This window comes from Strongylocentrotus purpuratus, unplaced genomic scaffold, assembly GCF_000002235.5.
Source record: "Strongylocentrotus purpuratus isolate Spur 01 unplaced genomic scaffold, Spur_5.0 spur5_scaffold_14, whole genome shotgun sequence".
Classification (NCBI taxonomy): domain Eukaryota; kingdom Metazoa; phylum Echinodermata; class Echinoidea; order Camarodonta; family Strongylocentrotidae; genus Strongylocentrotus; species Strongylocentrotus purpuratus.
Window position 1 is genome coordinate 1286111 of NW_022145599.1, and position 144179 is coordinate 1430289.

The 144179-nt window shown below is 36.4% G+C and overlaps 7 protein-coding genes across 7 annotated transcripts in view; 3 read left to right on the top strand and 4 right to left on the bottom strand.

The window, feature by feature from the left end:
* Nucleotides 1-7109, top strand: part of LOC105441555 (probable ATP-dependent RNA helicase DDX58) — a 25915-nt gene extending 18806 nt beyond the window's left edge. The window contains exons 12-16 of the mRNA XM_030984917.1: nucleotides 1945-2190; nucleotides 4886-5053; nucleotides 5591-5745; nucleotides 6197-6462; nucleotides 6879-7109. Coding sequence (XP_030840777.1) covers nucleotides 1945-2190; nucleotides 4886-5053; nucleotides 5591-5745; nucleotides 6197-6462; nucleotides 6879-7095 — 1052 coding nt within the window. The 3' untranslated portion in view covers nucleotides 7096-7109. The remainder of the gene's footprint in view (nucleotides 1-1944; nucleotides 2191-4885; nucleotides 5054-5590; nucleotides 5746-6196; nucleotides 6463-6878) is intronic.
* A 7236-nt stretch (nucleotides 7110-14345) lies between these two features.
* LOC115918611 (5-hydroxytryptamine receptor 7-like) lies at nucleotides 14346-34447 on the bottom strand. The gene is made up of 5 exons (XM_030984918.1): nucleotides 33928-34447; nucleotides 31459-31602; nucleotides 17764-18117; nucleotides 16995-17304; nucleotides 14346-14721 (listed from the first exon to the last, which is right to left on the bottom strand). The coding sequence occupies exons 1-5, from the start codon at nucleotides 34162-34164 to the stop codon at nucleotides 14456-14458; spliced, it is 1311 nt and encodes a 436-aa protein (XP_030840778.1). The 5' UTR covers nucleotides 34165-34447; the 3' UTR covers nucleotides 14346-14455.
* Nucleotides 34448-38254: 3807 nt separating this feature from the next.
* LOC594541 (PHD finger-like domain-containing protein 5A) lies at nucleotides 38255-42215 on the top strand. The gene is made up of 3 exons (XM_793976.5): nucleotides 38255-38340; nucleotides 40708-40898; nucleotides 41722-42215. The coding sequence occupies exons 1-3, from the start codon at nucleotides 38289-38291 to the stop codon at nucleotides 41809-41811; spliced, it is 333 nt and encodes a 110-aa protein (XP_799069.1). The 5' UTR covers nucleotides 38255-38288; the 3' UTR covers nucleotides 41812-42215.
* A 23950-nt stretch (nucleotides 42216-66165) lies between these two features.
* Nucleotides 66166-77247, bottom strand: LOC100892008 (meiosis-specific with OB domain-containing protein). The gene is made up of 13 exons (XM_011675161.2): nucleotides 77103-77247; nucleotides 75806-76004; nucleotides 75426-75483; nucleotides 74087-74218; nucleotides 73617-73692; nucleotides 72661-72853; nucleotides 71178-71278; nucleotides 70728-70780; nucleotides 70197-70292; nucleotides 69766-69855; nucleotides 68904-69060; nucleotides 67061-67250; nucleotides 66166-66564 (listed from the first exon to the last, which is right to left on the bottom strand). The coding sequence occupies exons 2-13, from the start codon at nucleotides 76001-76003 to the stop codon at nucleotides 66373-66375; spliced, it is 1536 nt and encodes a 511-aa protein (XP_011673463.2). The 5' UTR covers nucleotide 76004; nucleotides 77103-77247; the 3' UTR covers nucleotides 66166-66372.
* A 2942-nt stretch (nucleotides 77248-80189) lies between these two features.
* On the bottom strand, nucleotides 80190-87497 carry LOC105442193. The gene is made up of 5 exons (XM_030983934.1): nucleotides 87207-87497; nucleotides 83064-83944; nucleotides 82331-82556; nucleotides 81626-81766; nucleotides 80190-81347 (listed from the first exon to the last, which is right to left on the bottom strand). The coding sequence occupies exons 1-5, from the start codon at nucleotides 87466-87468 to the stop codon at nucleotides 81115-81117; spliced, it is 1743 nt and encodes a 580-aa protein (XP_030839794.1). The 5' UTR covers nucleotides 87469-87497; the 3' UTR covers nucleotides 80190-81114.
* Nucleotides 87498-104442: 16945 nt separating this feature from the next.
* Nucleotides 104443-117680, top strand: LOC576003 (tyrosine--tRNA ligase, mitochondrial). Its single transcript, XM_776357.5, has 13 exons — nucleotides 104443-104568; nucleotides 106403-106528; nucleotides 106955-107102; nucleotides 108702-108877; nucleotides 109352-109453; nucleotides 109952-110066; nucleotides 112019-112097; nucleotides 112513-112622; nucleotides 113707-113805; nucleotides 114415-114481; nucleotides 114850-115035; nucleotides 115515-115640; nucleotides 116342-117680. The coding sequence occupies exons 1-13, from the start codon at nucleotides 104537-104539 to the stop codon at nucleotides 116374-116376; spliced, it is 1401 nt and encodes a 466-aa protein (XP_781450.4). The 5' UTR covers nucleotides 104443-104536; the 3' UTR covers nucleotides 116377-117680.
* Nucleotides 117681-120109: 2429 nt separating this feature from the next.
* LOC575935 (sorting nexin-14) overlaps nucleotides 120110-144179 on the bottom strand; it is a 27936-nt gene continuing 3866 nt past the window's right edge. The window contains exons 6-31 of the mRNA XM_030983935.1: nucleotides 143941-144025; nucleotides 143429-143585; nucleotides 142628-142703; nucleotides 142168-142212; nucleotides 141555-141638; nucleotides 140184-140298; nucleotides 139187-139342; nucleotides 138606-138663; nucleotides 138026-138092; nucleotides 137218-137273; nucleotides 132605-132690; nucleotides 132184-132236; nucleotides 131232-131440; nucleotides 130380-130429; nucleotides 129821-129921; nucleotides 128745-128847; nucleotides 127864-127904; nucleotides 126679-126749; nucleotides 125774-125819; nucleotides 125023-125152; nucleotides 124327-124420; nucleotides 123802-123872; nucleotides 123132-123227; nucleotides 122701-122792; nucleotides 122058-122117; nucleotides 120110-121575 (exon numbers count right to left, since the gene is read on the bottom strand). Of these exons, the coding sequence (XP_030839795.1) occupies nucleotides 121519-121575; nucleotides 122058-122117; nucleotides 122701-122792; nucleotides 123132-123227; nucleotides 123802-123872; nucleotides 124327-124420; nucleotides 125023-125152; nucleotides 125774-125819; nucleotides 126679-126749; nucleotides 127864-127904; nucleotides 128745-128847; nucleotides 129821-129921; nucleotides 130380-130429; nucleotides 131232-131440; nucleotides 132184-132236; nucleotides 132605-132690; nucleotides 137218-137273; nucleotides 138026-138092; nucleotides 138606-138663; nucleotides 139187-139342; nucleotides 140184-140298; nucleotides 141555-141638; nucleotides 142168-142212; nucleotides 142628-142703; nucleotides 143429-143585; nucleotides 143941-144025 (2259 nt within the window). The 3' untranslated portion in view covers nucleotides 120110-121518. The remainder of the gene's footprint in view (nucleotides 121576-122057; nucleotides 122118-122700; nucleotides 122793-123131; nucleotides 123228-123801; nucleotides 123873-124326; nucleotides 124421-125022; nucleotides 125153-125773; nucleotides 125820-126678; nucleotides 126750-127863; nucleotides 127905-128744; nucleotides 128848-129820; nucleotides 129922-130379; nucleotides 130430-131231; nucleotides 131441-132183; nucleotides 132237-132604; nucleotides 132691-137217; nucleotides 137274-138025; nucleotides 138093-138605; nucleotides 138664-139186; nucleotides 139343-140183; nucleotides 140299-141554; nucleotides 141639-142167; nucleotides 142213-142627; nucleotides 142704-143428; nucleotides 143586-143940; nucleotides 144026-144179) is intronic.

Sequence of the window (144179 nt, forward strand, 5' to 3'; positions counted from 1 at the left end):
TTTGTTCTAATAGAATGTCCGAGAGCTCTCATTCAACGAATTCATGTGTAATTGAATTCGATAGTAGATGAAGCGTAACCTTTTCATTAATTAGTTTCATACATTTATTATATGTTCAGTTATACGCCAACCAAGCCTAAAAATATTTGTCTTATATTTTTTGTTTATTTATCTTAATCATGATAATAATATTAGTTTCTTTTATAGTACTATATCCAATTTAAAACTACTCAAATTGCTTTACAGAACAATTTATTTAATACATAAACACTTACAAGGTTCATTATAAATATAGCATGGTAGGTAGCTACATGTCAATTGTAAATAGATACATTTGAAGATACTTCTTGAAAGATTCTAGAGATTTACTACCACATAACTCATGTTGTAACCTACTCCAGCATTTTTCAACCGTGGTGCTGCAAGACACCATTAGGGGTGCCGCGAATGAAATTTAGTTATATGAGAAAGATAATTTTGGGCTACAATTACATGACAACCAAATATCAGAAACCGCTAGAGTATGTAGAAGTGTCGTGGCCGAGTGGATATGTCACCGGACTGTTGATCACAAGGCCCGCGGTTCGAGTCCCACGGCGCTATAATTTCCTGTGGCAACCAGTAATCTACAAATGCCACATTTTGGACCCAGGTAGGATTATTCCTTGAAGTGCACTGAAAACGACTTGGAGAGATTAAAGCTAGAGTAATCATTTTCAAAGCTCTCTGGAAATGTATAGCGATAGGGAAATGCGCTATACAAGAACTGAATATTATTATTATTATGGCATTTCATGTAGATATAGGATTTTAAAGATGGTAAATTGTCTTTTTTCCTCGCTTGTGCACAATATTTAGAAACAGGACGGTTATAAACAGCGAGGTGCCTGAATACCTCAATATTGGGGTAGCGATCGAGGTACCTGTATATCCTTTGAATCAAAATTAAATGTACACCACACTTATTCGCTCTACTCGCTCACAACGAGACACCTGAATATCCTCATATTAGTGTATCGACGTGACGAAATATTTTTTTTTTTTAATTCATGTATATTCGGTTGTGAAATGCCCGGATATGTTATTCTACATCTTTTTTAATTGTGTTGATTACAAATTGAAAAATGTATTCCTTAAAAATGGCATTCCTTTTGGCTCGCTCGTCTCGCTAGCTCACACAATTTATTTAAAAAAATGTCCCCGTATTTATGTTCATGGCACTTTACGCTTGCCAGAGTGATGCAAAATAAATATTCTGTAATGAATTTTGGATTGGGACGACACAAACCTTATATTTCTCACAAGGTGCTGTGACTTAAAGGGATAGTTGAGTTTTGTTGCAGAGGAAGCTACACAAAATAATTTTGTTGTGAGACAATGAAGAACTGAGTGGCAAATTTAAATGACAACGCCATCTTTGTTTGATCCAAATCGGTTCAGAAACGTCTGAAATGTCAATAAATTTAACCAATTCTAATATTTGTGGGGCCCCACAAATATTCGACAACTTTGAACCAGCCGTTGAAAAATCGAGATAGCCATTTTTCCGTTTTATTCCAGCCAATGCCAACGTTGGCTTTCTGTTGGCTTTTTCGAGTTGGTTATAATACCAGCCGGCCCGTGTATCGTGATTATTAATTAAGTGATAAATCAATGGTAATCATATTTATTTAGAAAGTGGAGCTAAATTGGTATGATCGTATTTAATCTAAATTCACAAATTTGGGGACTAAAATTTACCTTCATAGCAATTTTAGGTCTTTAAAGGGCACTAGAAATGTAAGAATAAGAATAAGGGCAATAACCATGCACTTTGAAGGAATTTGCGGTCTTAAACAAGAACTCAACTATCCCTTTAAAAGAGGTTGAAAAACGCGGACCTACTCCATATCACCAGGCTTCCATAACAAAACTTCACTCTGCTATTTTCTTTAATCAAATCAGACAAGCAACACGAACTGGAGAGAATCTCAATGAGTCCTAAATCACTAAATCCAGCACTGGTTGAGCTTCAGAACATGATAGAAAGAGACATAGTGACATGTCATACCAATGAGAATGGTGATTCATTCCGAGCTATCCTCTTCACTCCGACAATCACATCTACATCGGCTCTCAGGAGTTGGGTCATGGAGACAGATTCCCTCAAAGATCTTAATCCAGAGGTGTTGGTTGGCTGTAGAAACCCAGGTGTGTATACTTACCTGCCTCATCAAAGGAATCGTGTGCCATTTGCAGTGGGCAAGATATTATCCTGCTATCTTTAATGTCTCCTGCATGCATACAGAAGTAGAAATAACAGATGCCCACAGCGTTTTACAAACTCACCCTTCTCCTAAACCCTTGTCGTACCCAGTCTCTATCTCAATCATTTACTATCCTTGCCCTCCACGTCATTCTTCAAATTCATGCAATATGTGCTTCTGGTTGCCATGAATAAGCCCATGCTGAAAAAATGGGGAAAAGAGCAACCCAATATACACGTTTAAAAATTGCATTAAAAAATGCAGCAAAAATTATTATTTTCAATACATCTACTTTATATTCAACTACAAAAAAAATTACATTACCTTATAAATCATATTTGCAATACGTTTTCTCCCTATCCTTGTATTGGTTGAAATTGTTTCTACTTTATCAGGTCCAGATATGTCAGGCATATTATTTTCCATCATACATATAATTATTACCATGATCATTTGTGTGGAATAATGAACCCCTTATAGTTGTTTTGGTTATATCCATGTAAAAGTATTACATTGTAAATAAGAATTGCTTTTCTATTCTTTCTATGATTTTTTCTAACTTTACTGTTTTATACTAAATGTAAATTTCACAAAATGCAATTTTTTTAATAACAAAGTGTTTTACTGATAGGAATGATTTTTTTTAAGTTTGGGATGCTGTAATTCAGTTAGGCAATCGAACTGGATTCTTGTGACATTTTTAAGGATTTGATGTATATGTTCGCTGTTATTTTTAGCATTCGAAAAATCCTTGACCATAAGTCTGCTGCTATGCTTATACGTGCATTTGTTTTTATCTCGATTAGATATTGGCAATGCTCTTATTTTCAATTTTACTTTACGTAATCTTGACAAACTTCAACATGCTCAGAATGCAGCTGCCAGGGTTTTTATCAGAGACATCTAAATATGGTCACATTTCTCCTCAAAAAGCTGCACTGGTTGCCAATCCGTAAGCGCATAGAATTCAAAAACCTTCTCCCATGGAAGGCAGTAAACGGATTAGCACCAAACTATTTACAAAACCTTGTTATGCCTTATACACAAGCTCGTAGTCTAAGATATTCACACCAGCATCTTCTTAAGATCCCAAAGACACGATTAGCCTGTGGTGAAAGGGACTTTTCATCTGCAGTACCTTGTCTTTGGAATCATTTACCATTTAATTTGAGAATCATAACTTCCTTAGAGACCTTTAAATCCAAGCTGTAATCTAATTTTGTATTAACAATACCTGTACTTGGCACTATGACACTCATCAGAACTTCGTCCAAACTTTCTCATTCTTTCTTTTTTAGTATGATTCGATTTAATCAATTTTAAGCTGTTTTATGCTGAAGTTTAAATCATAGTTATATTTCATGCGATACATGTAGACGCATTTTAAATTTACCACACCATTGGCTGCGAGGCATCTTTGAACAATCCTTTATTGAATAATATACAGAGCTTACATTCTTTTTCTATAATGCATTTACACCGGGCCGTTCGGTGAGGTTTATCTTCAACGCTCATTGGAGGAAGAAGAAGATTGATTGAACATGTTCTGAATTGCAGTTGTTCTTAACTATTTCATCATCAATAGCTCAAGGACTGTAGCCACAGGGCCTATTCTATTTTAACCTTTTACACTATGTTCCCGGTGGCCACGGCAACCACGTTTCAGGCAACCTTGGACGAAACGGGATTGACGTGAGACAACGCGAGGGACGGAATGGGCAAACATGACGGGCAGTGATTGCCGTGGATGCCGGGCCAGATTTTTAAACTGTCAAAAAAGTTGTCACGTTGCGGATGATAAACCAATGAGGCTAATAGGCCGTAAAAAAAACTTGGAGGCGGTCCGTAGTGGGACGGGAAGCCTTTGTATTCCCCGGCATCTTACGGTCCTTTTAAGTTTTGTCCCGTTTTGCCACGCGTATGGTAGCCGTTTCTTCGCATTCAATCACATCGCGTTCCGGCGTGTGGCGGTTTGTGGTCCCGGCGCGCTACATCGCGTTGCGTTCTACTATGTTCTGACACTGCGCGTGTGGTCTGGCCTTCTTCTTGCTGACGCAAATACTGGATGTATGAACTCAGCAAACATGCAAACACAAATCTTCTTCATCTTGGGCATTCATTATGTTATCTCGTCGAAATCTGAGGATACAATGATTGCTATTTCTATTGGAGGCCTTCTTATCTTTATACCGTGGGCACAAACTTGCTCCAAAACTGCCCGGCATCCACGTTTCATTCGTGGAAAGCCTTGACAGAACGTAAACAACTCGTTAGACCTTGATCAGAACGTGAGAAACATGAGGGACCCAATTAGAACGTGGTGGGTCGGCAGGGAACGTACTGACATCCGTGGTAGACCGAAGGTCGAACCGTAGTGTACCTTAGAGCCTTTGGGACAGCATCCCTTTTCCCCTCCCACGCCCCGTCACGGAAACCGTGATATACCGTGAGAAAATGTGGCAAGACCTAACAAAACTTGAATACAGAGAAAAAATGGCCAAAATCCCACGGCGCACTACGTTACGGGCAAACGGGGTTGCCGTGGCCGCCGGGAACATAGTGTAAACGTAGCATTAGATGGAAATATTTGGAATGTTCATTCTCAGAAAAGTATAAAATTAATTTCATTTTTTTAATAGGCATGAACTTACGTCATCAGACAAATGTCCTGGACTACTTTCGTAACGGTGTACACAAGCTGCTCATAGCAACCTCGGTTCTTCAACAAGGCATTGATGTCCAAGCATGCAACTTTGTATACAGGTACAACTACATCGGTGACGCTGTTGCACGTATTCAAGCCAGAGGTATATTTCTTGTTTTTCCTTGTTGTAAAAAAAAATCCATGCAATAATTCTGTGTTATGGTATTGACAGAATGATAAATGCACTTCTGTAGACTGAATATCCAAGACTGCAAATATAATAATAGCTACCAAACCAATTGGAAGAATAAAATGTATAGTACCTGGTATATGACCCAGAAAAATAAATAATAAATAAAAAATAACAAGTATCTCCCTTCTTGGTCGCTGATGAAAGAACAAATGATTGGACGCTGCTTGCAAGAGAAATCACAGAATTCCTAAATTTATTTTTTAATTGATCTACATTTTCTAAAAGTATATAATTTTGTTATCCTTTATCAAATTTTCCTCAAACTGTCATTGACCTGTTTCTCTCATTGTTCTCTTGTCATTAGGGCAAAATTGATGCAACATTGGACTTCTTCTTTAACGAAAGAATAAATTAGTATTATGAAATTATTACTACATGTACTGCTATAATCGTGCTCAATGGATTCATGCCTGTTTTGATATTGCATTTTTAATCTTACATTTGAAGGTCGAACGCGTAAACCAGGAGGTCGTTTTGATCTGGTAACTCACGGTTACAGAGGACTGGATGTGAAAGATAAGCTTAGTAAGGAACAGGAACAGATCATGCAACGAGCTACTGATGCAGTTTCATCACTTTCTATTGAGCAGATGAAACGTGGGGTAAGTCGAAGCAATTATAATGTTGATTGTGAAAACCCTGATCAAGTTTCTCATTACACTAATGCAATGGCAGGGATATACATGTATTTGCAACAAAGAAACATCAACAACAATATACTATATGTAATTTGCTGGTTAAATTTATTCAGTAAGTATTTTATGCGGGCCGAAGCCTCTCTGATGCTAGTGTATATCAAGAATACTCTATTTGTCATCTATTAATGTATCTATTGAGTGAGAAAAAAAATTGATTTTACATCCTTATAATTAACTTTACAAATTTTGTTTCTTTAATGATTGATCTTACTGTATAATCAAAGGCGAAAGACAAAAGTACAAGTTTTAGGATAACAAATTTATGTACAACTTGTTGATAATAAACATTTTTTAAACCAATGTACAGACATCTTGACAAACACGTACTGCAATTACTTTTGATCTATTTTCACAGACTGCTGTATATCAGCAACAACGCAATGTACAGATCTTCAACCAACAACAGCAACGCAAACCACTGGATGAGGGCAACCAGAGTTACCATTGTAAGGATTGTGATGCTCTAGTTTGCCATTCAGCTGATATCAGGATTGTACCTGGTGGTCACCATGTGGTCATCCATCGTCAGATCTTCAGCAAGATCAGGATTGTGGCTTCAGGAGGAAACGGTCAAGATCCAGGACACTGGTCATCCGTTGAACATGCAAATAAAGAAATCAGGTTTGTGCTTTTGCTGTAGCATTGTGAGAATCAATCTCTATACCATGGGGTCATAGTAGGGGTTTTCACATTGCTGTCCAAGTGCGGTTTTTCCAAGACCCTGTTTACTCGTTTTCACCAATACTGGGATACGGAAGTGTGATGACTTGAAATGATGACTCTCTTTTGGAGGGAATATCTAAAAGATTGTCCAGGGTGGACTCTACGTAGCAGGGATTTGGGGGTGTTTTCTCTGGCTCTAATTAATACTTGGGATCGGTATTTCATGTAAATCATGTAACGAAATCATAGTCCATTGTGTATCTATGGTTTACCTATTTGTTTATTATTTATTACTTCCGTAATGTAAGGTACCAGTAATTTCATCTTTAGATATGTAGTTTAATAATTCCAACTCACCTCTTTTTGTCTAACAGATGTGCGGGTGAGGGATGTCACACTAAGCTTGGTAGCATTTTAAAGTGCAGCAATCGGATACTACTTGCATTCTCCATCAAGTCATTAAGACTCAGAAACACAGCAAGCACGACCAAGACCTACAGGACTTGGGGCTCATTGCCATTCGTCTTCCATAAAGTACCATTCGAAGAGGGTAGCTTTGGATTAAATGACATCCCTGGCATTGTGGCATAGTGTGAGTTAATCTATCGAGAGGAGGGGGGGGGGGGGGCATTCTCACTCGGAAATAAATTGTGAATTTACAAGGCTTCTTATTTAGAAGGTCTGTTTTTTTTTTTGAGGAATCGTCTATGGGGGTACATGTGCCCCATGCCTCCTGTAGCTTTGTCATTACCCTGGAATCTACACAATTATTTAAGACATTTTTAATGTGTAAATAGACCTGAGTGTTCTTTTTTCCCTATTTTGTATAGTAGTTCCTTTTGTAGTTCCGGATTTTTTAAATTTAATTACTCATTATTCCAAAGTTTCTTTTGATGGGTCCCCAAATTGTACAAGCATTGCTTTTAAGTGGACTTCTCTGTTTCCAAAATGTATTCTTAAATTGTTGTAAATGTTTATAATTGATTTGTAATGTTTCGTTGGAAACATGAATAAATTGAATTGAAGATGTGATAAGAGAAGAAACTTTAAGCAGACTGAAAGTATCTTTGAAAGTCTTTAAAATCGCTAAACTGTATGTCATGAAGTCATGTAGATCAGTTTGTGCAATTGAAGTACAAATTCGTTACATCTTGAAATTAGTTTTCCGAATCGACTCGCACTACAAAAAGATGCTCTGTCTTTGTCAGTTGTTACATTACAACAGTGTTTTCATGTATTATCAAGTTATCATAAATATGCTTTAATTGTTTTAGTCCTTTCAAGAGTAGCTGGTACTATTAGTGCACCTTGACTTTTTCTCCCATCTTCTTCACATTCTTGTTATGTAGTATCTCTTCCCACGGCGTCATGGTTCTTTATGTTGTTTAGACGCAGGTCAAATAAGTAATAACAGTAATGATAGTATTAAGTTTGATACATGGTTTATCAATGACCAATGTTAATTAACTAACTCAGTTACAAAGTTGTTGGGCATACTCTATTTGAGCCAACATAACAATACAAGAAAAGTAAGTAATCCATGTAGCACTCATGTTCCATTAATCCTACTTCTACTTGTATTGCTATATTACTGCCATATCTGTTCAATGAAGGAGGAGGAAGTTTATGAGATACTAAATCAAATTAGACCAAGGGATCTTATAGATGTAGTATGTTGAGTTGTTGAGGGTCGGGGAGATGCTGTAGAAAGATTTAATGAAGATTTAAAGATTTAATTAATCTAATTATAAAACCAGACATTTGAAGGGAGAGTCCACCCTGAGGATGGTTTTACTCCGCCCTTACTTGGCCACACACATTTTCAGGGTGGACTTCCCCTTCATTGCTACCGGGGTTAGACTCGATAAGCCTCGCTTTTCTAGCCCCATCTACATTACGCTTTATGTTTTAATGTTGATGTTTGTTAACTGATGTAGATTTTCATTGTTCTTTTATGCTTTTGTATCTGTTTTTCATTTGCTCTGTGTCAAATGTATAAAATGTATTTTCTTACCTTGTATATTCTTCTGGTTTTTAATGTGGAAAATAAATGAAATGAAATGAAATGAGCTAGTAAATAGACAATGGGTAAGCATTACAATCCAAACATAGATGTAAAAATTCTAGTTGAATGTTACATGACTGTGAATTGTACATGTCCACAAATCTCAGCGTTATTATCGTGTGGAAAAACATTGATTTTCTCAATTCATACACAGAACAGAACCCATTGACAAAACAAAAAACTATTTATTGTAAATATGTACATTGAATTATAATGAAAATGATTGTATATATAAATCATATTGTACATATTCTATGCAGTGTGGCCAAGTATTTTTTGGGAATACGAGAAAGGAAATTAAAATGGCAAATAAAATGAAAAATTAATAAAAACATATACACATAAAACAAAGAAAAGAACATGAAAAACCATTCGAATTGGCATAAGATGGGATTGTGGAAAGTTTCTTTAAGCAAGAGGATTAAGAAGAGTCATGAAGATATAGAATGATATTATGTACATAAAATAGTGTTATATGAAATAGAGTTTATGACATAACTCATCATTATCGTGCAGTCTCCTTGATAAAATGGACTTCTACAAGTCTTTAGTAAAACTACAAAACGGATCATTACAAGTAAGTTCCAAGTATTATTTGCCCACGTCTGTCATTTATATTCAGTAATTTCAATATAAACAATATATTTCATTTCTACTTATAGAACTTACAACAATATTTTGGAGTAATGAGATTGTAAATTTATTTTTGTTAAAAATTGATGAAAGTAGAGTAAAAGTTTATTTGGATGAGCTTGGCAATCTTGGTTTTTACCTGCGTAATAAAACAATGAACTATTGAAAGCTGGGGGTAATAATATGATTGCAGGAGAACATTATTGATACTGATGAGGCTGGATAAACAAGACATATTATTTATATTATTATTTGTATTTCTCGTCCTTACCATGTATTGTATGTTTTGCATGGTATTGTCAAAATAGTTTTCAATGAAATTGTGCAAATCAGATAAGGTCACTGAGGTACATATTATTGATGATGTCAACTTGGTTGGATACTGAAATCAAAATGTGACTTATTGTTACCTTAACATTTTTTCTGATACTAATAAGGTTATGAAAACAACGAATAATGCCCTTGTAAATCAATGAGTGGTGGGATATAAATATTTTCAATCATAGCACAGAAATGTCGCAGTTACAATTGTTGTTATCTACTTATTTATAATAAAGATTCTTATATTTTTGTTCTTAAATTGGCTAACAATGTCTAAAAATGCATACATAGAATCAATTAGTTTATAACCGCTTAGGGCTTACAAAATATGTCATCTATTTGTAAAAAATGTTTCAATGTACCGTACACCTTGTATTTGTCTTGTGCCCCCCTCTTGGTGGTCCCATATACTGAAAGGATAACCTAGATAAAATAATTTTAACAGGAAATATTGCTGGAAAGAGAAGCAGGGGAAGGTAAAGCCTCAACAAATGCGCAACCAAAAATGAAGTCAGCTTTGTAAGAATAGCAGATAATAGACAGAAAGTGAGGGTCTTGATTGCCGATGTCTATAACAGACTTGGCATTTAGTGATGATAACTCTGCCAATGAAACTCTTGTATTTTTTATTACACCGTGCCATGGACCTGGATTTAAGTGTACACTTCTTGTTCATGTTATGACTACTATTCGGAATAAAGATGAAATATGTTTGTAGACAGAATTTATAGGATTGCATGTTCTCTTCGAAGGTATGAGATATCATCAAATGTTTTAGCCAGAAATTCAGAGAATTTTATCAGAAAATAAAGGTAAAACTTATCTTTTACATATCAATATCTTTGAATTGTGTTTTATTTTTAATGTTTCGCAGCTTAATATACATATTTATACATGCAACGTAAAGAACTCTTTTGTGGCTGATGACATGTACTCCTTGTCTCAACATTATCCATCGTCAAACACTTATGATAGTACCATGTATTTCATCTCAACGGAGCTCTTGATTTAGTGTTTTGAGATGCAGACATAATTATGCAGATTCAAGGAAACGGACATATCTTACTCTAATGGACTCGAATTCATAGTCACTTCTTCTCCGAGAACCTAGATAATATATTTTCCACCTGCTTTAAAATCTAAACAGTGAGAGTGCAGTTAGATAAATTAGTTAGTGTCATATTTGGCAGACATTTATCAAGTTCCAGGGTCCAGTGTTGTAGAATAATACATTTAATTTAAAGATATTTATGAACCGGTCTTTTGAGAACTGAACTTATTTTGTTCCAGTAAAGCTTACTTTCTACACCTAACCCAAATCACCCACTCGCCCCCAAAAGGTAATCAGAAAATATGTGGTCATAATATCTATATTAAAATAACGTATGTAATATACACGTGACAAAAAAGCTTAGATAATCGGCAAAACAACATCGCATGGGCAAATACCTTGACTTTATGTTTGTAGTTTCAATTTTAAAGGCCCACTGCACTACTGGTAGCTACTTGCGCCCTCTATATAACAAACAATGCCTAATCGGTGACCATTGGTCCCCCATGATCCTCTTTTTCTTATGTTAACTGAGAGCTGAGTTGATGAGATAACCACCTGTCCAGTGACCTTGCAGAGCGGTCTAATCCCTCCTGTAAACTACGGCAGATAAGCTTTAAGCGAATGAAGGACATAAAATGAAAATGAAAAATGTCTTTCGTTTGAATGGATAATAGGGTGGTGAAGAGATTTTTTTTTAAAGGGAGAGGAGAAAGGCGGAGGGTCACAGAGAGAGAGAGAGAGCAAGAGAGATAGAGAGAGAGGTATAAAGATAATGTGAGAAATAAGGGAAAGAGATGCAGATATAAAAAGATAATGAGAATATTGCGTTATCTGTGAACAATTATAAATCAGTTGCTACGTCGAAAAAACCTTTAACGAATATGTCAGGAAAAGAATGTATAATTTACATTTTGATATAGTTGTGAACTGTTCTATTAGCACAGTTTACTAATGACTTTACTGAATTTTATCATTTTCTTCTCGGTTAAATTACCTGTGTTTTTTTATAACGATAAAATGGGTAGGATCCAAAAGGGGCAACATAGAGCAAATCTCTGGAAAGCTTACAGGTTGTCAATTGTTTTGATCAAAAGTTATCAATACAATCATGATAATAGACGTACGTGGGTTAATTTATTTAGATATAAAGCGGAAGTTATAAAGCCACATACTAGTTTTAAATGTATACTTCAGAAAAAAGACTTTCAAAACTCGGAATATTTCATCCAGAATAAAATCCTTATTATGAATATTTTTACATGTATGGACAAGCTGAATATTATCTTATGGATTGCATCTTCCAATCCTTAATTGTGGCACATGTATGTCAGGGAAAGTCCTGCGTCATAAAGAATTTTTTCTTCAGAAATTTACACACTTATTCTTTTTGTATATGCAACTCCTATTAACAACATTGAGACGAATAGGCAACATAATATACGAAGATGGATTCAAGTTATTATATATTTACACGTTTATATACAAAGTCGACAATGTTTATAGTTTTACAAACAACTTGAACCACTTAATCTTATCTTGACAATATTTATATGATTTACAGAGGATATCAAAGAGACAAAGAGCTTAAATCAGTCTATATATTATATAAAACTCATGTATTTTAAACTTATTTTAATTAAAAAGAATGTTTGTATTTGTTATTCTTTTCCAATCAAGCCTGTATTTTAATAGGATAGCCTACCCTTTTCAGATTCATCACTGGGCCATGGTCTTTTTCCAGAGACACGGCACACATTATAATATTCGTTAATTGTTAAATGTACATAATCATAAGTATATTCTTAACTGTCACTGTGCATGCTGATTATCAGTAAACCACGTAATTCTTTATCAAGTCATGACATTACACATTTTGAATGCTAGATTCTAAAGTTGTATTTTTTTACAGGATACGTTCCTATCCCAGTAGCGGATCCGGGAGGGGGAGGGGGTTGGCACAGTGGGCATTTGTCTTTCACCCCCCCCCCCACCCAACAAAAAAAGGTGGGGGGGGGGAGAGCTTTAAGAAAAGTAGAATAATTGTCTAGCCATTCGGCATACCAAAAACTTGATCCTCTTTTTGTTGTTGCTTGTCACAGCCATTTCGTACTTGTGTCCCCTCCCCTTTCCATCAGGCAATCCTGAATCCGACACTGTTTCCTATGGACAATTATATGACTTACGTTCATGTTCTAATCATTTGCTATCTAGATTAAGACAATGCGATATAGGGCAAGATATAGGAACGCATCTCAGGGGTCGGAAGTTTGGACGAACTGTTAATTGGAACATAATTACGTGTGCCATTTGATATGTATACATGCAAACAGAAAACTGATACATATTTCACAACAGACCCTGTAAAATTTCGCAGATGGAAAGTCTGAAAAATTGACAGTGGTTTGAGGGTTCATTTTACATTAAACAGTTAGCAAAACATTTACCGAAACTACTACAGGAAAAAAACAAAGGTCTTAAAAAAGAAAACAAACATATTTATTCGTTAGCACTTAAAGACGGTTTTGGTGTTTTAATATGTAAACCAATTACAAACATGAGGCATTGCTGTAAGGAAATTCAACTCAGTTCTAGATTGTTGATTTACAATAAATGAAGATGATTAATAATTCTAATTCTACAGAGTACTGAATGTGTTGTAAGATATCAACGGAAATGATATTTTATTTATCATCGGATATTCTCTAAAGGTCTGACATCCTTGAAAGTGTGGTAGAGAAAATAATCTCTTTTTTTATATATATGTCTCAAACTTTGATCTAAATTGACCATTGCCCTAAATTCGAAACCATCATGATAACACTTACCATTGGTGATGGCCGAGTTAATGGCATAATTGATCTAGTTCTTCCCTTAATCGAACCCTAATGTACCACGCGAGCATGTCTCAATGCGTTTTGGATACAAATGGTCTTCTATGAATTGGGTCATCAGACAATAGCAGAATTCATTTAGTCAATATTCGTATTCTTCAGTCCAAATATAGAATCATTCTTTGTTAAATATCATAGAGCTAAGGAACGATGATTTACATATGCCTGTATCTGCATTCAATCGCGGCTATCTAATCGTACTAGATATTCTATTTCCTTTTTCTTTTGATATTGACACATGTACAATCGCAACAACATACAACGACTTTCTGTAGTTCAGATTCGTTTTCAAACTGTTTTGTCTTAACAGAACTAGTAGATTTTTTACGATTTTCAAACCTGAGAATACTTATAAAACGTGGTACAAAATGCAAATACATGTATTAACATTTGATTTGATTTGATTTTTTTTCTTCTTTTTTTTTCTTTATTTTTAGATTTTCTTTTTCTTTTGCATTTTTACAAATATATAACAAACAAAACAAATTTTACACATTTCAAAAGAATTTAATGTCGAATAAAATAACTATTCGAAAACATCAAACAGGAGGGTTGACAAAGTCTTATTTTATATTTTACAAATGGTAATAAGGGTCATTAAGTCTGAATAGTACATTGGATTATCTGGATAATATACATAACATCAAGAGAGGTTATCAAAATAAACAAAGGCCTGGTGTTGATTACCAGTATGATTATTCACAAAGAAAATAATGTGAGAAACACACTAGCAGTCCCGTCCTGCTCCATAAGGCTTAAACAAAAATATTTAAAAATGTTGTATTGCCCTTTAGGTGCCAAACCATGGGTCGGTCGGTCGGAATTTTTTATTATTTTTTGAAACTCCCTCTTTGGGCTGATATTTCTCAGTTTTGAATGCTTGAAATGGTTTTTAAAAAGCCGACCGTAGATTTCAAGATTTTGGGGTCGGTCGCAAAGGGCAATACAACATCTTTTGTATTTAAATGCCTAATGCTCGTTTGTTTATCACTGTGCTCCGCCCCTCCGAAAGATACTAGCCAATCGGCTGCGTAAGGACTTCCAGTCAATGCGATAACCAATCAGCGCGCGATATCTAGCGCGCACGCGTCGATTCATGAACGAATAAACGAGCGGATCGAGCAACGAGTTTGAATAACCTAACCACATACTAACCACGCCTAACCAATGAGATGGATTGATTGGTATGAAACAAGAATGAATGATGAAGTATGGTGTCCAACAAACGATGGTTGTCATCACTAGAAGAATACCTGGAATGGGGAAAGCATTCAATAGAACTAGTATAAGGCAAGGTCAAAAGCAGGGGTCCAACGCAAAAATGCATACGGTTAGATTTATCAGTAATAGATAATAACATCGACATACATTACCAAATACACATTGATAATGGATTGCACATAGTTTATATTTCAATACATCTAAATTGAAAATTATACAAATTGGAGAACCAAATATCCCCTAATTGCTATATTGAGAATTGATGAGCATTCATGTATGGTTTAGACAGATGCATGTACTTTGTTTGATTACATTTTTTTATCACGATTGGAACCTACAAAAAACATGGTTGTACATGTATACAAAATGTTAACAGTTATTATGGGCCAATATAAAATGAAATATGACAGAGAAAGAGAGATAAAGAAATTTAATGCTAAATATCTTCTTTTTTCACACACACAATGGAAAGCGATGAATGCAAATTTATGAATGATGAAACGAGGTTAAGGTATTCATTATATGAGGTCCGTTGAGTATCTGGGTAGCAAATGAGATACTTAATAGTCAAATAAAATGTAACGAATTCCGAGAGAGAGCTGTCCTAAATCGAGTTAATCAATCATTGATGGGTCAAGTGCGATGAGAGTAAATAAGAGATCAAAAAGATAACAATATTGTATCTGTCATTAACAGGACTTCTCCACATAATATAACAAGGAGTAAATTCTTTAAAATAGGTATAAAAGATGCACTGAAGACTGAAGCGGTTCATCTTGTATGCATTGCAAAATGAGAAATTGTTCTTTTACACAGTTATTGGATGATTGTGTAAATAAACTATCAGATGAGAATGCAGTTTTTTATTTCAAGGGAGGAGGGGGTAATGTCTAAAGTGGATGAATGTATAGGAAATGGGAGGAATGAGAGAGATACTTGATATACCATAGGTTTCGCTGTTTTTACGACCTTTAAATCCTTAGATTGGACAGACATTGCACTTTGTCATTACACTACCCTGTAAATGATTCGATGTCACTACACATGTACAGGACTGGACATGTCGATTTAATCATACATGCTCGAGAAATTAATAAAGGAAATTTATTTTAAGAAATGTATGTGCTTTTTATGACCTATTTCAAGGGGATGCGCTTTCGTTACGCGCTACGAACATTGAAGATATTACAACGGTATGTAAACACGTGTTAAAGGCACTATGTCTCATTTACAGGCCAAAAAAATGAAAAGGTTAAATTCCGATGGCATTTGAAAGATAATACTAATTGAGAACTTCCCTAAAAAAAGTGGGACTTGAAAATGTCTTCAAGTGAGAAAATAACGACTATTAGTTGTCAAATCGACTTAGGAGCTATAGAGCCAATAAGTAAAAGTCCTGATTTTCAGACCATTGTATCGAATGGTCATACGTTTTATGCTGCGAAAAGATTCATTCAGTTTAATTTTGGCCATCACAAGAAGTGGGTTATTGATGTAGACAAATGCTCATGTACCCTTTACAGCTCATTTTATGTATGTTATTACCCCCCCCCCCAAAAAAAAAGTCAATCACTCAATAGTGTCTGACAGTGAAGTCTAGCAAGTAAACGGGTTTCCTTGCATAATTTGAATATTAGGACACTGCTAACGTTTAAATTTTACAGATAAAAAGTTCTACAAAATTTGAGGTTGGCTGCAAAAGGGACATAGTACCTTTAAAGGGACGTAAACAGCAGAATGGGTGTAAAATATGAAGACAATTAAATAAAATTAAGAAGAAGAATAGGAAGAAGAAGAAGAAGAATAACAACAAGAAGAAAAGAACAAGGAGAGGAAGGAGTAAGGGGAAGAGTAACGGATAGTATAATGAGTACGTATAGAAAAAAGATGGTGGAAGAATTTAAGTGGAAGACAGAAGAGCTAATGAAGATTTAACACGATATACATATAAAGGAGTTTAAGGAACTCCATGATAGACAGGGATGTGAACGTGATGAAAGTAGAAAGTTACTATAGTCAGTGATTTGGGGTGACGAATTTTCTAAATATATAACCACATAAATACTTTGAGGGATCTGATGTTCATTATTTAGGGAACATTTATTTGGCTTATACAGTAAGAAGAATGATACTAATTATATTCGCACTAGATTACGAATGATGTGAATATGCCAACATATTATATCGACATAATTATTGGAGGGGTAATTCAAAAGTAATTCCAGACCAAAGTCAACACACCTCAAAATTTGGATTCCCATGTATATACTTTTTCCACACACAAAAGAAGCTAACATATTTATACCTGTCAATGCTACCCGTTTGTCCGCACTGAGTTTGTCTAGCTTGGAGAGTAGCTGCTGCCTTTTCTTCTTCTTTCTCTGTGGCTTGGCGATCACGTGATCCTTTATCCCAACTCCACCACTCGCCCCCTCGTCTTCTGTGACGTCATAATCAGTAGTTCCGATATCGTCCGAAGACTTGGGCCAATCAGCGGAGGAGCCTTCTGGTTGATCATTGCTTACGATGTCCATCGAAACATTGATCACTCCGCCGTCACTCGTCTGCTTGCTGTTGCTGTTTTTGCCTTTCTTGAAAGCAGCATGAGACCTTAGCTGATAGGAAAAGGATGAAGAAATTAATCAGAATGACTCTGATTTGATTCTCGTTTCACACAAATCACATTGTATTGATATAAAAGTACATAATAGCACCAAGGTATGTCTACCACGAGCATTTCAGTACGACGAGCTGAATCAATACCGCAAAAATTTCCTAGCAGCGAGTATATCATCTGAAAGTAGCAAATGCACAAAGTTTGTAAAATGCTGTTTAAAGAATGGGGTATTATCGTAGTAACGTACTTCAAAACTATGTAATTTAGCAGTTATACCGTAATTCTAAAACTCTCATGTTGCCATTGGTATCATACATGAATAAGTCAAACAGACGGGGAATAAGAAAATAGTTATGACTTTACATGTTCGATTACTCTTAAAATATACGGTTATTTGTTTATTGTTCTTTTCATTTTTGAAAATCAGGTGTAAAATATCTTTGATTCAAATTCCTACCTGAAGTTCCTGTCGTCTGATAGTCCAGATAACAGCAATGTATGAAAAGGCCATGATAGGAACAGTTACACCAAAGATGAAAGTAAACCAGATGATGAAATAGAGACAATCCTCCCACTTAGGTGAGCAGTGATGTGTGTCAGGATGGTAATTAAAATCGGAGAGGAACTCAAAGGCTGGAGGAAGGACATTGAGGATGGGTAGAAACCAACAGAAGATGATGAAACCAATGGCACGACACTTGGTAGGAGGGAACCTGGTGGACCACACTATGGTCAGGTAGCGGTCCAGAGAGATGGCCAGGATCGTCGTGAAGTTGGCGAAGGTGAAAAGAACGGCGCCGAAACCATTGATCTATCATGATATAAAATTGATTTAAAGAGTTACATAAATAAAGGTGATTGTACATCATAAATATAATGTGAACGACAGGTGGAGAGACATAAAAACATTCGGAATGATTCAAGTGCGCTAGGATGTATGAGGGATAAAGAAAGGGGAGAAGTACAACAGGAGAAAATAGGACTAAGGAAGGGAGGGTTGGAGGGATAGAGGGAGAGATAGGAGGGAGATACTATGAACATGACATACAAAGAAAGCGGACAAAATATACAGTTCCTCAGGTAGACAAAGGAACATCCCTTCACTGATATTATGTAAAAAAGTGAATATGCATGTGACACCTGGGAAGCAGAGATATAATGGATAAATAGATAGATTTATTGATTGATTGAGCGAAAAAGAGAGATAGACAGATTGAGCGAGAAAAAAAGAGAGAGATAGAGATATAGATATATATTGAATTTGTGTTATACAGTGAAACCTGTCTATAAAGACCACCCTAGGGAGACAGGAAAAGTGGTCCCTGTAGACAGGTGGTCACTAAAGCAGCTTTGACTGTATAACTCAAATTGATATGCATTTTTACTATATTTAGTTGGTTTCCCTATTGTATGAAAACAGGAATCCTGCATAGTTGTATTATGCATTCATACCAACGTATAAGGCATACAATCTCTGTCCATACATCATTGAACAATAATCAACATTGCTGTCTAAATTAGAAGAAAAACAAAGCGTTTCCGTAGGAATCATTAATTAAATCTATATGCACATCGATTCTCTCATGATTAATCTTCATTTGTATAATTGCTTGATTATATAGAGTCGCCAATGGTGTGTGTATTTGTCATTATACATAATTGAAAGAAATGAAAATGAGAAGCAAGCAATATCCGTTCGACGTAAATATGGAGGCACGGGGATATCAATCAAACAAATTAATGAGATATAGAATTATTCCTATCATAAAATATCACGATAGACATACATCCTTTGTTAAATCAGTTCTGATCATGTCATTACCAAACGTTTAACGAGGGCGTATAAAGTATTTAATTTAATATTGTCCCAGACAATCGCTCTCAATAATTGCTACCTTCTATTTTGAACAAGCTTATTTTAAAAGAGATAATTTAGTAAATTGGCTGTGCATACCATTCATTCTCTCTCTCTCTCTCTCCCTCTCTCCCCTCCCCCCTCTCTCCCTCTCTCTCTCTCCCTCTCTCCCTTTCTCTCTATCACTCTCTTTCTCCCCCTGTTCCCCCTCTCCCCCTCTTTTTCATTATGAAAAAAGTAACTATGTATAGGAAAAGTTGACTGACAAAGGGCTTTTGATGATTTTTATTTGATATATAACAAATATAGCAAATATGACCACCATATATAATACCACTATATCATGACAAAGCGTTGGCACCCTAGTAGGTCTACCGGATGTGTTTGCCTGACCTTGCCCACGTATTAATATCCGGGGGTGAAAACACCCGGATCACATCCTTGTATTATCACGGCCATTCAGAGTGTGGCTTTATCATCATGGTCAAGGCGGCTACGTTTTTTTCCTGATTTTCCCCTCTTTTCTCTCTTCAAGGAAATTGCCAGCAAATTTTCAAAACAACGAAAACATTTCAGACCGGACGGTTCACATCCGTTTTATTTTAGAGATACACTTATGTTGATATTCTGTGAATGACTTTGAAGTCGAACGAAGGCGTAATCCAATGCGTAAAGCGTAAATTCAGCATGGGGGGGGGGGCACACCAGAATTACACTTGAGATGCAATGCAAAGGAACTAGGTCATCGGGTAAAGGAAGGGTGTGAATGCGTCGTAATCATATTCTTTGTAATATTGCCTTTACTCTCTCTCTCCCTTTCTTTCGCTCCTTTGGCAACCCATCCCCTTAGCTACTCATAAAATTATGGGCCTGTTTTATAATGCAATTAGTGTCAGTCAGATTCGCACGTATCAGTCCGGAAAAAAACATTGAACATCAAATGAGTTAACATGCTGACGCAACTAACCTCATGGTACTTAATTTGTATATTCAAACTTTCGCTTTCCTACCACTTGATTTGCTATTGAGCAAAAAACAGAAACAAAGAGAAATTGTTTATCTTAATGAGTTAACATGCTGACGCAACTAACCTCATGGTACTTAATTTGTATATTCAAACTTTCGCTTTCCTACCACTTGATTTGCTTATTGAGCAAAAAACAGAAACAAAGAGAAATTGTTTATCTTAATGAGGTTTCTTCTCTGTTTTTTTTACATATCGAAAGTCAATTTTTGACTGGTAACTGAATGTTGAAGTGGTAATGGATACTAGGATATCAATAGTCACAGTTTGACGTTTTTACAACTGATAAATGCTTTTTTGTTTGCATGTCACCAGTGGCGTAGACAGGTTCGTACACTTGGGGGATGACTGGGCTGCCAACGCTAGTGAGGGCGCGAAGCGCCCGAGCGAGAGAGCGAATCGACCGAGCGGGGGGAGGGTGTGGGAGGGGGGTGTCCCCCTCCCACAGTAGGGAGCTTTTGTAATTTTGAACTTGAAATCGTGCAATCTGAATATGCATACTTAATGAGGTAAAATAACACAAGCGTGCACGCACACACACACACATACTCACACACACACACACACATACTACGCCTTGAATGGACAGACATACATCGACAAGATCTACACACCGTGGCATACGAATACAGACTGGACTGACACATAGTATTGCATATTGAACCACACTACGTATTTATTTATCTCTGTGAATTTTGCTGTTACACCTCTTCAGAAAAAAAAACCAATGTCAACTGTGTACACGCAGGTATAGTCTTTGTTGTCTTGATAGGGGTATGTGGTTATGAATGAAAACAGCCTCTGTGGCCATTTGTGAATAGAACACATAAACAACAAACAAATAACGATTAAACTTTGAACAATATGTCTGTTCATTATAAAGCATAATGAATACGTACATACTATGCTTTTTTTTACCTCAAAGAAACAGGCATAGTATCCATAGATGGATATTGGCTGGCGGCTCATTAACATACAGATACAAAAAACATAAACAGTATTACTATGATCCATGGAGTAACAATACTGCTTTGTAAGTTTGTGAAGAAATCGGAACCATAACGGCATTGCATCGTTTCAAATTAGGGCATTATTTACTTCTATTTTATGTCAGTCTTAATTATAGTAATAGTAATAATAATAATAATAATAATAATAATAATAATAATAATAATAATAATAATAATAATAATAATAATAATAATAAAAAATAATACTAATACAAATAATAATGCTAATACTAATAGGTTCCTTTTATCTCGCATTTCAAGACAGGGTAAATTCACACTGCACTTAACATGAAACAAACTTCTTTAAACATTTCAAACTTATGTCTTCATGCATCAATCAACATACTTTAAATGAATACAAAACAAAGTGCATCTTAGATAAAACAAAAATAAATAAATAGTTAACAATACAGAAAAGATGTAGCTGCTGCAAGCTTAACAACAAACTAATGTATACCAGTCAGTCCTGATATCAGTATTAGTGTAACAATAGTCATATAGTGGGAGCATGAAGTTAAACAATTCATGATTATACATAATTATATATGTTTGTTTGAATAATACTTGTTATAAAGATAGTAGTATGGTACTCTCTGTCACGAATTATTATGTATACTGTTGTATCAAATTCATTTTCTATTCTGTTTTAGATTGCGCTGATGCATTTTGCACACAATGTATAATGCCTATAACACGAGTGGGCCAGACCACACATGTATTTCAATAAAAACCGACTTGAGAAAATAACGTGTATATAAATATATAAATAAATAAATAAATATATGCATATAATGTATATATATATATATATATATTTATATGTATAAATATCATATACCTGTAATATAATCTGTTATATACCTCACTTAAGAAATCCAGCCATCTGATTGGTCGAATTGCATTCATAAACTTCAACTGTTCCTGTAAAATTCTCGGTAACCATGCTTAAAACATTTCAATATTTTTAATAACCATGGTTATTAAAAATAGTTGGTCAGCCTCCATGGTTACCCCATAGGTTTACATGTTAAAAAATGGTTTGAGCGATGGAGGATGCCGTATGTGTGCGAAGGATTGGTCGGTAATTTCAATACAATTGAATCTCGATCGATCTTACCGACAATTTTATCTTGCATTGTTGACATGAAGACGAAAATAAACTTCCAAAAACAAAAAAACAACATCTGCCGATAGATCTTGATCTAAGTTCGTGCCAATATGCATTGCAAAAGTAAAAGAAGAGTCCGTATATGGAGCTTTTGCGAAGCATTCATCACACGCGAAGCCGGTTTCAATCCATTTTAATGTATATATTGGAGAAAACTGCCAAGCATGTTAACGGTGGGCCATAGCCGAGTGGTCTAAGCGTTGGTTATCGGAACATCTCTTGTTGTACGCAAGAGTTCGAATCCCGTCTTCGACAAAAATGATAAATATTTTTAATTCGTCATTTTTTAGTCTATTTTTTTTCGGCATATAAAAGTATTAATGACTGCTTTAATATTCGAGAAATAGTTGTTTTCATACGCTCTCGGGAAGGTTACAATTGGGCTATTCCCCTCGGCAAGCCTCGGGGAATAGCACAATTCTAACCTTCCCTTGAGCGTAATAAAACAACTATTTCTCTCAAAGCAGTCATTAATACTATAATATAAACTAATAAATAAATAAATAAATATAAAACATATCATATATGAGAAGGTATTGCTAGTACTAGGTTCGTGCCTGAAAAGTAGTCTCGATGAAAAGAAAAAAGTTGTTGCTTCATTCCCATACCAAAAGTAACAAAACAGCTTGATTAACAGTTGCTAATATGCGCGATTAATCTTGTGGTTATCTTGTGGTTTCCAAACCACAAGATAACCACAAAATACTTGTAAGATTTTCTTTTTTTTACCGTCTGAATTGGCTTTCACCGTGTGAATGCGGCTAATAACAATAAACACAATTACAATAATGATGAGGATTATTATTATCATCATCATAGTTATTATTATTATTAATATTATAATTGTTATCATTATTATTATTACTATTATTATCATCATTATGACTTATTAAGTAAGCAAATATCATTCCCCAAAACCTGGGGGGGGGGGGTGATTGTACATGCCATCCCCCTCATCCCCCCGTTGTCTACGCCCCTGCATGTCACTACCCTACCCACCCCAACGAGGAAGGAGCCGTGTTTGAATTTTGCTGAGAAACCGATTTCAAATGAGAAGGTATCTTACCACATACCTCCTTGTAAGAACATAAGAAATCTACGCAAATCAAATACTAGAGAATAGTTAAAATGTAAAACCGACGATTTCGCAACAGTCCAGTTCCCTACTTAATTGACTCGCTGAATTCACAGTAGTGATCACGCGCTTTGTACACATTAACATGTAAACTTATCCTCATAGTGATGATGTAGATGAGCTGTAGAGTTATGAAAAGGTATATAACTGTATATTTATGATTGAAAACATACTTATCGCATTATTATTACCAGAAAAACTAAAAATGACCATATTTCATGAATTATTAAAATGTTATTTTAGTACTTAGTACCTATCAATTTACAAATATATTATCCATAACCCATAAATGAAAACGTAACATTTACTTGTAACTTTTGGATCTACAACCAATATTCAAAATTCTCTAAAAATTTCAAAGTTGTACTTTTTACCGGCCTTATTGCACTCTCATCCTCACCATTGTCTTACACCTCTCTCCCTCTCTCCCTTTATCTCCCTCATATACGTTTCCCGGATCTTCTTTGCTGTCTTCTTTTTTCCATTCCTACCTCTCTTCTTTAATTCCCCCAGCCCTCTCTTCTCTCTTATTTCAAACGATCTCTTTATATATGATTGTGGAATAGATTTAAGCAATTGTTAAATGTTAAGCAAACTTCATTAATTAATAGTACGTCCACCCTTGAAGCCTATCTTTTTCTGGGCTGCTCATTTTCACATGTATATTAGATCTTTTACGATCGTATGTTCTCAGCCCTCTCGGGGAATACCACATTTTACTTTCTCTACCTCGCTCAGTAAATAATTTATGTGAGCATCTTTCAGTGTAGAACTGATAAATGTATTAATCATAAAATCCAAAACCGAACGAGCGGGAGATTAAACAACCGATGCATACAAGTCATGATTCGGGGAGATAACTCACCAACGACAACCTTTTAGCGCGCTCGCTATTTTTGAATAATTAATCTCTTATCCTTCGTGAATTGAAAGTATTTTTTTCAATAGCGAACAAACTAGATGTCTGTTTGGTACATCGTAATTAGCGGTCTTGTGCAAACCTGGTCATATACAAGGGGTTTTCGTTATGCTTGTCATATACATGTTGTTAACCCTGCACACGGTCATGTTAGGGCGCGTTCATGCTTGCGCGTTTAGTTTAAAACACGCTTGCGTTCATGCTCACTTTTGTAGAATCACCGAAAAACGGCGATCACGATCGCCGATCGTAAACTCACAAAAAGATGCGTTTACAATTTGTAAACGCGTTTAAATGAGGTCAACGCACTGACCTCTAGTGGGTCTACGTAGCATGCACAGTGAAGGTTTGCGAATCCAGCTGGAAGACCAATTAAGGCCACACACGCAGAATTGCCTGGGGAGCCAGAGAAGTAAGCATGAACACTACATCGTGGAACTGCGATCACGATGAGCGTTTACGATGAGCGTTTCAGATCGCTCATTCTGCCTTCAAAATTTAAGCATGAACGCAGCCTTAGTCTGCAAGCACAAACCCTGGTCAGTCGTAAAAGTGAGTCTGCACTATAAGACTACCATAGGCCATGTACTGTAGCTGCTCCTGACACTAGCTGGGCTAGACTTCTCTCAAGGCTCAATGATTTGTTGATACAGTGTCAAATTAGGGTATGTGCCTGCAGACTACGGTCATGTGGCCTACATTGGCAGGTTTCCAGGGCTGCCTCTCTCTCTCTCTCTGTCTGAAAATGTTTTTCTTACCCGTTTACCCTCTTTTGACAACATAGAATCCACCTGATATAGTTAAGAAGGTCGAGTAATCAAAAGGTACATTCGTGTTGCCTTGGTTATTAAAAAAAAGAGTGCCCGGGAGAATGGTAATGTAAAGCTTTTTGCAGATGAATTCATGGAGCTGCATACATGTGAGCTATATGTTACTAGTATGTAATACATAAGCTGAATTTTTTTTCCTTCAACATAGAGTATCTTTGCACTCATACGTAACATCATTTGTATCGATGATATTTCAGAAAACCCTGATATTTTAAACATTTCGCTCTAGACTCCTTTCCCTTTCCCCTCATCCTATTTCTCTTTTTCCATCTCTCTTCATCGTATCCATGTGTTTGAAATGTGCTGATCATTTCTACCATGAAAATTTACAAATCTATTCTTTGAATTATTATACCTAGAAAAGAAAATAGATACGGGGCATGCTCTAAAAATATCAGTCAGTTCGGTTTTATTCAGCCTTGAAACTCAAACCACAATTCATACATTTATTCATTACATATATTTTTTCTGTCTCTCATTTTGTAAACAATTATTATCTAATTGTACAACCCATTCAAGACTGACAGTTAAGAGTGAATGGGCCAAAGCAAATTATCAATAATGATGAAAAGGGTACAGGTGTAAACAAAAAATAATAACACGCGTTATCATACGAGTCGAGCTTAACGTCAATGCAGTTAAATAAAGTATGTAAATGTTTATTTTTAACTATTTTCGTTTATTATATTTTTGGTCCAAACAACTCTTCGACTGCATGAATAATCAATCCATTGTAATCTACGCCATATTATCTTGCATAAGATCAGCTTGTCAGAGCTCAGGATTAGTTTTAAAGAACTCAAATATTAGTCATGCAATAAGACCAAGAGACAGGCCAACACACATGCAGCAGAGAATAAGAGGGGGGATAGGAAGAAGAGAGATAGTCGAGAGAGAGAAAAAAAGAGGGAAGCAAAATAAACAGAGAGAGGGAGAGAAAAAGAGGGGGAGAGAGGGAGAGGGAGAGAGAGAGAGAGAGAGAGAGAGATAGAGAGAGGAAAAAAGAGAGACAGATATATAGAGAGAGAGGTAGAAAAGTACATAAATGTGTTTGAAGGCAAACGGATGTCAATAGCTTTGCCAACAGCCTTGTCAAATCAAGGGAATGTGATTTAATGATATTATTTTCATTGAAACGGGAAAGGTAGTTTGTAAAAAGAAGAGATGGAATATTATCAAATGAAGCGGCACAAGCAAATACATTTAGGATAATTTCTTTTTCATGGCGGAACAGACTCCTTTATACGAAATACGAAATATCAACCTTACACTGTACGTTCTTCATGGGAATATAAGAAGAAATGCAAGACTGCATTGTTTATCAAGCTCCTTGTTTTTACATCTGAATCCAGAATTTGGTGCATGAAAAATATGATCATCGCAAGATGACAGTTTTTGACTTGCCTGATTTGGGCTGAAAGAATATAATTGAGTTTTCATAACGCTCAATCCATGAATTAAAATGTTTATTAAATCAACAGGAAATCTACCGCACACTATCATAAAATCTAACTGCAAGTCAGTTTGTTGAAAAATTGCAATATATAATTAGATGTGTTTTTTTTTGCTGTTAATAAACGGTGAGAAAAGTAAGACAATCGTCTTTCACTGACCGGAATCCGTACAATTATAGCAACAATCAGAGAATGAGATTCTGATCATTCGAACTGTACTCAAAGTAAGTTAAATTACAATTTCTGTTATAATTATTGCAATCATATTTACCAATATATCGTACGCCATAACTAATGCAATACACAAGTAGGTAAATTATCAACACAAAAGATTTGATATGATTTACCCTTTTTCATTTTCTATTCAATTTATCTATTCTAATGCATAAATACATACTTTTACAACTATTAATATTGTTTCCATGTATCTATATGATCTTTTTTCCCTTCCATATTTGTAATAATTATTATGCCTATATTTTGTAAAACAAAATATTCATATACCATGTGAATGAAGTTTTGTAATAAATACAAATACAGTAATCTATGTAGGTCACTGAGACAAGCTTTGTATGACAGTTAAACTCGGACTTTAAAATTTCTAAGCAAATTCCTACAGAAGTGCTAATCATTGAGAATTGGTTTCTTCTATGAACCTTTTCAAACAACTATACATCTTTGAAAGGGACTCTTATAAATAGTCAATGAGATACCAGTAAGACTTTGTCACGTTTCACGTTCTAGCACGTCATAGTATCCTTTAATCCATATACAGGTCCGTATTTCAAGGTATAATTTTATGTAAAGACGAACACAAAATGACCTTAGATGGATGTTTTTATGGTAATCAAACAACACAACCAGGATAAAATGACGAATTACCTTGCGGTTGTAACTGATATAATGCTGAAGTTACTTTATACTCTTTGTTTAAAGGAAGTGCGGCTCACATCCTAGATTCTTAAGTTGTCTCACCATAGTATGATAGTCATTTACACTTACGATATATCTTCCCTTTTAAGAGTTAATTTCCTGTATTAGCGATTAGCGAATGAATAACGCTGGAAGAACAGCATTCCTGAATCATACACATCTCTACCGTATAGATAAGGGATTCCATTCAACTACACGTTTTTTTTTCTTCTTCTTTTGAATGTAGAGCTCTCCTTTACAGCTTTAGTCATCATATTATTCTTACTAAAGTGAATTGAGTGAATACAATCATAAAGCTAATATTGCAGTGTTCGTAATAGTCATATTTGCCTAGTGTTCGGATTGATTATATTTCTCTATTGGACTGTGACTAACATCAAACACGACTTTCGGACGTTTAACATAGCATTGTATTATCTCTGAGATATGACTGTTGAATCGAATAGCAATACTGAAACAGGTAAACGGATAGTTTGTTTCATTCGTATCCAGACAGACATTATGTATAAACACCTGTACTTCAAGTGGCGATTGTTTTGTAACATGTACAATTTGGGTCGATTAGTAAACTTTACTCAGTCCTTTTGACTCTATACAATAGAAGACCTATCGAATATCAGATTATGCACAATGCCTGTCACAGAATGATGAAAGGGAGAGAAGTCATCGAAATGGAGACGAGATGATGCATCTTATTAGTATAGCTAAACCTGATCAAACTCATTAGTAAAATATATCTCATCTCTCTCTCTCCCTCTCCTCCTCCCCTTCCTCCCTCTTCCTTTCTCTCTCTCTCTCTCTCTCTCTCTCCGCTCTCTCTCTCTCTCTCCCTCTCTCTTTCTCCGCTCTCTCTCTCTCTCTCTCTCTCTCTCTTTCTCCTCTTTCCCCCCCTCGGTCTCTCTCTTTCTTTCTAATTCTCTCCATCTCTCTCTCCCTCTTTCTTTTCTCTGATTCTATTTTTTTCTCTCTGTCATTCTCTTTCTTGCTGTTTCTCTCCCCTTTTCTCTGTCCCTCTCATAGGCTTCTGTCTGTTATCTCTCTCTCTCTCTCTCTCTTCGCCCTCGCTTTCTTTCCATTTCTCCCGCTCTCTCTCTCTCTCTCTCTCCCTCCCCTGTCTCTCCCATTTCTCTGTCTGTCCGTCACCCTTTGTCTGTAACTCTCTACTTCTTTCTTTCTTCAGTTTTTCTCGTTCCTCATTTTCTCTTTTTTAGGAGAGACAAAGAAGACAGTTAGTAGAGAGAAAAGACGAGGTGGGATAGATACGCGGAAAATAAGGAACATCGACAATCAGAAATAGAAAGGAGAGAGATGGGAGAGAGAGAGGGGGAGGGGAAGGAGAGAAAGAGAGCGTCGATGCCACTAATTTTCGTGTTCTAAAGCGAGCATGCATGCCTATAAAATGTAACAATCGATGCAGTGAGTATGAAACAATATTTTGTCGCATCGTGTGCATCTGAAAACATAATATAGAAGTATCGATTTAACCCTCATTTTCTGAGATATAGCTATTGAAATCCCCCGCTTTGTTCCCCTTGCATGTGATGAGTTACTTTCAGAGTTTAATCAGTATATTTCAAAAGGATAGTGACAATAGATAAAAGCATAGCGCTTGTCTGTTTTATGGTATTGATGATCATGATAATACACGTAAAGACCGATAAGTACGTCTTTCTTTCTTTTGTTCTTTGGAACTCAAGGACTATACAATTCTGTTTTCTGCCATTGATAGTTCCTCATATACATGCGAGGAATCTGTATATTTCAAAAGCCTATTGACAAAGTGGACAAATGCGAACAATCACAACGACATGATTGAGCAGACCATATGTATTGGGTATATACATTACACGGCAGGTATAGACTGATATTTGTTCAGTGATTAAAGGTAATACAAAGTTTTGGGAAATTTTGAAAATTGGGTGGATAGTGATTCTTTACAATTTTGATATATTTGGATGCCTCTGTGGATGTATTATAAGCTCTAGAAAATTTAGCCCCTAAAACACTTCTGCTTTCGAGAAAACTTGAATATAAAAATTTACCGGTGCTCCCGGTAAATTTTGAAAAAGTTCAAATAGCGCATACGGCCGTACAATGGTAGCTGCGACCATGAAAATCTCAGAATATGTAGTTGTGATATATAATTTCCGAACGGGATAAACTAATCGGTAGATTCTAGTCAAGAAAACATTGTTTTATAGCTTAATTTATAATCTTGACCTTGAGAGGGAGTTATACAACATAAAGAGTTTATTATTTACAATTTCATAACTTTAGACTCGATTTCATCCGCGACAACGATAACTGAATATTGTAGGACCGCATATGCGTCCAACATGTTCATTTGAACCAAATTCCTGACCCCATACCAAAACTTTGTTTTACCTTTAAGGTTATTCCCTTTTGAGGAAATAAATTGATGTTGACCATGGATATGACTTCACTCACAAACGGGAATTTCTGATAAAATTTCATTCGAAAAAAACTACGGCTCAGTATTTATTACTTCCCTGTTTTATTTTAATTGTCATAGAAACAAGCATATCAAAACAGAAGAAAATGATTAGACATGCGTGTATGTCTCGTCACGTTTGTAACATTATATACATTATATGCTTCATTTTACAAATATTTCCCTCTACGTTACTGTTTCAATTGTCCTTCCCTTTACATATCTCATCTTACCCATATCAATCTCATATTTCTAAATTCAATTTAGACAGATGCAGAAAACCAAACATAGACATTCGTGTGAATTTGAAGAGAGAAAAAACAATCAGTTTTTGTTGAAAACATTTGTTTCCTTTTGCCAACTGGCCAAACATTGCAAAATAAAAGGAATTGAAACTAGATTTTGGCTGTTACAAAGATTGGTATTAATATTACATAATTTACTCGCCACAGTTGTTGTTTGTGTGTGTGCTGTATCATGTGCATATTTAGGAATTGTGAGTCATATTGAACAAAGAAAGGGAAAAGACAGAGAGGAGACGAGAGTTGGGCAAGAGGGATATGGGTGAGAGAGAGAGAGAGAGAGAGAGAGGGGGAGAGGAGAGAGAGAGAGAGAGAGAGAGAGAGAGAGAGGAGAGAGAGAGAGAGAGAGAGAGAGAGAGAGAGAGAGAGAGAGAGAGAGAGAGTGAAATTGAGATATGGTCTTGCAAGAAAATTACAAGAACCGGATCCTGACAGAGATGTTGTTAAAGATAGATTACTATGATTACCATGCACTCAAATCAAAATCTTATCCATTCTTAGACAATGAATAAAAAATACTGCATTGTCTTTATGTCATCTTCTAAAACTTGTCTTCCTTGTAAATACAATTTATTTGTAGAAGTGGATCGCTGTTTCATTCCAATGATAGATTATTGTCCGAACCTCGCGAATCTTCTCATTCTATTATATCCCAAGTTGGCCACTCAATATTCAAATTTGCATTAAAAAAAAAATCTTTTAATTGAAATCCAACTACCACATAAGTCTGTGAATATTGATGTGCATCCCCCCATTCTTTTTTTCTTCTTCTTTTTTCTGTCTTTTTTCCCTTTTACCAATATTTTGTTCCTCCATATTTGTATTATTATGTATCTTTTGAGGGTAGTCATACTATCGAGTTTTGCTTATTTTGTCCACCCTCCTGTTTGATGTTTTCGATTAGTTACAGCCAGCCTCACTTTATTCTACATATATTCTTTTGTCATGTGTAAATTTGCAATATTTGTTTGTTATATATTTGTAAAAATGCAAAAAAAGAAAGAAAATGAAACAGAAATAAATAAATCAAAATCAATCAAAATCAAATAGAGATCAATGGAGATACTTACCGAACATAGGATATCACTATGCAATAGCAGGTAACCGTCATCATAGATAGACCAGATAGAGAAGCTCATACTCGTTATGGTTACGCCCAGATCCACGATAATTAGATTCAGAATCAGGAGGTTGTGAAAGTTCTTTCTCAATACCTGCAAGTCAAACATTCAGGTAATTTTCAATCATTTTGCACTTTAAAAAAAATGCCAATTGGGGCTCTTGCGGTTAACACGCGTTTAGGGGGCAGGAGTATTCAAGCCACCTGGCTACTCCACTAGTAATAATTATCATTGTCCATACTAATTCATTGCAGGTTTAAACGTATCGAATCGGGCAGAAAATTGCCTTAGGATGTAGGGGGTATACTCTTGCATTCAGAGAAGAAGGTCCAGGGCCAGAGAAACCCCCGATGGAAAGTAAACGGATGCCAAAAGGGCGGCCTGGAAACGAAATTCGCTCCATTTTAATGTCTGAAAAACCCTAAAAAGGTTAGTTGATATTTACTCCATCTTCCTAAAAAAAAATGGAGCCCCACCCGCAGGCTTAAATGTATGAGATCTTAGGATGTGGAGTATACTCCTGCACTCATAGAAATAAATCCAGGGCCAGGGAAAACCCCGATAATGACAAGCAGGGGCGTAGACAACGGGGGGGGGGGGGGGGATGAGGGGGATGCATCCCCCCACCTCACAAGGTGGGGGGGATGGCATGTACAATCATCCCCCCCCCCCCCAGGTTTTGGGGAATGATATTTGCTTACTTAATAAGTCATAATGATGATAATAATAGTAATAATAATAATGATAACAATTATAATATTAACAATAATAATAATTATGATGATGATAATAATAATCCTCATCATTATTGTAATTGTGTTTATTGTTATTAGCCGCATTCACACGGTCAAAGCCAATTCAGACGGTAAAAAAAAGAAAATCTTACAAGTATTTTGTGGTTATCTTGTGGTTTGGAAACCACAAGATAACCACAAGATTAAACAGGCGCGGATCTACGGGGGGGGGGGGTTTAGGGGGTTTAACCCCCCCCCCCCCTTGGGCGGTCCAAAAAACAAACAAAACAAAAAAAAAGGGGAAAAAAAAGAAAAGAAAAAAAAGGAAAAAAAAGAAAGAAAAAAAAGAAAGAAAAAAGAACGCACGCTGGAGAGAAACCCTTTCAAGTGCAAATATTGTGAAAAGATATTCAACTCATCTGGTAACTTAACCAAACACATGATAACTCTGGATATAACTGTGTATTTAACTGTTACTTGATTTAAAAAGACGTTATCATGCACTGCTTTTTATGGTCTCCATTGTGTTAATAGATGCCAGGAAAACATCACTTACGGGGTTCAAATAAACACCCCAAAAAAAATCGGGTCGCCGCTTCGCGGCTCGTGGACGATGCTCCGCATCGTCATTATTTTGGTCACCCCCCCCCCCCCCTTAGCAAAAAGCTAGATCCGCCCCTGAGTCATCCCCCCAGGTGTACGAACCTGTCTACGCCACTGATGACAAGCCTTCTTGAATATTGATACTAAAATTGCGATGGGAAAGGCTTGAACAGAAGCTCTCAGAACACGCATATTTAAAGCACGTCATTGTTCTGATCATCAGAACTCTAAAAAAAAAAATGTCCAAGTGCAGGCTTTCAAATCAAATTAACTGTGGTTAGATTTGATTGCCTTTTGTGTACTGGGTATCACATTGTATAAGCAAATGTGTACATTATACAGTTTGACAAGTACTGGTGGAAAAGAAACCGCTAATCAATTTATAAGACTTCTCTCTCTCTCTCTCTCTCTTTCTCTCTCTCTCACTCTCTTGCAAAGTGAAATGTATTCTTAGACAAATATTAAATGACATTCACTCCATAGCACTTTAATAGCCATCATGCAAAGCAGCATGTTCCTGTTTACTATCTGTATACTCTTTTATAGTCAACTTGGTCAACCTGGTGGATTTCAAGCGAGTATTGTTTGAGAAGTTGTGCAATATTCAACGTTTTCAACCAAAATAGCAGTAGCTAAATTCTTTATCAATGATCTACCATTAAGTTAAAAGTTTTGGAATACAAAAATAAACGTGTAAATACGCTAAACCCCAGAAACAGTCGCTTTTGTGAGATGAAAAGAGATAATTTTAAAATACTATAATTTTCTCTTTTTAATTTATGGAAAACGCGCAGACAGAGAAATGAATAAATGCAAGCAATCATAGTTTTCCAGTTTGTCTGAGATTTTTTTTAACAGCTAGCTTTCATTGATTTTGCGTCATAGCCCAAAACAAGGTAATCAGTATATAACAGAATTTGAAGTCTTAAATTATTCCTCAAACTAATTATCAATTATCCTTAAAATACTTTTTAAAGTCACGATTATGCCAACCTAAAAATTAAAATGTATGAAATTAGAATTTAGTCAATATTCTTATGATAAGAAATAGATTTAAGAAGATTTTTAAAAAATGACTCACTTTATCCGTCAGAATAGTGGTCATTGCCATCAGATTTGCAAAGAGCGCCCCAACAAAAATGAGTACCATAGTGATTCCCTCAATGATGGCTACAGCTGATGACGGGGCGTGATCAACACTCAGACCTCGATCGTATGGCGACATCGAAGCATTCTCGACATCTTCGAAGTCTCCCATCATCGTCGTAAAACTTGTGTTTAGCTCCATGTCGGATGGAGGAGTTAGAATCGTCGACATTTTTACCCCAAAACACCGATGTGCTGCCTATAATCTGTTTCGTGTAATCGAAGATTCAATCAGTCAAAACTAATGATGCAATTATTTGATTTCCCTCTTGAAGCAACTAGTATTGAATTCAGGAATGCGGATTTTGAAATAACTTGATGCTGTGCAGGCGTCGAAGAAGAATTTAATGTCTTTACCATCGCACTGTCTCTCTCTACACGTCCTGTCAAGGCAGAATCTATTTCGCGAATGACGTTCTTCATACATGGACGCGATGTCATAGTTACTATAAGCTCATCTGAGTTCCCGCCAAAACTATTTTTTCTAATGGTATATCAAGCATAAATGGTCTTTTTTAATACAAAGTCTTGCATAATTTCATCACTGGCTTTGAGAGCCTTTGTATCACATTTCCCTGTATATTTGCTGGTTAGGGTCTCGGTTTTCATTGGGTATCACTTTTCAGGATCCATGAAGTCATAGACAGTGCGAATCCAATAAATAAAACCAAACAGTTGGTTTATCAAGCATAAATAGTCCTTTTTAATATAAAGTCTACATAATTGTATCACTGTCTTACCGCAACGCTCCTTATACAGTTAATTTTCTTCGAGAGAAAATTATTTAGTTATCATTAAGAACAAGATGATTGTGCTTTGATAGCTTTTGTATCATCATATTTCCGTGTATATTTCCTGGTTCGGTTTTGTTTGGGTATCCCGTTTCAGGATTCAGGAAGTCATAGTGTAAAACCAATTAATGAAACTAAAAAACAACTACCAGACTACACACTTAACAGAGGACCTGGTAATCATTGTAATAGATGCGCTGTAAAGAAGCTGTTTCGGATAAACTGACAAGGTGATTTTACTCTATAGAATTGCAGATGTCTTCTAGCAACAGTAGCAGCATTCAAAGCGGAACAGATATCGGCACCGTGTTTTTAGAAACCTAGCTATGTCTAACCAGAACTATGGAACAATCTCCCAGAGTCTCTTAAATGTTGTCCTTCATTACATCATTTTAAATCCAACCTAAAAACATAACTGTTTCGATCATATGCCAGGCTTAAATCATAAAGTAAAAATGTAAATTTGCTAATTGATTTGATAATTATATGTCATAAACGATGAAAGCTCAATATTTTTCGTGTCTTTCCTCTTCTCTCTCTCTCTCTCTCTCTCTCTATCTCTCTCTCTCTCTCTCTCTATCTCTATCTCCCTCCCCCTCTCTCTCTGTCACACTCTCTTTCGTATCTAAGCGCGTAGAGACATTATGTAATATGCGCTATATAGAATTGAACATTATTATTGTTATATAAGCAGCATCATCACGAAGATAGGATATTGATCTTAGAACAAACCGAGTATGGTTTCATCCTTATCAATAAGCATCTGTTCCCACGCCTGATTGAAACTTGGAGTAAAATTAATGGACTCCTGAGGAGTTAATGTGGGATACAGAACTACGAGTATACAATGAAAACAAACATGTAGGCATGGGTAGTGATATATAGAGTTTCTGATCTTATCACGCTAATTGGAATGAAATCGATTGAAGAAGATTAGTGGCGTATCCAGGATGAGGAAAAGCTGGCGTAGCCCCGCCCCTCTTTTCTAGAGGCCAGTGTAAGCATTCAGGTTGCGACGATGTAACGATAAGAGGGGCTGCCCATATTGAACCCCATTTGAATTTGAATTGGTATGGGTCTGCTACAGGCGGAGCTGTATAAATTGAATTACGCCCTCTCACCCCCATGAAGATTCTGCCCCTCCTGTTTATCAATATCTTAATATGCCACTGAAGATCTTATTATGATTGTGTTAATCAGGATGCAATTATTTGTCTATTAGCTGAGTTCAGTCAAATGCAAGATTGTTATGGTTTGTTCAGCAGCACTTTGAATTCTAGCTCGGCAGCCCAGTGCACTTTGATCAAACGAACGAGGTACCAATATCTGAGCAATATCCCTCTCATCATCTTTCTCCAATCTTCATGATTTTCTACCTCCATCCTTGCTCTTTTATCTTTCATCTATATATCGTTCATTTTCAAAATGTTGTAAACCAACGATGATGTATATGGTTATGGTGATAGATAAATGATAAGCCAATAAAATATCAAAGGCACCCCCGCGTTAACGTCATGGTAGAACTTTATAATTATTTTTACATTATGCATTTAAGGGTCGTAGTAGAGGTAGGATTGAAGAACAGGTAGGGTGGTGGTAGAGATAGGATGGTATAGGGGGAGTATAGTGTTAGAGGCAGGATTGTAGTAGAGGTAGAATGAAAGAACGGGTAGGGGGTTGGTAGGTTTCAGGATGGTAGAAGAGCTAGGATAGAAGAACGGGTAGGATTGTTGTACACGTATAGTCCTGTAGAAGTTTTTCAGACCTGGAAAAAATGATAAGTACAAGGTTTTTTTGTTGATTTGTATTCTAGATGGGTATTGAAGTAAATTCAGCTTGGTTGCCAGCTTGGCAACCTTGAGCAACTTTTTTAATAGCCATATTAGCATAATCATCTAATTAGCATAATGCAATACAAATGTTGCTAATCTCAATCCAGGAATCCTGAAAACATGGATAATACGACTTTTGAAGGGTTTTCTATGACGAGAAATTCATTTATGACACCAGTTTTTTATTCCAAGTAATGTAATTGTCTTAAGCAGCATAATTAGCATAATTATGTACAATGTATGGACTTCATTGTCATTGTTTATCTATAAAGCCTAAAAATGGTGCAATGCAACATTGTAAATCACTTTTGAAAGACTAATCATTAATTCATGAGAAGATATTCCATGTATATGTAGTATAATTAGCATAATTAGCATAATATTCCAATTAGCATATATGTGCAATATGTAATAATGTTGCTAATCTCAATTTAGGAAGCCTGAAAATATGGATAATAGGACTTTTCAAGGGTTTTCTATGACGAGAAATTCATTTATGACACCAGTTTTTTATTCCAAGTAATTTATTGTCTTTAATAGCATAAATAATATATATGTACAATATATGGACTTCATTGTCATTGTTTATCTATAAAGCCTAAAAATGGTGCAATGCAACATCGCAAATCACTTTTGAAAGACTGGTAGGGGTAACAAGAAAAACGTGATATACACCCAAAATACCAATTTTAAGATTTAGCTTACACCATAAGAAATATTATCGCAAAATATTGGGTAATATATATTCTGTGTGTAGTGTTCAGAACACTAAGTGGTAGGCTACACAGGTAAAACCTTTGAGAGTGAACGCCGAAAAATAGGGGGGGGGGGCGGGGCCGGAATCGTAAAAAAGAGGTGATGATTAAAGTACAATATGGTATAACTGTAAATGTACTTAGAAAAAAAACATAACAGTTTTAAAAGTTAGTTGGATTGAAACTAAATCAATCTTTAAATTTATTTATACATTTATATACTCATTTTTTTAGTTAGATGAGGTATCCCACTTCTACAGCGTCCCATCTCAACATCCTCTTTAGATTTGCACGACTACATAGTGGACTGCTACGTTTGACGTCCTTATAAGGCACTTCAAGTGCCTTATAAGGACATCGCAGTGCCTTATAAGGATGTCACACGTAGCAGTCCACTATGTCGTCGTGCGAATCTAAAAGTCCCTTATATGGGCCTGTGAAAAAACGAGGTATTTCATGTGCATATAATTTGACAGGAATTGCCCCCAGCATGTGAATAATTTTGACAAATCAAAAAAATGCATTGGAACTGCGACCATCAGTTAGTGCGCCTGCATAATTATGTCCTAACTTTCGTCGCTTTAAAAAAAATGTTTTTTTTTAATTTTTAATATCAACCAAAATATAACAACATAAATACAAAATATCAAACATTCTTTGTTTGTTTTAAATGATATTTTATTTCCTTCCTCATAATTTCACATAACAAGAAATTATCACAATAAGTAATATAAAACAAGATTTTTGATACAAGACTCTTATGAATTACATCAATCACGGAACAACATAGAAAAAGCTCAGATTATACATGATTCTACTTTTTCTTTTCTTGCATGTAACAGTGGATAATCAAAATCCCTATGAATTTTCGTTATAGCGCCATCTGTGGTATGCAGCAGATATTCAAAATTGAGAAACATGGCCAAACATCATCCTGACCTTATTTTTTGTCGTAAACAGCCTGGTGTCGGTAAGTCGTTCTTACGTTTAACACCTTATTTACGTTTCATTGCAAAATAAGTTTAGTAACGATGTAATCAATTTAAAATACTTCTTGAAATTGCAGGATGAACCAGAAATAGAAACGAAAGTCTATCGTTGGAAATTTGTCTTCAGTCCGATCCCCTTATTTTGATGTGTGTTAATTCTGCTACTAATCTTACTTCCAAAACAAAAGCACACCAGCCACGCGCACCCAGAACCAGGGAAAAAATATTTTAATCATTTCGGGGGCTACTTTTCAAGCTCGCTTGCATGAAAATAATATTCTTTAATTTGTTTTGCATTGAACTCTTTGCAATTTTTTTGTGCTCTTTTAAGTTTTATGACTTTCGGGGGCTCTTTTTGGCATTTAATTTCTAGAGCTAATTTGCCCCGATCCCCCGTGTATTTTTTTCCCTGCGCAAAACTTAAAGCCTACATTTAACGCATCAGATCTCAGCAAATTGCAGAGTAATTTTACTTAATTGGCGCCGACAAGGGCCCTTCTTATTGGCTAACGCTGGCTCCCATTCACTCAATGTTTGTGGGAGGAGAAAGCTTGCGATTTTCCGTACGGCGATACTAAAATTATGATATTTCAGTCAAACCCTCTAGACTAGGCCTATCTCTTATCATTTTTTTCAGCATCCTTAAAAGGTTCAGTATTTCACATGTGCGTCAGTTATGTGTGAAGTGCGTCACCTGTTTAAAGCATGACATGTCAAAATCTCCATGCCCATGGTGTGACATACATGTAATTACGTATTGACATTGCCATCGTCGAACTCAACTAGTTGCGCTTAAGTTAAGTAGGCCCTCTCTCACCGCAAAGTTCTATGTACCAGCTGCAGTGCCAGTTAAACTCACATTAGATGAAGATGGAGAAATGCATTATGAGCCCCTACTCCCTAGTGGCCGAGAAACATTTCAATCGCTAGTTTTAACTGGTGAGATATTCCTGATAAAATCCAACTCCAAGTTGAATTTGAACTTTGAAGTTCAAAATTATGACAAAGTTATTTACAAATCCTGCTGATGTTTTAGGCCACCTCACCACAATGGCCAATGCTATTTTTTTTTCCACCAATACTTTTAGTCTTGGTACTCTCAGTAATCAAATTAGCCACAAAAACTTGGTCTCAATTATTAATTAACACAAGAAAAAGGGAATCATGGCCTGGGGGACCAACAGGCACAGAGTAGGCATTGTTTGCTATATAGAGGGCGCAAGTAGCTATAAGTAGTGCAGTGGGGCTTTAATTAGGACATTTTTTTTTTCATGATAGGGAGCGATTTTGGCGCTTGTTCTGAACTGTGACCATACTTTGGACCCTTGACTTTGGCGTGGAGATTCCTTACTATAACACACCAAAAGTCAACTAAGTCTTCCACAATATTGTTCAAATAACGGTCATGATTTAAAAGTTGTTATCTTTCTCACCTGTTTCATGTCAATTTTATTATCTTTCTTGGAGTATTTTTCCTAAAAACGAAGACATTATAATGACACTTTCTCCCAGGTTTTACTGCAAACATCCGCACTGGTCCCTGCCCTGGAGTCACTGCCCTGGAGTCACTGGTCCAAAGTGTGGTCACAGTTCTGAACAAACACCATGATTTTGGTTTAAGTGAAATGATGTTTCATATGAATGTGTATTTACTGGTTGTTATTCAATTTTCTTTACTGGTAATCGGTGCTATTTGCCAGTAAGATTTATTTATGAAGTGGCACATCCCGGGGAGGTTAACTCACTCAATGAAGAAAATCAAAGTCCATGACAAAATAAATATATTTCAAAAGATGGTTTCTTTTTTCTGCAAAATGCAGAGCATGATGAACAGATGAACTTCCAGCAAATGAAATCAAGCAAATGAAATCAAGAAGAATGTAAAATCTGCCTCTTAGAAAGATCTAAGAAGGACTTGCAAATTAGTTAGAAAACATGAGCAAATATTTACTTTGTGCTAGTGAATGAAGATAGAAAGGTAGAAAATCAACCCTGTAGTGTAGCCACGTTTTGCCCTTCCTTTCTCATGTCTAAAAGTGCCGCAGGAAGACACCAAAAATAGCTTGTCACTATGACAGTGCATCAGATTACTCCATGATGCCATACATGCCTATGTTAAAGGAGCTTTATTAATTTGTTGCAAATTTCATTTCCAGAGTTGTGTTTGTCTGCCTGCTCTCCTCGTAACTTACAAAATCCCATACACCGGTACTCTCTCTCTCTCTCTCTCTCTCTCTCTATTTCTCTATCTTTTTCCCTGAATAGTGCAAAGAGGCATATGATAAATTACTAAGCCGTTATAATTACCAATCATAACCAATGTGTTTGTTCTTTTTCTTACCCAACAGCTATTGGTAGACTATGTGAGAAGTGCGATGGGAAGTGTGTGATCTGTGATTCTTACGTGAGACCATGCACATTGGTGAGGATCTGTGATGAGTGTAACTATGGTTCCTACCAGGGCAGATGTGTTATCTGTGGAGGACCAGGAGTATCAGATGCTTACTACTGCAAAGAGTGTACTATACAGGAGAAAGATGTAAGTACGACACCAAGGTATATCTTATATTCTTATTGCTAAAGATAGTTCACCAGTCACCAGGCACAGATGCTAATTTGACACTTACACACAATCCCATGGAATTTTGAGCAGAGCCTACCTATGTCAGTCTCTGGCTGGGGAGCAGCTTGATTACATAGTCCGCATTCAGGGTGAACAACGTAGCCCCTTAGTTCAGACACTCTGAATCACAAATGACAAGGGGTTTGTGCCTGTCAACTATTAGTTCTCAGTGTGGGAGGAATTAAAAGACATTCTCTCTAATTCTTTTTTCGGGTATAAAACAAAACCGTACAAATGTTAATATTGATCTGTTGTTTTATCATTGTCACATATTGGTACCGTCTATCACAACTTTGTTGCTTGATAGTGGATTTTTGTTCAAATATTAGTTAAACAAGCTGACAAGAACAAGAAGCATTTCATGACATGCTCTTGTTGTTGAAAATGGATTTTTTTTTTTTCTCTCTTTCTCTCTCACACACTAAATGGTTCTGCTTTTAATATTACATGATAGATATGAATTTAATCAACAGTGCATATTTTAAGGATGTTGGGAAATGTTACTAAAATGCTTCATCCATGAAACACTAGAATCCAATAAATATGGTTATGAATAACTTATGATGTCATTCTGGTATAACACACACAATCGATGTCATTAAGATGAAACATTTAACACTTTATTGATTGTAACCTGAGGTTTATCCCCACAAAACCTATTTATTTGTGTCACTGTTGAACCATGAAATTCATTTCAAATGACAACTTCTATGTTTTATTATTTCTACTTGTATTACAGAGAGATGGCTGCCCTAAGATTGTGAACCTAGGAAGCTCCAAGACAGATCTGTTCTATGAGAGAAAGAAATATGGATTCAAGAAGAGATGATGTGATAGCGGACAAACCTTTGTAAATAATCTAAGTCTTGTAGCTATGTTGTTGATTATGGGTAGTTATGGGTAGTCTTGAGTCTTTGTGAGATGCTGAAACATAGCTGATAAATAAGGTACAGTGATGATTATTCAGGAACTGTTTCTCATTGTCACTCATTGAACTTCTCATCCTGGACTCAATCCTACCTAACCCTAACCCTTACTGAGACCTTATTGCAAGCCGAGCCCAAATAGCCGGACAGGCCTTATCTCATATACTTCAACACATACTAAACACCTTTCAGGCCATTCAAAAGACAATATGTGTTGAAAGTAAATCCTAGAACAAATATCAGATCACCAAATAAATGTGCTCTTCATGGAGGGACTTTAAACCCAGATGGCAGCTCACGTGATCAAGGAAGACAAGAAATGTGGTCTTTATAGGCAGGTGGTCTTTATTTGCAGGTGGTCTTTATTTACAGGTTCCTGTAGTACATGTTTCAAAGAGAAACCATTTTCAAGGGAAACCAAACATGTGGTCCTCCTATACAGGTGGTCACTAAAGCAGGTTTGACTGTATATGATAGGAAGTGAACCTTTCTTACTTATCATCACCTCTTTTACATACATGTATATTTTCTTTTGTTCTGGGAAATATATGTTTAATTTTATATTTTTTCTATAATTATTTGTTGTTATTATCATTTTGAAATTCTGTACCAAAACAATTCCCGATTCCAACCCACATCTGAGTAAGGAATAAGACCCAAGAATTATCTCTGAATGTGTTTAGGAGGAATTGAATTAAAACTGATTTGTCTGATTTTTCAATGACTGCATGTTTGTTTATCACCTAGAACCTGTATTGTTGTTTAAGTTAAAAAAAGAAATGAGATTTGTTACCCACACAGTCACTTGATAGACAGTTAAATTCACTTAGATCCCCCATCAAATCTCCTTTTTGGTTTGGGTCTTCACGTCTGATGAGATAGGGATCAATCATGTATGCATTGAGTGTTATATGCTGCCCTCTTTTGACAATATAGAGTACAACATATAGGCTTAACTTTACATTTTCTTGGGATCCCTTTTAAGTATTTTGTTATCTTGCTTTAATGGACTATAAAGATAATTATCATTAAGCTAGGATAAGTGAAGGTCTTGGGATCTAGCAATGATATGGAATCAAGTATTTACTCTTTAAATCCCGTCTGTACTGGTTTTGCCAGTAGGGATTAGACCACCCAGTTTGGTCACTGACAGGTGGCTATCTCATCAAATCACCTCTCAATTAACATAAGAAAAAGGGGATCATGGGGACCAATGGTTACCGGTTAGGCATTGTTTGCTATATATCGGGCACAAGTAGCTATAAGTAGTGCAGTGGGGCTTTATGAGGTGAATAAGGCATCAGTTACAATGAAAACCTGCCACTTGAGGAAAAACATACTTCTTTAAAACCAGAAATTCTTGTCGCTAACATGGCATGTTCTTAATTTTTAAATGTTTCGTGTCGCAATACTTTCTGGTTTTGCAGTAGTACTGTGAAGGTCTTTTGGGGAAATGTTGACATGATTTATTATATTTTTTATTGTTATTAAATTCAGTTACTCATACCCTAAGCCCTGTCGAGGGTTATCATAATCCCCTCGTCCAGACTTTATAAAGTGTAATTTAAAGATGAGATTAAGTATATGAATTTTTCAGCATAAATGGTCATCAATGGCTACTTTTAGAAAGAAGAATACCTTTATAACATTTAAAGGAATGAAAGTTATGGTATTTTAACATTCATTCATGAATCTCTGTTGGATGTTCACACCTGTACATGTATTTATAAGAAACGTTGCAAGCTTGTTCCAGCGTAATTCAATTATGTCTATCCCGGGAGTTACATTTATGTGTATCCATATGTGTCATCAGGAAAAGGGACATGTGCTTATAGCAAGAGAGGAATGATCATATTGTTTAATAGGCTATACCTGTGGTTCCATGTCTTTTTTTATTCATCTTTGCCTGTTTTGAAATTCCACTCTTGTTCCATTTATCATGATTATGTTAAATAGACTTGTTTCCGAGAAATATTATTTTTAACGTTCAGAACTTATTATGCTTTCAGCTGTTCATTGTTTCACACACTCATGATCCATAACTAAAGATGAATAATCTTGTTTTCTGTCTTGTACATTTTTAATAAAAGCACTGGAAATGACATGATGTTCTATATATTTTTAATGTATGTCAAAGTTGCTTGTCATGTTTCTATCCTCTTTTCTGCTCATTTGAACACACACACACACACACACACATTCTGTCACTTTGTCTATCGCTCATAATATCTGTCTATCTTTCTTTCATACTTTATTTTCTCTCTCTCTCTCTCTCTCTCTCTCTCAACTTACTGACTAAGCTGTTTTTACAAGAACAACACAAATAGACTGAAAAACGATGGGAAAGAGGAGGAAGAAAAAGAGAGAGAGATAGATGAGTGAAAGAGAAAAGGGGAAAAAGACTGGGACAGAGACAGAAAGAGAGTGAGGTGGAGACAGACAGACAGACAGAGGAAGAGAAAGAACAAGAGGGGTGGAGAGAGACGGACAGAGAGAGACAGACAGATGAAGAGAAAGAGTGAGGTGGAGAGAGACAGATGAGGAAGATAAAGAAAGGGAGAGAGAAACAGACAGAGGAAGATAAAGGAAGAGAGGGAGGTGGAGAGAGACAGACAGACGGAGGAAGAGAGTGACAGACAGGAAGAGGGAGGTGGAAAGAGACAGAAAGAGAGGAGGGTGAAGAGAGACAGAGGAAGAGGAAGAAAGAGAGGGAGGTGGAGAGAGAGAGACATACATACAGAGGAGGAGAGAGAGAGAGGGGAACTGAAGAGAGACCAGACATACAGCGGGATAGAAAGAAAGAGAGGGAGATGGAGAGAAACAAACAGCGGGAGAGAAAGAAAGAGAGTGAGATGGAGAGAGACAGAGGAAGAGAAAGAAAGAGAGGGAGTTGGAGAGAGACAGACATACAGCAGGAGAGAAAGAAAGAGAGGGAGAGACAGACGTATGTAGAGAACGAAAGAGGGAGATGGAGAGAGACATACATACAGAGGAAGCGAAAAAAAGAGGGGGGGGGGGATTCAGTGAAGGTAATTCTGATAAGATAATTAGAGATAGGTGGCATTCCACAGACCAACTGAACCGAAATTATTTATAAAGATATTGAATGTATAACATAGTCAACTTGTACTGGATGGGAAAATCGTAACATGTAATTAAAGCTTCTTATAACGTGCTAAATGTCTAACCTATGAAAAAGAAGAGAGAGAGAGAGAGAGAGAGAGAGAACAAAAAGGATTACGAAAGTAGTTTTTAAAATGCATGAAACATTGTGTTATAAATGTATATAATTAAGTGCATGGTCAATATAAGCCTACATGACGTACTACCTTGGGACCAATATTTGCCGCTAAGCCTTGTTATATATACCTTTTCATCAGGATTTCATAACGTGTTTTGATGAAAAGAAGTTCAGACTATTGACGAATGCAAACGTCATACCGGCACGCGTAACGTACAGCAAGGATTATAGCTTGGAGTAGTGTAAATGTCAATTCTTACAGCAATTTCATATTCTTTCAGGTAAACTTGCACTCAATTTTTCGGAGGAGCTACAGTTCTGCTTTTTCATAAAATGGCTTATTGAAAGAAATTAAGGCATTACAAGTTTTTTTTCTCTCTCTCTCTCTCTCTCTCTCTCTCTCTCTCTCTTCTCTTCTTCTTCTTCTTCTTCTGGGATACTCCTCAACGTTCCGTTCTCTTGCTCCCTGTCTCTCTGTTTCTCTCTCTCTCCCTCTGTTTCTCTCTACCTCCCTCTCCCCCCCCCCCTCTCTCTCTCTCACATTCTCTCACACTCTCTCTCTCTCTCTCTTCCTCTTATAATTAATAATTGCTCCTGCGTGACACAATTCTTTAATCATCTAGCACTGTTATTATCCTTCACACGATATCCACATTGAAATCCATCTCGAGTCCCTCACCAAACCTTACCTCCTACCTAACACCGTCATCATCCTTTACTTGACCTCCTCATTGTAGTCCATCTCGAGTCCCTCATCAAATCATACCTCCTACTCAACACCGTCATCATCCTTTACTCGACCTCCACACCGTAGTCCATCTCTAGTCCCACATCAAACCATACCTCCTTCTCAACACCGTCATCATGCTTCACTCGACCTCCTCATCGTAGTCCATCTCGAGTCTCTCATCAAACCATACCTCCTACTCAACACCGTCATCATCCTTCATTATACTTCCTCATCGTAGTCCATCTTGAGTCTCTCAATACTTCCTTCCCACCACCGTCATCTACATCAATTCATTCCTCTCTTGCTATTATTTCTATATTGTTTATCACACGATTGCAAACAAATAATAACTAGATACTCGACAAATGGAGCATGCGTCATTTTCCCGTCTTTATATAAACCCCTATGTAATCTCAACCCCTAGGTATATTTGTGTTGTTTGTGTGAAGGGATGCAGACTAATTGGACATGCTGACCGCCGATGAGAGAAGAGTGTTGGGTAATACGAAGAGAGCTACATGTCAACATCGTGCATCATAAAGCAATGAAATAAGTAGTTTTCACAAGGTTATCAAATGAAAAGATGCATTTTTCTTCATTTACTATCCATGTTAAAGACTATATAATAATAATACTCAGTTTTTATATAGCGCTTATTAGAATCACTAAGCGCTTCCAAACTTGGAGATTATTACCCCGGCTTTACTGCGGCTGTGCTGCTATTACGACGCTCTAGCATTTCAAAGAATGGATCCCTACAAGTCATCTAACAAATGATGGCATGTACTGTGAAGGACTTTAAGAAGAAGTTAGGCCAAAAAGAACACGAACACACTTTATTTCCCATTCCTGTATGACCCTCTTTAAAATCTGCCTTTCTGTAAAACATAAACCATTTCGATAAACTATTATTTTGAATACACTATTAAAACTGCTGAATAAAACTGGTAAAAACTGCCCAACATTTAAGGACAGTTTAGACAGTCATGTCTGACCATCATTTTGGCATTTGTGCAATGCCCAGCCAATTTCACGTTCATTTTTTATTCCAATATGGGCAACAATCATCCGTGTTGAGCTATTATTGCCCCAAAGTTGGTCAGACTCGTTCATACATTTACGTTGGATACGTTTTTGTTGTTGTTTTTTGCAGTAATGTTTTACATCATATACTACCATTCTAACCTGATCAACGACCAGATGATTGACAAAGAGCATTAATCCCTTCGTTACTAAGCAACACGCACTCTACTTCTAATGCCATTTTAATTTTGAGGCGTTTGTATCGAAAATGTAAGGCACCGCAGCCATTATTAGACAAGCGGCGGACTTTTCTACATTTCATATTCATTATTCCGTACTGATGATAGCGCCCCTAATTCGATGAACACATAATAGGAGAAAGAGAAAGAATGAAAGATATATAGAGAGAGGGGGGGAGAGAGAGAGAGAGAGAGAGAGATACTATAAAGATGGGTAGATAGAGAGAGGGAGAGAAAGAGAGAGAGAGAGAGAGAGAGGAAAGAGAGGAGACGAAGAGATAATTATCTATATTATACAGATGGATAGAGAGAGGGAGAGAGAGAGAGAGAGAAAGAGAAGGGAGAGAAAAACGAGAGGGAAAAAAGATATAGGTATACTATAAATGATGATAGAGGGATAGATAGAGAAATGCAGGGAGAGCGGGGGAGAAGGATATAAATGAGAAGGGAGAGAAACGAATCGAGAAAGGAAAGGGGGATAAAGAGAGAGAGAGAGTATGTAGTATTATAGGGAGAATGGGAGAAAGTGATTAGGAAGACAAAGGAGAGAAAGAAACATAGAGAGAGGGAACAGAGAGAGAAATAAAGAGTCAGAGCAGGGCATTATATAGCATAGCAGGCAGAGAGAGAGAGAGAGAGAGAGAAAGAGAGAGAGAGAGAAAGAGAGAGAGAGAGAGAGAGAGAGAGGGGAGAAAGAAAGAGAGCATAATAGTCTATAGGGAAAAGGGAGAAGTGATAAAGAAAATGAAACAGGGGAGAGAATGAAATATAAAAGAGGGAGAATAGCAACGAATTGAAGATGAAGAAGAAGAAGAAGAAGAGAGTGTGAGAGAGAAAGAGAGAGAGAGAGAGAGAGAGACGGAGGGAGAGAGAGAGAGAAAGAGAGGGAGAGAGAAGAAAGAAAGAGAGAGATATATAGAGAGAGAGAGAGAGCAAACAGAGCTCAATCTCGTGTCTGTCGAGACGCATTTATCGGCTAATAACTCTGAGGCGGTCGAGAGAAAGAGAAGTGCAACAGCGTCAGATTGTGCGCACAGTCTTCATCTTACCTCTCCATCTCCTTCGCTCATATTAATCTCCCAATGTCTTGACTCTCATCACTGATTGGTGATGGGTGGAGGAGGAGGAGACGCTTTCTCGCTCTGCTCTTCTCGCTTCAACGCATCGAACTTTTCATGAACCTACACGAGAAAAAATTATTCAAAATTAAATATTTCGAAGCATTCTGTCATGAGGAAGTTTTTCGCTTGTCAGAAGATTTAATAATAACTACCAGGATGAAGTAAGACACGATACGTTTTGTGATAATATGCCTGTCTAGAAGACTAGAGGTGAGATTAACATCATGAGCGATACTAAGGAGGAGAACGGTTCACCGATAAACATGGATAACAAAAGTCAACCTGCTGGTGAACATGGTGAAGATGATGATGATAGTAGTGGTGGTGTTCGAGATGGTGGTATTGATCCCGGAGACAAATCACTAACAAATAATAATGATCAAGAAACTGCGACGGAGGATGCAAAGGTTGATGGTGGTGATGGAGATGTAAGGAATGATGAAAACCATCCGCGAGGCTCGTTAATGAAAGATACGGTGTCTAATCCTCGGAGTGATGGTGAGGATGAGAAGCATGACGATGAGGATGATGGCGGTGGTGGTGGAGGCGGGGGTGAATCTTTTGGAGATAATAATAATTCAAACAACTCAGGAGACTCGTCGATGGTGGACAATGTTAATCAGGAAGATAGAGAACTCGATGGTGATAACGACTCAGGGAAAGATAACGTCAATTCAAACCATTCTGCAAACTCATCACAAACAAAGACGGACAATATCAACTTTTCAAAACTTGAAGGTGCTGGTAATAATGTCGGAGATGATAATAAGTCAAAACACCCCAGAGACACCTCACAATCAAAAATTGAAAATTCTAGCGAGGAAGATACAAAACTTGATCACGCTGCTGAACATGCTGCGGATGATAGCAGTCATATGAATAGCGAAGAGTCTTCATCATCAACCAATCTCCTAACAACTAGTCACAGTGAAAACAAGGAAGGTGGTAGGGATGGTAGTGTCGCCGGTGGTAGTAAAGGTAAAACCATGTTCAGACAAACAAATAGGAATCAGCCAGAGAAGAGATTAAAAACAAGTAAGTCGCTGGATATCAGTACGAAAGAAAGTCCACGCGAGAATAAATTTGAAACGCCACTGTTTACATCTAATGGCACTGTAAGGAAAATTGGTAACATATTGTCTGAAAACTCCAATACAACAATCAACAGTCCGCAATCGATACCAAATGGAGCGGTGCATGCTCTTACCGAGATAGCAAAAGCTACCAAACATGGATCACGAGAAAACATGATTCAAAATCGCCAGGTGATGTCTGTAAAGACCAAGCAATTACCGGACAGATCGGCTCAGAAGCTGCTTAGAGATCGAAGGGATCGAGTCATCGAATCGCTAATGAGGAAGGATGCTCAGCGAAACGATGCATCTTATACTTACGGTAAGTTCTCACCCATCAAAACAGACAAGCTACCAGAATTCAGAGCTGCCGCGGCTCGGGGAGGTGGACCTAAGAAATCACCTCTCCATAATCTCATGAATGAACCGTTTGACGTCGCTACCAATAAAAGAACACTGGAAAGACGACGTCTTAGGCTATCCAAGGAAATCGCAGCCCTCGATATGCTGCCCGAAGGCAACATGATCAAACCTGATGAGCTGCTTAAACCTGTCCTAAAAGATGCAACTGGCGGGATAAATACGACGGCAAGGTCCTCGCTAATTGGGAAAGTCAGAGAGAGGAAGCTGAGATCAGAGACCAAGAAAGAATTGCAACTGCGAAGAAGAAAGATGCCACGGATATCAGATTATAACAAGTTAAGCTTTGCACTGTCCTCTACGGGTTATCGACCGAAGCGACCTGTGCCTAAAGTGCTACCTAAACTTGGACAATGTAACAAAAAGGGTGGTCCTGATTCCACGAATAAACCTGGAGAGGGTGAGAAGAAGGAAAGTAATGAACAGAATCACCAGCAGAAGGGAGAAGGTAAGCATGTTTCGTTTGGACCTATCTGCATTCTGAACATTGATGAGGAGTTTGCCATGTTTGTACAGGCCAACAGACAGCCATTTAAGAATGCTTATCGTGCGCAACTTCGTAGACAACAAGCGACTGATAATGGTTTTGCTGGTGGCAAATACGGTCAACTCTCTCCAGTTAGGAAACAAGCCAAGTCTACCATTACTGATAAATCGTTCTCAACGGAGAAGAAAGAAGTACCACAATTCACAGCTAAGCCAGTTACAACACTGCCTAAAATTGGACAAACTAAACCGGAAAACAAGCCAGCAGAAAGTACAAACACAGACAAGCAAGCCCCCACATCAGGAGACGATGTAAGCCCGCCTAAGAAGCCACCTCTGACTGAAAAGAAGCCGAATAAATCCATCTTAAAGATCGCGAAGTACACTCCACCTGACATGACTTTGAATGTTAAATGCAGTCCAGAGTTCAGAGCTATAATGGATAGTTTACACGGGGTGAATCCATCACCGTTTCTCCTCAAGTGATGACATCACATCAACACGAAGCACATGCGATCAAAGAGCATGTTCATTAAGCATGACAAGACAGTTTAACTCAAAGATTAATTATTATATCACTTTTATGTAGCTCTAGATGTTGATCTTGGAGGGGGCATGCTATAAGGCACTTGTCCGCAATAACTGGGAATTAAGTGTGTTCTTTTTAATGAGTCGTTTTTCTACGATGATGGGTCAGCACATTTAGTTTAATTGTCGCATGTTAAGATGAAATCGTTCCTGCAATATGGATGCACTCTACTTCCATTGTAGTTAGTTGTGTTATCATTGTTAAAAGGAATGTTTTAAAGGTAATACAAAGTTTTGGGAAATTTTGAAAATTGGCTGAATAGTGATTCTTTACAATTTTGATACATTTGGATGACCCTGTGGATGTATTGTAAGAACTAGAAAATTTAGCACTTAAAACACTTCTGCTTTTGAGAAAAAATGAATATCAAAATGTATCTGTGCTCCCGGTAAATGTTGATACATTTCAAATAGCGCTTACGGCCATACAATGGTAGCTGCGACCATGCAAATCTCAGAATACGTAGGCCTAGTTGTGATATGTAATTTCCAAACGGAAATAGCCAATCGGTCGATTTTAGTCAAGAACATTGTTTTATGGCTTAATCAATATTTTGTCCTTGAGCGGGAGCTATACAACTGTACATAAAGAGTTTATTATTTACAATTTCATAACTTTGGACTCGAGTTCAACCGCGACAAGTATCACTGAATGTTGTAGGGTCGTATATGCTTCCAATATGTTCATTTGAACCAAATTCATGACCCCATACCAAAACTTTGTATTACCTTTAAGAAAACTTTTAACCCGAGGGTATGCATGCACAGAACATTAAATCGGCTCGTTTTGTTCCCTTAAGAAACATAACATGAGACTTTATACATAATGTAATCTGACATTATCACTAGAAACCTAAAGGGGATTCTAAAATGGCTTTATTCATTAACGAAAAATAATGAGTACAAGGTCTAATTAAAATGGCCAAAAGTTGATTAATTGTCATCTTGAATGCCGGATGTGCAATATTCATGTTTGTGCAAAGTCTGTTCTGCATAATGATAGCTTTACCAAAGAGATCTTCTTTCATTAGGCACCGCAGGGCTTTAGGTTGGTGATTTTGTTGTTGAAATTAATTTATTCAGTACAATAGTATTGCTGTTATTTCTGTGTGGTATCTTTGAATATTCATCTGAGATCTTCTTTTAAATCCCGGCTATTTATTATTGGATTGAAATGAATTGGTTTATTAGAAAACAACAACATGACATGCAGCTCAAGGCTGATAATGTCTGTCTTACAAAGTAATCAAAAATTCCTAAATTTGTTTACATTATGATACAAACATCAAACACAAAAGCAATATAACAAAATAATGATGATGACATCACTCAGCAATATTGTAAAATGTTTATAAAATCGTATCAAAGAAGTGTTTCAATAGTTATCAAAATAATTAAGGCAAAGTATCTAAATACTCGACGATAAATTCAATAATTATAAAGGAATAATAATGCTCATTGCTCTCTCATGACAGGGAAACGAGAACACTGCATGTGGTATTATTATGTTTTAGTCATTTCGACCAAGTTAAAAACACTTACGGATAAAAAAAAATCCATCATTAATGTGTGACTTATTGCAATCATCTTCAATCAGTTTTAGTCGAGTCCACAATGTGTTCAGATGTATACACGAATGCACAGATCTCCGAAAAACACCATGAGGCAATATTCCAACGTACTGGACGACTAATAAGTTAAAGCTTTAAGAGGATTGTATTAATCATAATGTTTTGTCATTTCCATTATTTTCATGCTTACTAGATAATGTATTGTTCTCAATTTGTGCAATGTATATTGTATCCCTTTTGCTTAAGTTACGCAATAGCATTTTTGAAAAAAGATACAGCATATAAGATAACCGATAAGAAATACACTTCATAATGCTTTTTGTATGATATTAAACGTTGACAACGATGCCCAATGTAATACGTTTACCAATACGCATCAACGAATGATAAACTTTCTTTTGTTTGTTGCAGAGATAATCACTGATATTCACTTGTAAATTCAATTTGTGCTTAAACATTCTTCTTTGATATTGAACCGCTCACACTTTCATTAAATAGTGTTGATTATCTATAATGACCGACCAGAGTGAGCGTTGTAATGGCTCTAGTGGCGTGTTAGCCGTAAATGTGATAAACATTGTACTTCAGGGAGAAAACAGCAACGGTTCTTTCTCGAATAATATGTACCTCATTATAGTCTGTTAGCTAAAAATGGCATTGATGTTTGAGAGTAATCGTTCGTCGGTCCTTGTAAGAACATCAAGGGTTTCATGAGGATAGTGAAGTGATAATTGTATTGTTTCTAGTTTCAAACTGAGTTGATGAGACAAAATAATTAACACTGCAATAAATTCACATAAAAAACAATGATATTAACAACAACAACAGCAACATATTTGCCTATTTTACCTCAAAGCAATATTTAAATGTGAAAATCTGAAAACGATGTACCTCAAATTTAACTCTCTTTTTATGACATCTCAATTTCGATTATATCCTTTGCAATACCACAAAAACATAAAATGCAATTCAGATGCGATCAGAGGATTTAAGGCCACACATTAGATTGATCCTTGTTCAACTGTGACTGTGACTAACAATATACCTAAAATGCAACTACTATATAATGTTATTTGCGTAATTTATGATTAAAAGAAAAGGAGATGTTGATTATGTACAATAAAGATGAAAACGAATCGCTTACTCTGATTATAGGTTCATATTAATAAAAGCTTACAAAAATGAAAGAAAAGCCAGCAAAAGTTTGAGAAAGATCTTGCAGAGTATAAGAAGAATCTAGCATTTACGATGATTGAGTCCATCGCATTAGCAACATCATTTTCGTGGTGAATTGTACTTTTCAAATATTTTATAGAATTATGGACAAATTCATTTCACTTTAAAAAAAAATTGTGACACCGATAGCCTACCCGAAAGAATATCATTATTGCAAAACATTTTCTGATCTCTTTCTATGAAATTAATCAATTTCATATAATTTTATAGTCAACGATAAAGAGGGAAGATTTATCAATGTTTGTAGTCTATAATGGGCCTATACTGAAAAATTGATGAAGAGAGCTTACAAAGTAAATCATAATAGAGAATCCATGTGAATAATGATCATGAAAAACTAAAAAGGTTGAAGCTTTTTTGTTTTGCTTTTTGTCTCTTACACTCAAGATGCTCATTGATCTGTTTTCTTATCGTTAGAATGCCATACTTTCAATGTTTTTTTTGTCAATATTGGGGTGGACCTCCCGTGATGTGTTACTTATCATGTTCATTTCACTATCCTTTCAGTTGATATCTTGATGTTTCAGTGTAATGATTATTGTGAATCATCTTGATCACGTGATACAAACATGGCATGTAGTCTGCCACTATACATGCACTTTACACTAACACTTGTATTAGAAATGCAACAAATGAATAATGTATATATTTATTTAGAAAAGAAGCCTTAATATCTTGCCTATAGAATGTATACAAATAGGTTTGTGCCTAAAATATTCATATAGTTACTGATTGAAATTCAAGAATAAAGTTGAAGAAAAAGACATGGTTTCGTTTGTCATCGTTATTGAAAATTGTTTAAGGTGTCAGGTGCAAATTTAAAACACAAGTCTATCACTTTCGAATTTATCCATGTCTTTTTGGATTTACCTTCGTAATTCATCCTGCTTTTCTTTTCTGTTTACGTTTGTGTGATATAATTTTTCATATTCAGACTTCAAATCGCGTGCCAACGTCAAACAACGCGTGCCAAACAACTATGTCCTCATTGTTGATGTATAGAAATTTCAAACAAATTAACGAAATAAGATGACGGAGATGAGGAAGAAGGGGCGGCAACTTGAAATTAAAAAACAAGCCCTGATAGAAAAGAATTTAGATGAGAAAAATGACAATATGTGCAGGCCTATATAGAAAAGAAGAAAACAAAATTGAATTAATAGACGGAGCGAAAGAGAGAGATGAAATGGGGAGGAGAACAGGAAATTCTCACTACTCTTTATGTATATCATCATTTTGACAGACATTGATTAAGTATAGGATTGAGAGAAGTGCGTGTTTGATGTAGACGACATTTCATTGGCTCAGCAATGTTATTTGCCTTCTACATTTGCACTGTATTAGATTTGAGAATCGAGCACCTGTATTCAATCGTGGCGAAATGTCACTCCTTATTGCAGAAATGATTTGGACCATGTATCGAGCAAACTTCATGAAAGCTTGGATGTGTGTCGTTCACCATACAATACAAGACGCGTGAAAGAACGAGGAGACACCGATATGTCAAGGGCGATAAATTGGATGCAATTATTGAGAGTGTGTATGACTGTCTTCCATCAGAAAGCTATACTTCTAGGGCTGCAGATAATACGAGGACACAGGGGCGTAGCCTGACTCCAGCCATGGAGGGTGCAATGGCGTCATCGACGAGGGAGGGGCCCTGGTTTTGCTAGGTAGATTAAGAATGAACAAGGCCACAGAGGATGGAAGGGAGTCATGTCATTTTAATATGACTTTGCCTCCCCCATGTGTTTTGCTTTTTTTGTTTCTCCCCCCCCCCCTCTCTCTCTCTCTCTCTCTCTCTGTTTCACTGTCTTTTTCTTCTTCTCTCTCTATATATATATATTATTATCAGGTCCTACATCTCCATTAACATGCAGCTGTCAAAAGAAGCTTTGTAGAAAGCACTTCCCATGTTTCATATCCTAACTAGATTTCACTGCTTGAATATACTACATTACCTCAACATGGAGCGGAGACAGTTCTCCCATCATTGCCCATCACAGTACGTCTGTCATACCCGGTGACAGGGCATTACTCTGCCTTAACTTAATTACTTGCAATTCTATTAATCTATACTCCATAAAGCGCATGCATTCTTATTTGAAGTGGAGTATGAGGTGTGCATGTGCTTTCTTCCTTCTTATTCCCGCGAATTTTCTTATATTTGCGCTGGCTTACAGAAGACCGTTGTATACACCACCAGGCTATATGGTATAGATTCTACACGTCCGTGTCAAACATATAGATGGTGAAAGCTTCAAGCAGCTTGCTCGAATTGTTCTTGAATTAATGTTCTTTTCTGACTTTGAAAATGATCGACATGTTTTGGTAACAAGTTATTCTCATATTAATATTGATCAATGTAGATCGTTTATTACAGCTCATGATCATGATTATATCAGCGTTATATATAAAAGAAATTCACAGTGCATACATTCTTCTGACCGTACGGTATTAAATCTAAAGCAACAACAAAAAATAGTTCAAGGAATTTTAGACAAGTACACCCCGAAAAGAAAATATCTTTTGTGCATGACTGTGAACGTCAACACAGACTAACTATACTTTCACATTTGTACACGTTTCTTTGTATAAATAAGTAGGAAGAGTGAAGGAAGGAACATATTATACATCAGATTGAAGAAAAAAACTGTCGTGGTGTTGCAGTAAATTTCTGATTGCTTACTTCTCTGTCAAACAATCATAATGATGACTCGTATCATTTAGTCCGATCTGCGTCCTCCTTAAAGGCACACTCTTCATTTTCAAAACATCGACCATCGTACCCGTCTATTCTCCTGCCCCTCTCTCTCTTCTTCTTTTCCCTTTCTCCTTCTTTTTCTCCTTCTTCTTCTCTCCTGTTACTTAAAATCATGTTGTGATAATGACGATGAATAATGATGTTTTATACCACAGACCACTTTGCATCATTCCTCACTCATTTTCCCTCTTTATTGTTATCCTCCGCGTGTCTCATTGTCTTCTCTCTCTCTCTCTCTCTCTCTCTCTCTCTCTCTCTCTCTCTCTCTCTCTCTTCTCTCTCTCTTTCTCTTCTCTATTTTCTACATTACGTAATAAGGATGATCCATTATCATCCTGGCTCGGAGCAGCCGCATCTCTTTTCTCGTAGTTCATGCATTCGGAAATCGGGCTAGATGTGTATGCACTAATGAGGTATTGTTCATTAGAGGGCGAGAGAAATATAGCGCTTCATAAATTATCACTCATCTATCCCACGTCCAAACATCCATGGCTGATTCATAACTGTGGCTCTTCCACATTACTGTATGAAAAAGCCATTAAAACATTTTAATTGACATACCCACTAAACTTTAATCAAATTTTGAAAATGCATATTCAGAAAACAGTACTTTGCACGTGGTGATTGATTATACCTAATAAAATCCTTACAATAAAAACTGGGGTAATTTTGGTTAATGCTCGAATGATATGCATTCATTGTCCGTTTGAGAAAATTAAATAGATCACCTCCCCAAAAAAGTGCATTACTTTATTAAAGATATTCAGAAACTGAAGCCTACTGCTTTTGAATCCTTTTTTTTTTAATTGAAATGTATGTACGTATCCTCTAGAGACTCTACAAAGTTAGACTCTCCATAGAAATTCAGAATTGCTTGACATCAACGCTGGCGTTCAATTTGTTGACGGTTCATGAAGCAGGATTTTAATTCATCAAAAAAATTGTTCTTGCCCTTCATGATTGTTTTGAATTTACTGAGATGCATTTCAATTCCCTCGAGTCATGTTCGCCTCCTTTCATCGTCTCTAGCCAGTCTCTTTTGTCACCCCCGTGAAGTTCTTCCTACCAGACGGATCTTTTCCTATCTTCCAATCTTCTACTTTCTCGAATTCATAGACACAGTAGAACCACAAAGCTAGCTAAAAATCCTCCTTTGAAAAAAACTGACGTAATACGGATACCGGTTATCACGCCTTTACTGAGTAGGCCTATGTTTGAAGATCGTTGAATGAACTGGTAATGTGCTTTTTGATTAGTTCATGGTCGCATACATTTTCTAACCTGAAGTTGGGGTGCGGTTCATCATTCTGCTATTCATGTTCATCAGACAACGTTTACAATCTTCTGCAATCCAAATGTCCCCTTGTAACCCATGAGCTTCCATGCACACACAGCGAATAATAAATATGTTTTGATATGGAGAATCAAATTTAAAAAGCTCATAACTTATAAATGTAAAATATGCTATGAACATTAATTACTGAAATGTAATAAGTGTTGTAGATCCGAGATTTTAGGAGAGCGCGCGCGATAGAGAGAGAGAGAGAGAGATAGGGAAAGAGAGAAAGAGAGATGGAGAGGGTGAGACAGACAGACAGACAGAGGGAGAGAGAGAGAGAGGGAGAGAGAAAGAGAGAGAGAGAGAGAGAGAGAGAGAGAGAGAGTCGAGAGAAAGAGAGGGAGGGACGGACGTTTGAATACCTGAAAATGTCTCCTGAGATTCCTCTTTGCTTCATGTTATTCATAACATTTAGTTCTTTCAGATATTGCGTCATATCTTACGTAAGAACGATCTATACGGAGCTAGTCGTTGAAGTGTTACCATAGAAACATAAGAAGAGAACCAATTAGTGTTTCTGGAATGAATTAAGACAATAAAAGAGCAGCAAACAAGTGAGAACGAAACCTTTTAGAGATTCTTTTCCTACAATATCCTTCCCCCTGTGTGCTCTGTGTGGGTGTATAAAAGATTTATTCCGTCAGAACTCGCAAATTCATAATTATAATACACGTCAAAGGTGTCTTATTCGACAGCCTTTTGCAAGAACAAGTGTCACTCTGACCTCTTTCCATATCTCTTGCATTAAAGAATGGAACAGTCTGCCTGATGATATAAAAAATAGTACAACTCTTTCTAGGTTTAGAAGTTCATCTAAAACGTACCTGCTTGAAAGACTGACATAGTTTTTATTCGCATCTTAGTAATTTCTCATTCTGAAATGCTTTTTGACCACTAAGGACCTACTCGTCAGTGTGTTTGCTGTGTATGGTGATGTGCGTGTGTGGTGTCTGTGTGTGTGTGTGTGTGAGAGTATTTGTATGTTCTATATTCTGTAGGTTAGTATTTTCATCCATTGTATAATCATACGTAACATTCTTTTTACTGTATATGTATGTATTTTGTTATAGGGCCCCGCTCACAAGCTTAGCTTCTAAAGGGGTCCTAAAACCATTCAGTTTATGATGTAATCAAGTTAGAATATGTTGATTGATGTACTATTACCAGTCTCTTTTTTATGTAACAGATTATATCATGCTTTGTATGGTTTTGAATAAAATGAACTGAACTGAACTGAACTGAACTTATTAAAATATTTTTAAACACTCTTTACTTGTAGAAATGCTTGAATCACTGAATGACGATAATATCATTAATGTGCTTTTCAATTATTGTTTGGGTTGTCGTTGGTAAAGCAAAGCAAAATGTCTCAATAGCTCAGTAATGCGAGAAAGAACAAAAAAAGCTGATAGTCCAAATCCACAGGCAAAATGCATTTTCATAATCAGATTTGCTATATTTGACTTAATGTAATTTTTAATAGGTTTTTTTTTTTTTTTTTTTTTTTTTAAACATTGCAGTTGTTGCACAACACATTTAATGCAAGTTTTAAGCAAGTGTCTCTCCAAATTCAAAGTCATTAACACACTGGTTGCTTTCTTCGCTTCTCTGCACGGTTGTTCGTTTAATTGCCACACCTGCAATTTTGCACAAAACAATAGGCACCAATGAGACGGAAGGATTGCTTTATGCAACGCAATGGCTTTGCGAACTGACCCATTTCCAGTCTTGATCTTGATTATAGCTCCCCATGTCAACCGTTCAAATCAATATTGCACTGGAAACAGTTAAATAACCTTTAAGCCTTTGCTATGTCTAATATCTATCCAATGATATATATATATATGATATTGTATAGAGAGATTATTGTTTTGGTGCACAAAGAGTTGATTAAACTCTTGTTTTAAAGTATTCAGTCAGAAGACTCAATTTAAACAATATTTGGGCCAAATACATCTATGACTTAAAAATAAGTCGATGGCTAGTGTCCTTTGGTGTGTCAAGTCCCTCGGAGAGGACTTAAAGTCATGGTTTCCCTAATTGCTTACTTACAAGCACACGCATGATTGCACAGCAGCAAGGGAGAAACAGACAAACAGGCAAACTGAAAAGTATAATCTATTCTAATTAATTCAACTCTAAAGGAAGTGATCTCTAATATTACGACTTCTTAAAAAAAATGGTTTTCCACTCCTCTGCATGAAGAGATCGAGTAAAGGAATATCACATCATAATAACCACGACGGTATTTACCATGTAAGAACATTTTGACAAAAATGACGTTTTGCTGAACCAACGTGAATTTGTTGTACTCATGCTGTTACTTAAGTCGATCTATTACACTGAATGTAACCATGGTAACAGTTCTCACTTGCATGCATTTCATGTTCTCACCTTGAAGGTGTATTGTAGCAGGGAAAAATCCACATTCATGCTTGCATTAGGGAACAAGATCAGACGATAGAGATTTCAACGCATATAACAAAAACCAAAAAGAACGCGTTCATTCAGACACGAAAAATACACCTTGGTTTGAAAGAATTCCGTTTCCATGGTAATCTGATGTTATACGCGTGGTTGCTTTCCACTTCCTAAGATAAGTGGTGAAGCAAAGCATTCTACACTTCGTGCATCAAATTCATCACAGCGCGCTTAATAGGGTTTGGAAGCAAACACTTTATTTTATTTGTCTTGAAGTTTCCGTTATAATCTTAAATTGAATTGAAATTTATTTCCATCATCATGAAAATATATACAAAGATAAAATATGGAATTTCATGACATGTAACAATATCAAAATTACATATAAATTGACTTAACAGCATTCAAAATATAGATGGAAAATGGTGCATCCGTAAAAGCCAGTAAGGCTTGACAATAAATTGAATGCACCAGGCGCAGAAGTAATAATAACATATACTTGAATGTTTATGCTAAATTGATACTGTCTTTTACATTCTATGTCTCTGATCTATTTTATTGTATTGATTTTGTTTCTGTTTTTATCATTCAAATTATCCATCTTTAAATGTTGAACTCTGAACTATTTATGAATGTCTAGTATCGTTGGTAGAGTTACTAAACTGAAAGCAATACAAAAAAAAATTGTAATATGCCTAAAATGTAAAAAGAAACGAGGCCTATATGATGACATACAACACCCTTTCCTCAATGGGCATAAGAAAAAAAGAGACCTTAATAGTAAGTGAACTCTAAACATTAAATGGCGTTCTTTTTCACAGACACGATTAATGGACTGTAAATTTACTTTCACTTAGGATCGCATGCTAAGTCAGTTCAGAACGAATATGATCCATTCGCAATGCAACGGCACATAGGTCAACATTGTGAGAGAAAAAAACAACTTACAGAAAAATCGAAATCACAGATGATTGATAACATTTGCCAAACATATTATACGAACGAATATAATAATCTTAGTTTTTTTTCTTTCGATATCTGAATGCATGTTTGTGAATTTTTCACAGCCTCGACTCAGATCGATTGTACGAATAAAGATATACTAAACGATCATGCATGGTTTCACGTGGTGAAATACAAGCCCTAGTATACGAGGAAAACGTCACCTTATATTGTGAAAAGAAAATGATTTCTTAATGATTTTCATATTTTCTCAAATTATTTAAAGAAGTTATGACAGTAACAGTCTGTGATTGGATACGAAATACCCCTTCAGGAGCAATCATTTGTTTGTTCATGATTATTTTGGATCGTTTCAACAAAAGTGGAAAAGATAACATTCGGACAAAATTAAGGAAGCCCTTGGGGGTAAGCCCATAATCGATATAAGAACTTACAAGGAATTAACATTATGTTATATTGTTGTGGATAAAAACAACAGACACCGTGCTTTTAATATTACTTTTCTTAGTGTGTTCGCTACTTATTTTAAATCTTAATCACCGTTTTTCCTCCTCCTTCGCTCTTCTATTCACCCTCAGCAATCAAGTACACATCATTCCGTGTAGAAATGCCCCGAGTGAGATTGCGTGTCATGTTATTGTGTTCGTCAGCATGAAGAACACAAAAAGAGACCGTGATCAGACAACTAATTTCATAGTTAAGACTGACATGAAGAAAATTAACCAAAATGCAATTTCTAACGATCCGACAACACACTGTATGAAATGAAAGCCTGATCTAATAAATGACTTCAATAAACAGGTCTGCCAATCATCTTGAAAGCTAATCAGAGATTCGATGATGACGGAGAGAGAAATGAAAGCCTTAATCAATAGATGTCCACCCAATAACAGTACCGGATTAGGAACACAATTCCCTAACCTTTTCTATTTTTTGACTAATAAGCGAACACATTTCACTGGACATGTTGAGATTATAAAATGTTATTAACATTCTATTATCGTTTGTATTAAACCCGAGGTCTAGTGTGCTTGTTTGAATTGCATGGGTATTTGGATGATGGTATAAATTCGTGTATGCTTTTCTAAATATTCTTCTTATATCAACGTAATGTTGTGTAAGTAGAATGATCGTGATTCAATTATATTGCGATATATAAAGTTCAAAATTCAATTAAAGGTAATAGGCCTACACAAAATAATAGTGCCCTATTGTTCTTTTGTTTCTTTCTCCTTTCTTCTTTTGGCTTATCATAATCTCCATATTATATTTTTGTCTCACTCTTTCTATTTGTAACCTATTATATCGACTTACAATTTACTATTTAATTTCATTCTTACCCCCCCCCCCCTCTCTATTTCTCTCTTTCTCTCTCTCTCTCTCTCTCTCTTTCTCTCTCTCTCTCTCTCTCTCTGTCGACTTTAACAACAATTTTGTTCTTATTATACCACCCTGGTGAAGCGAAAGAGCCTGGTAAGATATGAAGACACAATTATCGCTGTAGCACAGGAAAGATGCATCTAATGTGCGTGCAGTCGAGTATGCCATCTACATGATTACAACTACCAAATTTGTGAAAAGAGAAGTAAGATTTCCTCTCTATATAATTTAATTCCGAAACTCTCACTCACGCAAAACATATTCGACAGAGAAAAAACAGAGCGGGAGGAGTGAGAGAGAGAGAGAGAGAGAGAGAGAGAGAGAGGGAGAGAGAGGGAGAGAGGGGGCAGAAGGGTGAGAGGGAGAGAGAGTGAAATAGAGAGGAAGAGAGAGGCAGAGGGGTGAGAGGGAGAGAGAGTGAAAAAGAGAAAGAGAGATATGGATGGTAGGGAGGGAGAGAGAAAAGGGGTATATATATACATATATATATATATAGGGCAGATAAAGAGAGATAATTTACAAATTGGTAGAGGTCAAATAAATCTTTTTCATGCATGTAACACGTCTCTCCATGTCGCAAATTGGACATGTCTAAGAATGCATGAAAATCAAACCGTTCCTATTATCAACGTGATATTTTACGCAAAAGTTATCTTGTTTTCCATAATTAGTTTCGCAATCATCATCACCAATATCATCCCCATCATCACCAAGGATATTTTCCTCGCGTAAAATTCCTGTGCACCTTTCTTTACTGAGATATTTCAGTGTATATATGATTGCAACATCAATTCCAACCTTACCAATCTGTATATTCAATTATTTAATTAACATTGGGTGTAATTCCTAGTGCCCTAGAAGCAAACGCATGGACGCGTCTAAGAAAGAAAGAAAGCAAGAGCGAGCTGCAATCGTTTATCATAATAATTAATTTTGTAAAGCAGCAGACTTTCTTCAGTTAAACCAACGTACACATTAAAGATTTATAGATGAGGTACGTACACAAGTGTCGCTGCAGCATGTATCGTACAATTAACTCTCAATCATGTCAAATGATGTAAATATCAGTTGCATCCTATACCGCATACTACAGCAGTAAAGTCATACATATCAAAATGCCACTGTATACAAAATATATCATTGGACAGAATATAGTTTATATGCAACATTTAATCTGATAAATATGCAATAAAGCACTTTCTGTAACGACTAGAGTGCGTGACTTTTTAAAAGAACATATAATATGAAGAATATTTTCACAAGCAAATATTGTCTTACGGGCTTTACGATTCTTCTCATCCCGGCAAACTATTTTTCCTTAATATTTAAATATCAAAATAATCATACTCTCTTGTAAAATAAGGTAGACCTATATATACTTTGTCATGTCTCGATTTGTGCATTATATATTATTATATAGGATGTTTCATATCCATAACCTTATTTGTTGATAATTCAATGTTATCAACAAAATGATTCTCTTGAAAAATAGAATAGATAAATACAGGCATTACTGAATTATATTATTTGCAATACTATACACAATTTAGATTTCTTTATATCTATACACAATTTAGATTTCTTTATATCTATACAGTTCAATTGATAATCAAATATCTTTAAAATGATCTATTGCAAGATAAAATATACCAATACAAACATCTTAATATTTCACGTTAACTGGTTATAATGAGGTATATGTTCAAGGTTCGCTAAAGGCAAGTCAGGTTTGAAGACATAGCTCACCCACCCACTGTGCGGTGACATACACAATCAAATTGAAACGTAACACACAAATGGCAATCAATCTTGGTGGGCAATTACAAGTAACTACAATGTCAATTATATGAAGCAATTAGGTCAGACAGCTCCATAATGTCACACAGTATGTACAGAAATAAAACGTTTTGAGATGAGAGAAAACAAATAGGCTTTCAATAACAAAATATATATATATATATATATACAAATTTTGAATGATTTATGAGACATTTATTTTACAATTCACAAGTAATATACTTTATGCTGAACGACCAATCATGCAAAGTGATACTGATTCCTAGTTTCTTGCCTGGTATCTTTATCTTTTCAAATAAGGAGGGGTTCTATATGATATTTGGGCTAGCAGATATAATAGGGTCAACATTAACGCAATTTTTCTTAATAAATCCTATTTGTCCATGTGCTACAGAAGTTGAAAATCAGTAATGCTCCAAATAAAAAAATGTTTCTCCCATGTTGTCTCGAAATCATGAAACCCTTTTAAGATCTTATACTGCAGAATTTGGCAACTCCCTTGCCATAAAAACAAATACATGTACATGCAATACCTTGCATGCAACTGCATACTATTATCAGTTAAATAAAACATATTCCTTTCATCAAGTTTAATCTCTTTTGAATATTTATTCCATCCACCTTTCAACACCCTGCGCTCCCGCCTTCCCCTTCACTTAATGTCTTATCTAAATACAGGCATGAGGCAGTGAGCATGTTTCTTAAAAAATAGGGGTTTTATAAGTCAATATTTGATGAGGCTAAAAAGAATGAGAAGGAGATTTTATTCTATTGAATGCGTTTGTCTTCATGCTTCAGTTGAGCACATTGTTTAATGTCAAAGAAATACTCAGAACTAAAGCTCTTCACGCAACCATGATCATGGTACAGTGTTTGTACGCATGAAGTGCACATCATAGCTATCAACATTACTCTCACACACCTATATCATTCTCCTCTTCTTATCTCTTTTTCTTTACCATTTCTATTTCCATCTCATCACCTTTCCATCATCTTCTCCAGTGTCTGCCTCTCTAATTCTTATGATATAAGTTGTTTTCTGAGAGAGTGTCACTTTCTCTTATTCTTTAAAAAAGAAATAATGCATCCACTTTTGGCTCTTGCCAGACAAGGCTCTAGTGATATAACAAACATATTTCTCATGTATTTTCTCATTGTCTACCAAGCAGAAGCTTTCAGTGCATCCATTCAAGAGCTGTTGTACAGAACACATTAAACTTGATCAAGCAAATCATGTGTACAGTGCACTAAAAGATAAACAGCAAAGATAAACATTTTGAATTATAAAAAAAACACCCTGCACTAACAATTTAGTCTGGAGAGACCACCATGTGATTTCTATAAAAGTCTTGTTTCAATATATATTGTTTTTGTTGTATATACAGACTCATATTTGTTACATTCCATATCACCTTTTCAAAATATAACATCTCTTTTACATTAAAAAAAGTGTACTGCACATGTGCACATGCACAGAAAGATTATTTAATATGCTTCAAGGCACAGTTATAAAAAAAAAATTGTTACATCCATATCAGGCCTTCAACGATATCTTCTTATTATACGGACAAAAACATTAATTAAATTCCACTTTACAGAAGACAAACTTTTAGTCTTATAAACAAACTCAAAACATGTTTTGTTTGATAAATCAAAGCATTCTTTTAAAAGTGCAAATAATGCTTGTGTTGCATTCATAAGTCAAATTACGCATGTTTCTCCCCTTTTTTTGAGAACAAAAATTATATTGCTTTTTTGAAATGACATGAGATCAAGCTTTTGATTAAGCTTCTTCTTCTTTTTTTTTTTTCTTTTTTTTTTTTTAATTTTTTTTTTTTACTGTATTGTATAAATAGATATATAAATAAGTAACTACACCTAAGCAATGGAATAAATATTGGGTTATATAGATCTTATTTTTGAATTTGCAAGTTTCACTCTGTAAGCATGTATTGAATTGTGTTCAGATAGTGCCCTAGCTGTTACATGCAAATAAAATACACACACATTATGTAAACCAATGAAACATATAAATCATATTTCTACTCTAGATACTTGATGCGAGACACACACTAGACTTTGATGTTTTTGAGTACCTCATCAGGTTCAGCTCTGCCACACTGTAAGATCTTGAGGAATGAAGATGATCCATTGATGATACCTGGTCTCTCTTGAATCTTAAAGTACACCTTACATCGCTCAAGAAGATGCTGCCATTTCATCCCAGTCAATTCATCTTCAGAACACTTGGAGAATTCCTCTGCCTGGATGGTTAATCAGGAAAAATTCAGAAAATTGTAATTCCTTCCTCTGAGGTGATGAAGGCTTTACACAAAACATGTCCATGGTTCTCAGACATGGTTGCATTGCTTACAATCGGATAACAAAAGACAAGTGACAAATATTTGATCTTTCTCACATACTAAGGTAGTACGAATGCAAATGTAAGAACAATACCAGTATACAACTTTTTAACAACAAAAAATGATTTGTTCACAATTTAGAACACATGTTACAATCTAACACACAATGAGACAACAAATTGTCTGTTTGGAGCCAGAAGGGCATTAACTCCTTTATTTCTAACACAGAGTATAATGCCCTTCAGCTTCAAATAGACAACATGATAAGTAGAGGGTGCTCTACTAACTCCAGGAAGCTCCGACTTTAGCGTCGGCGTCGGAGCTTCCTGGAGTTAGCGTTCTACTAGCTTTACTCTATGAAGCAATTTGCAAAATATGAACTTGTATTTTTACGTACTGACTTTCCAATGATTTGCTCTGCCACATATCCTCCAACATAGACTCCATTGATAGTTCCAGAAAGGTCAGATAGATTGACTCTGAGGTCATAGTTCAGAATGGCTTGGGACTGGTCAGTGATGGCAGCAGAGCAATTACTGTTCAAGCAAGTCCCTGTCTCCTTATCTACCCTCTTGTGACAGCTTGTACTGGAAGGTAACATCAAGATTGAAAGGATATGTGACCTTTGCTCAATTACAAATGATAAAAATTATCTAATTATTACCAAACCAGACTCTAATTTGCCAAAAAAACATTTTACAGTGGCTATCTCTAAAAACGTTGAACAATATACATTAGAGAATTAACTTTTCTTGCCACTTTCAAAAGATCCCTTGGAAACATACTTCTTCCCTCAGTAATTCAATATGATATACAGATTTATGTGTTCTATGTTTCTCTTCGCATTCTGTTATTTTGTAAGCACTATGGTACTAGTGTGTTGTATTTGTTTTTAGCGCTCCTAAATAACAGATACCGGTATTGTTATCATTAATGCATTGAATTGTTAGATAATCATCCCATACTAAACGGGGCACTCCTACCCAACTTTCTTGCACTAGATATGTAAAATGTATGTGGGATTTACGCCATCCCAATCCAGAGAAGATTTTTGCTCCCTGATCAGATCAAAAAATCGATATGCTACTACATGTCATAATGAACAAGATTTCTTCCCTCATATAAATGCAATTCATTCATATGTGCAAAATATCTAGAGGCAAATGAAGTTTAGAATGAACCCTTTGAAAACAATTGAAGGTTGCTCGCCCATGCACTCAACAAGGCCCAGAGGAAGATGCTCTAGGAACATTACAGCCATGGTAAGAAGCATGAACAAGGGGATAGCGTTAGCATTATCCTTATCATGCCTCAGGGTCTCACTAGCAATCCCTTTCACGAAACCCATCATACATCCTTCACAGCACTTATTGATAGCAAGAATTGTTTACTTTCCTTTAGCTAGGTTAATTCCTTTCGATCCAATGTTTTTTTCATATAATATTTCAGGACTAATAAAGATATACTCAAGATGTTTATAAATGCTGTGCCCCAAGAAGTTGGTAAACATTATAGATTTGCCAAGTCCAATTGCGTAGAAATATAGTTGAGGAAATAAGCATAAAATCAATAACATTCTCTTATTTGATATGAACATTTCTGTTGGCATCTGTAATATTTAGAGATGATAAGGGGTTCATAGTCTAGGCATTGCTAGAATGACATGTTGAATAGGAGGATCTTGGAATAAAATTTCCTGCTATTTGACCAACAAAGAAACAAACTTCCACTATATGTAGCTCACTGACCACTATCTGATTATTATCTGATTATATGATTAATAGAGCAACCACATGGCTCCCACAAGCAATACAAGCAAGTTGGACAACAGCAAAAAAGTGCCATATTTAGTTTGAAAATTGGTTTGCAAGGTTAAAGTAGATATTGAAGAAAAGAATTGTAAACAAAATTTGGGATTGGAATCTGAAGAAGAGCACATGACCCTCTCTAGCAGTGACGCGGATGGTGATGCTATATATTGAGGGGTCAGTGACACAAAGACGTAACTCCATTTTTTGGGAAAAAGTGGTTTATGTGTTACTGAGCACCTGGGCCTTAAGGAGCTAAGTCTATGTTTTGCTAGCCATTGACTTCAATAGGGTGTTGGGTGGAGTTAAGTCTTTGTGATTCCTGGAAAGCCCACATTTTTCTGAACATTTTGATATCAAAAACTTATTTTGGCAAAATATGGAGTTACGTCTTTGTGTGACTGAACCCTTGATATAATCTACTTATCTCACCATCTCATAGACAAGACTGCGGAGGTTGGTCCATCGAGATCATAGGCTGATAGGAATGCATAGACAATGCCATAATCTGACTGCATCATCACAGACTGCTTGTCACACATCTTAGCTTTCAGCTCGTCCACCATGTACACATCATGGATGCTTTGTACTGGAATAGATAGAAGAAAGTCAAAGTACTATGTTGAAGGTTCTTAAATAAAGAACTTGAATAAAAGAGCAGGAGAAAAGGAAGTTTAAGATTTTATAACAGCTCTGATTGGCTGCCAACGATAAACAAGTACAGGCCAATCTTCTATAGGATGCCTACTTGTAGATTCACAGAAGATTTTGACATTGCTCAAGTAAAATACTAAGTTTCTTGCAGAAAATCTTAAAAATGAGTATAAGGAATCGTATCCTATGAATACAACGAAGAATTCTATAAAACTCTCTGTATGTACTGTATGTTCAATAAACGAGTGTTGTTCGGGGCTTTATCATTGTATTATGGATGAGTGCTTTGTATGTTTTCCTGTTTATCTATTTTCAATATGCTTTTGTAATTTTTGTTTTACATTGTAATGTTCAGCAATGAATTTCTCTATTGGTTTGTTCTATTTTTTTTTTTTTTTTTTTTTTTTTTACTATATGTCCTTATTCAGGAGCATGATAAAAACTGCTCTGCTGACCATGTGTGGTCCTGTCTAAATATTTTTCAATATATTAATTCAGTAAATAAAAAGATAAAGAAACTAGATGGTGCTTATAAGTACAAATAAATATTTTCGATTCATGAAAAGAAATTTTTTTTCTTGGATTTCACAGAACAATAGGAAGATAAAGTCAGCATTTCAAAGTATGTACACTTTCTTACAATCAATGCTGTCCTTTGTTTCTTCTGCACTCTCCTCATCAGCTGTAGATGATTGACCAAACTTGTACAGAGAGTGTGCCTCACGGGTGTCTGCAAAATAGAAAATGTTTAAATAAAAATGGGATCAACGTAATATACTTAGAAGACAATTTTTTTTTCTTCAAATTAAAGTGACAAAATGTACATATATTAGAAACCTTTTGAAATAGGGTTTCTACCCCATCCAATTGAGAATATATTTACCCTTTCTTCAATATCTTCACATCATCTTCTGCCAAACTAAAAGAAATAGTTTAAATAATGTGTACTAAAATTAGATTCATAGTAAAGAATAAACATCCACAATGTTTCTTCACACACATATAAAAAGATCAACTTTGGGCATATGTTTTAAAATATAAAATCGACAGACATACAGTTGATATACATACCAGGATTGATAATGAAGATAGACTTAGAGTCCACACTAGCTACCATCGTATTTCTGAAATCATCATATTTAGCTACAACATCCACAGCAAATATCACTGCATTGAAATAAAATGAATTGAGCATTAGGTCATGAAAGATGATTTAAATTAAATAGTATCTGCAAGTAATGTTATGTACATTTATACAGTACATTCCAGTTTTATCAGTTCATTGGGGGAATATATACTACATAATGCAGAAGAGTTAATGAAAATGATGGTGCAATTTATATAGTTTATATTTTTACAGCTTTATATAGCTTTCTAAGCTCTGTACTATTATAACCATGGCATTAATTAGCGGAGCTACCCTGATAAGACGCTCTGGCATTCAAGTAAATTCTTCCTACCAGGTAAACATCTACACCACCTGGGAGGAGAGTGGCAAATATGTGTAATGTATCAAGAGAGTTAAAAATAGAATTATCAATAACAAAAAAGCAACATATAGACAAAACTTTGAGAGAAATATGAATAATTTTGAGATATTACCGGTCTCCTTGGCTTGCCACTGCTGCACCAGGTCTATGACTTCTTCATCCCAGCTGGAGAGAGATAGAGAGAAAGGGGAGGGAGACGGGGAGGGAAAGGAGAGGGAGAAGAGAGAGACGGAGGGGGAAGGAAGAAGAGAGAGAGAGAGGAAGGGGGAAGGAAGGAAGAAGAGAGATAAACAGAGATGAAGATAAACAGAAAGAGATGATAAGAGGAAGGCAGTGAAGGAAGGAAGGAGGGGAGGGAGAGAGAGAGAGAGAGAGCATTATTTAGAGAGAAAGATGAAAAGTGAGATAAAAAAATTAATGTGAGACAGAAGACATCAAATATTTTTTTGTTTCAATTATTCTTAAGTCATTTACACTAAAGGCAGTTGCATGCAAATCAACCAGCATTACTGATGCGGATTTCAAGTAGTGCATTTTTAAGAAAAATAAAATTCCTACTCACATGACCATAGAAAACGAGGAACAGGTTTCATCGAAGAATGAAACCTCGCATCTCTTTGTCTCACGTCCCCCTTTTGTTACAATGTCTTTTGGAGTACCAACCTGAATGGCCGAGAAATGTTAAGAAAATATTTTCATTGAGTGCACCGCGCTAAGACTTAGATAGTCACACAAAAGGATGCTATTTTGAGAAAGGTTTCCAAAGACAAGGAAACAGGCTTAATGGATACAATAATATTAGGTTGCTAAATGGCAGTCTCTCTGTACTTCAAAAAAGCATTGCAAAGGATAACCTAATATGTAAAAGAAAGGAGAGAGAAGTAGAGGGGGAAAAAGATGGAGAGAGAGAGATAGACATAGACATAGAAAGAAAGAGAGAGAAGAGAGAGAGAGAGAGAGAGAGAGAGAGAGGGAGATAGAGACAGAGTAAAAGAGAGATGGATGATGAAGAAAAAAACTCAAAAAACAAATGTGATGCATAGACTAGGTATTTTTAAATCTAACTAGCATGTTAGTAGTGAGTGAGTGTTAACAAAATAATAATAGTTTCACATCTCCTGTAGATCAATACAATGAGCCTAGTAGTTTTTTTTCTTCATTACAGACATAAAAGCAGACGTTGTCACTGGATCTATTTCAGATAAAACCCCAATAACCATGCAGTTTGCGTACAGGCATTTAACCCTTGCTTAATAAGTTGAAAGTTAAGTACAACGGACTTCAACATGGTGGTAAACCTCAATTACCAACGCATCGCAGGACATAAAGTCAGTGCTCATACTAGCAAATATATTTGATTTTCTGCTCCTTGTTAACAAAAAATATACATTAATCATTATCCACCGTACACTACACATATGACATATAGATCGTGAGTTTCTACAAGAGTGTTTTCACATCTTCAGTAGATCCAAACTCAAATTCAAGTTTATTGATACAACACCACAAGGACGGATTATCATCAGACACAAACAACAATACATGAAGACAAAATACATACATTAGTATACAATTCATACATTAGGTCAGAATACACCTAAGATATCACTCAGGTACATGTTTGTAAGTGAATAAAAGGTAATTTAAAAGTTATAGCCCTCATTTTCAAAGTATGTTGGTATTTAAAGTGAGAACAGAATCATTACTATCTAAAAAAATCTTTTTTCATGGATGAATGTTAGCATGTGACCAGCAGGATGTATTCAAGCCATTGCCTTCATGACAAGTATGATTCAGTTGAAATGAAGGTGAGACCACTAGCAACAACAAAAATAACCAACAGTATAGTAATCATGCTCTCTCTGTCTCTCTCTTTCTCTCCTATTAGTGTTCAGAGTTACCTGATTTCTACCCTTAAACAGCCTTTAAACAGATTCATGGACCTTGTCCCAGATCAGCCTTGTGGTGCACAAGATATCCAATCAAGTCTACACGTCTACGGTATGAACTTGGAAATAATCATGTTAGTGAAAGTGTAATCCTACCTTTTTGACGAGCGTAAGTAGGTTGATGTGTTCTCCATGAAGATTACGACCATTAGCCAAGACATCACCTAGAGTATAATAATCACTGCTTTCTCGAATTGGCATGTGCTGTAAGGTACCAAAGGGCTCTGCATGCCATCCGTCATAGAGATTCAATGTGGAATAGCGCTCACTCACGTTCAGCTGGAAGGCGCTATTAAAGGATTTAGGAAAAAAAACATTTGGTTGAGTTTGTAAACACAGAAACCTTCTCAAAAGGTTATTCCTGTCATTCATAATCTTTCCCTTCTCTATTCATTTCTTATAGTATCTGTGGTATGTGTAACCAATGAATAGTACTTTATTTAACATAAAGCTTTCACTGAAACATTGACATACTACACTGTACTATAAAAGAAATCACAGTGATCCTCATAGTTAGACATGCACATACACAAACAAGTCACCCCCTTAGCAGATTTATCTTTATACATTGCTTGCAACCTTTTACACAATTAAACATTTAATCTGTTCTACCTAGTACATACAATGTACAACCCTCTCTTTTTTTATCAAACCAAAATGATTTTTTTTTCGTTTTGTATATCTTTTGGTCCAGTGCGTAGTATAAATCTATCCCCTAATGTATTAATGACATTAAGTAAACACTTTATCACAAAAGATGCTTGAGCCTGATAACGTGTAATTTTCCAAGAATATGTATGCCTCTCCTCATCACATCTATACTGATGTATTACTACTTACATGTAGATATTTCACACTGGAGAGTTTGCTTGAACACAACATTCACAAAAAGATACAGCTCCATTTCCTACCCAAACCACAATGAATGTACACTATTTTACAGATTCCCTTTTCAATCATTATGACATAACATGTACTGGATGGAAATGCCATGTGTATGGATTCAGTCTCACTTGACAGTTTAAAAGGTATGATGTATTTCTCATGCTAACCTTGGAGTCCATGGTCTACATCTCTCTTCAATCTCACTGTGTGACTTAGTCTGGACCTGTGGATTCTTGATCTCAACTTTACAAAAGACAAAGAGAACAGACTTTAAATCTTTAGAAAGAAAATATCATTAAGTTCAAAGTAGAAAATGTATAGGTTCCACACACAAAAAAAAAATTGCCTGGTGTTTGCAATTTATGACATGGTTTTACAAATAGTATAACAACGGAATGCATTCAATTTTATCAGCGAATACTTCAATCCATCAAAAAATCTTAATATGAAACCTTATTGGAAATGCTTTTATTTTCATATATCAGTTATGCTCTTGGGGACAAGCATAGAGTCAAAGAAGAAATGTTGTATTGAAGAAGAAGAACAAATGTTGCAAAGAGAAAAAATATAGCCCCCCAATTTCATTTTGTGAAATCCAAAGCAATGAAAGTACAGTGACGGCTCTAGCTAAGCCTACCAATCTCGCCAATCCTGAATTTATTGCTGAGTGCCAGGACATGTTCACTAGATCCCCAGCATGATGCATTGATGAAGTCAACAGGAGAGTCTCGCAGAGTAAAACCAAACACTGAGCGGTCAGTACCAGGATCTACATGGATTAAAGACAATCAACAATGAAAGAGTGATATTAATTACAGTGAAACAGATACATGTATGTGATGTATACGGTATTACATTCATCCAAAAAGTGTTACCAAGGTTTCAATCAACAAAGTTTAATTAAACAAGTTTTCAGTCTCCAGTTCATGAATCCATTTTCAGTTGTAGAAATACATTTTGGGGGCTGGGGGGGGGGGGGGTTAAAAAATGAACCAATAAAGCAAAATTACATGGTGAGCAGTTGAGACCTCTTACTGCAGCAGTGAAAGGTTTCACATAGTGATAAAATTGTAACATAACAAAAGGATAAATATTCATGCATGTTACATATCAACTGATCAGGGTTCCAATCTCTGCTCCTGCACTAAATACATGTACATGTAAAAGTGCTTTGGTTAGACATATTTACTACTCCCTTCAAAGGGTTAAACATATCATCGCTGTTTTCACGAAGTGACGATAGTGAAAAAAAATTGCATTCACTTTGCGTTACGATTTTCCTCACTACCGTCACTTCGTGAAAACAGTGACGATATGAGTAAATACTCTATGTGCTAACAAACATCTTACATCACTAAAACAACTAAATATTTACATTTATTCAAAAGCATAGTATCTTGGCAAGTTTCTCAATTCACAATAATAAATTTAAATTTTTTTGTTCAATCTTGACCAATTCTACTTTAGTCTTATCATACTCATCATGTCCACTTACATGTATGTAGATCAATTGATTTTAATGGCTGCTAACAAGAAGGCTGTAAGAGGTATGTATTGTTAATTGAAGTAAAAACCTTCTTGCAGGCAGCCTAAAAGTAAAATTAAGCAGTTTGAAAATGAATAGAAATTTACCCACAATGATCTGCAGGGCATAGAGTTTGATGACCCACAAAATACTCCAGAACTTACAGGTACGTTATGTGTCATGAATATGATTTTGGCTGTTGTATGCTGATAACAATCATTTAAATATAAAACAGATTTTCCAAGAAATTTCTTTGCAATGCATGGGCAAGATAATAAAATATAACTGGAGATGGTAGATATGTAATCAAAGTCTGGAGAAAGGAATCAAAATTTCTTGGTAAACTTGTACCTGAAAAACTGACAAACAATGCTAACATTGAATGGTACTCAAATATTCTATGACCATTAGGAAAATGAAAAGAAAGAAAAAAAAACTCTTCTATACTCACTTGATTTGCTTTGTACTTGTCTTGGTTTCTGTTTTGCAATTACAATCCCAATGATAACCTGCAACAACAGAGAAACATAAGCCTGTTGGATATGATATAGCCTACAAGTGGCATCGAAAGATTTTACCGAAGTTAAATAGATGATGAGTAATTAAAGTAATAAAAGCACAGATCTGGGATTCTTTAAAAAACTCATAAAAGATGTGATTGTCAATCCTCAAAACTGGACAAGTCCTAGAGGCTAGATCTATAATTAATAGGTTTAGGACATTTTTTCTCTTTTTTTCTGGAGGGGGAGGGGGGGGGGTCTTGTTTTTAAGAAAGAAAAAATAAAGAAAAAAGAATAGGACTCTTCATATCTAAGTTAGATTTTAACTTACCACATTGGATGCTTGTGCTGTCAGATCTTTGAGGTTTACCCTGCCGCCGTCACCACCCGTGCTAGATGATGTGTTGTATCCTTGATTTGATGCTCTTTTTGATGACCCAGTGCCATGATTGGTAATGGTTGTACCATCTGGCCAGGTATTCTGTGAACCAAAGTCACCACCTGCACCAATGTTGCCTGCCCATGCCATTCTGTATATGGAGATATCAAAAAATATCCTAGATCTTAATAAAAATAGTCAAGATCTAGACCCTACTTCTGTTGAAATCTAATTTCATCTGACAATAAACTTGGGTAACCTAGGGTCTACTTAGACTTAGCACACAATTTGAGTCACATGAAGACTCTGACTTGAACTTGAACTTTGAAGTCTACTCTAACTCAGCAATTTTAAGACCTCCATCACAAGTGGCAAGATAAACCCCCCCTTGAGAAAAAAATCATGTAAAAACACATGATTTTTACCTTTTTTGGGGGTTGGCCCCCCCCCCCCCCCACCTTGAGGTCAAGGGAGGGGGGGGGGTGCAAATTTTTAAAATTTTCGAGGACCAAAAAAAGAAAATGTGCTCACTACCCAGAGTCATGTAATTAATAGTAGATCTAATATGAACTACATGTATGATGTAGTTTCAGCGGAACAACTATCGATGTTAGAGACTGAACTTCTGAAGGTTTCGGTCTAACTTAGATCTAGGTCAGTAGTTTTTGCAATTTTTATCACACACCCCCTAGGGCTAGGGCCCTAGATCTAGGCCCTAAAAATGCCTTGTATTTTGTAATGGCAATGCCATGGCCTGGACCTCTAGGTCGATCTAGATCGAGTCTACTGACTTTACTCTACTCTACTCTATAGTCTTGGTACATAGGCCTAGACAGGGACTAGCTAGTAGCCTATACTATAAGTATAGACCGAAAACTTCAGTCTCTCTAATCGTCGGTTGTTCCACTGAAACGTCTAGACCTCCGATTGGGGAATGTCAACAAATGTCAGTTTTATTAAAGAAATGACCCAAATCAGATGATTATTTCCGTCTAGTATAAGTATAGGTGAGTATTAGGTTGTTAGTATAAATTAAACAAATGGATCTTATACATTACAAGCTACAAGTACAACCTAAGTAGAGTCTACAACCATATCATGATATTAATATCCAGTCAAGATAGAGCCCCCCAACTCAGATTTGCAGCACTTGGTACCGGGCTGCGCGCTGGCGCTGGCGCTGGGACACCGTTGTCGCGTTATTGAGTAGGATAGTAAAACTAATATTTAGGTATTTATATTTCTTTACCTGGTTTGAGGTGGATATACTGACGACCACTCGAGAAACAGGTGTCGAATTGAATGTTCAAAATATAGACGAACGTCTGAAGTAAGAATTTGTTTTGTTACTTTAGGATTGGAAGTTGGATGGAGATCGAGACCGAAAAGAAAAGTCAGTTCAGCTGATATTGATATCGATAGCTCCGATCGTCGGATCCGGAACATAAATTGTAATCATCAATTTCACACTTAATTTCCACAGAGGTTGATCTCTCCGGGAAGCTCATTAAAGGGAAAGTCCACCCGGATATTAAGTTTGTTTTAATAGAAGCAGAAAATGAGAGGAACAGGTCAGTGAAATTATATTTAGGGTGCGTGTATGACTGGAAATTTTCTTCAGGGCAAAAATAGAAATTTTTGAATTTGTGTGCTTCTATTAAAACAGACTTATGGTAATATCAGGATGAATTTCTCCTTTAATTTGTCTCCCCATTTTATTATTGGTTTAAAGTCTTTGTTAGTCACCAATGTAATGGTAAATATGAAGGAAATTGTAATACTACATTCTTTCAGGTTGTAGGTGTCAATGCCTAGGATCTTCCAAACAATAGAAAGTTTTGGTTGTTTTATGTTCAAAAAAATTTCTGTATTAAAAAAAAAAAATTAAGATAAAAGGTTTCACTGTGGTATGGAGATGGTGAAATTCATGAGTGTAGTCATCATTCATAACTTGCATAAGACACCAAATGTTATCATCATCTTCACCACCACCAAACTTGATTTCTCTTTTCACCCAGTCCCAAGCACAAAACAGCTCGTTGTTTCCCACTTGTAAATTTGTGCCTTCATTAAACACCAAGCTCTTTGGTTCTCTTGCTTAATCAACACTTTATGTTATGTTATTCCTTGTGGAGCCATAGCAAGAAAACCCAAAGACTCAACCATGTTCCAAGCTCTACCAGCACACATGGGCTGTGTATGCTTTTTGTGAATTTAATTACTCATGTTGTACATTATGCTAGATATACAGCTTTTTTTTTTTGTCTTGTTTGTATCGTCATGATGAATAAAAGTCTCTGTGGAATGCAAAAAAAAAAAAAAAAAAAAAATCAATCTTTGTTGAATGTTAATCAAATATTTATTTGTAACATTAGCACCTGTGAATGATGGAAATAAAATACCACGTAAAAAAAAAATGCCATGTGTCTGTGGCTTTGGTTTGTGGTGTGTACGTACGTACGTGGTGTACAGGAGAGTTTTTGCTATTCCCCATCCAAGCCCCCCCCCCCCCCCCCCCCCCACTTCGGGCTCGGCGGGATCGCATTCGTGTTCCCCCACATCTCAAATTCTGGCCCGAGAATCGTTAACAAAAAGTGGGTGTATTTGACTTTTCACCCGGAAATTTCTTAGGGGCGTTTCTCTCTCTCTCTCTCTCTCTCTCTGGATTCCTGAGAAATTAAAAAAGGGGGTTGTAAAATATTTAAAACGGTTTTTTTTTTCTCTCTTTCTCTTTGGACTTGTGAGAAAATTCAAAAAGGGGGTTATAAAATGACTTGAATATCATAGATAAGGGGTACATTTAGCAGTGTTCCAGATTTAGGGGGGTCTCCAAGGCAGGAAAAGCCCGCAAAAAGCACACGAAAGGGGAGTTTAGAAATGCTGGCAGTCCTGACATAGGGAGTGCTTTCAAAGGGAGTGAACAAGCATACGCGTACCCTAAATAACAGTGAGTAGGTGTGTGTGTGTGTGTGTGTGTGGGGGGGGGGGGGGGGTCCAAGCCAAAGGACGGAATTCACATTCAAGTGACCGGTCAAGTTTGTTCTGAACTTACTTTGTTGCAATATCTATGAAGAAAAACAACAACAATTTTTGGGTGGATCTTGAATAGTCTGCAGATAGTAAGTGTTTTGTGTTCGTCGCCATAAACCTTAAAAAGTACATTTCCAGGATCACAGGTTTCGACTTTAGGATCCATTTCAGAAAAGGTGCGATACGTCATCAGGGTCCATTTCGGAAAATGTGCGATACATGCGCCATTATGGGCATTTCAGAAAAGGTGCGATACGCCATCAGGGTCCATTATTTTCAGAGGTTGATGGACATGGGTGGGTAAAAGAGTGACCTCCCCCCCCCCCCCCCCCCCCCCCCCCGTTGAGCCAACAAATAGAGCCCTCCCTCGCGGCGGGCTGGGTCCGCCTCTGAAAAGGCTATCATAAGCTTGAGCCGGGAGAGGGAACACATGGCGCTGTTATAGGAGTATATAGCAGAATAGACTGTGTCAGTTAAAAGATTTTTTTTCTCAGAAAGTATCTAAATAAAAAGTTGAAAGCCCGCCCCCCCCCCCCCCCCCCACTCAGAGGTCGGAATGACCGCATGCGTGTTGCCAAAATGTCCGGTAAAGGGGTACTTTTCGTACAACAAAGTCCGGCCCGAGAATTGTAAGAAAAGGGGTGTACACTTTTCACCCGGAGATTTCTTTAAAAAGGGGTGTTTTTCTTTTTTTCTCTCATCTCTTTGGACTCATGAGAAATTATTCCGAATTTAGGGGGTACATTGAGCATTTTTCCTGATTTAGGGGGGTCTCCAAGGCTGGAAAACCCCGCGAAAGGGGGGTTCGGAAATGTTGGCAGTCCTCAGATAGGGGGTGCCTTCAAAAAGAGGGCACGAGCATATATGCGTACCCTAAATAACACTGAGTGGGGGCGGGGGCCGGGGTTGAAAGACAAGCAAAACAAAATGAAGAAAAATGCAAGTGTGTGCCTGTAGGTGAGTTATCTGTTTCGAATGTTGAAAAGGCTATTGTGCACGTCTTGTATGGCGGACGCCCAATATTGACGGCGCTTAATCACGAAATCCAGAAGAAACATTAATATATGTGGGGGTGAGCCAGTTAAGCCCCCCCCCCCCCACCCACCCCATGCCGTTCTCTCTCTCTTTCTCTCCCTCCCTCCCCCCTCTCTCTCTCTCTCTCTCTCTCTCTCTCTCTCCCCCCCTCTCTCTCTCTTTATCCTTTTTGCCATACATTGGGGAAGGCATGAGCACATTAGACAGTGACTAACACACAACAGACAGCAATTTTACTTAACTTTATTCTTTTATTCATATTTGTGACGAAATGAACTTTGCATAATATCCGTAGCACACTGATATACGGTGAGTCTAATCGGGTTTGATCATCCAAAATTGACAAACCTTAATTTCTTCGAAATAATAATACTTTACTTGTTGACGTTTGCCATGACAGTTAAATTTGATTGTTCATAACTCTATTAAACATCTTCAACCGAATTTACCAGAAGGGAGTATAAACCACAGTTCATTTACATAACTCGTATACACACTGTTGTTTAAATATTACAATGGGAAAAAGATTTACGGCAGAAACTAGTATACAATATTTTCATGTACAATGCAAAATATCACAGCTTGTTGAAAATAAATGTAAATGCATGAGCAGTGCAGGGTTCAAAAATAATTATGAGTAAAATATACGAGAAAACAAAGGAGAGAAGATACATGCAATTTGTAATCGGTTATGCAAAAGTAATGTTATACATGAATATGAGGTTAAGATAAGGGACTTGGGAGAAATAAACTAAGGCGGGGGAAAAGGCTATCCATAGCCTATCAAACAATTTCAATTTCAGAAATAATCAGTCAAATTTTACGAGCAAAAATCGAGGCACAAGAATTTATTTGAATATATTTCTGTTGTGTTGTATTTTAATTTGTTTAGTATTTAACTTGGTATTTGGTGGAAAGCACTATTTCCACTTATTTAAGAATTAATAAATTATCATTTATCAAATAAATTTATATCCAAGTACCACATTGGTATTAGCTCGTTTTTAGCTTTTATTGTTGAGTCTGTGGTTATATATTTCTTCTCTCAGTTCTATATTATTAATGCACCTAGGTCTTGACAAATAAGAGTATTCAATCCAATCAATCAATCAATTTCATCACACAATACACCACCCTAAATGCAAGGCAAGAAACTGTTCATGTTACTGTCAAGTCCTTAACAAATGATTTAGGATTCATCCCTGTTTATCCGAATTCTCTCTATTTTCGCCTTGATCTTTAACCGATTTTCTATTCTTGCTCCTTGCCTCCCTCTTCCTCCGATGTAGGTCAAATGTTACAAACCGTTCAGGTGCGAAGAGGCGTTGATAAAGAGGCGCCATTAACAGCAGGATTCCTGATGTGACGAAGATACCAATGAAAGCAAAGAGGGCGCTCGTATAGGAACCTGTCTTATCGATGCTTTGACCTGACAAAGAGGAAGAGAGAAATCGAGAAGAGACACACAATTAACCGTTTCGTTCACACAAGTTTGTTGCTGCTTATTGCCGGGTGTTAAGTCAAATTAGAATTTAAGCGCAACATGCACGAATTAAATTCACTTCATAATATCCCCAACCATATTATTCCACCCTTAGGGCGTAATGATACTGTATAAATTGTACAGGTAGGCAGATATTCCACTAAAAAGAGCATTGCTACAGATAGACGAGATAGCGTTGCTTTGAAGTTGTTGGAGGCTCTTACCAACAAGAGATCCAAGAAGAAACCCCGAGCCGTAGCTGAGGTACAAGACCGCAGAGGTCTCTATTGCCTTCTTCGCTCCAAACAGATCAGGGGCAAGACTGAATATCACTACGTTAGATATCGCCATGGTCATTCCGGCAGCTGAAAAGATGATTCAGTTTAAATAATTTAGTGATAAGGCCTTAATAAAAGATGTTGTATTGCCCTTTAGGTGCCAAAACATGGGTCGGTCGATCGTTTTTTTTTTTAAGCCGACCGTAGGTTTCAAGACTTTTGGGTCGGTCGCAAAGGGCAATACAACATCTTTTTTTTTAGGCCTAATGATTTTTTTCAGGATCGTAAAATATATCAATACCAATAATTAGTTCCAAATCGACTAGGAGTAAATATATATTTCTATAACCTATTTACTATTTATTTCATGATACATGCATTCTGACACAGATACCTTTCGGTATGCAGTAACCTTGAACTTCAATACGTTTTATTTCATTTATTTATTTAAACACGGTCACTCTCTCAGCCTAAAAGGTTGTTTTTCATCATGAAGTGAATCTTCTGATAATATTCTTGGGAAATGTTTGGAATATTCCCTATCAGTGATTTATTAGAATCAACTGTCTTGAAGAGATCTGTAACACGAAGCATCCTAATTAGCTAGTTGCATGTTACTAATCGATCGTAATTAACTTTGATTGTAATTACCAATGGCGATACAGAGTACAGGTACAACATTCGTGACCAACATGAACGCAATCAGGGCGAGGATACTGATGAAGTTAGCGAAGACCTGTAGGAAGATTCTTGGAAAGGGCACATATTCTCCTACCAGAACCAAAAGCACTTTACAGACAAGACTAGACAAGGCAGTGAAAGACACAAACTGAACTCCCGTCTCTTCCTCAAACCCGATAGACATCAAATAGCTGATCTGCAATTAAACACCATCATATAGATTCACCTTGTAATGCGTACATGCGTCAACTGCATGAGAGCATATTGTTGCTTTCGCAATGAAACATGTTTTCCGTGTCACCTTCCACAAAAATAGCGTGTTTTCTTTTATAATCAAGATAATTATGTACAGTATTTATTGAGATTTTCATCATAAACTATGCCGTAAGAATCATGATTGATGTTTAAACCTTGTGTTAAAAGAATTAATTGATGAATCAATGAATTTGGTTCATTCAGTTTTCATTGTGATGCTCCCGTTATCATTTATTTATCAACTTTCAATGCGGAGTGTAGTATCTTGTTCACACAAAAGAGCAATCAAACTTCTTCTTCTTCGTTTGGTATTATAATGCAAGACACATTGGTGTCTCTGAAATAATAACACTACACAGGGATAAAATAATAGAGTTACTCTATATAGAAATATCAGAGACTGTTTAATATGAACACTGGAAAATAAAGGTTTACTCTCCTTCCTTACCACATTGATATAATAGAAACAATCTCCTATTCCATTGAGGATGTTTGAAATAGCTACCATCCACAGCTCAGGAAAGGTCAACGCCCTTCCTATTTTCCAAAGCATCCTAGGATCTTGATGATCCTCCTCAGCTAATTCCGATCTCGTCATCACGTTATCACCATCTTCCAAAATGGACAGATTCTTGTAAGTGTCCCCATTGTCATGATTGTTATAACTCAACGAATTTAACTGAAATGCTGACTCGGTCTTCATCACCGATTGATCCTCAGGGATGATGTTCTCCTCAAATTCGTATGCGGATATCAGTGGATCCATCTTGGATGCAGTAGACGCAGTTTGGGAGGGAGCATTGAAGTTCATCAGCGATTCAGATTGTTCTTTGTTATCAAGTAACGCAATTTCCGAGTCTGGGTTTACTAGATCATCTTCAGTATATTCAGAACCTCTAACAGGCATCTCACCAATATCTGAGATTTCAGCTACCACCTCAGTATCATCGCTAATAATTTCTCCATCTTCCAGTAAACTGTCCACATCTTCACCTAGCCCTTCCTCTGTTCTATAAGCCTTTGAGTCTGACGTACATTGTACTTGGTCTCCTATAGATGCGTCACGTGCCGAGTCATGTGACTGGTCAAGCAGTCTCCTGGAATTTTCATGTAATGGAGCTTTAGCAGTGGAAGATGTCTTATCTCTAGGTACCATTTTGCAGTCCTCGTTCTCATTGTCCTTGTTGCTATGGAGACGAGATGGGACGATGTAAGTCATGACGCTTGGAAGACCGACAGTAAAGAGAAGCCCTCCCATGACTCGTAGCGTTATCCGCCAACCGTACTTTCTTAAGAGGAGAGCCATTATTTGTGAGAATGCCAGCATTCCTACACAGAAAGGAAGGAAAGTAAATTATCAATGTACTGATGATAAAGGAGACGCAACCAACCGATAAGAAAAAGAATATTATGCAAAATTGACTTAGTTTTTGCTAACATAGTAACTTGCTCATTTTTTCTTCTCCCTTTCATAATCCTAATGGTCCTTTCTTCTGTCAAGAATCCACTGTATCAGCTTTTATTACGAGGCTTGTTTTTTATACTATACTTTAATAAAACTAACCATTTGATTAATGTCTATCAAACTAATCGCCTGCACCTTGCTATACGTTTCTCTTCATTTCCCTTTATAGCATGTTCAGTGCTCAAAATAAATTTGGAAGTGCTTATTATGATTAAAAGATTATCTAGACTCTAGATGCGTCGTGGCCCGTTTTTGGTTCAGTGAATTATGTCTCTGGACAGTGAACCACAAGTTACGGGATTCAAATCCCTGTCGCAGCATTAACGTTCTTTGGCAAGACATTAATCTACATTTGTTATACACTTCATGTCAGGTAAGGTGAATAGGTACCCGGCAGGGATTAATCCCTTAAATTGTAAAATGTACAAGCGATGCAATGGCAGCCGTGTTAAAGCCGGGGTAACGATAATTGAGCTCCAATGCCCCGTTGCATAAAACTTACCACTGATGGTAACTTTGCCATCAATGGCAACTACCATGGTAACATTACTCAACACCCAACCAAAATCAGGCCCCCCCCCCCCCCAACTTTTGCCGCCGGCTGGATCCGCCCCTGGCCTATATTCATAAGTTCATCCGTTGAAAACGTGATGTCCATAATTGAAAACATAAAATCTCAGAATTATTTTATTATACGTTTGGTTTTACTTCGATATACTTGGAATAACCCTTTATCTAGAAGATAGATATAAAGATACCATGCCCTACCAATATTTGTTTGTGAATATATAATCGAAGTTTGTTTTCTTTTAATAGAGATGGAGAACTGCGTCTACAGGTACAGTATTTATCCAGTGATTATATATATATATATATATATATATGATAAAAACAGACAAAGCTAAATATATCACACAGCACCCCAAACCTTCTGAGTGTTGCATGGTTTCATTTCAGATGTAAGCCATCAAAAAAGTGTATTTCCTTTGATTTTGTTTTTAATTTTCTAAAAGAAGAGATATCGTTCTCTATATATAAGCGAAAAGAAACGTGAGATGTTTAATATTTAACTTGTTGTACACCCATCTATGTTTGACCTCTTGACTGTTGTATTTTCTTTTCTTCTATTTATCATGTTTATGACCCAGTCTATATACTTATCTCCCATAAACATTAAAAAAAAAGAGCCTGACACGATTTGATATTTTTACCATCACTCAACAAACATATGCATTTTGTCAGCATGGTCATATCTTTTTGTCTGTTTCTTTGTTTGTTTATTTTTTAATATTTTCTGACAGAGTATATTGTTTTCTATCTTAATACAAGTTAGAAGCACAAAGAAATGGAAGGGTTTTAAAATTTTGCATTTTTTTTGTAGACCCTTCTTTGTACAAGCTGTAGATTGCATTGACGTTTGCTTGTTCCCTATGCGGCATTGGCTGCTGGTCTATTCTACCCCCTTCCATGTATAACAATAAGAAAGAGCCCATAAACCGTCAAAGCATTGTGATAAATATATTTTGAGTTCTAAATCCTCTATTAGTTTGGCCCTTGCATTATTCCTCCATTGAGGCAAGCCTTAAAAACCAGGTCGGGTGACTCTTTGTTGGGGTTTCGTGGTACAGACAAACAATAATTGCTCAAAAATTTGCTTTATTGTTATATTGCTATATACCTCTATATTTCAAAACCAAAAGCAGTTATGGATCTCGGTTTAATAAATATAAGGAGGCGCGATAGCTCAGTCGGTAAAGCAGTGGTCTCGTAATCCGGTGACCTGGGTTCGAAACCAAGGCGATGCGCCTTTGGCAAGGCATTAATCCTCATTACCAGGTCCCTCGGAGAGGACCTAAAGCCGTCGGCTGTCTGGTTGCTTACTTACAAGCATTTATGCTTTCTTAGCAGTCAGGTAAAATAACCATCACCACCACCACCAATATTTAAAAGTTCTCATCACTTGATAACAGACCGGAAATTTTATGTTTTTTGCTAATACATTTTGTATGTTCACACATTTTGTTTCCTGTGTCTTTGTATTCATGCTTGAATGCACAAAAAAGTACACTCGCGAATAACTCGCTTAGCTATTAAACTGTCGTAGCAGAGTCATTACGTGAGTTAAGATTCTATTATATAATGCGTCCCAGAAAAAAACGAAACCGAGAATTATCGATGTTTTATCATAACTTAATCACAATCATATTTGATAAATCACACATTATTTGGAAAGCACTGTATTATGGTCATGCAACATTTAGGACTATAACTGAATACATCTCCCATTGCTAATCGTATCTCCTTCAATCAATCGTAACTTTAACAATAAAATATAGAAACGTATGATTAACTTCATTTTACAGCTAAAAGGAATGCACAATATTGGATTCATTTCATTAAAAAAAAATTTATATGATTAATGTACAGTCCCTAAACACCCATGGTGATTGCAACCTGACTCATCTAATATTAATTTATTTGATATTTTGTACAACTCGTCCCTCATACTAATATTGATTTTTGCCTTTATAAATTCTAAATTGCAATTGTTAAAGGAAACCAAAACCTTCATACTAAGTTACTTTTATTGTAAAGTTTAAGATATTTGAAAAATATCAGTGAAAACTTGAACAAAATCGGGCAAGGAATAAGGAAGTAAGAGCTTTTTTTAATTACTAGTCACTCGAGGGCGGTATTCAATTTGATGACATCATCTGTGGACAACTCTCCATGCCTTTTGTACATCAAATTTCATGTTTTTCCTTCTTTCTTGTGATTGAGATAATGTACTCCCCTGAAAGCAAGATATAGAATGCAAAATGATATTCTACTTCACATGTTATGAAGTCGGATCAAGAACACAAATAAATACGAAGAAAACAACAAAATTGTGAAATTTTATGTACAAAAGGAATGGAGAGTTGTTCACAGATGATTTCATGAAATTAAATACCGCCCTCTAGTGACTAGTCATTTCAAAAAGCTCTAACTTTCGTATTCCTTGCCCGATTTTGTTCAAATTTTCACTGATTTTATTCAAATCTTTTAAACTTTACAATAAAAGTAACTTAGTATGAAGGTTTTGGTTTCCTTTAAAAGGGGTTGAAAAAGTGAATGAGTATATACCTGTTGTAGATCCCGTAGAAGCTATTGCCACAGCTCTCATTGTATTCCTCTCAGGGAAGTACAGGACTATTAAATCAAAGGCACACACTGTGAAAAGTCCTGCCCCTATACCAGCCATTACACCAAACGTAGCAAACATTGGTATGAGACTAGATAGGAATGACGTCATAAAGACTCCAGCCGATGTCGAGACGACGCCGGAGATGGCTACCGATCTATAGCCGAAGCGTTCCGAAGCGAGTTTGACGAACGGAGCAATCATGAGTGAAATACCGAGAGGTAGAGCGCCTACCCAACCTGGAATAAAGAAACGATATCAAAGTATTTATCATATCAAAACAGTTATTAAAGATCATGTATCATTATGCAAACTAGGAGTGACAACATGTCGGTGATTTTGGTCTGAACCTCCCTCCCCCCCCCCCCTCTGCCTCTTCCTTAATCAGAACTATAGCACCACCTCTAAGATATATATAGAGAGAGAGAGAGGAGAAGAGAGAAGAGCTAGAGAGAGAGAGAGAGAGAGAGAGAGAGAGAGAGAAAGAAAGAGAGAGAGAGAGAGAGAGAGAGAGAGAGAGAGAGAGAGAGAGAGGATGTAGGAGTAGGAGGAGAAGGAGGAGTAGGAGGGGATAAGATATTGGCTTCTGGGATATCAGACCAAGAAGTTACTAGTAAGTTACTAGTAACTTCTTGATCAGACTGGTAGAGCTACCAGTAAAAGACTAGGAGGGAAGTTGGTAAAGGGGCGGGGGTAAGCGGTAGGTGAGGGGCATACTGTCCGCCCTATGCTGGCGCTTTTGTCCTAATTATTTGTCCTTATAGTCGAAGGCCGTGCATTATCAGTGCTAATATGTTCAGGGAAACATTTTGTTTATTCAGTCCTCCTCTGGCGATAGCTATCTCGTAAAGTGACTCGCGTAAACTATGCTCCACGGCACCCGAAAATAATAACTGGTAAATCCAAAGGTAATTGGGCAAAATTCATTTTATTTCAACCCATGTACGACACACAAGGACTAGCGTTTAAAGTCGCAGTATAGTTCCAATAGTTTCGAGTTGAGAAGTTTGGGGCCTTGCCCAGTGGCGTACGCAGTATTTTTCAAGGGAGGGGGGGGTTACCCCCCCCCCCCCTGCGTACGCGCCTGGCCTTGCCAGACCATTTACAATGAAGGGGGGAGGGGGAGGGGTTCATTGTTCGTTTTTACGACGAATCAGCCGAAAAACTTCAAAAAGGAAACCCCAAATTGACAAGTGGACAACTATCCTCTAGTTACGCTTACTATACATTGAAGATTGCGTTTTGAAGTCATATTGCTCACAAAGGGGTACTTATATCACGCACCAAACTCCGGCTCGTAATACACAAAAATCCGGCCCGTATTGACTTTACACACCGGGCCCGTCGACCATAACAACGTAAGAGAGCTGACAGGTTATCTCTAAAATGAAATGAAAGGACTCTTTAAAGTAAAATATCCCTTGATATTTAAATTACACTGCTCCTACTGTGTGCTTTTTTCACACTCTCCCTGATCTATAAAGAGTGCTTTCTTTAATATCAAATTTTGATCATCAACAGAAACAAAATTCTAGGCCACGAACTTTTCGAAGCGTGACCAGATTCAAAGTATGCTTAAAGGGATAGTTGAGTTCTGTTTTCAGATCGCAATTGCCTTCAAAGTGCATGGTTATTGCTCGTATTCTTATCTATCACATTTCTAGTGCCCTTTGAGGACCTAACATTGCTATTAGGGTAATTTTAGACCCCAAAAAGTGTTAAATTTAGCCAATACGATCATACCAATTTCAAAAAAATACGGTGACCGTTAATTAATTAATCAATTAATAATAACAATACATGGGCCGGCTGGTTGGGCTCAATATAACCAAGACGAGAAAGCCAACATCGGCAGTAGCTGAAATACAACGTGAAGGCGCTATTTCGTTTTTTCAACGGCTTTTTTCAAATATAATATTTTGGTTGCTACACCAGACTTCTTAGGACAGCATTCAACGTGCACTGGAGCCAGCATATGACAAATAAGGAGCTGTACGGGAATCTACCAAAAGTATCAGAAAAGATCAGGGAAAGAAGACTACGTTCTGCAGGCCACAGCTGTAGGAACATCAATGAACCAATATCTCAGCTTTTACTCTGGAAACCTAAACACGGGAAGAAGAAACCTGGAAGACCCCATCTTACCTATACAGACCTACTCAAGAAGGATACTGGACTTGAACTGTCAGAGATAAAAGCAGCCATGCTGGACAGGAATGTGTGGAAGGGCATCACAGCTCGGGCAGTTGACCCGACTTAAGCAAGCAAGCAAGTAAGCAATTTTGTAGTGGTACCAAATATTAGAAATCGTTATATTTATGGATATTTCAGCCGTTTCTGAACCGATTTTGATCAAACAAAGATGATTTTGTCATTTAAATTGTATGTTCTTTCAAATTTGACACTCAGTTTTTCATTATCTCACAAAAAATATTATGTGAAGCGCCCTCTGAAATAGAACTCAACTCTCCCTTTAAATGGGGGCATTGGTGTATGTAGAAAAAACAGGATTAAAGGTAAAGACCAGTTATGGTCATGCGATTGCATTGTGAAAGAAACGTTGTGGAATCGATCAGAAAAGGTTGATCATCTAGCATCTAGCATCTGCAAGGTTCTGGAATCATCAAAATGATAAGAAATTTGGCCCATTCTTCGTAAAGTTACAAGCACTATACACAGAAAGATGTATATGGGACTACCCTATATCTCTCACAGACCATGAGAGAAACAAATTTACCAAATATATGAATTAGTAGGCGGTTTCCCGGCAAATTTTGTATCATCATGTATTAGTCAAAACATATTCTTTCACATGCTTGGTAATGAGAGCTTCCATTTCATTTTTGAAATTGGTGCGTTTCCAATACTGGTCTTTACCTTTAAGATCCCATACAACGCTTCGGAATGTAAAAGAAGAATACGAAAAATAAAGTTGAGATTCGACTATGTCTAGACGTTGCTTTGCATTTCGTATTTGTATTATCTTCTATCTGATAGTGATTATAGACGTATTTATATGGATAATAAAGATAAAGCTGTCCAGGTCTTTGGTATAATGCTTCAAAACAAACCGACCAAGCCGTTTATATCTTTATTTAGGGTCTGTTTCTACTGTTTATTATATTTTCATTGCCAACCCTCGAAAAAGAATTTTGTATGCATTTCTCGGAGGAAAGTGAGCGTGAGAGAAGTTCAATCGAATTTCGCATTCTAAACGGTTTTCTATTCACTAAATTGATGCTCAACATCTAAAACCCAGGGGAATATATTGTTGAGCAATTTAGTTAGGAAGCCAAAAGTTCGGATTCTCTTTCGCCGAATATTGTAAAAGCACTCTTTTTTTGTGGGGGGGGGGGGGGGGGGGGGGGGGGGGGGGGGGGGGGGGGTAAGAGGACACTTTTTTTTTTTGGTCTCGAAATTTGAAAATTTTACATTTTGCTCCGTGGGGGGGGGGGGGGGGTAAGGTCACCTTTTTTAGGTCTGCCATTGGTACAATTTTTTTTTTGTATTATTTTTTTTATTTAAAGGTAAAGACCAGTTATGGTCATGCGATTGCATTGTGAAAGAAACGTTGTGGAATCGATCAGAAAAGGTTGATCATCTAGCATCTAGCATCTGCAAGGTTCTGGAATCATCAAAATGATAAGAAATTTGGCCCATTCTTCGTAAAGTTACAAGCACTATACACAGAAAGATGTATATGGGACTACCCTATATCTCTCACAGACCATGAGAGAAACAAATTTACCAAATATATGAATTAGTAGGCGGTTTCCCGGCAAATTTTGTATCATCATGTATTAGTCAAAACATATTCTTTCACATGCTTGGTAATGAGAGCTTCCATTTCATTTTTTGAAATTGGTGCGTTTCCAATACTGGTCTTTACCTTTAATTAAAAAAACAAAAAAACAAATCCAAAGGGTGGGGGGGGGGGGGAGGTTTTCCTCCAAAATACACACATAAAAAATACCGCCGGGACGCGTCATGATTGTTATGATCCCCCCCCCCCCCCCCCCCCCCCCCCCCCCCCCTCGGTTGATGTAATAAAACAATCGTTAGAGATACCTGTCAATGTAGCACTGCGTTCAAATTCCTCCTGGAATGCGACAAAGAGTAGGTTGTAGTTAAATAAGAGTCCATTCAGCACGAAATTAAATAGAACCGTCGCGACGACCACCACGCATCCCCATCGGTTTCTTATCCATTGCCGTAGAGATTGTTGTGCTCTGGAGGAGACTGGTGGTTGGTATTCGATGGATCCAGACATCTTTACTTTTCATGTCACACGTAATATGTCACAACAGACACAATTTTCCAGCAACTTTATACTCATCGAACCATGCAGTTGTTTATTTTACACATATACTGGTGCAGTAAACACGGACGCGCATTATTCAGTTCGGTAATCAGTTCAGTAGATCAATGGGGACGTATGGCGGACAGAGGGGGAGGGGGGGGGGGGGTGGGGGGTGGGGGGCGGGGGTATTAAAAGGACGATCTCGGGAAATCCTTACGGGTACTTTTTACCTATCTTGGAAGAAGTCGACGTTTAGGGGGGGATATAGCTGCAGAGTGATAGCAACCCACGTTTGTTTGTTTTTTGTTGTTACTTGTTAGTTTTTTTCCTCTGTAAATGAGTCTTTTTTCCTTACTCATTTGAGGAAGTTTGTAAATATGTTAACACATCACATTTTTGTACACGTGATGCTTGACCATGCGGAAAGGATGGCTTTTAACATCTCTGTCAATTGTGTGTATGTCTTTTTTTCCCTTTTGTGCTATTGCTAAATCCAGTTACTTTCTTTATAACCACAGATCTATGTGCAGATTTTAGTCAAGGTTATGATGCCTCAGGTTAATGCTACTCAATTGAGCCACGTACACTCAGTCTGATGATAATATTGTTGCAGAGTTGAATATGAATGCAACACATTTGAATAAATGTTGAATGACGAGGTTGAAGCTACAGTGCACGACTCAAAATATTTTACTGAAAAACAATTTTCTGAACATTTAGAAAACTGTCCTGTCAATGAAACGTCCTTTTTGCACTTTAATGTGCGTAGCATGAATGCAAATTTTGACAGGCTTTCCTTGTTTTTGGACACTTTTCAGGATAAGTACCCAATAATTGGAATCACTGAAACTTGGTTTTCTAGTCATCCAACTGCCATGTACGATCTTCAGGCGCGGATCCAGGATTTCTTAGGGGAGGGGGCCCAACTTTTTTTTTTTTTGCTCCCGAAAATTTGAAAATCGCGCCGGCCGAAAAGTCGCTCAGTGGGGGGGGGGGGGGGGGGGGGGGGGGGGGGGGGGTACAGAGCACATTTTTTTTTTTTTTTTTTGCTCCCGAAAATTTGAAAAAACGCGCCGGCCAAAAATTCGCTCAGGGGGGGGGGGGGGGGGGGGGGGGTGGGGGGGGGGGGGTAGTGAGCACATTTTTTTTTTTTTACCCTAAAAAAAAATTCAATTTGCACCCCCTCCTTGAGCGCCAGGGGGGGGGGGGGCCCAACCCCCCAAAAAGGTAAAAATCACGTGATTTACATGATTTTTTTCTCAAGGGGGGGGGGGGCCGGGCCCCCGGGCCCCCCGGGCCCCCCCCCCCCCCTGGATCCGCCACTGACGATCTTCCTAGGTATCAACTAATCACTAATGATCGACAAAGCAGATCCGGTGGTGGTGTAGCAATGTATATTCCCATTTCATTTGAGTGTCATACAAAAACAGAATTGTACATTATGAATGATTTACTGGAATCTCTATTTGTTGAGATTATAATCCCTGGAGAAAAAAAACTTGTTAGTGGGAGTAGTCTATAGGTCACCAAATGGTGATGTGAATGAATTTATTGAAGAATTGTCTAACACTCTTTCAAACCCATTATCTAGAAATAAAAAAATAATTATTATGGGTGATTTTAATATAAATTTATTAAGTTATGATCACGATAACTTTGTTAATAATTTTGTTGATACTTTAAGTACATTTTCTTTGATTCCTCTGATTAATAAGCCAACTAGAGTAGCAGATAACTCACAAACCTTAATTGACAATATTTTTACCAATTTGCACCCTATTCCCACTGCTGGTATAATAGTGGCCGATATATCGGATCATTTCCCTATATTTGCTAGAACATCTTTAGCATTAAGGAGTTCTTGTACTGAATCCTGTGATAAGTTAACACGGAAATTCACTCAGGGAAATATAGCAAAATTTAAGAGAGAATTGGAAACTGTTGAATGGAACGAAGTTTTATGTGAAACAGAAGTTGATAAGTCTTTTGATAAATTCATGGATATAATGGTGTTATCTTATGACAGACGCTTTCCCTTGGTGCAAAGAAGTAAGCAAGAATATAAAAGAGTACCTCGAATGCCATGGGTCACTAAGTCTTTACTCAGGTCAATAAATAAAAAGAATCGTTTGTTTTGTAGATACAAAGCAAAGCAGACTGGTGTAGCCAAGCTTAAGTATACTAACTATAGAAATATATTGACTTCTGCTCTGCGCCAAGCAAAGAAAGACTATTATCAATTTCAATTCCAGTCTACGTGTAATAATGTTAAAGGAACATGGAAAGTTATTCGAAATGTCTTGAAAACCAATCCTAAACTACAGAGTATTACAAAACTCACCTGGAAGGATGGTCTTATTGAAGACAAGAAACTTATGTGTGAAGCATTTAATGAATATTTTTCTAACATTGGTGCTACTCTGTCTAGCTCCATACCTGATATACAGGAAACCTATGGAAATTATTTAACCAGTCCAAATGAAAAGTCTTTATTTTTTGTTCCTGTAGTGAATTCTGAGGTTATAGATGTTGTAAGTGGCTTGAAAAGGAAGAACAGCCCTGGATACGATGGTATAACTAATGATTTGATAAAAGAAGTAATTTCATTTGTAGTCGTACCTCTCACTCACATTTATAACTTGTCTTTAATGCATGGAATTGTTCCTAAAAAAATGAAAATAGCTAAAGTTGTGCCTATATATAAAAAAGGGAACCCTGTAGAAACTGGTAATTATAGACCAATTTCTCTACTTACTGTCTTCTCCAAGATTTTGGAAAAGCTTGTATATATTAGATTGATAAAGTTTTGAAGTCGTGTCAAGTTTTCTCAAATTCTCAGTTTGGTTTTCGCGAGAAACACACAACTTCTCATGCTGTTTTATGTCTTTTAGACAAAATATCTTCGGCACTTGATAAACACCTCCATACGGTTGGTATATTTTTGGATTATTCCAAAGCTTTTGATACGGTGAACCATAATATTTTGTTGCACAAGCTCTCTTATTATGGGGTAAGAGGACCTGCACTCGAATGGTTTAGAAGTTATCTTAGTAACAGACAGCAATTTGTGCAGCTCGGCGAAATTTGTTCAGATATGTTACCCGTCACGTATGGAGTACCTCAAGGTTCCCTTTTGGGTCCCCTGCTTTTATTTTATATGTAAATGATTTTCCAAAATCCTCAGAGACGTTTTCTTTTTTGCTATTTGCAGACGATACAAGTGTATTCTGTTCTCATAGAAACTTAAATACTCTTTTAGAAACTGTAAATAGAGAGCTTTGTGTATTGACTAAATGGATTCATGCAAATAAACTGTCACTAAACTTATTAAAAACTAAACATATTCAGTAATAGTGAAACAGTAATACCTGGTAATGTAGTCTTTGATCAGGTAAATATTGAAAAGGTCTCATTTATTAAATTTTTAGGTCTCCACATTGATGATAAATTGACTTGGAAGATGCATACTACTCATTTAAGTAAAGTGCTCTCTAGAAATGTTGGTATGATCCACAAATTGAAGTTTGTATTCCCAAGAAAAGTACTTAGCATGTTGTACTGTTCCTTAATTTTGCCATACTTAAATTATGGTGTGCTAGCCTGGGGTGCCTCAGCCAAATCCTACTTAAATAAAATTCTGCTCATTCAAAAGAGAGCAGTGAGAATTATTTCGGCAGCTGATTGGCGTGCTCACACTGACAAGCTATTTTACGAAAATAAAATGCTGAAGGTAAAAGATATATCTGGGATATCTTATGTATCAGTTGGTGAAGGGTGAAGCTCCAATGTCAATAACATCTATTTTTGTAAAGAATAAACAAATACACAAATACTCTACTAGGCAGGCTGCCTTATACCATGTATCATCAGCTAGAACTCGGCTTAGGATTAATACACTTGCACATACTGGACCAAAGTATTGGAACTCTTTAGACTGTTCTATTAGGCAGTCTGTAAGCTCTTCTGTCTTCAAACGTAAGCTGAAATTTCATCTACTGTACACCTACAGTGAATAGATCTGATTTTATTAGTATTCAATATAGGAAAATGGATTAGCATTGCCCCCCCCCCCCCCGTGTTGTACATTATCCTCCTTCCCCTATTTCTTTACTTTTCCATTATCTTTATTCTGTTTTCTTTTTTAGTCTACCATATTTTGTAAATTAGTGGTAGATCTGATATTTATTTATAGTCTGTATAGGTAACTAGATTAGTATTAGTCCCCCTCCCCCTGTAATATAACCTACTTCTTTAAAAAAAAAATGTTGTTTCTGTAAAGGTGATCTGTGTTTTAACAAGCTGTGCTTTTTTAACAGACCACCTCTTTTTCCACATTTGTTAAAGTCTTTATAACTGTTTCATTGTTAATGCATTTATGCTAGTTTACGATGAACTTGTTACTACTGTTACTGAATGAAATGTTTTTTTATGCAAGTGGAAAGAAATAAATAAATCTTGAATCTTGAATCTTGAATCTTGAGAGTGTGGATATATCGTTCCCCCTTAATGATACTATGTCCCTTTTGCAGCCTACATCAAATTATGTAGAACTTTGCAGGAATTATGAATATGTCATGTGTGTCCTATCTGTGAAATGTAAACGTTAGCAGTGTCTTAATATTCAAATTATGCAAGGAAACCCGTTTACTTGCTAGACTTCACTGTCATACACTATTGAGTGACTGACTGGCTTTTTTCTTCTTTGGTAATAACATACATGAAAAGAGTTGTAAAGGGTACAATCTTTGCGCAGTATTAAAACGTACGACCATTCTGTACATTGGTCTGAAAAATCAGACTATTACTTACTGGCTTTATAGCTCCTAAGTCGATTCGACAACTAAAAGTCGTTATTTTCCCACTTTAGGGAAGTTCTAAATTAGTATTTTCTTTTAAATGCCGTTGGAATTTAACCTTTTTTTTCATTTTTGGGGCCTGCAAATGGGACATAGTACCTTTAATGTAGCTAATATCAAAGTAGAGGGAGGGTAGGACGGATATAAAGAGAGAGAGAGAGAGAGAGAGAGAGAGAGAGAGAGAGAGAAAGGATACGAGTATACGACCACTTCCACATCCATGCACCATTTCACTCGATAGCATTGTCTTGTTTTAATTCCCATGTCAAATAATACCAGTGCCCCTCTAATGACGGGTCACGGCCAATATTTTAGAGCTGCAAGCTCATCAAGCTTCAGGTTTCCGCTGTAGCCCCATATAACACGTTTCTCATAACGCATTAAAGGTAATAGAAAGTTTTGGAAATTCTGAAAATTGGCTGGATAGTGATTCTTTACAATTTTGATATATTTGGATGCCCCTGTGGACTTATAATAAGCACTAACAAATTCAGCCCCTAAAACACTTCTGCCTTTGAGAAAAATGGAATATAACAATTTACCGGTGCTCCCGGTAAATTTTGATAAATTTCAAATAGCGCCTACGACCATACGATGGTAGCTACGACCATGAAAATCTCACAATATGTAGTTGTGATATATAATTTCCAAACGAGAATAGCCAATTGGTCGACTTTAGTCAAAAAATATAGTTTTATGGCTTAATTAATATCTTGACCTCGAGAGGGAGCTATACAATATAAAGAGTTTATTATTTATAATTTCATAACTTTAGACTCGATTTCAACCGCGACAACGATCACTGAATATTGTAGGATCGCATGCTTTCAATATGTTCATTTGAACCAAATTCATGACCCCATACCAAAACTTTGTATTACCTTTAAGCGTTCTTAATAGGCCTATATAAAATGTATATACAATGCCACATTGATGCTCTTGAATATTGTTTGAAAAGATGATAGAAGTCATTTAATAAATCAATTATCAATATATTATCAACAGGGATTTCAGTCGATTGCATACCGAGTGGACGACCCCTTAGACTATTTACCTTGGACAAAAATAGGGAAATTAATCGGCCGATCTATATATCCCCGCCCCTACCAACTTTTCCTCCTGCTTATTTGGTAATAATAAACAAAAAATGGATGACAGTGCACCCCTCTGCAGGGGCGGATCCAGCCGGTGGCAGGGGAATGGGCCAAAGAGGGGGCCCAATTCGTGAGAAAATATTTAGCGGCGAAACAGCCAGCCGGTGAATAAGCGGGAGGGGGGGGGGGGTTAAAACAAAGCTGCCCGGCCTATTCTTTGAAGCTAGGTTGTTTCTTTATAAATGATGACTTTATAGGGCATATTTTGTAAGCGACATTGACAAATACAGGTAAAAGGGACATTTATCAATAGTAACATGAAGAACTTTGGAAAGGGGCACATATCATATTCTAAAAGAGGCACTTACACATTCGAAAATAATTTTTTCAGAAGGGAAACTGGGAATTAAAGCCTGCACTGCACTACTTATAGCTACTTGCAAAGAGCAAATTAAAAAAAAAGCCCAATGGATGACCATGATCCTCTTTTTCTTATGCTATTGAGAGCTTATTTGATGAGATAACCTTGCAGGGAGATCTAACCCCCCTGACCATTAGTGCGGTGGGGCTTAGGGCACTCGTTATAGAAAGGAGCAGACTTGTCAAGTAAAAGGGGGTGCTTATCAGAGGTGAAAAGAGACAAATATAAAAAGAGGAAAGAGGCTCGTATATTAAAAAAGAAAAGCGGCACTTATCAGAAAGAAAAATGGGAACTTATCAGAAAAAGGGACGGTTTTACCCGGGGAGTTTACAACGCAAAGTAAGAGCACTTGGGGGGGGGGAATATTTGAGAAATGTGGGGGGGGGGGGCGTCGTCCTTCCCATCCAGGAATTTAAAATTACTTACACGACACTTCTTGAATCTACAAATAAAACTGCAACATATAAAATACATGCAAGAGGACGCTATTTTTTATTTTTTTGGGGGTCTCGAAATTTGAAAATTTGACATTTTTATTCGTTCGGGGGGTGGGGGGGTAAGGTCACCTTTTTTAGGTCAGCCATGGGCATGATTTTTTTTTTTATAATTAAAAAAAAAAAAAAAAAAAAAAAAAAAAAACCCAAAGGGGGGGGGGGGGGTGGGGGTTTAGGGGGGTTTTCCTAAAAAATACACACATACAAATACCAAAGGGGGGGGTCAACCCCCAAAGCCCACCCCTCCCCCCCCCCCCCCCCCCCCCCCCCCCCCCCCCCCCCCCCCCCCCCCCCCCCCCCTCCCCCCACCCCCCCCCCCCCCCTCCCCTGCGTACGCGCCAGTATGCAAGTATTTCAGATTAATATGTTATTAAAAACATGGTAGACCCGTTGACTATAAATATTCGTGCCACCGTACCTCTCTTTTTTGCAGTTAGGTGCATGCAGGCGCGGATCCAGGGGGGGGGGGGCCGAGCGTGCCTTGGCCCCCCCCCCCCCCCCCCGCAAAAAAAAAAAAGAGAGAGAGAAGGAAAAGAAGGGAAAGAAGAGAGGAAGGGAAAAAAAGAAGAGGAAGAAGAAAAGAAAAGAGGGAAGAAGGAGATCGGGGGGGAGGACTTGCCTCCCCCCCCCCCCAATAAAAAAATAAAAGAGAAGGAAGGAAAGGGAAAGAAAAAAGATAAAGAGGAGATAAAGGGAAGGACAAAATAGGAAGAAGAAAAGAAAAGAAGGGGGATAACAGTTGCAATTTTCCCGCCAACAAGTTGTGGATCGAGGGGGGGCAAAAGACCCTAGCCTCCCCCCCCCCCGCCCTCCCGTCCCCGCTAAAAAAAGAGAGAAGGAAGGAAAAGGAAAAGAGGAGAGCTAAAAGGGAACAAAAAGAGGAAGAAAAAAAGAAAAGGGAGAAAAGAAGCGGAGATCAGTTGCGGTTAATCCCGCCAACAATGTGTGGAGCGGGTTGGGGACCAAAATGACCATGCCCCTCCCCCCCCCCCAGCAAACCTAAAAGAGAGATAAGGAAGGGAAGGAAAAGTGAAAAAGGAGAGAAAGCAAATTAGTGACCTGCCATTGTAACAATTAGGTATCAAAATAATGCTCATCTGACCGTAATTAAATGCCTAAACTCCTGAACATCCGGGGCTCTGCCCCCTAGACCCCGTCTAGGGCGCTAAGGCGGACCCCTGACTGCTAATCTGACCGTAAATTAAAACCTTAAACCCCTGAGCTTCCGGGACGGACAAGGTATCAACATATGTTCATCTGACAGCAGGCGCGTAGCCAGGGGGGCGGTGGGGTGGTCCCCTAATAAACGCCGGCCAAAAAAGAGAGGAGTGTAAAGGAAGAGGACGTAGGAAGAAAAGGGAATAGACAAAGAACATATTTGAAATTCAAACAAGGATTAAGAGTCGAGAACGGTACAACGAATCCTTTCTCTAATGAATTAATGAAACGTCAAAGCTTCCGCGCTATGCGCGGGGGAGGGCAGGGGGAACTTAATTCAGACGAGGATAATTTTCGGGAACGGTACAACGAATCGTCTTCTTTCTATAATAATTTAATGAAACGTAAAAGCTTCCGCGCTTCGCGCGGGTGGGGGAAACTAAATTATTTCCGAGAGCGGAACAACGAATCGTCTTCATTCTCTAAAAATTTAATGAAACGTCGAAGCGGGGGGAAAACTGAATTTAGACAAGGATTAAGAGTCGAGAACAGTACAACGAATCGTCTTCTTTCTTTAATGATTTAATGAAACGTAAAAGCTTCCGCGCTTCGCGTGGAAAGGGGCAAACTGAATTAAGACAAGGATTAAAAGTCATAACCAGGGCTCAAATTATTTTTTTGTCCACGGGGGCTCTTCCCCCGAAAAAAGAGCCCCCGTGAGCCTTCTCACGGGGGCTCTTTTATTACTGACGGGGGCTCTTTTTTATAAAAATATCCATTGAATTGGTACCTATGATACTCCTCAATTATATGCTATTTCATCATTATCATTTCAATCAGCATTTTCCCTCTTACAAATTTACAAGCTACATAGCTGTTAATGGCCTGTGTATATAATATATACGCATACAACACTGATCTTTATGATGTCTTTAACGTGACATATCTTCTTCTTTCCTTGCAAACGAAAAAGAAAACATGGTCATTAAAAGGGATTAAGCGACAAATAATGATTGTGATTCAAATTGATGCGAATATTTGTTTGAATAAGCACTGCTATTCACCCGAATCTTCTTTGTAAAAACAACTTTTACAAGTCTCAGCCATGCTTACTGAGTTGAGACGTTCCATTCAATTTAAAATACCCATCACATAATAACTTCTCCTTATCTCAAAGTGATCTTACAGCACAGTGGCAGAATTGCATGGCTGAGATTTGTAAAAGTCGTTTTTACAAAGAAGATTCTGGTGAAAAGCATTGCTTATTAAAAAAAAACCTTGCATCAATTTGAATCACAATGATTATTTGTCGCATGGTCCTTTTATTAAATAACCTTGTTTTCTGTTTTGTTTGCAGAGGGAGAAGAAGCTATGTCACGTTAAGAAATCATAAAGATCAGTTGTATTATGCGTATATACATGATACCAGAACAAAATTGATTATCAGAATGTCATTTTGGAATACCTCTATACAAATACCACATTGTCTTTAGCCCGTATCAGTATTAGTATGATCCAATATAAAGCTATTATTCTTTATTTAATTCAGTATAATGCTTTTCCTCAAAAATAGTTTTGCTATTTTTTTAGGGTTGAGACGCTAAGAAATGGTTTCAAATGTACATTACACGAACCCTGAACCATTGCAAAATGATGGTGGTTCTCTCTCTCTCTTTTTTAATCATGCATTATCAACTACATATAAAGCAGCAACCAAAAACTTAGGGTTATCTGAGATAGGTGAAAGTAAGAGTTAAAAAGAAAGTCATGCTAAAACGGCGCTTCACTTACCCCGCCCCCTGAAAAAAATAAAATAGATTAGTAGTCCTCCTCTCCAGAATCCCCTCCCCCCCCCCCCCCCCCGCTTTAATATCACATTTTCACTTGGCAGCCCAAGGGGGCCGGGGAGGAGGGGGTTAAACCCCCTACCCCCCCCCCCCCCCGCCGTAGATCTGCCCATGCTACCATATCATTCCACGACATTTTGGTCTTCCTCTTCTCCTCAAAAGGGACTTTTAGATTTGCGTGGACGTGGACGTGGACGTGTTATGTCCTTTTAAGGCACTGACAATCACATGTGACGTCCTTTTAAGCACTGGCAGTGCCTTAAAAGGAGGTCACACGTTGCAAATCTAAAAGTCCCTAATATTGATTTACTGGTCGATGTTCATTATTTGCTGACAACGAAAAACTTCTCCAGGCCATGACCATGTTTCTGCCCTTGCCCGATCGCGACTTTGCGTTTTACACCCTGGCCTGGACCTTTTCCCAATAAATTTCAAGGAACCGACTGGGAAAAGTCTATCCATGACAAGATATTGCGCGCGCACGTAGCTCTTCTGCAATGCTCAACGTACGTCCTATATATGTCCAGTGTCGCGGTACGCGGTACATGGAAACAAAGAATGTCATAAGCAGAGAGAGAAACAAAAACTAACTTGAAAGAAAGAGAGAAATTAGAGAAGGAATTAATCAAAGTAAGGAAAGAGAGAAACCAAATAATATTATGGTTTTTGTGGTTTAATTCCGCCTTCTTCAGGGTTTCAATTTTTGACGTGTAGCCTACTTTCAAACCATTTGCTGATTCGGACCCCCCCCCCTAACACACGTGTACACATATCGACACATACACAGACTACACTCGACATAATATGTGTAATGGTAATGTAATACATAAACTGTGATTTAAATATTGCACTCGTACCATTTTCTATTATTGTGGGATCACGTCTTTCATTTTTTAAATTCATGTCATTTGTTTCTAAGACCTAATTTCTCTAATTCTCTTGACCCCTCTCCCTTCATATTTGTTTTCTAAGACCTCCCCCCCCCCCTCATCTCTCTTCATATTTGTTTTCTAAGACCCATTTCTCCCCCGCCCCCCCCCCCCCATCTCTATTCATATTTGTTTTCTAAGACCTCTCTCTCTCGACCCACTCTCTCTCTCGTATGTATTTCTCAGACCCCTCTTTCTTTCTCTCTCATTAACCCCCTCTTCATATTTGTTTCTAAGGCCTCTCTCTCTCTCTTCATATTTGTTTCTAAGACCCCCCCCCTCTCTTTCTCATTTCTTGATATTTGTTTCTAAGACCTCTCTCTCTCTAGCTCTCAATTCATGATATTTGTTTCTAAGACCCCCTCTCTTTCTCACTTCTTGAATTCATATTTGTTTCTAAGACCTCTGTCTCTCTCTCCCTTTCTCTCTTTCTCATTTTAAATTCATGATATTTGTTTATAAGACCTCTCTTTCTCTCTTTTTCCATTCATCACTTTGTCTAGTGTAATGTACAGACACATAACATATAAAGGAAATTATACACCAGTTTTACATGAATTCATTTGCACTTTATTTACTGCTTGACATTCATATACTTTTTTTTTTCGTGACGTACGTCTGTGCATGTACGATTCGATTTGGAACTGGCGCGCCCGATCGAGGAGCGTAGACTAGACTCATTCAAGCAGTTTCATTGCTATTTACCGGGAAAATGTCCAGGCCAGGGTGTAAAACGCAAAGTCGCTGCCCGATCGCCTCCAGCTCCAGCAGACATGGCGCGGCAGCGTGCACACGCACCGCTACTAACGGCGCAGTAGGCCTATAACCACTGCTGACGGCGGCACTGCACTCCGAGCTGAATCGGTAATAATAGGCCTACTCATAAAACGAGAAATCTTGCACGCTAATCTTAGTTCCATTTCATTGGTCATTGGTTTGAAAATTGAAACTCAATATTGTGTTAAAGTTATAACAGAAAAGATTATCTTTATTTTATAATTCCACCGGGGCGATTTTTAATTTTGCAATCGCCCCCGTGAGCAACCTGACGGGGGCGATTTTGTAGCTCACGGGGGCTGATAGCCCACCGCCCCCGTGTTTTTTGAGCGCGTAGTTATGACTCATAACGGTACAACGAGTCGTCTTATTTCGCTAATGATTTAATGAAACGTAAAAGCTGTATTCAGACGAGGATTATTTTCGAGAACGGTACAACGAATCGTCTTCTTTCTCTAATGATTTAATGAAACGTACAAGCTTCCGCGCTTCGCGCGGGAGGGAGGAGGGGAAAACTGAATTTAGATGAGGATTAAGTGTCGAGAACGGTACAACGAATCGTCTTCTTTCTCTAATGATTTAATGAAACGTAAAAGCTTCCGAGCTTTGCGCGGGAGAGGGGATGAATTAAGACGAGGATTAAGAGTAAAAAACTGTACAACGAATCGTCTTCTTTTTCTAATGATTTAATGAAACGTAAAAGCTTCCGCGCTTCGCGCGGGAGGGGAAAAACTATTTTCAGACGAGTAGGCACGTACGGAAGGGGGGAGGGGGTTAGGGGGTTGACCCTCCCCCCTTCGGTTTTTTATATGTGTATTTTGGAGCACCCCCCCCCCCTTTTCTGTGATTTTTTTTTTTTTTTTTAAATTTAAAAAAAAATAAAAAAAATATGCCAACGGCTGACCTAAAAAAGGTGACCTAACCCCCCCCCCACGGAACAAAATGTCAAATTTTCAAATTTCGAGACCAAAACAAAAAAAGTGTCCTCCCCCCCCCCCCCCCCCCGCTTATTTAGCGGCTGGCTGAGTCGTTACGATTTTTTTTCGGACCAAAAAAGTGGGCCCCCCCCCCCCTAAGAAATCCTGGATCCGCGCCTGGGTGCATGGTCTCTTTCTATTATGATGACGAAATTAAATTTAACTTGGATCTATGAAAATCTCACTTTTAATTTTGGTCGGCGTGCATGCCTCTCCATTTAAAAAATATAAAAAAATAGGTAATTTTCCTTGGGTGATCGAAAGGGGGAGGGGCAACACGAATGCACACAACCCGAAGTGTTGGTTTTACGCATAGAGATATACTACTATCTCTATGGTTTTACGGCATCTTTACTTTAAGATTTGTCTTTTCTCACACACCATAACCCATAAAGATGCTGGACTGATCTGCTGATAAAATGTCTCTTAGAGCTTCCTTCAGCATCCAGAGGTAAAATTATGTTATTGCAATGATTATTATAACTTTCTGTATAATTGTATGTTTAGCGATTTCTAATGAAATTCGTAACTTTGTCTGCATTCTGAAGAAAGGAATCGCAAAAGTGGTGTGTGTAGTCCCACACGTGCACGTATGTGTATGGCAATGCCAGCGATCAGGCTTTGGGCCTGCACGGGATTGCGATTTGATGAGATTCGAGTATTAAATGCAGAAACACAACTAAGAAAACGCTTAAATCCCTATAACTGAATTCATTACGGCCTGACTTGATCTGCCACTTTATTTTGGTTCTAGAATAAATGAACCAGTCCATGATTAATATTTTGTACACTGACTTGACTAGGTCTACTTGAATCCGTTTAATGGTCCCTTTTCAGGAAATTATGCCATGGGTCAAGATCGACATCCATGAAGAAGTTCCCCTTACGAGTTCGTAATGACATGCACAGTTTTTCCGTTATAGAGTCTAATCATTTTGCCTTCGGCGTAGACTAGAAGGAATGAGATTTAGATGACGTCAACGGTCATACGCAACCCGGCTGCAAGATTTTCTTCATGGATGTCGATCTTGACCCATAATTTCCTGAAAAGGGACCATTAAACGGAGTCAAGTAGTCAAGTTGGTAAGTGGAACCGAAGTAGTTAAGCATTTAGCTAATTTAGGACTTTAAATGCATCGGATACGCATCCGGTAAAATATCAAAATTAGGGATTAAGTTTGGCCGAGTTTTGTGTAACGTTTCTTTACACAAACGCGCGTCCACTACAGCGTATAGGGCTGTTCTGTCTCTAAAGAGAGAGCTGACCTTACCCAAATCAGAGGCTAACGAACGAAAGAGACAGAAAAATTCGGTCTAACTTAGACCTAGATCTACTAGACTAGTCTAGAAATCTATTTAGATCTAGTCTTACTTACTTTGTCTTTCTTTGTTACTGACTGTAGGCCTACAGACTTAGCATTTTGATGCCCTACTCCCTAGCCCCAGACTCTAGATCTGTTTTTTAATTTTATATTGAGAAATTAATCATTCATGTTCTTTAAAATGTTGGGAGGGGGCGCGTTGGCTGTTCATTAGGCACGTCTGCATTGGAAAAGTACACAAATGCAGTACATTCCAAAATCACACCCAAAGGGCAGAAGGAAAGGAAAAAGTATCAATAATGTCACTTTTTAGTGATCTTATTCTTAGCTTTCTACAGTCAGTGCGTGCACGCTAGCTGCCCAACATCGCTAGATTCTGAGTGAGCTGAGAGAGTGGGCCAGAAACTGTGACTCAGACACACTGTGATTGTGAATCATAAACATAAACCCTGATAAAGGAAGGCAAAACAGGAGGTTACTTCACACATATCTGTCATGTGATATGTGCCACTGCACTCTGCAGTATCAGTTTCGTAGATTGGGTCTCCCTAATTTTTTTTTTTTTTTTTTTTTTTTTACTTTACTTTTACTTTTAGCTCATTTTGGCAGATCCAGTTTCTCATTACTACATGTACATGTAGGTGGAACTTTGGAAGCATTTGATAGACTTTCATATTTTTGCACTGATATTGCATTTTTGGCAGCAGAATTAAGGTTTTTAGGATGCCTTCTGGTGAGTTTTCTGGAGTTTCATTGTTGTCTGTGAGAATCAAATAAATATGTTTCCACCTATTATGAATAAACTTTGCATAAATCTGATTTACAAAATGTACAAGCAGTTTGGAATGCAACATTTGGAGGAACAAGAGGCTAAAAAACCCATTGAAAATGTTTTATTCATTATGTCGCAAGAAAATGAAATTTCTTAATGTTTAAGAAGCTACACTTTGTATTTGATTACAGACTGTTTACAAGATACCTTCAATCTCAACTTGTGGTTCAGAATGGAAGACAGACATACTGCACTAACAGTAACATATTGACTCTCCATCATAGAGGTGTCTTCAATGATGTATTCCCTCCTCAAAGGTAATATAATAGTTTATGTTTTGAATAAGTATTGTATATCTCAGACTATGTTAATGTGCAAGTAAAGTTGCTGAAATTTTGAATAATGCAGGTCTACAATGAAGTCAATGCTTTTGGTCTGTTGTGTATTTATTTTCAAAATTCATCTCATTATAGATCTAATCCTTCATCAACAAAGAGGAAAATGGAGAAGAAAAAAAAAGGACATGGTTCCAGTACAAAGCGAATAGGAAAGATACTTGAAAGATATGTCACAAAGTTGCCAGTATGTGCTTGCTTGATTTAATTATGTTACAGTCATAACTCTTCAAGAATAAACTTTCACATATCAGTTTCTTTCACCTTTGTACTTTTATAACTTTTATAACTTAATAGCAGGGTGGACTTCCTGATTAATGAATGAATCCTCTATCTTTTCTTCTACAGTGATGAATTGCCCAAGCTTCTGACATCCAGTCCTCAGAGTATCTATTGTGGTGTAGATCCTACAGCTGAGAGCCTTCACATTGGTAATCTTCTAGCTCTCATAGCACTTATACACTGCCAAAGAGCTGGACATCAATGTATAGCATTGGTAAGTTGCATTAAAGATAAACTTAAGTTCTGGTAAAGAAAGAAAACAAATTCCCACAGAACCAAACTTACACTGAATGTTAAATATTACAAATAAATGTCATTTGCCAAACAATTTTGGTAGAAAATGTATACTGGCTGAGTAATGAGAATAGAATGATAAGGAAATGAAGTTCTTTCTGTGTACAGTGCTTGTTACTTTACAAAGACTGGGCCAAATTTTGTAATGATTTTGATGACTCCAGAACCTTGCAGTACACACCAATACTTTCATGCTACATGATCAAATTTTTCTGATCTATTCCACACCTTTTCGTTCACAATACAATTGCATGACCAGAACTCAACTTTATCTTTAAAGGGATAGTTGAGTTCTGTTTTCAGACCACAAATGCCTTCAAATTGCATGCTTATTGCTCTTATTCTTATCTATGACATATCTTGTGCCCTTTTGGGACCTAATATTGCTATGAAGGTAATTTTAGGCCCCAAAATGTGTAAAAATTTAGCCAAAACGATCATACATGTACCAATTCAGCTCCACTGTAAACAAAATATGGTGACCATTGACCGTTAGTTAATTAATCAGTTAATAATAACAATACATGGGCCGACTGGTTGTGCGTAATATAACCAACACGACAAAGCCAACAAAAAATCCAACATCGGCATCGGCTGTAATACAACGTAAAAGGTGCTATTTCGTTTTTTTAACAGCTTTTTCAAATTATTGAATATTTGTGGTTGTACAAAATATTAGATATGGTATATTTATGGATATTTCAACCGTCTCTGAACGGATTTTGATGAAACAAAGATGATTTTGTCGTTTAAATTGTATGTTCTTTCAAATTTGACACTCAATTTTTCATTATCTCACAATTTGTTTTGTGTAGCGCCCTCTGTAACAGAACTCAAGTATCCCTTTAAACTAAATTTGAAACAATACATATCTGTATATCTGTGAAAGGGTCTTTGATCCATTAGTACCTCAAAATTTATGAATATTAATCGCAAATATGATTTCATTAGGCAAGTTTTAAGTTGTGCTAACAATCCTCACCTTCTTCTTGATACAGTTAGTTATCCGTTATATAAACCATCAAGCCATTTTGAATTTTCAAAGGAAATATATGCTATCCTTAAAGATTGGGTGACATCCAAATATAATTTGATTTCTGTTGATGTGCAGGGCTGCATACAACTCATATTTTGTTATTAAAACATCTAAACATATTTCGTAAATTGTTTAATATTTTTTCAATTTAATTTTCTCAGACCTGCTAAGCTCCACACTAAAAAAATTGCTTCAGATCTCATTCATCTTGTGACATCATAATCATTAGTGAGCTAACAAGAGACAGTGGTATTTGGATGTCACCCGACCTTTAAATGTGCAGGGTATTGTAAACGGCCCTATTAAAGGCATTATCAAAGGTCCATATTAAACAGTGCCACCTATGCTGTGAAAATAATTGATCCTATTGATTTCTTGACATCATTAATTTATATCAGCAAAAGATTGAAGACATATAGATGCCATAGGCATCACTCTTAAAAATAGAAATAATGTGTTTTATATTGAATGTACTGGTACTAGATTGGTGGAGCCACTGCTTTGATTGGTGACCCCAGTGGCAAATCAACAGAAAGGGAATCATTACATCCAGACCTGGTAGAAAGGAACGCTGCTTCCATTCACCAGTCTCTTCAGCGAATCTTCACTAATCATGAGAGACTTTTCTGGAAACGCGATAAGACACTGCCAGATATAAGGTAGAAATATCTCTGTCTATCTAAAGTAAAAAATATAGCCACATAGAAGTTGTGAAAGTTATTCGATGGTAAAGGGAAAGATATGAACCTGATTCTGATTATTGAACACTAAAAAGAAAATTACAAAACATTTATCCTGTGAGTGTATACTTAGCTTGTAAAAATAATTACCCCAGTAGTGGTTTTTTAAACTAATGATAATAATTTAGAGTATTGATAATGCACTGAATCCACCTGACTAATATGCTCAAGCCTCAAAAGTAAAGTAAGAATATTAAAATATACCGTACATATATTCAAATATTCTGTATCATTCCTGTATCAGTCCTGTATCATTCCTGTATCAGTCCTGTGTCATTCCTGTGTCATTCCCTGTATTAGCGCTTAGAGACTGTTGGTAAGCACTTTATAAGTACCGTTTTTATTTACTCATTGTTTATTTATCAAGATTTTTGTCAATGTTTTGTTTTTCAGAATAATGAATAACCAGGATTGGTATAAATCAGAGAACCTGGTGCAGTTCTTAGGGACGTACGGTCGATTCTTTAGGATGGGTTCTATGCTGTCAAGACAGAGGTAAGCTAAATCTAATGAGATAAAAATTCAACCTTAAAGACATGCAAGATATAATTGTATTCTGTTTTTAAAAAATTGGAAATTAAATTTTGCAGAGCACTTCACACTTTTGTGGCTTTGATATTAAATCTTCTCTTTTTTTATTTAGTGATGCATCATTAACTTCATAAACATGAAGGATGCTCAATTGCCCTTATTCAAGAAGACTGCTTATATCAGTGATAATTGATGTCCTGGGGCTTGTTCCCCTCAAAACCGTCAAACTTCTTGACTTTCCCTTTGAAGCATGTGTTATAGAATTAATACACGTTTTAATGGGATAGTCAAGAAGTTAGACTTATGACGGTTTTGAGGAACGTACCCCAGTCCTGTAATAATAGAAATGTATGTTTCAAAAGTGTGCCAGTATTTGTTGAAATAATTGATTGTAACTTGGTATTGTTTCCCTTTCACAAAAAGAGTATTTATCTCTCCTTAACATCATTTTCACTTTTCCAGCGTCCAAACAAGATTGAACAGCCCTGAGGGAATGAGTTTCTCTGAGTTCGCCTATCAAATATTTCAGGCCTATGACTTCTTGCACTTACATGAGCAATATGGCTGTAACATACAGGTAAAAGCAATTCAAGTGTTCAGGGCCTGTTGCACACAATTTACCATTGATTGTAACTTTGCCATCAATGGTAACTACCATGGAAACCTTGATTTTGATTGGCTGTTAAGCCCTGTTACCATGGTAGTTGCTGTTGATGGCAAAGTTACCATCAATGGTAAGTTTTGTGCAACAGGGTCCTGTTCAAAGATGCTTCATCCTCAAGTTGTCTTATTAAACAAAATATGCAGCTCAATGATATATCAGGGTTTTCTCTTCTTGTAGAAAGAAACAAAAATTTAAAATGTCACAATTTAAAGATATTGTTTTCATATCTGTGTTTCAAAAATATGATTAAACATATGAATCCTCTAGGAAACTGTATGAAACATCAGAATTCACACGATAAGAATCTTGATTTTGAGAAAAGTTGTCTTCTGAATATAAAAAGTTGTTGTTGTTGACATCTTTTGGAAATCTTGATATGCAGACTACTATCTCTGTTTATAAGAAAAATATACCAGACTTATGCAAACTAGATTCCAGCCCTAGATATCTTAGATGAAGTCACCCAAGAAAATATTCCAGGGCCCGTAATATTCAATAAACTTCTAAGACATTTTTCTTAAGTCTAAGAAAATGTCTAAGAATTTGTCTAGGTTAAGAAAGTTGCCTTAGCCGTATTCTAAACACGTAAAGCAGTTTGTCTTAGCTAAGACGAAAGATAAGACAAATTCTTAGACCCGATGACGTCATGTGGGAAAGTTGATGTGGTCGACTCGAGCGAATTAATTGCAACTCGATTTGCCTATGTAATTTGCGTGTTAAAATAAAAATCGCACCGCACGAAAATTATACACTAACATGTATGGGAGATAGAGCGTAAGGGAGGAACGATGCTCACATAATTATTTCGGGATTGACCAACTGACACTAAAACAGTCTAGTCAAGACCACCTGAGGCTAGATCTAACATCTACTGTAGGCTTTTTATACTTTTCTGTCAAACAACTCCGAGAAGCCCAACCGGGCTTACTTATTATGTCGCAGCCGCAGGGTTTGTGAGTATGAAGGGAGCGCCGTCGCTAGCCGGCCGACCAGCGCTAGCATTGGATTTGGAGCTACCCTTTCATTGTTTTACATCGTCTACTGTTATGATGGCCTAAAATTAATTAAATGGCTAGATGTAACCTTTATCAGACTCATACTATAACAAATTTTGTCTCACCTAATATTATGCCGATTGCACATTATTCCCTGTTTCCATACTTAAGCGCCAAAGACTAATAAAGTAAGAGACGGTTTCTTTATATACGACAGCCATGTCATGATTTAGTGTTATGATATGCATGTATGCTACTACTCGTTTAGTTGTGTACAAACAAACATACGTTACATAAGTACAAGTACACAGAGCCTATGGCGCTCCTGCGCGCGCGCGCGCTGCGCCGTCGACGCTGTATTACGCGAAGCTTACGTTGTTATAAAGGTCAACTGATAACCTGCGCTCGCGCTGCATGCATTGTTTTTATTCCATTTGATCGAAACCCGAAGCGGTTGCTTGCAGCATCACTGAGCTGCCGGTGCCAAAGCCCCATTTAAGCATCCTCGTAGTATGCTTAAATATAGGGTAGATTTCTTACTTATCTTAGATATCTCGATTGTATTAGAATACGACATGCTACGTAAGTCCTTTTTCTTAGCTAAAATCTAAGAATCCTTCTTAATTTTAAGGCAAATTTCTTAAGTCCCCATTGCTGTTATAGAATACGATTTTTGGCTAAGATTTTTTCTTAGCCAAAATTTAAGAAAAAGTACTTAGATTTCAAGCTTAAGAAGTTTATTGAATACGGGCCCAGACTTAAAAACAACACTAAGACCATCCTTGTCACAATGTCTTCTATTGCTTTCTAAGTAGCTTCTATCAAACAGTGCATGACTGATCAAACTATACTATTGTGTCTTATTAACAGATAGGAGGAACTGATCAATTGGGTAATATCATGTCTGGTCATGATCTCATCAGAAGAACAGCTGGTAATGAGGTTTATGGTAAGTAGTCCTTATATTGAAAGGGTGTGGGATTAGGATAATATTATATGTTTGTGTAGCAAACAGTATGTTTGACAAAATATTTTGTATGAATCTTTCACTGTTTTGTTTGTTTAATTTGTCTCTATTTATTTGATTCAACTTGTATATGAGGATGACTTGTCCTTTAAGCCTTCAAGGCTGCCATCTGTACCTGTAAGATTCCAACCTACCTTTATCAGAGGTTTTATTGATTTAGTAAAAAAAAAAGATTAAAAAAAAGGATAATCAATCTCGAAGTTATTATATTGAAGTTTAAAATCTGTAGATGGCCTCAATATCACATTTCTTTTTGTTCATACATGGACATGTATTCCATTGTCTTCATTTGACCCCAGAATTCTGTAAAACTTATTAATGTTTATTTATCTTCCAGGTCTGACTATCCCATTAGTGACGAGTGCAACTGGAGACAAGCTTGGTAAAACAGCTGGTAATGCAGTCTGGATTAACAGAGATAAAACCTCAGAGTTTGACCTTTATCAGGTAAGGGTACATTACATTGCAATTAATAGTAACATGTGGAATATTAAATATATCAAAGGTTAAGAGAATACATCATCCTGTGCAGAAATTCAGAACTGATTTGATAAATGGATTTTGATTTTTAATTTTTAATGATATTTCATTTCCAGGAACATAAACAAGTATAACAATTACAAAGAATACAAGAAAACGAATAACAATAATTACATCAACTAATGCCTTGGGATTACCAAAAGAAACTGAGTTTCTGAAGGAGACTCTCTTTGTCAGTTGATGGTATAATACATAACTATACACAAATAAACTTAAATATACATAATTATATAAGATATATATAATTCAATACTGAAAAGATGGAAAAGTGTCATCTTATTGAGGAAATACAATATACATGTAATCCTTAAATACTGTATCAAAAAGAATTTCCATTTTCGGTTTAACTTAATAAAATTTGGGGTGGACTTTAAAAGATTATTATTATTATTATTATTATTATTATTATTATTATCTTTTGGATATAGTCTGTGATGCCAACCAGTATGATTTAATCGTATTTAGTACGATAATAAGAGTGGAATAAAATTTTGATGAAAGAGCAAACATTTTACTTGACTGTACGTACCAGTATCACATTTTTCTGAAATTCTACTGGCCCAGGGCCAACCGGCCATTGGTAGTGTAGAGTTTTCATGAAAATCTGATTTTTCTCTCCAAAATCTGATTTTTTAGGATACTCGGTCTGTTTTTGTGTGTTAAGAGGTTGGCATCTCTGTATAGATCAATTTCAGAATATTGCTTTCTTGAAGTCTCCTGTAAATTGACAGACTAGAAAACCAAATGTTAATGTAGCTGGTGACAGGTCATCAATATAACTTTTCTTTTCAATATTTTCCATCACTCCACTTGGACAGAATTAATACCTGCTTTTTGCTACTTTAAAAAAAAAACCAATGAAACTTGATCGACAGAAATGTGTACAGTTCACAGTTCTGTAACTTTATAAACAGCAGCACTACTTACAAGAAGAGCTGTAGATGTTATGATATTTTGTAAAGACTATCTTAATTGTATTTGTATTTTCTAGTATTTCATCAGGATGCATGATAATGATGTGGAGAAGTCTCTGAAGCTCTTCACATTCCTGCCTCTACAAGATATTGATGCAGTAGTCAGGAAACACAAGGTGATCGTCACATTCACTGTTTTATAATGTATGACAAGCAAAGTGCACTCTTTTATTCTGATGGAATATAATTGCTCAGTTGATGATACTTGGATTTTATAAACGAATATTAAGTTGTAATTTTAATTTGCTCAGTTTAAAAGTAATACCTTGAACTATTACTTCACTCACTGAGGTGACAGTTACTACTGGTACATACATTTTTCTTTCAAACATGCTTTCAAAGTAAATGAAAGACCCAAATTCACAAAATAGGTTTTTCTTGGCCCATGGTTTAAACTTGATTGGTTTGATGGTTTGTTTTACCTGACTGCTAAGAAAGCATGGATATGCTTGTAAGTAAGCGACCAAAGGACCGACTGCTTTAAGTCCTCTCCAAGGGACTTGGTAATGAGGATTAATGCCTTACCAAAGGGCACGAGTGCATCGACTTGGTTTTAAACCTGGGTCCTGGTGGTACCGAGACTACTGCTCTACTACATAGTCATCGCACCTCCTTAGTGTTATACAGAACCCAGTGCTTGGATGTAATCATAAAAAGGTACATGTAGGTTGATTTATAAAGAGTGATGTCACTCTATTTTATTCCTAATTATATTTCTTTTGTAGGCCAAGCCAGAGAAACGAAAGGCTCAGAGGTTGCTAGCTGAGCAAGTGCTCCTATTAGTTCATGGGGGTAAGTCATTATTCATCCAAGATACATTGAGATATTACAAGATACATTTTAATGATGTGAAAAACATTACAGATAGAAAGAATGAAAGAAAACAAAAAATGTGGTGCTCTGATTGGTGTGATGCCTTTTCTCATGAAAAAAAAACTACTGATAAAAACTGCAGCACTTTATTCTAGTGGAGTGACCAGAGAAAGACTTTGATATTAGGAGAATGATGAGTATGAAAGAAGAAAATAATTAGAATGCAAGTGGTTTTTGGCTTCTAGCCATAAAACTGTACTCTACATTTGGTAGATGCATCATATACTTTTTTCAACGATAACTGAACTATATATGTATCACCATTTTTCTTCAAACGTTTTCTGTAGAGGAAGGATTAGAAAAGGCCCGACGTTTGACTGAAGCCTTGTACAGCTCTGATCCCGGTGCCTTAGAGAGATTAAGCGTAGAGGAAGTGAGCCAACTCTTCGGTGGAGGAAGCTTTGTAGAGATAATGCTAGAACCTGGTCTTACTGTCTATCAGGTTGCTGTAGCCGCAGGAGCTCTACCAAAAGGTTAGTAGATTATCATCTTTTATTTTTATGTTGATACGGAAGTCCAAGGGCAATAAATTGCTAGGTTTATATTATTTGGACAATAGCCTTGAATGTTAGGCTTCCCAGGATTTTCAATTGCTGTCAAGAATTGCAAGATCGAGCATGCGATATTCATTTACTGGGTGCAAGCCTAACAATTCTTTACAACAATTGAAATTTCTCCGGGAAGCCTAACATTCAAATGGTGGACTGATAAATATTAATAAGTCAGAATGAATCAGGAGAGCTTGGGTATTTGTTTCTAGTTCATCGTGACTGTGCCATGGCCTAGTGATGGCCTGGTGGTAGAGTCGCTGCCCGACAAGCAGTAGATGCAGGTTCAAATCCTGCTGTTTCCAAGATTTTTCTAACTTTTTTTTAATTACAAGATCAAGCATGCAATCTTTAGTTCTCGGGTGCAAGCAAGCCAAAAATCATTCTTTGTTTGTTTGTTATAGATCGAGGAGTAGGAATCATAGAAGATGGTGGTGTTTATGTCAATAAACAGAGAGTTACCAATCCACATGAAGTTCTGCAGAAAGGTCTTCATATCCTTAGTAACAATGTCACATTACTCAGAATAGGTAAGCCTTATCTTTCTGTTTTAAAACTTTAGTTATTGTAATGTTTTTTTTTATTGTACTCTCTATGTACAAAGTTTGTGATTGAATATAGTTCCATAATTTATCTATCAACAGCCTGATATCTTAAGATTTTTATCTAAAGAGTACATGTAGTTCTTCTATTATAAAGTTGAGAAATCGATAATCTCACTGTAAGATTTTAAATTGTCATTTCAATTTCTTTAATTTTTCATCCTGTTTGGAAATGACTCTGACTAGTCTGTGTCTAATGAAGAAACTGAAAACATAGGCCTATGTAGTACCCTAAGAAAAGTAAAAATGTAATATTTTGCAAACTATGAGGTAATGGTTTTTTACTGGATTCATGAGAAGTAACTTGTGTTGTGCTGTATTTTATGATTGTCATGAAGAAAGATTGTCATGCTAGATTGTCTTGATGATGAATGTATCAGGCATGTAATTGTTTCTGGATTTACAGCCTGTAGATAATGTTCAGTTCATAATAAAATCTCAAAATAACTAAAAAAGGAAGAATAGTTTACTTCAATTCGGACAGATGATGCTGACCTATATTGTCCTCTTATGAATTTCAAAGCTTACTGAAGAGAACTTTACCTCAACCAACACCATATTAAAACTTAATTGTGATTGTTTTTTTGTAATTTCATTTCCTTTCTTCTTTACACCTCATTCCACTACAGGCAAGAAGAACTACACACTAATCAAATGGGTCTGATGGCTGGGGTGTCTGATATCAAGCTTCTCAGTATGTGGAACATCTCAGTAGCTTTAGAAGGATAACATCCCCCAATAAGAGGCAGAGGTCAAAGGTCATTCATGTCATCAAATGACCACAGAATCGTATTAACACATAGCAATTATACTGTACAGTGTAATGAAAACATCTTTCTTGAATCATTCATGATGGCCATTTTTGTGGCAAGAAACTTTTCTGATTTGCAAACTTTCAGTGCAGTGGAACCTATATATTATTGAAACATGGGAAATGACCTTATTTTGAAACCTTGTTATCTCAGTACTGAAAGTAAGAGACAACGGAGTGGGACCAGCAACATTACGTTGTTGAAAGTGTTCTTTGTAGTGAGGTTCAACATTTTTGCAACATGAAACTATGTGAACCTACACCACTTGCAAAATGTTACAAAAAGTTTTGGTTTTACTGTAATGACATGTATGGGATACAATGAGATGCTATACTGTTATTTTAGATAGCTCTTAAAGCTACAACGTTGTGATTGGTCCACAGCTCATCATGTGATAATTACTGCGAGGAAGGTAATTATATATTTCACTACCGGTCATTTCTTGAAGTTATATTGACGACCTGTTCAAATGAGTATGTTTTTTTATCATACCTTATCCAAGCATCCCTGCACACACTAGCGTGTATCCGTTGTTTGCATTGTGTTAGCCGCATGTATTTTATGCGTAAGGCTGGAAGGCATGAGATCACAACTATCCTTAATTTGTATAACAAATATTTCATGCATTTAGTATAACACATGTTACCTCCAAGTTCATAATTCCCATCATCCTGTTATTCCGACCTTGGTGAAATATAACATCACTCATGAATTTCTTACATTGTCTGTTCCTATATTTGTTATACTGAGCGCTGGAGCTTGCAATATTTGTATAATATCATTGACATATGTTTTCATGCAGAGTGTAGACCTCCCTGTATTAGGTTTGTGCAATGTGTGTACCTGATAAATGGGAATGCTTCTCATCAAACATTTCCTCCTGTACCATAATCCTCAGTTTCAGATTTTAAAAGAAATAATTTCTCCTTTCATCCCTAGAGTATCCCTTAGTACAGTTGTGCTTGTAATGAGTACGAGTATGTGAGATGCTTATATTATTTCATATAGCAAAGAAGATATAGAATAGTGGTACTGGCATACAAATTTATGAGCTTATAGTGTGATATACATGTAAAGGTTTTTACTAGTGTGAGATTATAGTGCTGTGTATACAAGGTTAAATGCCTATGCAATGATTTATTGCATATTTACGTTATCAGAAGGTGATTTCTTTGTATTCAGCTTCCATTTGGACTTAAGAGCATTTTAATATATGAATGTTTTGCAAATAAATGTACAGATACATATGGTAGATTGTTGAAATATGAAGTAATTGAAAATCTGTATGTGGCCATATCCACTCACTGCAAGTAATAATCTTGTGTCTCAACATACTTGGAAATCATTAGAAGCTTCTTGATAAACCTTGTATAATGGTTGCTTGCACATATCTAGTAAAGTATAGCCTTGTGTATAAAGCTTTAAAGGGGTGTAGCATGGCAAATACGGGTTAACGCCATCTACAACTGCTTTTAGGCAACTGCACGTTAACGAATGGACTTGATTAACGGTCAGCAAGCGCTAGCATTCGAGAAACAGACCAAAGTTCTCCTCATGCTTCTGTTTTTGCATATGTTGCACGCACGTGAATACTGCGGTCGCGTAGTCGTGTTATACATGATTGGTCCACCAAGTCAGGCAAAGGGAAAGTCACGTAGTCTCGTCATGACATACCCCCTTTAAGAGGCAGATTTTCATTCATTGTGTGGTATCAATATTAAATTTACAAATAAGATCCGTTTTGTTGTTACAATCGGTGCATATCTTCACAAGGCCATAAGAGCTTTATATTGCCAATGGCAACGACCTTGAGGTCAGCCGTTGTTTTGATGCACTCACTTCTATGGTAATCTGTCGCCAAGATATATTATGTGTGCAATTAAATAAAAAACACCGAGTGATATTGAAGTTGCCTAAAAGCAAGTTTCTCATTTCTGTGTTTTACTTTGAAGTCAAAATAAGAAATGGCGATCAAAGAGATAAAACAATGTGATAGCCTCAAGAGTAGAAGGAATGAATGTTAGTGACCAGACAGTTCTAAAACTGGCAATACGTCTCTAATTTCGAATAACATAGAAAAGCTTGGAATCTCTAGCTTAAGAAAAACAAATTTAAATGAAACACATTAATTCTGGCAACTTATTACTGGTTTTATGCTGATCAGTCACAGCTTTCCATCTATCCAACAACATACCATTATATGTGGTTCGGCCATAAAGGGGAAAGACTTGCCTTGGATACTTTACTGAAGCAAGAGTTTGACAATCATGGAATTACATCGATATCAATAGTGCATTGATTTTATTGAACAACTATAACATATACATTTCATATATTGCAACCTTGTAATAGATATTGACACAGATTTTTTTTTTACACATGATTGCTGTACTATACAAAGTGCCTTTTCATTTTCCATATTGCAACAATTTAACACATACAACTTTTTATTCTTTATATGCAAAATATATACATCAATAAAGCCCCTCTAAAATGTTGGGAGCCCCAAAAATTTGATAGCAAAATTTCACTTAAATTGTATCATAATGTTAAAGAGGATGTCATTTAATACACATTTCTGCAAGGATTTTCAAAACAAATGTATTGGAAGTCAAATATTAATGAAAGAATATACAATTTAGGTTTTCTGCGTACAACACAAAAACCCAAGTTATATATTCTTCTATCAATGTTTGACTTCAAACACATTTTTTGGGGAAAGATCTTTGCAGAAGTGTGTCTTAAATGACATACTCTTTCACATTATAATACAATTTATGTGGAATTTTGCCATCAATTTTTTGTGTGAATTTGGGGCTCCCAACAGCATACATGCAAATATTTATGTGTAAAAATTACAAGCAACTCTCTGGAAGTGTTTGTTAACTATCAGCTCTCTTCAAATATATGTACATAGAAATTCAAAGTAGTTTCAATTCAGAGAAATAGAATATTAATCAAGCTTTGGATATGAATAAAAAATTCTATCAGGAGGGAATTAATAATAATAATAATAATAATAGTTTGTTCTTTTAAAGCGCATTTCAGGACCACAGGCCTTCTCAAAGCACCTGTAGAATATATGTTTACATAATTACAGAGTTACAGACATTCATTTCTTAATGAATGCCAACACTACACTAAAAAAGGGAACAAAATACAAGCTATAGCAAACTGGTAGGATCAACTAAATTACTTTAGCCATGAAATCAACACAGCCATCTAGGACCTCATCTTCAATTTGTGAAGTAGCACACTTTAAGATAAACTTGAGTTCTGGTAAAAAAAGAAAATGAATTCTCACAGAATCAAACAAAACTTACACTGAATGTTCAAGATTACAAATGAATGTCATTTGCCAAACAATTTTGGTAGAAAATGTATACTGGCTGAGTAATGAGCATAGAAAGATAAGGATATCAAGGTATACTAGCCCCGACACCATTTGTGTAGTCCCATATACATCTTTCTGTGTACAGTGCTTCTTTACCAAGACTGGGTCAAATTTATTATGATTTTGATGACTCCAGAACCTTGCAGTAGACACCAGTACTTACATGCTACATGATCAACTTACTCTGATCCATACACACCTTTTCTTTCACAATGCAATCGCAGAACTCAACTTTATCTTTAAACTCATGATGACAATGCACAGAATACTGTAACTCTATGAATACCGGTAAGCCTCTTTTCATCATTTGTATGCATGATTGAGTGAGACATGATCGATAGAGTTTTTAGTGCAACAAGTTTCTACTCTGACGATTGGGGGCTGAATTCTACAGTACTGCTGAATTAAAACATAAACATAACATAATCATGATCGGATACAGTTTAACCCTGTTTTGTAAAGATGTGTATGAAGCAAAACACATTCATCACTACTGCAACTAGTCATTAGTAATTTCAATTTTGTCACATACAGTTATTTTTTAGACTTACAACTCTCATCATTTTCGCAAAATAGAAGAAAGAGAGCAGTCCTACTTGACATACAAATATTGTTTTTAAAAAACTGTAAGATTACACCAATTCATGATTGTGGAATAATTGTAAAATGGAATGATTTAGTTTCAATATCACAACAAAATTGATGATCCAAGTTCTAAGTGTACAGCACAACCCATTGCCTGCCCATAGGCATGTAATGTAATTTCATCATTCTCAATTTTTATTTAGATTTACTGTTTTATGAATTATTTAAATTCTAGTATCACACCCTTATAAAAATGTAATCAGTGCTTGGTCAATGTTAAAAAAAATCACATGCATATTTGACATTTAACTCCAAACAAGCAGACATTTTGAAATCCTGACCAGAACATTATAAAGCACAGCAGTTACTTGGCTTGCAAGGACCATGGAAAGGAATATATTACAGTAATTGGCTTCATATCTCTTCTGAAAAAAAATCTAGAGTATTGCAAAATGATAAAGATCTTGCCAAAAGTAATACAAATGCATCCAATATAAAAGATAAAGTTATTGACTAAAAAAAAAAAAAAGAGCTGCCAACTTTCATCAGAATATTTCAGTAAAAATGTAGCATTAACTGAAATCGGTAGGCAGAAGGAATTGGTTATTGTTGACATAACCACAGAAATTTAACATTAAAAAAAAGTCCAATATTTGCATGAAAAGTTCAGTATAATTTAGTTGCATTAAATGCTGAAAATTTTACTACTCTTCTGATCATGGTTATGCTAATAATGATCATAATTCATAACTGTGATTCTAATGAATGGAACAGTGATAACCATGGTTATCAAAAGGAAATTGAGTACTGTTGGATAGACATAATCCAACAATACTGATTCCTTGTAACAGAAACTACTTAAACTGGCCTCTTTGCTTTCAGCCTTTCAACCTATGTACCCATCTTCTCAGCATTCATGACTTTCTAGTGCTTAGATACTATCTTCTTGCAGAATAATATTCCAGGATATTAAAAGAAAGGGAGATGTGAGTTCAATTTGTTACGCCATTTTAGTTCAATCTTTCTCATAGTGATCTTCCTGATATTGTGAAGCTTCCTCATCTGCATCATCCTATAAAATGATAAAATAAAAAATCTGAATTCAAACATACTACACATTACTGCAATCTGCAGACCTGAGGGTGTGCTTTCTCTAACAGGCAGAACACTTCAATAAAAACTAATAATTTACTCTGGGTTACCAAATGTTGCTATCTTGAAAATATCAATGAAAACAATTTCTGCATGATTTTCTCTTTGAAATACATTGTAATAGAAACTTTCTTTTTAGAATCAAGGTTTCCTAGTCTAAATCTAATATTTGTACTTATATTTTATAACTAAAATAAAATAAATAAAGAAACTTGTCTCTATTTTTAAAAGACATGGGTTCATGAAAATTAATGTTTGAAGAATAGGAACAATTCTTTATCCGTATGAGCCATGAAATGATTGATTGTCTCAAAAAGTAGTTCAAGTTGAGATATGTGTCTGTAAACTTTATTGTGGAACATTGTGGAGCTTTGTGATGGAAGATTGAATGAACGTACTCACCTCATCAGATAATTCAGGAAAGATTTCCTTGATGACAATATCCAAGAGAATGTAAGAGAGCTGCAAGAAAACGATTATAAAATTAATTGCCCATTAGAGATTTAAGAAATTTGATTGCCCTGTCGTACAATATGTGCGCACAGTCTGGCTGTGTTATTCTGCCCCCCCCCCCCAACAAAGCATATTGTTTTCCCTTGACTGAGGTGGCTTGATGGTAACTTAGTATAATCAAATTCTTTGAAATGTTTTCAACACACAGGATGAATCATTTGACTTGTTCTTAAATATACAAATTCAAATTTAAATTTATTTATTTCACATCCCTTATAAAATACAATGTATGCAAAAATGAAGAACATTGAACAAAAAATAGACAAATGATACAAGTGAGAAAAGATGCATGCACTGTGATGGAATGGATGACCGGTCAAGGCTTCTCCCCGTATCAATATTCATCACTGTCACAAATAAAGCATTATAATTTATAATTTCTTATCCAGTAACATGTATATGACACATTACTTTTCACATCTTAAAAACTTTAGCCAGCATCCCAGTTTCAGGCAAAGTACTGCAAAAATGACAGGAGCTTTTGTACTACACGATTGAAAGAGAAGAAGTATTGCGCACCACAAGCACTCACCTGTTTGTTGAGCTTGGGATATTGCAGAGCATCAAAGACTATCTTACATCCATCATAAAACTTCTCTTCTCCAAGAACCTTGGGTACTATACCTAGAGAAGAAAACAGTAATCATTGAATTCATGTTGGTCTAATATGCAAATATATTTGTGCACACATGCAAAGCTATCGAACAGTGGAATATGGAAATATAGAAGGGGACATCTTTGCTACATCAACACAGGAATTATCAGCATTGTAAAAGAACCTCTATCCTTTTGGAGAGATGTTCAAGACCATTGAGAGTTAGTATCTTTTACTTGTGAAATGTTTATACCATACTGTTTCTTACGGTGTAAGTATTTGTATGATACTTGTACATGTATTAAAATCACAAGTCATGCGCTTATATGTAGTACACCACTGGTCAGTTAGAATACAGTACATCTTACTTGGGAAGAATTTGAGCATTTGTTGGAAGGCAAACTCTTTCCTCTCAAGCTTCTGTGCATCCGTCCTGGGTGGGTCTTCATCAAAGAATAGAACATCTGAAATAGAAAAGAAAATGTAAAATCAGTGTATTACCATTGCATCCAGAGATTATTCCTCGTCCAGTCCCAAAAGCAAAATACAGGAATGTATGTCCCTTTGTGGTTAACTGGGTTGTTCTAAAAGCTTGCACGAGGCTGTAACCATACTACAGTATCATATAGTTCAATTGATAGGTATTATTGCAAAAGCACAAGTGCTTGCTTTGTTTTTCATTAGAACACTTCAAAGATGTGTCAGCTAGATCACCAGGATAGACAGTACTCTTTAAAATAAAAACACATAGCGACTATAATGGCTGACAACAAGAAGATAAAACAGTCATGCTGTTTAAAAATAACACTCTCGCAAATACCTTATACCTTATGTAAATCTACAATTAAAAAACAAAAATCTTGACAAGTTGTTGTCATTTTGGTAAAAGTTACAAAAATGGAACACTTCATATATATGTGGAAGTTTGAAGTCAAAGAGCCCATGTGCCCGATGTGAAATCAATGAGCCTACCGGTAATGTATAATACAAAGAGACTAATCTATGTAAAACATAGGAGATGATACTCAGCTAGCATACCTCTGAGTAGATACATGATATGCTCCACCATCTGCTCACTCTTCAACATCTCCGTCTTAGTATTGATGAAACTATACAAGGCAAAGGTTAAAGGTCAAATGGTCATTTATCATCATAGTGGAATATAGAATCTTTTCATTAATAATCTCATCTTCTTCAAGTTAATAATTACAAATAATTTACAAATAATGCTTTCTTTTTAATCTTTGCATGTAGTATATATTTTGCTAAATTCTTGAAACAAGCTGATAGTCATATGAGTGATATTTAGGCAAGAAATGGAAAAATAAAAGGAAAACAAGAGAAAATGATATAATATTTATAAAAGAAAGACATATAAAAAGGAAAAAGAGAGGAGGATACGGAGGAATAGAGTCGAAGGAGGATGGCAATTTTAGAAGAGCGTAGATGAAAGGAAAGGAAAAGAGGCAGCAGAGAGGGTGCATGCAAGAAAGATTGAGAGAGAGAGAGAGAGGGGGGGGGGGGGGGGGGGGGGGGGGAGAGTAAAACAAAGAGTTCACATACTAATCCAAATATGTTTCCAGTGAGTTTCCAAATATCTTTGCAAAGGTTACAATCATCTGATGCATCCATACAGGTACATCGAAGACAGAGCGAGCTGTAATGAAACAAAATTTTAAAACAAATGAAAAATACACCAATAGAATAATTTGTCAACATTATATAATCTAGATTCTACAGCTGTATTTTCCTAGCTTGTATATCACGGACCTGTTAACATTCCGACATTTTTGAGCTGTAATTTGAGCCATTTCATATTTGAGAGTTTGTTCATTTGCACCTCATATTTCTTCTTAGTTTTTCAAAATGATGAAAAGCTCACTTACATATACTACCCAGAAGGAAACAGAAAACAACTCTACCAAAAAATATTTCAATTCCGTTTTATTCAGAAACATATTAACAAGATATAGCTTTGTGATAGACCTTAAAGTCCCACTGCACAAGTTTGTCAGGAGGGATTATACCTCCCTGCATGGTCACTGACAGGTGGTTATCTCATCAAATAAGCTCTCAATTATCATAAGAAAAAGGGGATAATGGGGGACCAATGGTCACTGATTAGGCATTGTTTGCTATATAGAGGGCGCAAATAGCTATAAGTAGTGCAGGGGGGCTTAAGCCCAAATAAAAAGAAATGTAACAAGGAAAATAAGTGCCTGCAAACCACGCTACGACAAGTAGCCCAGAGCTACTCACCCAAGTACAAGACATACTGAATGATTCCATTGAGCTGCATGTAGCTGGCTTCTGGGTTGGTCCAAGGTTCCTTTAGGTTTGGTCTATCCAACTCCTGACCAGCATTGTTTTCAAACAGGAGACTTGATAGCTAGAGAGAGAGAGAGAGGGGAGGGGGAGAGAGAAAGGAAGAGAGAGAGAGAGAGAGACAGACATACAGAGAGAGAGAGAGAGGGGAGAGAGAGAGAGAGAGGGGGGGGGGGGGGAGAGAGAGAAAGAGGGAGAGAGAGAGAAAGAGGGAGAGAGAGACAGACATATATAGAGAGGGAGATAGAGAATGAGAGAGATAGGGGGAGAGAGGGAGAGAGAGAGAGGGAGAGAGAAAGAATAATATACATGCAATTTCCAGAATATACATTCAAATTTGAATCTACTTACATGTAATTGTGTGAAATAATAACAAGAAGTATTTGCTGACTTTATTTTGCTACATTTTGTAAAACCCAACAATATGGGTCTCACAGGTCTTCCAGCAACCCATTTGTAGCATTCACTTGCCCATTAAACCAACAGCCCATGATAAGACATCAAATTCCCATCTTTCCTTTCGTATTTCTCTGTTTTGTCTATATAGTGGGCCGTAGTCCTTTAGCCTATCCTTATCTTTCTTCATTCCTGTATATCCTAATGTATTTCTATGTTTCGTCTGTCTCTTTATCTGTCTGTCTCTTGGGATGACCCTGTCACTCTTAGCTGGTATCAGAACCCTTACCATTTCTTTCTCTGTCAGATCTGGATCCGTCTCATCCTCATCAGCACTACAAGGAAACAAAAACAAAGAACATAATCTACATCATGACAAGTATAGGACATATATAAACTTTAATTACGGCATTATATCTAGAATAGATTCCAATATGAAAATACAGAATTCAACAAATCTTATCTCAGATTCCATTACTAAATATTTCTGATGCAAGTAGCATTCATAAATTGATGTAAAATTTATCTATGAATTTTATGTATTGAGTTTTTTTATAATCACTATACGTATGGGAACTTCAAATTGGCTGAAGCGGTAATGTCAATGTGATGTAGTGCCAGACTACTTTCCCATCTGTTCCGAAATATAAAATAACTAAAATTTCAAAATTTCAAAAATTTGAGGCTCAGGAGGGTCTATTCTTTTTAGAGGACCTGTAATAATATGCTATTTATAATATATGTTGAGTAGTGCCCCAAGAAAGAAGGACCTGTTCGAGAATAACAGAAATTAATGAAATTTTTGTACACAGCAAATGGGAGAGTTATCCCCGTCCTACGTCAAAATCCTCTGACCAATATACCAATTTGAGATTCGCATAGACTAATAGTGATCTCAATCTCATATTTCAAAAATTCATAACTTCCTTGTAAATATTGGTCAGATTCATTTAAAACTTTTGCCATGCTGTTTATGTTATTTTTCTACTTTGATACAAACCAAATTATAACAAGAGTTAGATTGCTCTTTAAGGATTTAAGGTTGAAAGTTTCCTTATAACGTCTAGCTACTATTAATGTTTTGACCAATCTGTCTTTTAGCAAAACTGGTACAGTCACTTGAAAGATGCATCAATTGTCAGGATTTGGCTCATCAAACTTGATTTGAGATAACTTGGACTGTCAAGTGTTTACCTTGCTTTAGGTCTAGCAGCTTCCACAGAAGCAAGGAAGGTCACCAGGAAACGCTCTAGATGCTGTCCTCTCTAGCAAACAAGAAACCAAATGTAACTACAATGTATTAACAACTATTCAGAATGCAAGGTATCCTTTCTAACAGTATATACTATTAATTAAGAGTAAATTAAAATTACATTTCTTTTTTTCTAATGAATAAATGACTGGATAGAGCAAATTATACATAAATCATCCTGATTGGCAGAGTATGTGCCGGTATGTGTACAGTGAGCAAACCTAAAATCATGAATTATTATTGGAAAAATGCATTCCTTTCTAGGGGGAAACAAAGTGCCTTTAAAAAGAGCTTTGCTTCTTGATAGTACAGTAAACATAACCTGTCAAAATCTTTTTTGCTATTGCCTCTTTGACAATCAAGCACTCACTACTGATTGAATCAGTAGAAAGCCTTTGGCTTTGCTAGCAGTCTCCCATTCATATGACATTTGATTGTTGTTGGTGATGGTGGTTATTTTACCTGACTGCTAAGAAAGCATAAATGCTTGTAAGTAAGCAACCAGACGGCTGACGGCTTTAGGTCCTCTCCGAGGGACCTGGTAATGAGGATTAATGCCTTTAATACCAAAGGGGTCACCGGATTACGAGACCACTACTCTACTGACTGAGCTATCGCGCCTCCTCTATTATAAATGTTTTCTTTTACTTGTACATTATGTTACGTATTTTATATGTTTTTATGATGTTTTTATGATGAATGAAATAAAGATCAATTCAATTCAATCTTATTCCAATAGGAAGGCATTATGCTATCAACCAAACATCACAGAATAGCTCTTCATTGACCAGAGTTTACTTGCATCATCGTCTTACTTCTAACTACATACAAATTCAATTTCCTGAATTAGAAAACAATTCAAGGGTTCAGTGACACAAAGACGTAACTCCATATTTTACCAAAATGACTATTTGATATCAAAATGTTCAGGAAATGTGGGCTTTCCAGGAAACACAAAGACTTAAATCTACCCAAAACCCCATAGAAGTCAATGGCTAGTGAAACATAGACATAACTCCCTAAGGCCCAAGTGCTCAGTGACACATAAACCACCTTTTCTCAAAATGGCCAAAATGGCCAAAATGGAGTTACGTCTTTGTGTCACTGACCCGTCTAAGTAATCCTACCTCTTTGATGACCTTGGTGGAGACTGAACGTACAAACTTCCCTGCAAGTTATATCAATAGCAAAATAAAACATTAGCATCTTCAATTTTGCAGCACATTAATACGTGAAAGATTAAGTTTGAAATGATATCACTCACATATCCAACAAAAATTGTAAAAGAATCTCACCAATGTGAAAAACAAACAAACTCATATGATAATCTTGTCACTTACACTTTGGATTATTGTTATGCTATAGCCCTTAAAACGAGTACATTTCAAAGTTTCAAAGTTTCATTCTTTTTGTTTATTTTGGAGATTTAAAAAAGACAAAATGGGTTTCATTTCACACTTTGTGAATTATTTTTCTGTTTCAAGTTTCCTTCTTCTGATACAAGTATTAAGGAGGACCACTACCAACCTTTACTTCTGAGGAAATATTTTAGTTTACTAGACTGACAGTACAAGAAACAATATGCATGATCACACACACTTCTAGGACCCACACTCAACAGAAAGTATCATCCAATAAGGCCAATAGCAAATATTGCTGTGTTTAAAGGAGATTTCAAGAGGATGACGAAGGAAACACATGCTGCCTCCAGGGCTCTGTAGAAAATACTCATGATACAATAATAACTTAACAGTTAACAACTAAATTATTCACACCCTTTGTAAATCTGATGTTTTGGGTGTTTTTCGTAACCCAAGAATGAAAGGTGGACTGATTAAATAAAGGCCTTTGTAGATTACTTTTCAGATGTGTAAAGCTTTAACATGTCACAATCTCAAGAAACATATATTAGGACAAATCAATTTTTCACATACACCCTGTACTTTAAAAATTACAAAACTTGGTAAGGGTTCGAATAATTTAGTTGTTAACTGTATATGAACCATACCTAGATTGACATCTCCAAAAATCTTGTTGACAAACTCTTCGTTGGTTGTAAGGAATGTATAGAGAAGCTGACTTCCTCTCAAGATTGGCTTGGTAAGTAGAACCTGTAGCAATTTAATTATTTGGTATTATGTATTAAATCAAGACACAGAGATACCTGATGGACACTTATCATATATAGGACAAAGTACAAAAAAAAATTACATACACAATAAATAATGTATCCATAAAAGTTTGTTCTTTTTCATCTGTTTCTCCTGCATCTCACATGTTGTATGCAGCGCCAAGACTTTATTAAACCTTCATTATGTCTCTAGGTATAAGGGTGTTTTTCTTCCTCTATGATTTGTAATTCCATTGGACAAGAGCCTATACTATCACACACTGTATTCCATAGGATAAGGCAGAGCATTCACTTTTCAGGAAGAATTGTACCATTTCTTTATTTCTGTGAAAGAAAGAAAACATTACTGTGGATTCCCAATTCACAGCACCATCTAGCGACGACAACAGTCTTTAGTCGAGTTCACATGATGCATTATTGGAAAAGGTCAACAAAAAATATCAGCTGTGGCATCTTGGTTTGATCTACTCAGGATTTTTGCTTGATAACTACAAATACTGCCAGGCATTGCTCATCATTTGATAGAAGGGGCCGTATAATACTTTGACAAGGGTTTTCTTTAAAGAATTTTTGGTTGGGAAAGTTTGAATAGCTTATCCAGGGTAAACAAAATTGCGCTGATCCCCAAAATATTGACCCTTCTTACTATGTTTAGGCCACTTTGGTCATTTTGATCGGTGGCTAGCGTTTTTTCGAGCTGCACTGGTTGAAAGATGTCGACCCACAATCTGAAAAATTGGCCTGTCGTGGCTTGCCCTTGGGGGGGGGGGGGCTGTTAATTGTGAATTCTCCTATTGATATTGATGTCATGGGATAGAAATTATGACCCTAATATCAATTTTTTGTACACACTATAGTAAGAATAATTTCTATCACTTCTAGGGCATGGTTATATGGACCTTTCGTTTGCCTGTGTTTCCATGAAACATAAGCGTCCCCAGAATATTTCTTACCCGGAGATATTTCTCTAACCCAGGTCTTTTCTTCTCCATGAAGTCCTGTGACTTGCTTCCAAACGGTCGTCTAACAGGCAGCTGAGCATCTTCAAACACACCTGAGCAAATCAATAAAAACACTCATGTTACCTTGTTAACTTGAACAAGATGGAGGCTAGAAAACCAATACTGATTTACAACTCTACCATAAGGCGTTAAAAAAAAAGATGTTGTATTGCCCTTTGTGACCGATCCAAAAAATGTTTAATGAATAAAAAAAAATATGTAGTAAAGCATTCAAAACTGAAAAATATCAGCCCAAAGAGGGAGAAAAAATTAAAAAGTAAAAACAAATTTAAAAAGATTTCAGACCCACCGACCCATGTTTTGACACCTAAAAGGTCAATACAACATCTTTTTTTTGAAGGCTTAATTAAGAACTTTTGTTATTTAAAATTAAAACAATGCCTATTATGCATTCACAGGCATATAGTAAACAGCCATACATCAATAATACATGTAATATGAAATAAGCACAAGATACATCAGCAGCAGATTCAATCCTGCTTTCACATACCATGGAATTCTCTCAGCTTCTGTTCCAAGGCATAGAACTCATGGTACATCCTGTCAAGCAGAAACAAACAGAGTTTCAGGAATATCAATCTTGAAAACAAATTTATGTTTCACAGAAATGTTGCAGAGTTTTTACTGTTTTCAAAGCCAAAGTGATGGATAAAAGTAAGATTGTAATTGCAGAAAAAGTAGCTCAGGATATTTTGTTTTAAATGTAGCAATCAAAAACATGTTCAAAGAGTGTTGCTGATAGTCTATGTAAATAGAAGGAAGTGCCGCATTTATATCAGTATGACTTAGCACTAAAAACATACACATGTAATCAGGCCTCTCGCCAAGAAATTAAAAACGCGTGGCGCGACCCGAGGGAAAATTTGACCCCCCCCCCCCCCAAAAAAAAAAAAGTAAAAATTTGATTTTTTTTTTTTTTTTTTTTTTTTTTTTTTTTTTTTTTTTAATTTAAATTTATTTTTTACAAATACCGGTATTACAAGTAATTTGATGAATTTTTAATACCATACCTGCCAACCCTTACGAATAATTCAGAATATTCTGTTTTGGGGGATTTCTAGGACCAGAAATTCCGGAATTTTCTGATTTTTCAAAAAAAAAAAATTTTTTTTTTTTTTTTTAAATTTTTTTTTTTAAAGAACGCGTGGCGCTAGGTCGGGCCCATCAGGAACGCGTGGCGCGCGCGCCACGCGTTATCTGTGTACGCGAGGGCCATGCATGTAAATATCATATACATAGATTAAGAGTGGCAAATTTTGGCAGTGACCCTTATAATATTGAACAGAATACATGTATATCCACAAAAGTTATTGTAAGAGAAGATAAGATGATGGTGGCATACCTTTCAACCCGCCAGGAGTTCCTCTCTCCATCCCCTTCCCTGACATCAACCCTCTGAATGTCGATGATGAAAACAAATCCTTCTTTCCCTCCTTCCATCTTCATCCCAACACCTGGTATACTGACTCTCCATGCACTCAGATCATGTTGGGGTGATGATACACCAGTCTGGTGGGTGTCTTCATCATCAGATATTTGATCTACATCAGACTGGTAAACAAACACAATATTATGATTGGTATACTGACTCTCCATGCACTCAGATCATGCTGGGGTGATGATACACCAGTCTGGTGGGTGTCTTCATCATCAGATAGTTGATCTACATCAGACTGGTAAACAAACACAATATTATGATTGGTAGACTCTCCATGCACTCAGAAAATGCTGGGGTGATGATACACCAGTCTGATGGGTGTCTTCATCATCAGATATTTGATCTACATCAGACTGGTAAACAAACACAATATTAGATGCTGCTTGAAAGTGTCGGCTTGCATGGTGATGTAGATATACAGTAGGCTTGCGGGTGCACGACAACGACGACGGATAGTCAACCTGTTCAAAATGTCGAGCCACTCCTGCCACTCATCCTCTACAAGCGCTATAGTTCTCCTTAGAACTATAGCTAAGAAAGATAACCAACAGTCTTTTTCAAGACTACACAAACAGTCCTTTTCAGGACTGCACACCCTCAAGAAAGATTACCGAGAGTCCTTTTCAGGACTCCTCAATCCTCTCTCTCTCTCTCAAACATGGTGCACCCGCAAGCCTACTGTATACACAATATTATGATTGGTACACTGAATCTCCATGCTTAATTTTAAAAATCGCTGCAATTCTGAAAACATTTTTGCTCAATATATTTGATCAAACTTATTATTAGTCCAAAGTATGAGTAGATTACTGATTCAGAACTTTTGTTCTAGTTGAACCATATACAATGTACTTACCGATGGTTGACTTGATTCTTCATAGAGGTCTAAGTTAAACAGGCTCTCACCATCTATTGAAGAACAAAGAACAAAGCAAAAAGGAAGGCGTAGTTAGTACCCAGCCTTTGAATTTTGAAAAGTATATTCTATGTATTTCTATATTTTATTTCTTCAACTCTCCTGTACAGTACTCTAATATTTTATGATTTCATCTGTTTGGTACCAGAAGGGTGTTTACTCATACCTTAGGCCTATCACAGAGTTAACACCTTCTAGCTCTTATCTGAATAGGCTACTTGAAGCTTTTATCTGTATCAATATTCAGGAAATACAGATTACAAATGATATTCAATATTGAGAAGAAAAAGAAAGAAGAAAAAAAAAAAATCAAAAATGAGAGTAAAGTTCTGAAGGAATTAGAAAAAAGAAATGTTCTTACCTGTTTGTCCTTTGAAGACACCTTTGATCCTACTTCCCAATTTGCTCATGGCAGCAAATGTTTCACTGGGTTTCTTGCTTGCCACTCTGTGAGATTAAGCATGAACAAATATATTATTCAAAAACCTACACATACTTCAATAACAGTATATAAATTCAATTTAATAGTCTTGTCAGAATTAATACATGTGATCATTGACGAGAAAAGGCATAGAGTTCAGTGTCCATGCTCATAAATCTCTATTTATTTGTCCATCCAATCATTTTAGCCTATTCTAGAGTACAACATCTTTTCTCCTGCACTTCTGCAATTTTCTGTTGGATATATATAATAGATGGTAGAGAAATAAACAGCAATATTCCTCTTGATAGACAAGCATATGTACAAGTACAACTTTTATGGTACACAATACATTCAAGCTGGAAATTATTGTATGATAAAACTATAACTTTGCAGGAGTATTTCATGCTAGGGATTATACATATTGTTATTAACTCTTATTTGAAGTTAAGAATTCATAAGACTAAATCAAAAGGGCCTCTTCATGTTCAGGCTTGAAACTTCATACATTTACACATGCACATTGTATATACTATAGGAAATATTAATCTTTCTACGATAATGCAACCAGATAACTATTGATGCGGCACTATCACAGATTCACAGATGATAAACACCACATCCATTCAGACTGACCGTACTCTCACAAAACATATCGTACATCATTTCATGTGACATAACTTAAAATACATATTGACGGATGACAACATATTTATCCATCAATCTAAAAACTAAATGTGCACAGTACATTTTCCAATGCGTCAGCCTAACACTTCTATTTACTACTCAATTACAATCGTGGATAGGGGCGGGGGCCTTCTGACCAGGTCCCTGCATAAGCATAGCAAACAATGTTTAGCCTTGCCTTTAAAGATAAAGACCAGTTATGGCCTTTAAAGATAAAGACCAGTTATGGCCTTTAAAGATAAAGACCAGTTATGGTCATGCGATTGCATTGTGAAAGAAACGTTGTGGAATCGATCAGGAAAGGTTGATCATCTAGCATATAAGTATTGGTGTGTACTGCAAGGTTCTGGAATCATCAAGAGGATAAGCAATTTGGCCCAGTCTTTGTAAAGTTACAAGCACTGTACACAGAAAGATGTATACGGGACTACGCACAGTCCAATAGATAAACTTATTTACCAAATATATAAATTAGTAAGCGGTTTCCCGGCAAATTTTTTATCATCATGTATTAGTCAAAACATATTCTTTCACATGATTGGTATATAAGAGCTTCCATTTCATTTTTTGAAATTGGGGCGTTTCCAATGCTGGTCTTTACCTTTAAACTTTTGAGGAACACCATCAAAATGAAGTCAGGCTCCATGTTGCACACTATCAAAACTACCTTAATTTGTAATCTCTTCTTCCTCATGCCATTCCTCATGCATTTCCTCATGTTCCCCTATGAAAAGTGCTGGGATCAATACAATGACAGTCTTTTGATTTTGTCTGTGAACCCTTAGGCACGAATTCACACAGGAGGTTTACATTTAACCCATGGTTTAAACCTTCATTTAAACCCATGGTTTAAAAATTAGCGCAAAATAAGCGTATCCTTGCCTTGCGCGCGTCTAATATTGGACCTCTTGACTGTGTTGCACTTATTTTGCCCTAATTCTAAACCATGGGCTATATTAATGAAAGTTTAAACCATGGGTTAAATTTAAACCTCCTTTGTGAATTTGGGCCTTAGTTTTAGTCTTTCAACTGATACACCACGAATCAAAGGTTTTGTATATGATATGAAACTTTCAAACCCATGTACATGTAACTATAGTATTTCTAAGATAATGATTTCTGATATGAAAGCATTATTAAAATTTGCAGTAAAACTTCATTGGGTAGCTAATGCAGTAGAGTAACAATTATTCTGTTGTTTTACCATTATAACTTTGGCAATATATGAAAATCAAAATAATATGTAAAGTTTTACAAAGACATACTACTAAGCCTACAATATACTATGTATATTCACTGTTTTTTAAAGATATTTATTCTTAAACTATCATAGGAATAATAAAATAAATGAAGTGAAACCAAAAACCAAACTATTTCCAAATCCCAAATTGTGAAAAACATAAACAGACACCAAAAAACAAACAAACAAAAAACAGGGATAATGCTGTACCAGTATATATAGTGGTTAAAAATAGGCCAACTTGGGATTATTTTAAAAAGCCATTCCTCTTCAAACTTGTGCTTTTTAAATCTATAATATTAATCTGTTCAGGCTATTTTTTTAAAACAACATGTAGTCTACATATTCTATTCTATTTACTTTCAATTCATTTGGTAGCAAAAAAAAAGGATGCACAGACCATATGAATCTACATTCTTTTATTATAATATAATGAGAAATATTATACTGCATCACTATGAGGCTGCGCTGTATACAATAAATTCTTAACTATACACTGAAAACTTGCTCTTGTACTGTACCAACCTCATCAATCGCAATACATACAAAACTACTGGTACTTTCAAACACATTCAATACAAGACTTTGGGTTAAAAGGAACGCAGTCTTTCAAGCTGGATCACGACTAAATCAAATATAATATGAATACTAGAACATGTAACTGTTTAATTCATGTTCTAAAAACTTAGGCTTACAGAATACAAAAGTCATAGAATATGCTCATGTAATATTCCAATATGGATGACATGGGAACTACATGTATGTACCTTACATTGGGATCGCATTCTCATGTAAAATCTAGCCACAAGGTCACATGGAGCCACAGGGGATAGAACATTGCAACCCTGTCCAGCTGATTTAATGTCAAATGAACTATCATGAGGCTATCCATGAGGGCTAAGTGAATATGTAAAATTGAGTCAAAATCAAGTAAAATATCACTCAATGCATTTCCAGGGGAAAAAGGCCTTACCCCCAATTTCTTTATTAGGAACTGAAGTAGAGGATATCTAACCACCTACGGCAGCTTTGTGGTGGCTCTAATAACCTCTATAAAGCGATCATCTGAATGTCCCTACAGCCCTATGTGCCCCTCATGGCTATGCTTTACATGAAGATGTGGCCCAGGGATTATATACAACACTAATTCTGCAACATGCAATATTAGTAGAAGAGCATGAATACTGACCGTTGCAGGACTGTGAGGGGCGGAGGGATGGGGGTTATTGGGGAGGGAAGGGGTTCGGGAGTAGAGCAACTTTAGGGAGGAAATACATGGATATAATATTGTGGTTACAAGTATATTTTCAGCACAGTAAGGATGGGATAAATAAGTAAAAATATAATAAGGGAAGATAGAGAGGGATGAGTAATCGTCCGATCAAGTGAGTTAGGCAGCATAAGAGTAACAAACAAAGGAGGAAATACAATATGGCAAAGTTTGGTGAATCAGAGATTCAAGAACATGACATGTAGAGAGAAACAAAGAGACACAGATGCAATGAGGATATTTTAAAAAGTCATGATTCGATATGGTGTGGAAAGGGGGGAAATAAAACAGACAAGAGAAAAGAAGAAAGTAATTGAACAATTGCAATGATGGAGTGAGAGGTATAGTAATGCGAAGGAAGGAGATCCAGTGAAGCAATAATAAAAGGAAAACAACGCAAAAAGTGAATATTTGTTAAAGAGACTTTAGGTCTAGTATTGCATATTGCCTGTAATTAGATATTAGGAGAAAGCAATCTTTGATTAGATCCCATAAATACTGTGCACAAATGTGAGTAGAATTAGTAAACTTTATTAAATGAATATTAAGATACAAAAGTAGATAATTACAACTGTTAAGTGCATCATGCATATTAGCATTAATTATTTTCTTGTTATGATGTTAATCATTATATAGGAAATGATTGATAATGAACAATTAATACAGATTTTAATAAGGTCACATTAGTAGTAACAAACAGGACATGTGCTCATTTTAAAGCATACGTTGATAACATATCTTGTTGATTTGGTGGGGTGGGGCTGAAACATTAAGAAAAAGGTAGATCACCCAGACAGCTTTGAATGGTTACTTTCATTGTATGCAGTTTGTATACAGCTTTGCACTCATCAGCTCAGGTTTATGATAATAAACTGTGAATTCAGGTTCTAATTGTGATTCAGGTTCTGTCTTTTCCATCAGTGATTGTTCTTGGAGTCATATCAAGATTGGTAGACTGGATCGAGGCAGTGTGGAAGAGTGGTTTACTTTCTTGACCGTTGTCGAAGAGGACAAGGCATTTTATCTAAAGCTGCCTATCTTGACCCAGGTGTACTGAATGGCTGCTTGGTGAGAATCGATTACTAGAGTGCTTGGGCTTCCATATATAAAAGTGCACTTTTTAGATAAATATGTTAGTATCAGTGTCAGCAGTATATATGGCTGCATGGATAAAGCCTGTGTATTGATAATGAGCACTTTAAAGACATTAAAACTGTTAGTACATAATTCAAATGATTATCTAGATCATTATTTAGAAATATCATTTTTACAAAAAGTATTGAAGGCATTAGTACTATAATTCTTGATTTAACACCAGACATTGAGTGATAGTTTGAAATGTCATAGAGTGTTTACCTGCTTCCTGCTCTGGCCAATGCAAGTCTTCTCTTTCCACATAACAAGGTGTAGTACTAAGAAAGAAACACATTATGAAAGACAGTTCAGTTTGCAGGACATTACATACATGTACTCGTAGGATGTAGGATAATGGATTGTGTTTATATGATTTTTTGGTGTACATTTAGATGGTCCAAGAATGTCTTTCTAATGAACTTATAAACATCTATTAAAGCCCGTCTGTACTAGTTTGGCCAGAAGGGATTAGACCACCCAGTAAGATCACAGACAGGTGGTTATCTCATCAACTCAGCTCTTAATTAACATAAGAAAAAGAGGATCATGGGGGACCAATGGTCACGGCTTAGGCACTGTTTTCTATATAGAGGGAGCAAGTAGCTACAAGTAGGACAGTGGGGCTTTAAAGAGTCTGATCTCATATCTGAATGTGTATGACATTCACTCAAATATTACCTTTGAGTAATTCTTTGTAAAATACATGTACTATTTCAGTAAAGCTTTATTGTACTACCGGTACATGTATTATCATTATTATTACATTACAATATACCCATTGCGAGTCTGGATTGTGTAGTTTTTGTTTTCTTTACTTTCTTGATCATCGCGAGACTGAGTCCTGAAAATGGCAATTCTCAAGTAATGTCGTAACTTTGCTTCAAATGATTTTCATGACAGCAAAGCCATATAAAATCATTATTCCAAAATCTTAAGGGGATACAATACAGCGCTAGGTGATTCATTCATTTCTGTTGCACATGTATCAGACTTAAATAGAGGATAGTATCGACATGGAATTCTTTCTTACCTCTTCCGAATGATGGAATAGAGGGCAGTATGTACTCTCCAGCAAACTGAACACATATTCATAAGCTCTGTCAAATAAACAAACAGTCATCACATTTTTATAAAACAATGGGTTCATGCAGATGGTAGCATAACCAATTCTACGTATATAATGATGTATGTTCATTGGGTTTTAATCTACATTGTCACTCCCTTCTATTTTTAGAGAAGAAAACATCAGCTTCAACTTAAGATCATGTCATGTCTATTGTTCAGAACCAACTCATTGGAGTTATTATCTCATCAAATCAGCTCTCAATTAATATAAGAAAAAGGGCATCGTGGGGGATCAACAGGTACCGCTTAGGCATTGTTGGCTGTATAGAGGGCGAAAGTAGCTACAAGTAGTGCAGAGGGGCTTTAAATATATCTAGCAATCTATTCACTGTCACAGATTAATTTGGAATAGAATTGAAAACCTATCAAATGTTTGATACAATGTAATTACTATTCACTTTATGTTGCTGTTGAAAATAAACAATGCAAAAGTCAGAACTAATAGCATGTGATCATGTAATAGAAGAATGGAGAGGTATACTTACTCAAAGAGGGTAAGAGTCTTTCTCATGCGAATCACTCCTTCAGGAGGCCCTGTAACAACTGAAAAGACAACAAAACATCAGCGGCTGATAATAATAATAATAATACTCAGTTTTTATATAGCACTTATTACAATCACTAAGCGTTTCCAAACTTGGAGATTATTACCCCAGCCTAAAGCTGTGCTGCCATTTCGACGCTCTAGCATTTCAAAGAATTAATTCCTGCCAGGTTCACATAGTGTTGGAAGAAGAATAGCTAGCACCAATCTAATAGCTTGGATTTCCTAGTTATCAAGCAATACAAATATCAGCTATCAGAAAGTTAAATTGTCTCAAACATTTTTCAAGATGTTCCTGATATTGTTTGCAATACTGATATTCCTGCCAATCATTAATAAAGACACAATTTTAAAAACATGGCAATGATCTTAGAACAAAGTAATGTAAGTCTTGGTTTCAATACCGAAATCAATATAATTAACATCAACAAAACAAAAAATTAACCATAATTAAATTATTGAAAAATAAGAATACTTATATTCCCCAAGAATGCTTCAAGGGTTTGCCTTTAAATCTCTTACTATCTTGGAATGCTTTGACGACAACTTCTTCAAAGTTGATTCTATCCATGGCATCTGGAGCAAAGTAGAGGTTGTAGAGCTCCTTCGCTTCTAGATGGAGGTCTCGTTTCTGTTGGTCTGTCATGTCAGGAACAAGGCTCCGGCGGTTGAAATCCTCTGTGTCATAAATAGGCAAGGATAATGCAATCCTGGTATGAGTTTTTTTTAAACGATTGACTTCCAATATGAAGATACAGAAATGGAATATGACATGACTCTAATCAATATATTTCTGTTCACTGCACTAAGTTTCTAAAATTAAACAATTTAATTTCTTTATCATCTCAATTATATGTGTACTCTGATTTATATTCCAAATCTGAGGTTTCTAACCCCAATAGGGGAAGTGTGTTTCTTTTCATAGAAGTGATGAATGGATCAAAAGTGCAACAAAGTCCATTAGAATCTAGGGACAATTGCACATTGGGAGCAACATTACCAACAGGAAGTGTCAGTTGGGGTTGGGGCCCAAAAAGGATATGAACCACTGCTCTGTATGACCACATAGAACAGATGAATCCATGGCAGAAGAACCTTAAATACACAACATGGATTTTGTTTATGGCCAGATAAAACAATGCACTGATGGAGGCTACTTTGTTCATAACACTTTTAAAAGCAGGGTTAACAATTATTCTAAGGAAGCATGAGATGCATTGGATCATAACATCAGGGGGTGTTTCACCGGTATGGAAAGCCGTTTAATAGCATCTATGAAAATATTTTGTAAAAGTTATGTTAAAAAAAAAAAATGTTGATTCATATCATTCATATTTTCTATTATCATGGAAGATTTCATGTTCTTGATGTGGAATTTATGAAAAGTCTAAAATTCTTCCAATTTTTGCTTTGGGAAACATTTAATTTTAAGGCTACAAATGGCTCCCCATAATTTTTAAGTCCAACTTAGAGATAAGCTCAACTTAGGATCTTTGTGAAACAGGTCCCTGGTCATTACCAACGGTCAAGCAGAACTGAAGAAGGTTGAGAGCGCCCTCTCGACGCATGAATTGAAGAAATGGGAAGAGAAGAGTGCTGTTACTCAGGATCTCAGACGTCTCATAGTGAAGGGCCTAGACAAAGAACGAAAGAAAGAAAGAAATTAAACAGAAAATGAAAAGGTAATACATGACTTGCTATTTTGGCCAAGCTTGCACCGTTGAAAGCCACACTGCACTACTTATAGCTACTTGCGCTCTCTATATAGCAAACAATGCCTAATCGATGACCATTGGTCCCCCAGGATCCTCTTTTTCCTTATGTTAAGTAAGAGCTGATTTGATGACTTAACCACCTGTAAGTGACCTTGCAGGGGGGTCTAATCCCTCCTGTAGTCTAGTACAGATGGGCTTTAACATGTATTTAATGATGTAAAGATTAAAACGTGATACATCAAGTACTCAAAATCAATATGAATCAAATAGCTAGAGGTATATTGGAAGTAAAAGGTACACGTACATGTACCAGACTAAAAGTGAAACAAAGAACTGACTTGGAAGGAAACATTAACATATGGAGTGGAATGACACAGCAAGAGTGTCCTAGGATGGCAGAAAAAAGAGATGTGTGGACAGATGCTGCAATCAACCTCAGGGGGGCATTTCACAAAACTTGTCATCAGTGACAAATGAAAGTTTTTGTTATAAGCTACTGAAATCCTTGCTTCTGATTGGTTATCAGCAGATTTGTCACTGATTTTTGTCATTTGTCATTGAAAAAAGGCTTTGGGAAACGGGACCCTCAGCTCGGATAGCTAGATAGCTAGAGGTGCTTCTCATGATGACAAACTCAAGAATATAACACTATACATGTACCTAACCAAATAGAGTACTGAGGCTGTGACATCATACAAATCTATTTTTTGGGAATTTCTCAATCTTTTCTTTATTTTCCGAAAGAGCATCAAAAATAGTGTCCAAATGTTAAAAGCCAATTGAATATGTTCAGAATTAGCCGAGATATGATCATCTGAATAAAACAAAATCCTATAGGAACTTATATTGCTTTTGCTCTTGTTATGAACCAGAGCAATATAACACTGAGTTCCCATAGGAAATATATTTATTCAGATGGTCATATCTCAGCCAATACTTGACCTATTCAATTGGTTTTTTCGACATTTGGACATTATTTTTATGCTCTTTCAGAAAATGAAGAACAAATTGAGAAATTAAAAAAAAATAGATTTTTGATGACGTCATTCACTATTCTATACCTAACATATACAGTGTATATGTAAACATAACTAGATAACTAAGCCTGGAACAAGTATATCAGATCATAATATACAGTGTATATGAACCATGTTGATAGCAAAGTGTTGACTTACATTATCAGCATGACAAGGTCTAGCCTCACAAAATGCTTTCAAGATGTTCACTGGTTCTGTTGGTGGGTCAGTAGATTTGGCCATCTGAAAGAAAGATGGTACTTGTAGTATTAAATATTTTAGTATGTGAGATATAAGTTCATGCATGTTGGTAAAAATCAGGTGGAAATAGACCTCATCATGGCCTGATTGTGACTTGCAATGCATGTAAGAGGCTGAGGCATGTGTTGTAATTAACAGAGCTGAGTTTTCAGAGATGGTTCTGTCAAATTATCTCAAAATTAAAGTCTGAGAGACTCTCACCCTACAAAAGATGCAAGGTTGATTCAAAGCAGGGTTACCAAACACAGGAAGAATTGAAGGGTGATCACTAAGAAGATTCACATCTCCCAATTATGTCCTTTATACAATAAAGTAGAGACCACAGGTACATATCCACTCATTTCATCTCATCTACACGATTGGTGACTTTGATTAATGATTGTTTCCAATGAAACATAATCAAGATTGAATTTCATTACAGATTTAAATCTCTAACCCTACTATCAGTATATTGTGTGTTCATATTTGAATGTATACATTGCATAATGAAAATGAAAAATCTAGTACTTACAGGTTCCTCATCGAAGAAGACTTCTAAAATCTTGTTGACAACATCCTGTAAAACGTGAATGCAAGAAATTAGAGTGATTGGCGAACATACACAACATACATGTGAAGATTGTTATTTTACATTTATGGCAATGGGGCTGTTCTTCTTTTTAAGTTCTTCTACCAACCTTTTTACTATGTAGCCACATTACTTTTGATGCACAAGACACTTTGTACATGACTGTTGAATTGCACAATTTTGAACAAAAAGGAGCACATTCACAAAGTAGGCAAATATATGTAAACTGGGAAACATGATATCACTTTAAAATAACAATTAGGATATATATTTAAACCAAAATGTGTGAAGGGTGTCAGGTCGCCAAGGGTTTCTTTTTCTACATTGCTGCAAACCAAGAACTGAAATGAAACTTTCCTTATAGTGTTTAGAGATGATGTGTAGGTATAAAACAAGCACTCACTGGGTTTGCAAGTACATCCATAGCAGGCATGATGAGAGACCTGGATAGTAACTCCCTCAGGAATGATATCGTACATCTACGTACAAACAAATATATGAAGATATTATTAGTATTGCCACGTTAATATTTGATCCTTTATAAATCATCTCATCTAGACTATTTCAGTGGTATGTATGAACTTGAATGATCAATCAACAGTTTACATAATACTACATGTATGTAGTGACAATATAGTATTTTTCATAATCCTCTACATTAATGCAACAGATCATATTTTGGGTTGAAAGAAGTCTCGTTTTCATTACAGCTCCAAAATGCACAAAAGTGATAATTCTTCTTTCTCGTAAAATCTTACATGAAGCAATGAAATTAAGTATATGGGTATTTCCATTTATTAGGGAGCCAAACTGTGACATGGGATCCAAATTTTCAAAATGTTTAAATCTTATTCAAAATGTCATATTTAATTGTCAAAATCCACTTTCAGGAAAAAGTGGTCATTTCATCCCTATATCTCATGACTTATATATCTCATGACTTATCTCATGACTTGATGTCGATATATGGGTCATATATCAACCAAATGACCCATATCTTGACAGTTTTCCCAATCTCATTTTCCTATACATGTACTTGTACCTTCTTCTTGTTTCCCCCCTGTCTTGTATAACTTGCAGACTTGCACTATCTCTTGTTAAAATGATAACAAACTAAGAGATAGAATAGCTGATACATTACAATTAAAGGATCATTCATTATCATGGATCACAAAATATAAAACAATACAAAGTCACTGCTTACTTGCTATCCTGTGGTTCATTAGAGACGATGAATGGAAAGAGAAGCTCACACAGGTTCCTGATATACTCCAGCTCAGCATGTCTATTCCTGACTGCTACATGAAGATGATTACCATACTGCTTTATGGTCAGGTCCTGAATGTCTTCACCCCATCTTGCTGTAAAACATTCAACAGAGTAAAGCATGATGATTTCAAACACTGGCTTTTAGACATTGGTACTGGATGTTCTCTGTAGATTTTTAAGGTCTAGTGAATTATCACGATTGAAGAATTTTGATCATGAATACTGTTTGGTAAGGTTACCACATTGTTTTTCCAAAAACCTTCAATCACGAATATTGTATTGGTTCACACTATTAGAAGCAAATATCGTATTGAAGGATGTAGTACGCTTAACAGAGCGAGGACAAGTGGACAACTATAAAACATTATGCCTCTAGCACAGTGGTTGTGGAAATTGAAAAATTACAGGGGTGTGGCTAACACTCTGATCTGATCAATCTGGACTTACCTTTTCTCTTTGCTCTAAGGTAAACATCAAGATGGCTCAGACCAGCTTTGATCAGTTTGTGAATGATGACGGTTGGTAGGTCAATCTAAAGAATGAAATATTTAATTGTAATTAAACCAATTTAGAAAAAACATAAGCTTAACATTAACAGCACATAGGAAGAAAATAAAAAAACATAGACATAAAATATCATAATATTGAAAGAATATTAAAAGGGTTGTCCTTTATATCTTTGAGGT

What these genes read in the sequence shown, in the direction of transcription:
- LOC115918611 (XM_030984918.1), bottom strand. Translation starts at nt 34,164, where the DNA reads ATGTCGACGATTCTAACTCCTCCATCCGACATGGAGCTAAACACAAGT. An exon ending in ATAGTGATATCCTATGTTCG is followed by an intron (nt 18,118 to 31,458) that starts GTAAGTATCTCC and finishes ATATCATGATAG; the next exon opens with ATCAATGGTTTCGGCGCCGT. An exon ending in TCAGACGACAGGAACTTCAG is followed by an intron (nt 17,305 to 17,763) that starts GTAGGAATTTGA and finishes TTTTCCTATCAG; the next exon opens with CTAAGGTCTCATGCTGCTTT.
- LOC594541 (XM_793976.5), top strand. Translation starts at nt 38,289, where the DNA reads ATGGCCAAACATCATCCTGACCTTATTTTTTGTCGTAAACAGCCTGGT. An exon ending in TCGTAAACAGCCTGGTGTCG is followed by an intron (nt 38,341 to 40,707) that starts GTAAGTCGTTCT and finishes CTTACCCAACAG; the next exon opens with CTATTGGTAGACTATGTGAG. An exon ending in GTACTATACAGGAGAAAGAT is followed by an intron (nt 40,899 to 41,721) that starts GTAAGTACGACA and finishes CTTGTATTACAG; the next exon opens with AGAGATGGCTGCCCTAAGAT.
- LOC100892008 (XM_011675161.2), bottom strand. Translation starts at nt 76,003, where the DNA reads ATGGCATGGGCAGGCAACATTGGTGCAGGTGGTGACTTTGGTTCACAG. An exon ending in ATTCAGGATTGGCGAGATTG is followed by an intron (nt 73,693 to 74,086) that starts GTAGGCTTAGCT and finishes TCTTTTGTAAAG; the next exon opens with TTGAGATCAAGAATCCACAG. An exon ending in TGTAGACCATGGACTCCAAG is followed by an intron (nt 72,854 to 73,616) that starts GTTAGCATGAGA and finishes ATCCTTTAATAG; the next exon opens with CGCCTTCCAGCTGAACGTGA.
- LOC105442193 (XM_030983934.1), bottom strand. Translation starts at nt 87,468, where the DNA reads ATGATTGCTCCGTTCGTCAAACTCGCTTCGGAACGCTTCGGCTATAGA. An exon ending in TTCTACGGGATCTACAACAG is followed by an intron (nt 83,945 to 87,206) that starts GTATATACTCAT and finishes CTTTCTGTGTAG; the next exon opens with GAATGCTGGCATTCTCACAA. An exon ending in TCTTCTTGGATCTCTTGTTG is followed by an intron (nt 81,348 to 81,625) that starts GTAAGAGCCTCC and finishes CCTCTTTGTCAG; the next exon opens with GTCAAAGCATCGATAAGACA.
- LOC576003 (XM_776357.5), top strand. Translation starts at nt 104,537, where the DNA reads ATGTCTCTTAGAGCTTCCTTCAGCATCCAGAG. An exon ending in TCTATGCTGTCAAGACAGAG is followed by an intron (nt 109,454 to 109,951) that starts GTAAGCTAAATC and finishes TCACTTTTCCAG; the next exon opens with CGTCCAAACAAGATTGAACA. An exon ending in CAGTAGTCAGGAAACACAAG is followed by an intron (nt 113,806 to 114,414) that starts GTGATCGTCACA and finishes TTTCTTTTGTAG; the next exon opens with GCCAAGCCAGAGAAACGAAA.